This window comes from Adiantum capillus-veneris, chromosome 5 (genome assembly GCF_014529385.1).
Source record: "Adiantum capillus-veneris isolate H3 chromosome 5, ASM1452938v2, whole genome shotgun sequence".
Lineage (NCBI taxonomy): Eukaryota > Viridiplantae > Streptophyta > Polypodiopsida > Polypodiales > Pteridaceae > Adiantum > Adiantum capillus-veneris.
This window is the reverse complement of record NC_140935.1, coordinates 164,185,025-164,329,203: the sequence shown is the minus strand read 5'-3', so window position 1 is coordinate 164,329,203 and position 144,179 is coordinate 164,185,025. Positions and strand designations below refer to the sequence as shown.

General features: G+C 42.7%; 2 protein-coding genes and 1 pseudogene across 2 annotated transcripts; 1 reads left to right on the top strand and 2 right to left on the bottom strand.

The window, feature by feature from the left end:
- Positions 1-35,752: 35,752 nt before the first annotated feature.
- Positions 35,753-38,957, bottom strand: LOC147458486 (uncharacterized; annotated as a pseudogene).
- A 653-nt stretch (positions 38,958-39,610) lies between these two features.
- Positions 39,611-105,911, bottom strand: LOC147458485 (HECT-like ubiquitin-conjugating enzyme (E2)-binding protein). Its single transcript, XM_086513122.1, has 5 exons — positions 104,799-105,911; positions 104,372-104,453; positions 79,962-80,426; positions 40,984-41,268; positions 39,611-40,455 (listed from the first exon to the last, which is right to left on the bottom strand). Exons 1-5 carry the CDS (start codon positions 105,832-105,834, stop codon positions 40,287-40,289), a joined length of 2,037 nt encoding a protein of 678 aa, XP_086369248.1. The 5' UTR covers positions 105,835-105,911; the 3' UTR covers positions 39,611-40,286.
- Positions 105,912-130,130: 24,219 nt separating this feature from the next.
- Positions 130,131-130,706, top strand: LOC147458484 (uncharacterized). Its single transcript, XM_086511857.1, has one exon. It carries the CDS (start codon positions 130,131-130,133, stop codon positions 130,704-130,706), a length of 576 nt encoding a protein of 191 aa, XP_086367983.1.
- The last annotated feature ends 13,473 nt before the right edge of the window (positions 130,707-144,179 follow it).

Sequence of the window (144,179 nt, the reverse complement as noted above, 5' to 3'; positions counted from 1 at the left end):
TTGCAAAAGCATCTTGTTAGATTCCTACAAAAGGAAATGAAAAAAAGATTGTCATATCGCATTTCATTAATTAGTTAGTTCCATAGATTCTGTTCCTCTGTATGGCAAAACCGAGGACAATCATGCTCTCCCCTTACAAGAGGTCGGGCACACCACACTGACGAGACTCTTGCGCGAACCAATGCTCCCCCCTCGACAGGCCCTCATCGTTTTCCCTTGCAGAGCAGGCAACAATGGAGCTCACAAAGACCAACGCACATTCTGCCTCCCTTTCCCACCTTGCTTGCCCGCTCGCCTCTCTTTGCATTCATCGCGATCGAGCGCATCTTTGGCCATTTCAGGGCAGTCCCTGTGTCCTCCTAGCTACGCCTTCAATTGCAGAAACCGCAGCTCTTGGTTTGTCAATTGCCTCCCATGCATTGCATGATGCCCATATTGCACTCACCTGCAAGGCGATCACGTTTGTCTTCTGCATCAGGCTACACCGCTTGGGTGACTGATTGTAGCCCACCGATCAATGGAAAAAAACACGTGCCTTCCCCTTGTCTCACGGCTTGGCCTTGGGCAACACCTGCGCAAAAAAAAATCCGCCACTGCTACTGCAGCGCCGCCATCTGTCTTGCAAAACAACATTCTGTTTTTTGCCTCTATTCGCAAAATACCCCCCAAATTTCAAAAATACCCAAAGACCCCCACCCCCCCCCCCCCCCCCCCCCCTTCGCCCACTATTTTGTCATAAATTTCCTAAAGTAGAATTCGAGCTGGTTATGGAGCCTTTGGAGATTGATTGCTAATCAACCACTCAAAAACGTTTCTCAATTGTCAAAAGGAAGGAAGTATGTCCCTCTAATCTTTCTCTCATTTGTTTTGATAAGAATAAACCGAGATGCCATTTGAAAATCTTCAACAATCCAAGCATCCTTTCCTTAAATTTGCCAAGAGCAAATTTCAAGAAATCAAGCTATTTATTTGGATTTTCACACTATCTCTGTCTATTTTGGGATGGAATTTCTCCTTTTTCCCTTTGGGTTCAACTGCCATTTTTGAAATTTAAAACGACACAATAGTAAGCCGAGACACATTTTTCCCACACAGTGGCCCGAGCACTCAAAAACGGATCTCGATTGTCAAAAAGGAACAAAGATTAGAAAATAGATTTCGGGAATTATTGAAATTTGAGGGGTATTTCGAGAATTTCCACAGATTAGAGGGATATTTTGGTGGTTCTCTATAATGAAGAGGCCAAATGCAAAGCAAAAAGAGAGATAATAGAGAGACTTTTCCTTTTTCAATTAGATAAACCTGAGCATCTCCTTTGATTCCTATGAAAAGGAATGAAATAAAGATTGTAGGGACATTACTTCTCTGTTTGTTGCAAAATCTTGAAATAAAAAGCTCACAAAAAATAACCCATTTGATGTCATTTTTTTTTTTTTTTGCAATAATCACTCAATTGAGTGAGTAGAAATAAATTAAAAAAAGACCATACATCTCCTCCATGCTGATAATGAGCCATGGAGTGCAAAAAAATTACATCAGATATGTCAGGGCTGACAGAGGAGCCACCCCACCGTTCAAAACATGAAATATTTTTCAAGCATAACCCACATCCCAAGAGGGTGCCACACTAATCATATGGACTACCACCCCAACATGAATACCTTGGCTAGACAGGGAGCCACTCTATACAACAAGACCATACCAAGAAAGACGAGGATATACTGCCGCATATGGGGGGAGCCCAAGCCCTCCATCACCACCAGGAGAAAGAAAGAACCGGCACATCCGCAAGTGTAGTAGAGCCAATGAGTCCGTACAAAACCCATCCACTGCCACAAACCAGGCCTTTGAGGAGGGCTATGCACCTTCACTGGGTCAGAATGTGAGCCCGATGAAGCCACGTATAGGGTTGATCTGCCACCATCAACCCCATCCTCCACAAGCTCACCAAAGTCATAGGTTGACAAGGGGAGCCAAACCCCCAACCCTTCCCCCGCGGTATACCCCCATTTGCCACCCGAGAGCAGACCACCATAGGGGAAGCAATGAACACTGTCCTTCCTTTCTCCTCTCAAGGGAGAGGCGCGAGAAAAGGCCCCTCCCGTGGGTTAACAAAAAAAGCTTTGGCATGGAAGAGGAACAACAAGCAAAGCTGGGTCAGCCTAGAAGCCCCTTTCTAAAACGCCTGCGACCCATGGGCCTCGTCCACCCTGCTTTTGCTATGGTCGATATGTTCATGTGTTGACGATTGTGCACAAGTAGGGGAAGGATGTGTAGAGTCCATGTGCATCTAGACCATCGCATCTCCATGTTCTCTTTGAGCATTGCAGCAGCTCAGTGCTCACACTAAACAAGCACATGAGCTCTCTTCGTGCAGTGTTGCTAACCAAGTTGGGTTGCAACTGGAGAGAGAGAGAGAGAGAGAGAGAGAGAGAGAGAGTTAGTCAGATCCGCAAAGAGAATAGGGATGCAAAGTGAGGGGAGCGAGCAAGGACCGACAAAAGGATGGCGAGCTTGGGGAAACGGCCTCGGTTATGTGCAAAGTCGATGAGCCTTCTCTTTTTCTTCAGAATTACAATATTCCTCAAGAATCTCAAGAACAAATTAATTGAGTTTTGATTTTGCATCGAAACAGGTGGTCCCAACTTTTTTTCATTAGTATTAACGAAAATCATTGAAGATGCTGATAGGGAAGTAAAACGAAATTAAAAGATGAAGCAATTTGTTTTGGGGGGGGGGGGGGGGGGGGGGGGGTTGTGTGGAGCCGTGCCGCACACGCACAGGATGGGGAGGCGATGAGGGAGCAAGGCGAGCACAGCAGGCCGAATGAGCAAGAAGGGAGGTGCAGAGTAGACGATCACCATGTACGGCGACATGTCCGTGCGAGGGGGAGTTTCTTTTAATGTGTATCAAGCAATAGTGGAGCACAAGCCGCGTTTGGTGAACACCCTAAACCCTAAAATTTCCAAAATACGCTTTATCTATTTTGGTTGGATTGTTCAAGATTTTCTAATCTTTATTCCTTTTGGACAATTGAGATCAGTCTTTGAGTGCTCAGCATGTAATTTGTCACAAAAAAAATGAAATTATGTATAAAATTAATCAAGAATTTATCTCCAAAGCCTACATAATCAACTGAAATTCTACTTTTATAATGTATTAATTTGACAATCAGTCTTTTTATGAAAAGCTGCGATTTTTCACTACCGGGGATATATTGGGACTTTCCAAAAATTCGAAGGGCATTTTGGGAATTTATGACAAAAGATTGGGAGTACTTTGGGAATTTTTGAAATTTGAGAGGTATTTTGGGAACTGCACGTTACAAGGGTAATTTGGTAATTTTTCCCCTTTTTCATTTGGTTTTCACATTGCATTTTTCAAGATTCGCATGAAAAAAAAGGACCCAAATTGTAGGTAGTATCGCTCGCCAAGAATGAACAACGAATAAAAAGAATCTCTCTCCTCTCTCCATCTCTTCTCCACCTGGCGAACACGGAGATAGCGGGGAGCACTTGTTACCATACTCGTGGTAGTGATGTGTGTGAAGACACATAGGACCGTCGGGGCATTTTTCCCTCACTAGGAGGTTTTTTTTCCCGTGCATTGTATTTATGTCCATCACTCTAGGGCTATCTAATATCTCCATTGCACACTAAGTAGCACCCTCTCTGTTGTGTGTCTTGAGCTTCCTCTGTCTTCTCCAATATGTGTGTGTTTTCCTGCAACCCCAATTCAAACAATTGGTATCAGAGCAGGTTGCGTCCTCCCAGGGGCTTAAGCGCCAGTAGCTTCAACTCACGTCTACTAACTTTCTTCAAGTTCTATGAGCTTTGGCGAGCTTTAGCAGCAGGTCGACAAATACTTTGGGCAAGCTCATAGAGCTCAATTTGCTCAGATTTTTTATTCAGACTCATTTCGGCCTCCATTTTCACTATAGGCAGTACTGTGCAAGCTATTTTGTCATTTTGTGCAAATTTTTTGTCAGTGCCATTTTTTTGCATAAGAGGTCCTTATAGTCTTCTACAATTTGTGCTATATTGCATGTGTTGTTCCTGTTTTGTTTCTCCTCTTTTTGGGTAGTTTTCACATTACGTGTAGCATTTGTCATAACTAACAACAACATAGATGTGTTCAAGATGTAAGAGACGTGCAAGCTCGTTGGAATGTAAGAGATGTGCAAGCTCATGCGTTGATTGCGTTGTCTGTGAAATGCAAAATTACTCCTCAGATTCGTTCAACAAAAGTTACAATACAGGCTTGGGATATTTTGGTTGGTCTTTATGCAAGTTGCAATGAGGCTAAAATAGCATTGCTGCATAAAGAGCTGGAGTCGAAGATTATGCATGAGGAAGATGAGATGGACACTTTCCTTGCTGGTGTCAAGGATATCAATGAGTCATTTTTTATAGTTCACTTGTGCAGACTGTTCTTGATGCTTTGCCAGATTCTTACTAGACTTTTGCTAATACTTCGAGACTTATGACCCAAGGAAATCTTGAAGTTGTCAAGTTTGATGCATTATGCACATTGCTGTTGCAAGAGTCACTTTCCATAGAAAATAGGGCTAAACAACGTGCAGTTGAACATGCCTTTATTGTTGCTTAAAGAAAAGGTGGTAATAGCAATGTAGCCACTTCTCATGGTTCTTCTACGAGTGGTAAATCACATGTTCCTAATGCTTCTACTGATAGCAATTCATCTAGGAATTCTGGTGAAAAGGGAAAAAGAAGATGCGTTGCCATTATTGTAAAGTTAATGATCACTTGATCAAGCAATGCCCTAAGTTGAAGGCAAAAGAGGCTAAGAAGAAAGAGGTTGGTTCCACTACAAGTGCAACTATTGTTAAGTCTTTTGTGAAAGGCGATTGTGATGCCGATGTTGATGCAGAATGGGCCTTTAGTGCATAGTGCACTTATGATCCTTCTGTCCATGATGCATGTATGTCAATTGCTGCAGATGCTCACGTGTGGTACTTTGATAGTGGTGCTACAAAGCACATTACCTCTCATCATGACTTGTTTACCTCTCTCGAGGATGCTCTCATGGGAATTCAGTAACTTGTGGCAACAATGCCTCTTACCCAGTTAAGGGAGTTGGAAAGATTGTGCTTACTCTTGCAAATTGCATTTCTTTCACACTTGTTAATGCATTGTATGTACCTGGGATCAAGAAGAAGCTTTTGTCTGTATCTGCACTTGCTAGACTTGGTCTTGCAGTCAAAGTTGTGGATGACATATGTACAATACATGATCTCAATTTTGGTGATGAATTTGTTACATCTGGCATTTTATGCCGTGGGTTGTATAAGCTTACTTTGTATGATAAGTGGGCAGAATTTTGCATATGCTGTTTTCAAAGGCTGTTTCAGATGCAAAACTTTGGCTATACTGTTTTCAAAGGCTGTTTCAGATGCAAAACTTTGGCATCTGATTTTTGTCAGTTTGCTGCGTTTGTAGAAATCTGATATGGTTGCTTCTTTGCCGCCTCTTGAAGCACATGTCAAACATGTTTGTGAAGGTTGTATTTTGAGTAAGATGCAGTGTTCAAAGTTTCCAAAGGATGGTTTAATTAGGACTACGTGCAGGTTGTAGCTTGTGCATAGTGATGTTTGTGGGACCATGCAAACTTCGTCCTTGGGAAATTACCTTTACTTTGTCACTTTCATTGATGATTACACCAGGCATGCATGGGTATATCCACCAAAAGAGAAGTCCGAAGTGTTTATGTGCTTCAAGCGATTTCTGGCTATGGCTGAAAATATCTCAAAATGTACTATGTGCACCCTCCGTTCCCGATCAAGGGGGAGTATGTGTATCATGAATTTAATGCATTTTTGTCTAGTCATAAGATAAAACACCAATGTACAATTTTGTATATACCTCAAAAAAATGGTGTTGCTGAGAGGAAAAATAGGTCTCTAACAAAAATGGCACGATGTATGGTCAAAAGTCAAGATTTACCACATTCGCTTTGGCTTGAGGCTATTATGTGTGTCGCTATATACTTAATAGGTGTCGTGCAAAAGCTTTGTAGTTTATGTCTCCTTATGAAGCATGGCATGATAGAAAGCCTTTGGTTGTTTGTCTTATGCTTTGGTGCAATATGCTTTGGTGCAACAAATGTAGGGCAAAAAATTGGATGTTAAGGCTATCAAATGCATTTAGTGCTAAAAGCAAAGCTTGTAGGTTGTATCATCCGCAAACAAAGTTTATATTGGTTTCACGGGATGTGTTTGTGGAAGATTTTGTTGAGCCCTTGCTGTCATGTACTGGAGACAGTAATGTAAGCTCACATGAAATTTATGACACTTTTTTTCCTCTTTTCACTGGTGGAAGTTCGAATGTAAATTCGAAAGAGGCAAAAGTACAACCTATGGGGATATCTAAAAATGTTACAGATCAACCTATTACTGATGTAGATGTACATGATGTACTTGATGAGGAAAGGGCTAAGAATGAGCAGGCTAGAGGTTTGCCAAAATGGCTAGTGCATATTTTGTGTGACAATAAATTGGATGCCCCTTTGCCTCGGTGTACTTGTTTAGGTTCTTGCCATGTATCTTATGTATAAGATTGTTATGCTTTGACTGTGTCTAGCTTATGTGATGTGCAGGAACCTCTGTCTTTTGATGAAGCACAAAATTTAAAAAATTGGATGGCTGCCATGCAATCAAAATATGATGCACTTATAGAAAATGACACATGGACTTTATTGACTCTTGGAAAAAAGGCCATTGGTACGAAGTGGGTCTACAAGTTGAAACACAAGACAAATGGTGAGATTGATTGCTATAAGGCTCAACTTGTTGCAAAGGGTTATGCACATAAAAAAGGCATAGATTATGAAGAGACTTTTGCTCCCAGTTGTCGTATGACTACTTTACGTTTTCTATGTGCATTGGCAGCTATTTGCGGTTGGGATGTCATCAAATATTGTTACTGCTTTCTTGAATGGTGACATATTTGAGGAAGTTTATGTAATGCAGCCTCACAATTTTGTCATTAAAGGGTAGGAAGATAAAATGTGCAAATGTAAGAAAGATTTGTATGAGTTGAAGCAATCTCCTCGTGCTTGGTATGAGAAGGCTGGCACTCGTTTGGTCAAACGAGGATTTCGTAATAGTCCAATAGAAAGCAAATTAAAGGGTAGGAAGATAAAATGTGCAAATGTAAGAAAGGTTTGTATGAGTTGAAGCAATCTCCTCGTGCTTGGTATGAGAAGACTGACACTCATTTGGTCAAACGAGGATTTTGTAATAGTCCAATAGAAAGCACATTGTATGTAAAGCATGAGGGTGATGTACTTCTCATTGTCGTTCTCTATGTGGATGATTTGCTAATAATCAGTGGACCAAATGAGAGACATATTACTCAATTTAAGGCTGATTTGAATGGTACTTTTAAGATGAAAGATTTGGGGTTGTTGCATCATTACTTGGGTATATAGTTTAAGCAGTGTGATGGTGGTATTGCCTTGTGTCAGACAAGTTTCATAGAGACATTGCTATGTAAGTTTGGACTTGAGGATTGCAAACCTATTGCCAGTCCCATGGAAACAAGTTTGAAATTGAGTCTTCATGATGGTGATCCTACCAATGTCACTCTTTACCGAACTGATGTTGGCTACCTTATCTATGTATGCAACACGAGGTCGGATATTTAGTTTGCAGTCTCACAGGTCAGCAGATTTATGTATAGCCTAGGGTCTAAGCATTGGCAGGCTGTCAAGAGGATTTTTTTCTACTTTAGTGCCACTTTACATCTTGGCTTGTTTTATCCCAAGGGGGGATCATTGCCACCAGATTTACATGCTTTTTCATGCTCAAATTGGGCTAGTTGTTTTGACATGGGAGTGTCCACGAGTGGTTTTTGTTTCATGCTTAGCAGTTCATGCATATCATGGTTGAGCAAGAAGCAACCTAATGTGGCCACTTCCAGTTGTGAGACTGAGTACAAGGTAGTCTTCACAAGTACATTTGAGTGTGTTGGCTCAGATGCCTTATGGATGATTTGGGCTTACTCCCCTTTGTGGACTGATCATGTCCTCATAGAGCAGGTTGCATCCTTTGGGGCTTAGTTGCAGGGGCTCAATAGTTCAAAAAATATTTTGGAAAAGCTAGTAGATTTTGGTCTGGTTAGAATTTTCATTAGGGCTCATTTCGGCCTCCATTTCCACTACAAGCAGTATTGCACATGTTATTTTGTCATTTTGTGTAGGATTTTTGTCGGTGCCGTTTTCTACATAATAGGTCCCTTACAATCTTTTAGGGTTTGTGCTATATAGCACATGTTCTTCCCGCTTCGTTTTTCCTCTTTTCAAGTAGTTTTTACATAAGGTGTAGGCATTCGCCATGGCTGACAACAACACTGATGTGTTCAAGATGTTTGCTGCTGACGATAGATTGGATGAGGAAAATTACCCTATGTGGGCTTATATGATGCAACATGTCCTTGTGTCAAAGGGAATTTGGAATATTGTGCAGAGCATTGATGTATGTCCTGGTTTTGAGGATGTAGGCAATGTTGAGGATGTTGCAGGATTGTTGCTGTCGGAGTTGTTTTGCCTACAGCTAAGCAAGCTCTTTGGGATGTAAGAGATGTGCAGGCTCATGCATTGATTGCTTTTTCTGTGAAGCACACTATTACTCCTCATATTTGCTCAAACAAAATTTGCAAAACAAGCTTGGCATATTCTAGATGGTCTTTATGCAAGTCGTAATGAGCCTAAAATTGCATTGCTATGTAAAGAGCTGGAGTCGAAGATTGTGTATGAGAAAGATGAGATGGACACTTTCCTTGTTGGTGTCAAGGATATCAATGAGCAACTTATCTCTGTAGGCAAAGTCATTTCTGACACTTCCCTTGTGCAGACTATTCTTGATGCTTTGCCAGATTCTTACTAGACTTTTGCTAATACTTGGACAGTTATGACCCAAGGAAATCTTGAAGCTATCAAGTTTGATGCATTATGAACATTGTTGTTGCAAGAGTCACTTTCCAAGAAAAACAGGGCTAAATAGCGTGCAATTGAACATGCCGTTATTGTTGCTCAAAGAAAAGGTGGTAACAGCAATGTAGCCACTTCTCATGGTTCTTCTGCGACGATTGGTAAATCACCTGTTCCTAATGCTTTTGATGGAAACAATTTTTCTCGGTGATGAGGGAAAAATGAAGATGCGTTGCCATTATTGTGAATCTAATGTTTGCTTGATCATGTAGTGTCTGAAATTGAAGGCAAAAGAGGCTAAGAAGAAAGAGGCTAGATCAACTACATGGTCCAGTACAAGTGCAGCTATTGTAGAGTCTTTTGTGAAAGGACATTTTGATGTTGATGTAGAGGTAGAACGGGCTTTTAGTGCCAAGTGTACTTATGATCCTGCTGTTCATGATGCACGTATATCAATTGCTGTAGATTCACACGTGTGATACTTTGACAGTGGTGCTACAAAGCACATTACCTCTCATCCTGACTTGTTTACCTCTCTCGAGGATATCCCCCAGGGGAATTCAATCACTTGTGCCAACGATGCCTCTTATCCAGTCAAGGGAGTTGGAAAGGTTGTGCTAACCACTGTGAATGACAGCTCTTTCACACTTGTTGATGCATTGTATGTACCTGGGATCAAGAAGAATCCTGGTCTTGTTGTGAAATTTGTGGATAACAGATGTACAATACATGATCTTAGTTTTGGAGATGAAATTTTTGCATCTGGCATTTTATGTTGTGGGATGTATAAGCTCACTTTGTATGACAAGTGTGGGAAACATTTTTCAAATGTAGTTGCGGATTCAAAGGCGACGTTTTAGATGCAAAACTTTGGCATGCACGTTTTGGGCTTCTGAATTTTGTCAATTTGCTGCGTTTGCAAAAATCTAATTTGGTTGCTTCTTTGCCGCCTCTTGAAGCACCTGTCAAACATGTTGTGAATGTTGTATTTTGGGTAAGATACAACATTTGAAGTTTTCAAAAGATGGTCCAGTTAGGGCTACATGCAGGTTGCAGCTTGCACAAAGTGATGTTTGTGGGCCCATGCAAACTCCGTCCTTGGGCAATTTGCATCTTATGCATGAGATTGCTATGCTTTGGCTATGTCTAGCTTATGTGAAAATGAGGAACCTTTGTCTATCAAAGCACAATATTCAAAAAATTGGATGGCTGCCATGAAATCAGAATATGATGCACTTATAAAAAATGACACAAGGACTTTATGTGATTTGCCTCTTGGAAAAAAGGCCATTGGTCGAAGTGGGTCTACAAGTTGAAACATAAGCCAAATGGTGAGATTGATCGTTGCAAAGGGTTATGCATAGCAAAAAGGCATAGATTATGAAGAGACTTTTGCTCCCACTTGTCGTATGACTACTATACATGTTCTATGTGCATTGGCAGATTTTTGTGGTTGGAATGTCATCAGACATTGTTACTGCTTTCTTGAATGGTGACATATTTGAGGAAGTTTATGTAATGCAGCCTCACAATTTTGTCATTAAATAGCAGGAAGATAAAGTGTGCAAATGCAAGGAAGATTTGTATGAGTTGAAGCAATCTGGTATGAGAAGGCTGACACTCATTTGGTCAAATGAGGATTTTCGTAATAGTCCAACAGAAAGCACATTGTATGTAAAGCGTGAGGGTGATGTACTTCTCAGTGTCATTCTCTATGTGGAGGATTTGCTGATCACTGGACCAAATGAGAGATATATTACTGAATTTAAGGCTGATTTGAATGATACTTTTAAAATGAAAGATTTGGGGTTGTTGCATCATTACTTGGGTATATAGTTTAAGCAATGTGATGGTGGTGTTGCCTTGTGTCAGACAAGTTAAATAGAGACATTGCTATATAAGTTTGGACTTGAGGATTGCAAACCTATTGCCACTCCCATGGAAACATGTTTGAAATTGAGTCTTCATGATGCTGGTGATCCTGTCGATGTCACTCTTTACTAAACTGATGTTGGCTACCTTATCTATGTATGCAACATGAGGTTAGATATTTAGTTTACAGTCTCATAGGTTAGCAAATTTATGCATAGCCTAGGGTCTAAGCATTGGCAAGATGTCAAGAGGATTGTTTGCTACTTTAGTGCCACTTTACATCTTGATTTGTTTTATCCCAAGGGGGGATCATTGCCGCCAGATTTACATGTTTTTTCATACTTAGATTGGGCTAGTAGTTTTGACATGTGAGTGTCCACGAGTGGTTTTTGTTTCATGCTCGGCAATTGCGACGAACCCAGTTTTTCATGCTCGCACAAAGCACATTGAGGTGCATTACCACTATGTCAGCGAGAGGCTCTGAGCAAGAGGGGTAGCTTGATTTATGTGCCAACACAGGACAACCTTGCAGATCTTCTCACAACGGCATTGTCTCATGAGAAGTTCGAAGCTTTTCGTAAAGCTTTGGGCTTACTCCCCTTTGTGGACTTATCATGTCCTTAGGGCATGACACTTCCTTATACTCTATGTTCCAGCTCTTGTTCACCGCATCAGGGCCTATGGGGGATTTCTTACCATATACATGTGGTAGTGATGTGTGTGAACACACTTAGGACCGATGGGGCATTTTTCCCCTCGCTAGGAGGTTCCCCCCCTTGCATTGCATAAACGCCCATCACTCTAGGGCTATTGAATCTTTCCATTGCATACTAAGTAATACACTCTCTATTGTGTGCGTTGAGCTTCCTTCGTCTTCTCCAACCTGTGTGTGTTTTCTTGCAACCCTAATTCCAACACCAGTCAAGGAGACGAAGGAAGAAGAAGACACGTGGGCTTGAGATTCATTTGGCATAAGCAAAAGGAGCTCTCCTCTAATCCCTCTATCTCACTCGCGCTCGATGTAGGCCTACGTCTAGCTGGTCCTGATGGTTATATCGCATGTCTGTCAAGGTTTCCCAGCCCCTCTCACCTCCCCCTCCTCGCCCCCCTTGCCGAACTTTTCATCGTGCTCTCTCTTTTCGTGTTTCTTGTTGGTCGCCAACCTTAGGCTGGTGCCCTTAGAAAATGTTAGTGTGTTCCTTGCGAACTTGGAATTTGGTAATCTCATCCTTAGGATGAGGAAAGTGATCAATCACCACCTTCCCACTATTATTTGTAGGTCAATGCATATATATAAAAGCTAGTATGTCCTGACGATTTTGAAAAAATCCCATTAATAAGAATCAAGCAATATTCTACCGCAAGCTTTGAGTGAAAGTAAAGGAGAGCCATGGATGCAAGCCATGGCAAAAATGGGTTGCTAGCTTGATGAGGCAACGAGTGGTTGGCGAATACATTTTTTTTAATTCCGTAGTTGTCGCTTCTCTCTCTAGTGTTGAATCACGCGTGAGAGGTGGCATGCAAGGGCGTGCAAGAGGCGTAGAGGTGCAAGCAATCTCCTTTTTCTCAACATATAGATCACTCGCCTTGCAACGTCCAACGGTAGCTCAAGTGGTTGGAGGTGATGATTCGCATGCGTAGTGATTTGTGTTCATCTCCTAACTTTGTTCCTTTTAGAAATGCTCACGTAGCACAAGTGGTTGGGGTGATGATTTGCATGCGTAGTGATTTGAATTCGACTCCTAACTCTCTTCCTTTTAGAAACGCTCACGTAGAATAAGAAATTGGGCTAAGGTTGGAGTCAAAGTGAGTATGGAATCTGAGAAATTAATGAATAACTAGAGTGCTTCATTAGCTCTGTTCGCATTGAATTAAGAGTGAGAAAAATATTGGAAAATATATAAGCCATTTCATACAAGCTCAATGTTCCTAATCATACAAAAGGTCAATGTTATTAATTGTTTTTTGTTTCATTTTTATGTTTCAAAAAAACACGAAACATGCAAGTTTCCTTGCATGGGGGAGTTTGCACAGTCCTCCCCAATTTTGTCAAAAATGTCAAAAATCACAGAATGATCATGCTTACTCACCGCGCGATTGAATGTCTGTCATCGGTGCACCTTGCATCAATGATGTTGGGCATCTCCTGCTCTTAACCCGCTGCAAGAGATGACATCCCATGGAGGATGAAGGAGATAGGCTTGTGACTATTTGGGTGGAGGAACTTTAGGAAGAAGTAGGAATTCTTATATTTCAGCTTGTGCCAATTCACAGCATATCAAAATTCACTCGTCGCTTCATACGTCCAAATCAGGTGGAAGCAAGAAGGATGGTGCTCAGCTGTGAAAGGCACATTAACAGTGGGCGATCAACATCAACTGGTGTAAAGAGTTCAAACCAGATTATTTCTGCCATCTACACTATATGTACTCTTGTTCTGATTAGTTCCAAACTAAAGTTTGCAAAATTGACAACATCATTGCAAGCAATAATTACATCAAGGAAACGGGTCTAAAGCTTTACAATCAGAGTGAGTCGTGTGAGCGAGGACCTTGCATGTGGCATAGTGCACATGAGACAGAGCTAATAGAAATTTGCTTATATGCAAAGCAAGCCGTGGAGATTCGCTAGTCAAAGCCGATTGTGCAGATTCGCTTTATAAAGCTGTTCTGTGCGTTTTCCATTGAAAAGTGTCACCACATGGACGAACCTCTAGCCAGAATTTTGAATTTGTGTCTATGCTAATGAAGGTATGGTGAGAATTTCTCAATTTGCATATGGTAAAAGTAGTTAGGGCTTTGTTGTCACATCCATGTTGCACATATCTTGGAATCAATGCACTCCAAGAGACTAACATAGAAAGCTCATCAAGAACTTGTTGTGCTTTCATAAGGGCACCACATTTGGCACACACTTCAAGAGATAGAGCTTAACAACCCTCACTTCCCATTTGGTTGAAGGAGCCCGAAGCTTCCCAAACACAACAAAGTTGTGCTATAAGAGACCTCCGAGAAATGTCTAGCAAGAATCTCTCAATTCGCATTGGATAAAAGGAGGCACAACTTCATTGCCACATGCATGTGGAACATATCGTGGAACCAATGCACTCCAAGAGAGTAACATAGAAATCTCATCAAGAACATTTTGTGCTTTCATAAGGGCACCACAATTCACATACATGTTAGCCAACACACATCTTTGTCGAAGACTTCTTGGACAACAATCCATACATTGAGCAAGAATCTTGACTTTGCATATGGATAAGATAGCCCAAAGCTTCCTTGCTAGAGCCATGTATCTCATATCCAGCAATCAACACACTATGAAGGCAACATTTTGCATAGAAAGCTCATCGGATTTGTCCTTTAATATGGACACCTCATCTGGCATACATATGGATCAAAGCATGAATGTTTCTGCAATAGCCCTTGACTTGCAACCACATCATGAATTCTTTCACCCATTCAAAGATCTTGTATAAGGTTACAAGCCTTCCAAGTGGAAGCGTAGGTGATTGCAACTAGAGACATAACATCCCTTCGCATCTTGTAAAAAGAGCCCACAGCTTCCTTGCCACGACGAGGTTGACCATATCCTACAATCCACTCAGTCCAGAGATGACAGCCTAGAGAGGATCTCCATCAAAAACTTCTCATGCTATTGTGACAACACTACATTTGGCATACATATAGATCAAAGCACTGCCAAGCATGGCATCTTGATTTGATAGCCCCTGGCTAGCAATCTCATCATGAATTAAGAAATCATACATGTGAAGGTCTTGCCTAAGCTTGCCACAACTAGGTTGACCATATCCTGCAATCCACTCACTCAAGAGACAACATCCTAGAGAGGACCCCATCAAAAACTTCTCGTGCTATCATGACCGCACCACATTTGGCATACATATAGATCAAAGCACCACAGTCAGCTCATTCCAAGAGTTGGCATTCCGGATAGAAAGCTCTTCAAGCACTTTTTGGTGTTGTCGGAAGCGCACCACATTTTGCATACATATCGACCAAGGTAGCTCCAAGCACGACATCGTTTTTCAAGAGCCTCTGACTAGCAATATGATTGTGAATTTTTGTGCGTATATATATGGATTTTCAAAAAACCATGCCTTAGAATCTCATCTTCCCCCTATCAATAGCTTTGCTTGTGGCACAAGCTTTCAATGTGCAAGCGTATATCACTGCATTTAGCAAAACACCCTCACATTGCATCTACTCAAGACAATTTAGAACAAATCAATCTCGTCCTTCATGTGCATAACCTGCTAAAACCATAGTCCATGTTGTCAAGTAGTGTTTTGGACTCATCAAGCTTGCACATTGCCAAGCACAAAATGTTTCCGCAATAGCCCCACAATAGCCCCTAATTGCATAGCTGATTGCATTTGAAGGAAGGCCTTTCCTTCGCATCTGCTAAAAACATCTCAATGCTTCGTTGCCACAGCCATGTTGTGCATATCTTATGAAAACATCCTAGCCATGAAAAAGCGCCTTTCTTTTGCATTTTGTGAAAAATATGATGACTTCGTTATTGCCATAGCCATGTCGGGTATATCCTGTAGTGCACCACATTTGGCATACATATCAACCAAGGCAGTGCCAAGCACTGCACTTTTTTCCAAGAGCCTCTAACTAACAATATATTTGTGAATTTTTGTGCCCATATCAACATCTTTCCTAGAGAGACATGCCTTCAAGATGCATGCATAGGTGATTGCATCCAGAGAGAGGCCCTTGCTTTGCGTCTGTTGAAAACAGATGGCATTCCTTGCCCTACTTTCTCAAGCGCACCCCACTTGGCATACAAATTGACCAAGACAATGCCAAGCACAAAATCTTTATTCAACAGCCTCTGACTGAATTTTTGTGCCCATATCAGCATCTTGCATAGAGTCAGATGCCTTCAAGATGGACGGATAGGTGATTGCATTTGGAGAGAGGCCCCCGCTTTGCATACATATCGACTAAGATAGTGCCAAGCACGCTGATATGGCCACAACATCTTTTTTAAACAGCCTTTGACTAACAATGTAATAGTAAATGTTTTTGGCCCATATCAGCATCTTGCGAAGAGCCAGATGCCTTCAAGATGCACCCGTAGATGATTGCAAGATGCACATGTAGATGATTGAGAGGCCCTTGCTTCGCGTCTGCAAAAAATAGATGGCATTCCTTGCCTTGACCACGTGGAGAGAGAGAGAGAGAGAGAGAGAGAGAGAGAGAGAGAGAGAGAGAGAGTAAAAGCATTAAAAATAGTAGAAAAAGCTCTGACCAAGTGGAGGCTTGAGAGCTCGAGAAGTAAAAATGTGGAATGAGCAAATACACATTCATACTAGTGTGGTACGATTTTGCCTCGGTTGTTCTGAAGGAATTATAACAAGACTCTATTTCACTTTTAAGGGAAAAGTGTTTAAAGAGTTCATTCAACTTGATGACGATGCCAACTTGATATTTTTAAGGGAATCTGGCCAGATTTTGTTTCATTTTTAAGAGAAAAGTGTTTCAATAGTTAATTCAACTTGATGATTTGGTGACAAAACATACTGGGTCGAAATTGCTACGTACATTAATTTGACATCGAGATTCTGTCTCGTTAGCTTGAAAAAACTGTAGACTTGGCTCTGTTGCATGTTCCCACGCCATGCTTCTCCAATTGCTCATTTCTCAAACCCCCTCCTTTTCGCGATCACGATACCATCGCCCGCAGCACCGTGCCTACCTTGCATCGGCTTGTTTCCTGCAATTTAAAGCCTGCACACTCCCGATGTAGCTTCCAAGCACATCGACAGCTTCCCCTACAGAAACACAAGAGGGGCCTGTCTTGCGCACACCATGGAGGGCACAAATGCGTTCTCTCTCTCTCTCTCTCTCTCTCTCTCTCTATCCACGCGTCCTTCCCTCTTGAGTTCAACTCTCCTCACGTCCTTCCCTCTTGAGTTCAACTCTCCTCGTTGGATAGATCTTAAAGGTCTCTCAGGATAGTTTCCCACGACATTAAAATATTATTCTTTTCTTCCTCAACTTCTCATGAGCAGGTGCACATATTCGCACTAATCAAGCAGGTTCAAAAAAATTTGGCACCTATCAACGCTAGAGATGGCTAACGCTCGATGTGATGTGTGCTCGTCGTCATGAATGCACACTAGTGCTCGAGAAAATCCATTTTTCCAAGATTATGTAATTCCTTGAGTTTGTCAAGAGGAATTTTTTTTAAAAAAAAGAGGTTATTTTTGGATTTTTGCACTATTTTGGGACAGAATTTGTGATGTTCCTCTTGCTGTCAACTGCCAATTTCAAAATTGAAAACGACACGATATTAATCTGGAACACATTTTTCTTGAACACTAATACACACCTACCACTGCACGAACCCAAGTCCTTCCCCCTCCCCTTTTGTTCAAAAATCCCATTTCCTTTTGCTTTGCGAAAGCATCTTGTTAGATTCCTACAAAAAGAAATGAAAAAAAGATTGTAGCAACATGCTCAACTTGATGATGAGGCCAACTTGATGTTTTGAAGGGAATCTTACCAGGTTTTGTTTCACTTTTAAGGGAAAAGTGTTTCAAGAGTTAATTCAACTTGTGATGAGACCAACAAAGGATTCACATAGATGAAAAGAAGGAGGGGGGGGGGGGGGGGGGGGGGGGGGGGGGGAGGGACAGTGTGGTGCGCACATAGGTGTGCATAGCTGAGGGTTGAGGCTACCCACACTGGTAGGCAATGGTCCAAAAGGAAGTCAGACTTTTAAAAAAAAAGGTCAATGGGTTGCACACAGGGCAACGACTCCTCGCTAGCATGATGGTTACACAACACATTGTGAGTACTGGATGCCAGTGTTGGAGTCAATTGCGGCTCGTACTGGGTAGTTTTGTCTTCAAATTGCAGAGAGGAAACAGAGTCTCAAGGAATCTAGAAAAGATTCGTACTAATAAAGTATGATAGAGCAAATGTGATGTATCATAATAATGGACTGAAACCATTTATTTATTTTTTGGTGCAAATCTCACAATATGTGAGAAAGAAAAAAGCATTACATCAGCACCATGCTCAATCCGAGCCATGGCCACATACATTCCAATGGAGACAGATGATCAAAGGAACGCCAACCCGACAACCATCAAATTACCATAGGTCTGACAGTAAGAGTTACCCAATTCCACTAGTTAGAGGTCCATATGTTCTTTGTAGCCGCGAGCCACCACACCTTTGACCACTCATTGGTTGTTCAGAGGGGTGGACCAGTCCGCCTTCTGTATAAGACCTAGGTAAATGCCCTTGGTGTGTGGTATGAGAAAGTGGCTACTCTGTGGCCATCGCCAAGCTTTCCACTCAAAGTTGGGTGCGCTAAGGGGCATTAAGAGGTTGCCCAGCCTTTCTTCAAACCATTTCAATTTATTTTTTTTGCTTTTGGACAAAACAATATTGGGAGAGTACCATCTAACCAAGAAATAACGATGCCAATACTTTGATAATAGCCAAAGATAATTAAAATAGATAAATAGATAATTAAAATTGATTTCCACTTTCTTGTTGCAATACTATCTCAAAGCAAAAAACAAACAAGTGAAAATTACCAAACATCCCTCTAATTTGCGAAAATAAAATACCCCCAATAATGAATTCCCAAAATGCCCTTCAAATATTCCAAAGTTCCCAAAACACCCTTGGTTGTGAGAGTAAATTTCTTCAAAAAGTAATTTTTTCGTAGCTTTTCATAAGAAGACTGGACTGTCTGTCATACAAGATGCAAAAACTAGAATTTGAGTTGGTTATGTAGGCTTGGAGATGAATTGCTTCATTTATTTTAGACATAATTGCCTTTATTGCGAGGTAATTGAGACAAATTACATGCTAAACACTAAAAAATGGATCTCAATTTAAAAAAGGAATAAAGATTGGAAAATCTTGAACAATCCAACCAAAATAGATAAGGTATTTTGAGAAATTTTGAAATTTGAGGGGGAATTTTCACAAATTAGAGGGGTATTTCGGTAATTTTCCCAACAAACAATTACTAGGAGGAATTTTCAGAAGATTCGTTCTCACCATCTAAGGCTTTCCCTATAAATAAAATAAAAGAGCTTCATATCTGCACTCGCATTGATGAGCTTTTCGACTTATAGTTGATAGAGTAGTTGCACATTAGATATAGAAAAATCTTCCTCTTGGCTCCATGTCTTTTGCACCGCTTCCGCTTCCACCACACCATTCCTCTAACCCTTTGCCATATGCATGCTACTTTTTGGCCTGCCCCAAAGGGGTGAGGCCTTAGTGATGCCTTCCCTTTTTGCTAATAAAAAAATGAGAATTTTGTTTTTGTATCAAATATTTTAATTTGTTAAGTGTGACAAGAAGCAGTCACAAGGACAAAGTAGGGTGGAAGTTTGAAAGCATTGATTTTTTTGTTGTATAATGAGACCTCCACTAACTTTGGGATTGAGATCTTCACTATGCAACCCATCCCAAAATATCCAAGCTCGTAGGTTGCAACCCATATCCCTAATAAAAAGGCTGAAACATCCCCTCAGGCTCCCCCCCCCCCCCCCCTCTCTCTCTCTCTCTCTCTCTCTCTCTCTCTCACACACACACACACACACACACACACACACACACACACACACACACACACGCCAAAGAAGGGAAGTTGGAGCTGTTGATCTCTTCATGGGCTTCATACATGTTATTTGGGGAGGAGGCAAAAAGTAGGGTTTATAAATATCACAACCCAAGGGGATAGGGTAAAGGGGCCAAGTTAAGGCCACCTAAGAGAGGCACCTGATCACAGCCGCTATGTTGTTGTGTTTGTAGCTTGGGAGGGTGTGCATGCAAGAGTTGAGTGCAGGACGTATTGGGGATGGAAGCTGCATTGTGAATGGCGAGGCACGCAATACACAGGACGTCAAAGAAAATTTCTCGTGCAACAAAAAAGGGAGATAAAAAGAAGCCAATGCGGGGTCAAATTAGAGTCGTTATGCCACATCGACTCGAGCTCACAATCTAACGGCGACGATGCCATATGGCCCTATGCTAACCAGCCCAGCACTGGCCTCGTTGTGTCCCAACACTAGAGAACCTCCAATTTATTAATAGCAGTCGACGAGTCCTAGTACATGGGGTGGTTTTTTACTGGCCCCTTTACCCTAATGTGAAAGTTGAAATTTGAGAATGCGGTACAACAACCTGCCAATTACTGTATGTAGCTTCAAATCTCTCAATTATGTCAAGAGACACCTCAAACTACTAAAATATTCTACACCAATCAACTTCACCTACTCTCATCTAGACCCCCCTGCAAGGTAGCGTTCCCTCCATCCTCAGACTTCTCTCCCTATTTCTCTTAGTTTCGATGCATGTGACCCTCATGGTGCGCAAACAAGAGAGATGTTCCTTTCAATGCTTGAGAGCCATTGTCTCTAGTCTTCGAGCCCACAAAAAATATATGCATCTACATCATGCACATGCAGCAATCAATTTCCTTCTAGGAGATTTTCAGTCAATAATGAGGGGTTTTTATCATGAGAGATACATGATTTCGCTAGCTCTACCAGTAGCCAAGACCTGCGCTTCACGAGTAAAGGCTTTGCTTGCAACTTATCTTGCAGGTTGTAGATTTATTTTCTTGCTTGCAAAGTTGAATGTTACTTGCCTGGAAAATTGTGGTAGCTACTACAGGAGATGCTTCAACCATGGCCCCCCTATCAACTCGTCACCAAGTTTAAGAACAAACTGCAACTACGTCAAGCCTTGCAAGTATGTGAGACTGGATCAGTTCAATTATAGGGGTAGGCACACACACACACACACACACACACACACACACACACACACACACACACACACACACACAGAGAGAGAGAGAGAGAGAGAGAGAGAGAGAGAGAGAGAGAGAGAGAGAGAGCAAGTCGAGCCATTCAACAAGTGAATATTGTAGCAACAACCTTAGAAGGGAGTGGTATTTAGTCCTCCTGCTACCCACATGAACATGGATCTCTTCCCTCTTTTTCATTGGCGGTGTTGGGCTGAATAACATGATTGCGCTACATCCCAACCAAGTTTTATATTGTCTATTTGTTTTTGTTTAATGAAAGTGCCCCATTAAATTACAACTGATCTCTTGTAGAGCGTCAACTTAGAGCTATATATTACAATTGCTTAGTTCACCATCCTTGTCTCCTTCTCTCTTTTGTCCAACCTGCAATTTCTCTCTTATATAGTTACATGCACATCAATTTTGAGTCCTTCCTTTCCATCTCCAATATCCCAAGTTTGATCGAATTAGAACTCAAACATGTGTCTCTTGTTCCCTCTTTTCAGCCTCTTGCCATCTAATTATGGCACCACAGTTTGCCAAACCTCACTTGATCTGTGAAATTTCACTCAAGTGCTTTGTCTAGGCCCGTTCCTTCCTTCAACAACACGCCTCTTGTGAAAGGGCAAGCTACAAATGCTACATAGATAGTGAACATGCTATGGAGCAATGATGGATTGAAAATAAATGGCGATGTCTAGGAGATAAATGCAACATCCGTATCACAGTACAAGGGAAATGCTAGCACTAGTATACATTGTTTCCTTGGATTGATGTAGACGTTAGTGCCCCTAGCCAACTAATGTATGCTTCTAGCAAGTCAAGAATTTGCATTGAGCTTCTTGAGGTGTGGCACACATGCTTCATGGGACTCTCTCTCTCTCTCTCTCTCTCTCTCTCTCTCTCTCTCTCTCTCTATACTCTCATACATGCTCCTGATGGTTTTGTCTATGTCTTGTGTTTGTGTATGTATGCCACTTTGTCTTTGAAGGAGCACAAGTTGGATACCTAAAATTGCCCCTCAACTTGGTCTTGAGCAAGCAAGGCCTCTAGATGCCTACTTCTAAAGGAAATAAATGGACAAATTCTCTACAATGATGTAAAACCCTATACTAATGACTCCTATATCAAAGGCCCCCTTGTAGACTATTGTATATTCTCCTAGATCTTTGCACACACACATGAAACTCTCATTTTTAACTTACCTTCTCTTTCAAACCCTTGTTGCTTTCATCAATAATATCTTGTAATGTGCAATGAACAACATGATTGTTCTTGTGTTGCATTGACAAAAGCATTACTCCCTCACTCTATCTTAAACTTTTTGGTTTTGGTAGTGCACATTGACAAATATGACTCCTTTACTATTTAGTGAAGTTTCTTCTTATTTTACTGCTCCAATCTTATCAATGATAAGTGAGTGATTCTAATTTCTATCACCTTTTTTTCATGAGTTTACGTGACCAATCAATCTTCTTTGTTTCAATATACCGTATTCTAAGCAGGCCTTGTGATTTTCTCACTTATTTAATTCATCTGGCATTAAAAATGATTGGTACCCCTCATCTCATCACATAGATGAAAGTGTTTTTTCCCATAAGCGTAGATGAGAGAGAGACAAAATTGTTCAATGAATTACTCCTATGTGATCCGACCATAGGTAATTTCACAAAACCCCCGCTAAAAGGAGGAATATGATCATTGCAGTACACAAAAATCATTAGTTACAAGGGAGAGCATCCAGGTCCATCCTGATGACTTCCAAAAAATCTATCAGGTGTGCAATAGAATTGAAATGGTGATAAGATCCAGACTTCACACTTACACAATTTTTTACTTATTTCCTTACTTGAATGTGGGCTACTTAGCACAAATGATGGTTCCTTTTAGAGATAATGAGAGAGAGAGAGAGAGCACACAAATGATGGTTCTTTTTAGAGATAATGAGAGAGAGAGAGAGAGAGAGAGAGAGAGAGAGACCTGATGGGGTCCCAACCAACCCTCTCAAGGACCCCCCGCATCATTGCCGATGTGATATTTGCTTTTGATTGCGTAAATGGAATGTACACACATAAAATGTTGCAATGCAAATCTATTGACTTGAATGGGGGATGCTGCCGTGGTAATTCTTCAAGATGAAGCACGTCCAGTATTGATTTGATGCATCACACACACACACACACACACACACACACACACACACACACACACACACACAGAGAATGGGGTCCCAACCAACCCTCTCAAGGGCCCCTCGCATCATTTCTGATGTGGTATTTGCTTTTGATTACGTAAATGGAATGTGCACACATGCAATGTTGCAATGCAAAATCTACTGACTTGAATGGGGGAAGTTGTCATGGTAACTCTTCAAGATGAAGCACCTCCTTGATGCATCTTTAGATCCATCTCGATGAGGGATTGATAATGGCCACCAAGGAGTAGATATGGTGCTATTTGCGCTCCCAATTTGAGAGGGATGAAGGGCTGAAAGCTGGCTGCAAAAACGTAGATCTTGCTGAAAAAACACAGCCGATCTATCGCGTAAAGCAATGTTGGAAACATAGATGATGATGGAGCCAATAATGGATAGCGACGGGAGCAATTGATGCAATGAGGGAATGGTTGAGAAGACGCTCAATGGGTTGCCAAAGGTCTGGACTACAGCAAAGAGACTACCGTCAACAAACCCGTAGCTCTTCTGAGACACGACAAAGGGCTGAAATTAGAAAACGCTTCTATGGCTGATCTAGCATGGATGCTCGCAAGGATGAGCAAAATGCTAGGCTGATTTGTTGGCGATGGGTCAACAAAAACGATAGGGCTGATTTTTTCAAAAATGTTGGGGTTGCTCTAGCGCTAGCTGAGAATGTCCCAAAATGCTGGCTGAGCTGCTTCCTTTGTAGGGAAAAAATAGCTTATGAACATTTTAAGACTTAGGGAAAATTTGGAAGAAAAAAGTTTAAAAATAAATCATTTGAAATGATTTATTGTTACTTATTCATACCATATTTCTGGGTGAAACTGTCACACATTTGCCCACCCAGGAATTCGATTGACACAAGAATGAATCGTTGGATTCCTCTAACCTAAAAGTACATGCACGTCAGACCAAATGCCCATTGTAGTGTAACAACATCTGTCAGAACATTTTGTACAAACCATTTATGCAAGAGGGTTCCAAAACTAGAAAACTAATCTAATGGACTTTTACTGACATACAGGTCCTGAAAATAGGCTCACAAAATAGTCGGTACTAATTTTCCTAGGATTCTAGACACTTCTATCCAGAGGTGTGTACAGAATTGGCTTTGGAAGTCGATGGAGCATGTCCATGTAGCACATAGAGCCATGTGCAGGTGCCAAAATCATGGCCTTCTTGGACACGCTTGTTCATAGTGCTGAGTGTCCATAGTAGTAGATGGTCAAGGAAGAGAGCACATCTGGAACTTATGAGTTGGATGATGGAGCTTGAATCCCCCTCTCCATCTGAAAGCCTTGAGGGATAGTGTGGACTAAGTACCGAGTGTCCACAATAGATGGTCAAGGAAAAGAGAACATCTGGACCTTACGAGCTGGATTTCACATAGTCTAAGATTGCAATGGAGAGAGAGATCTAGCTATGGGACCACTGTTCCGCTGAGAGATCCCATAAGTCTTCGCACATCTTAGTCTCTCTCTTGGGAATATTTAGGGATTGCCTTTAAGTTTCCTCCCCAATCTTGGGAATGTCAAGGTGGGCCACCAAATAGAGTCCACCCTAGGATAATCATGATGTAATGGGAGTCACAATTGTTAAGCAATTTACCATTGTGCATGTTCCAATATTTCCACGGAGAACGCATCAAGTCAGAACTAGACGCCAAAACCTCAAACTTGCTAAATAAGAGGGTGGGCAAAGGAAGCTCTTCCCAACCTTTGGCATTTGCTAATTTGAACTTAGTTAAATCTCTCAGCAGCAAGAGTATTGACCATTAAATTTTAGACTAAGAAGAGTAGCAGTAATAATTTTAGTCACCATCTTATCTTCCAAAATGTTAATGTCTCTAATCCCAAGCCCTCCTATCTCTTTAGGAAGGGAATAGATGTCCAATTTGACCTCAAATGATTTAGAGGACAATGGATCCCCTACTGACAAAAATTCCCTACATATCTTGGCGACTTGTTCAAGGTGGGAATTAGGAGGCCTCCAATGTCCTAAAAAAAAACACCACATATGCTACTAGAAAGTAATTGATGGCCATGACCCTACCTGCAATGGAACCTTGAAAGACCACCCTCATGTTCAGTTTTTTACTTAGGCTATTGGGGATTTCATGAAAATCCCCAATAGCCTAAGTACTTGTCCTTCTCTAATATCAAAGCATCCTTCATTAATTAGCCACATAGGGATTGTATATTTGCTAGCATGCACATCATTCTTGTGGTGTGCATGGTTGATCTTGGAGCCTAAGTCTGAGCAAAAGGTGTCAAGTACATCACAAAACACCCTCAAGGAGCTATCATCATTGACTAGAAGAGTGTTAGTATCATCTTCAAACCAAGAAAGACATTGGGGCTTACCTAAGTTGGAAAGTTTGATTCCTTTTATCAACCCTATCTTGATTCTTTCATCGACGAGGTGGTTGGGTCCATCACCTGCTTTTGCAAAGGAGGGGCCTAGCCAATAAGTAGATGTCCAATTGGGGACCTTTGACTTACACATGGCCATATAAAATCATATAGCACAATAAGTGCCACACAAGCACTTATCTTCCACATAGGATACTACAATTAAGAGTTGTTGCATGCTAATCACTTAGACCAAGTTGAAGATGTACCCACCCAAAAATCCTCCTCTTGGGCATGGACTATACTGAAGTAATCGGGATCGAGACTTAATGCTATTGGAATTAGGGTTACAGGAAAACACACACAACTTGGAGAAGACGAAGGAATCTCTAGGGAGACACAAAATAGAGAGTGTATTACTAAGTGTGCAATGGAAAGATTGATAGCCCTAGAATGATGGGTGTATATACAATGCACGGGGAAAAAAACCTCCTAGATAGTGAGGGAAAAAATGCCTCGGCGGTCCTAAGTGTGTTCATACACATCACTACCACATGAATATGGTAACAAATTCCCCCCTGGAGTGATGCGGTGAACAAGAGCTGGCACATGAGTAAAGGGAAGTGTCATGCCCTAAGGACATGATCAGTCCACAAAGGGGAGTAAGACCAAAGCTTTGCAAAAAGCTTCAAACTTCTCACGAGACAATGCTTTTGTGAAAAGATCTGCAAGGTTGTCCTATGTTGGCACATAAGCCAAGATGATCTCTCTCCTGCTAAGAGCCTCTCCCTGAAATAGTGGTAATGCACCTCAATGTGCTTTGTGCGAGCATGAAAAATTGGGTTCCTCGCAATTGCCAATGCGCTCTGACTGTCAGTGTAGATAGTGTTGGCAGAGTCTTGTCCAACACCCAAATCAACCATAAGGCGTCTGAGCCATACACACTCAACCGTAGCTGTGAAGACTGCCCTGTGCTCAGTCTCACAACTAGAAGTGGCCACAGTAGGTTGCTTCTTGCTCAACTGTGATATACATGAACTGTCAAGCATGAAACAAAAACCACTTGTGGACACTCGCGTGTCAAAACAACCAGCCCACTCTGAGTCCGAAAAAGCATGTAAATCTAGCGGCAATGATCCCCCCTGGGGATAAAACAAGCCAAGATGTAAAGTGCCACTCAAGTAGCGGAAAATACTCTTGACATCCTATAATGCTTAGACCCTGGGCTATGCATAAATCTGTTGGCTTGTGAGACTGCAAGCTGAATATTCGGCCTTGTGTTGCATCCATAAATGAGGCATCCAACAACAATAGGGTAAAGAGTGACATCTGCAGGATCACCATCATCATGAAGACTCAATTTCAAACTTGTTTCCATGGGAGTGGCAATAGGTTTACAATCCTCAAGTCCAAACTTACATAGCAATGTCTCTATGTAACTTTTTTGACACAAGGCAATACCACCATCACACTGCTTAAATTGTATACCCAAGTAATGATGCAACAGTCCCAAATCTTTCATCTTGAAAGTAGCATTCAAATCAGCCTTAAATTCAACAATATGTCTCTCATTTGGTCCAATGATTAGCAAATTATATACATAAAGAACAACAATGAGAAGTACATCACCCTCACGCTTTACATACAATGTGCTTTTTGTTGGACTATTACGAAAGCCTCATTTGACCAAATAAGTGTCAACTATCTCATGCCAAGTACGGGGAGATTTCTTCAACCCATACAAATCTTTGTTACAATTGCACACCTTATCCTCTTGTCCTTTCTTGACAAAACTGCGAGGCTGCGTTACATAAACTTCCTCAAATATGTCACCATTCAAGAAAGCAGTAACAATGTCTGACTGGTGTACATACCAACCAAAATAAGCTGCCAATGCACATAGAAAATGCACAGTAGTCATACGACAAGTGGGAGAAAAAGTCTCTTCATAATCTATGCCTTTTTGCTTTGCATAACCCTTTGCAACAGGCCGAGCCTTATAGAGATCAATCTCACCATCCGGCCTGCGTTTCAACTTGTAAAGCCACTTTGTACCAATGGCCTTTTTGCCAAGAGGCAAATCACATAAAGTCCATGTGTCATTTTCTATAAGTGCATCATATTTTGATTGCATGGAAGTCATCCAATTTTTTGAATTTTGTGCTTCATCCAAAGACAGAGGTTCCTCAACATCATGTAAGCAAGACACAGCCAAAGCATAACAATTTGATGCATAAGATGCATGGCAAGAGCTTGAACGAGTACGACTAGACAAAGGTCTGTAACATTTTCAAAAACCCCCATCGGCTGTACATTTGCCTCATTGGAATTTACATTTGTACTTCCATCACTGAAAAGAGGCAACAAAGTGTCATAAATGTCCTATGAGCTTACATTATTGTCTCTAGTACATGACAATAATGGCTGAATAGAATCTTCCACAAACACAACATCCCGTGAAACCAGAATAGGCTTTGTTTGTGGATGATACAACTAGTAACCTTTGCTTTCAACACTATAACCAACAAATACATTTAAGAGCCTCATCATCCAATTTTCTGTGTCGTGTTTGTGGCACCAAATCATATGCCAAATAGCCAAAAACACGTATGTGCTCAATAGAAGGCTTTCTATCATGCCATGCTTCATATGGAGTAATAGACTACAAATCTTTTGTAGGACACCTGCTTAGTACATAAATGGCACACATGATGGCCTCAAGCCAAAACGAATGCGGCAATGCTTGACTTTTGACCATCCATCTTGCCATTTCCATAAGTGACCTGTTTTTTCTCTCAGCAACACCATTTTGTTGAGGCGTATAAGGCACTATACATTGGTGTTTTATCCCACGACTAGATAGGAATGCATTAAATTCATGAGACATATACTCCCCCTCTTGATCCGAACGAAGGGTGCCCATAATACATTTCGAGACATTTTTAGCCATAGCCAGAAATTTTTTGAAGCACATAAAAACTTTAGACTTCGCTTTAAGCAAAAATACCCATGCATGCCTGAAGTAATCATCAATGAACGTCATGAAGTAAAGGTAATTTCCCAAGGACGGAGTTTGCATGGGCCCACAAACATCACTTTACACAAGGTGCAACCTGCATGTGGCCCTAACTGAACCATCCTTTGGAAACTTAGAACGCTGCATCTTACCCAAGATACAACCTTCACAAACATGTTTGACAGGTGCTTCAAGAGGCGGCAAAGAAGCAACCACATCAGATTTCTGCAAATGCAGCAAATTGGAAAAATTCAGATGACCAAAACGTGCAGGCCAAAGTTTTGCATCTGAAATAGCCTTTGCATCCACAACTGCATTTGCAAAATTCTACCCACACATGTCATACAAAGTGAGCTTATACAGCCCACGACATAAAATGCTAGATGCAACAATTTTATTACCGAAACTCAGATCATGTACTGTACATCTGTCATCCACAAATTTTACTACAAGACCAAGTCTAGCAAGTGCAAATATAGACAAAAGATTCTTTTTTATCCCAGGTACATAAAGTGCATCAAAAAGTGTGAAAGAACTCCCATTTGTAGTAGTAAGCACAATATTTCCAACTCCCTGAACCGGATAAGAGGTATTGTTGGCACAAGTAACTGAATTCTCATGAGGGACATACTCAAGAGAGGTGAATAAATCACGATGTGAGGTAATGTGCTTTGTAGCACCACTGTCAAAATACCACACATGTGAATCTACAGCAAGAACTAACATGCATGCATCATGGAAAATAGGATTATAGGTACACTCTGCACTAAAAGCTTATTGTGCATCAACATCAGCATCACAGTCTCCTTTCACAAAAGACTCAACAATAGCTGCATTTGTCGTGGATCCAACATTTTCAGTGGAACCACACTCTTTCTTCTTAGCCTCTTTGGACTTCAACTTAGGACACTGCTTGATCAAGTGATCATTAGCTTTACAATAATGGCAACGCATCTTCGTTTTGTCCTTATCACCAGAATTTCCAGACAAACTTCTGCCAGTAGAAGCATTAGGAGCAGGCGATTTTCCACTCATAGAAGAACCATAAGAAGTGACTGAATTGCTGTTACCATCCTTTCTTTAAGCAGCAATAAAAGCCTGTTCAACTGCACAATGTTTAGTCCTGTTTTTCCTAGAAAGTGACTCTTGCAATAGCAATGTGCATAAGCATCAAACTTGACAACTTTAGGATTTCCTTGAGTCATAAGTCTCCAAGTACTAGCACAAGTCTGGTAAGAATCTGGAAAGGCATCAAGAACAAGTCTGCACAAGGCAACCGTCTGAAATACTTCACCTACAAAAATAAGTTCCTCATTGGTATCCTTGACACCAGCAAGGAAAGTGTCCATATCATCTTCCTCATGCATAATCTTCAATTCCAGCTCTTTACACAGCAATGCAATTTTAGCCTCATTGGGACTTGCATAAAGACCATTCAGAATATCCCAAGCCTGTTTGGCAGATTTTGCTGAACAAATGTGGGGAGTAATGTGCGCTTCACAGACAACGCAATCAATGCATGAGCCTGCGCATCTTTTACATCCCAACGAGCTTGCTCAACTGTAGGCAAAACATATTTTGAATTTGAAAATAGTCTATTTAGTAACTTATAAGAGAGGTGGGTAAATGAATTTTAAAATGTCTTTTTCCCACCCCTCTTCTCTCTCTAACATATAAAACACTCTATCTCACTTAGAACTCATTAAACATTAAAGGAGACACTTTTCAACCCCTACCAAAAAAGCAGATTTTTCACATTCTCCCACTGCATTCTCTCTCTAAAATGTGATCCAACTCTCTCTCTCTCTGTCTTTCTCCCCTTTTCTCTCTTGTCACTTCCTCTCCCAATCATTAAGGAACATTCTTGGCTGCCTCTTTCTAAAAAAGTACAGATCCTCCAAAATTGCAGATCTGCCCATTCTCTCCTTTATTGTCGTTCTCTCTCTCTCTCTCTCTCTCTCTCTCTCTCTCTCTCTCTCTCTCTCTCTCTCTCATGCTTCTCCCACTCCAGCTACAGCTAAGAGCAATGGAAAACTCCATTACCTCTGTGCGCAGTAGTATTTTTCTCTCTACATTCATGATCAATAATTTGAATTCAAAGGAGATTGAGCTGCACTCCCCCTCTTTCTTCCCTCTACAACATAATCCATTTCTCCTATCTCTGAGTACTCTCCACTTCTTTCCTCCATAGCCACCTTCACGTGCTTGTAGCAGTCACCATTACACATTCTCACTAATTTGCTTCATTAACTAACACAAATATCATTCAATCCCCTACCACTGCAAGACATTACTAACAAGTCAAAAAAATATTGATTAAACGTTGATTTAGAGTAGGAGTACACTACTGTGCGACTTGGCACATTTAATCTCAATGTTAGAGACCAGCTACGGAACCATGGATGCAAGGCAATCAACTTATGGGTTGATGGCCATATTTACCGTGGTGATCCAATGACCAATGCATCACCGCTTTTTCATAATGTCACTGAGCTACTGCGTTTTATTGGATATGGGAGAGACGGATTGTTTGGCTACTGCTGGAGATTACATTCAGCTTTTGTCAATGAAAGGAAAGCAAGAAAACATCTCTGTGCTGCCTATTCATCATTGCCAGAGAAGTACATGAAAGAAATCCAACAAGTCAGAGAGGAAGCCAACGAGAAGAGGAAGCATCTAAAACAACGAGATGTCAAGAGCATCTAAAAATGGAGCAAGAGCGTCGTCTAGACAATTATGTTCAGCTATAACACACTGCACGTAATATGCGTGGGAGAATCGATCATCTCACACACATTCCATTGGGCTATCACATTTGCAAGCACAAGAGACATGCGATGTCTATGCTATCTTCAAGTAGTGGCATCTCAAAAGTAACGTATCCGTCAAACTCGATAGGAATACAAATGCAAGCTTCTAGTTGCATACATTTTTTTCAAGTTACTGTAATATTATTTCAATATGCAGGAACTTGGCTCAAATGATGATGGGAATCAATTCCGATGCTGAAATGACTCGACATACTCTGCTGCAGCATATCATCAAACCAAAGGAGTTGGTGGAGCTATTGGATGATCCATCCAATGCTGACATTGCTAATGTTTTGCGCCATAGGTATTTCAGTGAGCTAAAGAGCATTGTGTCGCCTCAGGAGATGATGGAGGTGTGTGACAACGCAAAAATAAGTTTCAAGGCCTACGAAGCTTTGAATAGACTTGTCACACTAGGTCATAGAGCAAAAAGTTTTTTTAGGTTGCTGCCAACCCCTTATACTGTTAGCATTGCAAAAAGGTGCACCAATAATGATGTTGCAAGCTTGTTGAGTGGATTTCAGTGGAGGATGCCCTACCATTAGAAGAGAACAAATCCTTTTGTTACAACGAGTTCAATAATTTCTATGTTGACTTGTTCAAGCTCCAGAGTCAATGATTAGATTTTATGAGTGGCAAAGTTATATTTGTGATGAAGCTTGATGAGTGTCAGATTGTCAAAGGTCGACGGCTCGAAAGGATAAGCGTTACGCTTATGAACAGAGCCTTGGTGGGTGTCGATGTTGAGCTAAATGCCAACAAGAAGAGAAACACCATTTAGGTGTTCAATCCGAGAAGAATATTTTGTGGCTAACAGCTTTTCATCTCCCACATGAAACACATGAGTCCCTCAAATGGTATTTTAATCACACCCTAATCATTGACGTCATTCCGCAACAACAAGGACAACTATTGCAGGTTTCAAATCTGGGTACGTTCCAAGTGGAGTGGCATTTGACAGGAGACTTAAAAACTCTCAAGTGTATGTTAGGATACAAGCAAGGTGCAATGACCCTCTTTCCATGCATTTATTGCTACCATAGTAAAGTCTCATTAGGAACTGAGTGCAAGGGAAGGGTAAGGGTGGAAAAGTTACAGTCAACTCTGCGAAATGTGTGACCACTACACAAACAGTGGATAAAGCACTACAACAATGGTTTCAAGGCATCCTCAGTTGTAACCAGAGTATACCCCCTAATCGAGACATGGACAATCCAAATTGGGATCCTATTCTACCGATTTCTCTGATAAATGTGCATGTGTACACTCTTCATGCCCGTTTACAAATTCTTGACAAGTTACTTATACTCCATATTAATTATGCTTAGAATATGGAGCCTGCAAAAAGAAAGAAAGAGTGTATCAGAGAACTCGAATCTATTCTTTCGAGTGTTGGTCTACATGGGGGTGCAATAGAGTTATCAAAGGACAAGAAGGCATATGGAAGTACACACGATCGTCCTAATAAAATATGTATGGGTGGTAATAAAGCTAGGCATATGCTTTTAGAATATTCTGACTCCCAAAGTCCCAATGAGTTTCAATTGTGGAAAAAGGTGTGTGACATTACCACCTATAAAGGTAACGAAGCAGCCCTATGAATTAAGCGTGCTCGTGTGTGACAGTCTGTAGATGATATTTTTCATTTGCTTGAAAAGGCAAAGCTAACTTCTGTTGAGATATCAATCTTAAAGTTTGTAATCAATAGTTTCAAGATGCAAATGGCGGATGCCTGGGGGGAGAGACACATAACACACTAGATGGTAGGTTGAACACTTTGTCTTTGCAGTAAAAAAACATCAGTGTTTGAACTAAAGTTTTATATTTTTACAGCACATTCTTTTTGCTCATAGCTCATTTTTTCTCGACACATTCGGTTCATTGGGCATCTGGAGTAGCGAAGGAATGGAGCGCTCACACTATCAAGCAAAAGCAGTGTATTTTAAAAATACACGGCATGGAGGTGGGAGAAAAAAGAGCAATGCCCTACATGAAATGTTCAATTGGTTCTACAGAGTTTTAGCGGGGAGAGAAAGGAAGAAGATCAGAATGCAAAGAAGCTTGAAAGGCAGAATAAAGAAAGTGGTTAGCGTGAGACGATCACAATCATATCATGCTTCTAGTGCAAAAGATCGACTCCGACGATGTTTGATGACAAGGCGACGAAATGACAGGCGTTGGGTGGAAAACCAATAAATTTTTGACACTAACCATTCTATATTAAACATGCATTCTAATGCCACGTGATTTGTTGACGCCCAATCAGTGGTTCCATGTAACAAGTTTCAACAATTTTGAAGTTTTTTAAATTTTTAATGGTATTATTGAGTTTTTAAGTTTTTTTGAAAAAATTTAGTACTATGTAAGTCAAAACTTACAACATGAAGTTCATTTTTTGTTTGCATATTTTAAAAGATCCACTCGAGCACAAACGTGCACGCACTCATATCTTGCACCACATGGAGAATTCACGCGAGTAGACTGGCACTACGCACAACAATACCACCACAGCTACTCACAACGCACAAAATCTGCAGTCTGAACCCCATGCAGAATCTACAGCTTTAAATCCACATCCCAAATCACAAGTGGATAATCCAGCATCTCAGCCCGCTCCAGACACCCAAGAGCCTCCCCAACCATCAAATCCAGATGATTTAACCACCATGCGACATGTTTTTGGAGATCTCGGTGATATAAACCATGCCACTCGCACACCTCTTCTAGATATCCCATCAATTTCACCTCTTCACAGAGCCACGCAAGAAACAAGAGAAACAGAAGAAGAATTCAACTAGAAAATCCGACGTCCTCGCCTGCTGTCACAACAACTGGTGCTCAAGCCACCACAGAAACCACATTGCGAAAGTCTCCACTGCGAGTCAAGCAAAGAGTAATTAAGGTTATATACCAAACGACCCGGTTTCTAAAGCACGAGATGGAAAGAGGAGGAAAAGAATGAGGGAGATGGAAAAGAAAGAGGCAGCTGAGAAGGAAGCACAGAGAGTACAAGAAGAGCAAAAAAGACAAAGAGAGCAAGAGGAATGACAAAGAGCTAAGGCTGAGAGGGCTCATTTGGCAAATTTACAAGCACCAACAGAGACATAGAGAAAGGAGGCAGAGGATAGAGCTCAAGCCACCCAATAAGCAAAGGTTGGGAGCTCAATGCCTTCAAAAATCCCTCAGCGAGCCCAAGTAATGTGCAAAGAGAAAAAAGGACAAGGTTACACCTAAAGAGCAACAAGCCCAAGAAGAGAGGAGGAAAAAGTATAAAGACGATCCTCCTCAACGGGCCAGGCAAGCCGCTCCTCCACCACCACCAACAACACAAAAAAAGCGAAGATGGAAGCCAGGCACAGTTGCTCTGCGTGAGATCAGAAAATATCAAAAGAGCACTGAGCCAATCATACCCAAAGCGGCCTTCTTTCGGGTGGTGAGAGAGATGATGGACATATATAGCTACTCGATTACACGAATACAACATGCAGCTCTATTGGCCCTACAGGATGCTGCCGAAAAAATTTTGGTGCAGTTTTTTCAGAATGACGTCTCTTGTATGGTGCATGTAAAGCGTGTAACGTTAAAAAATACGGATTTAGCCTTAGCGATCAATTTAAAAAATGAAGGATGCCTTCGTCAGAAATAGTCTCTCCCATGTACTCTCTCTTGATGAGTTTTGTAATCTTTTTCTATAATATCAAATGGCAAATTTCTACCATTCCGTGCAATTGTTCAACTTTATTTTGTACATTGTTTTTTATAAGTATTTGAATTGCTGGGTATGTTAAATTTAAGCTAAGCACCACAGCACTCGGCTCGTCCAACGGTGTCCACATACATAGAACCTGGAACATCCAGTCGCCGGGCGGTCGGGGGACAAGTCTCGGTGATTCTTTTGCAAAACGGGGCAACGGGGAGGCCATACGGGGTTAACCGGACCAGATTATACATTGACGGTGCCTGACGGGGTCGGACGGGGCAAAAAAACCCTTGTGCATCGTGATTCTTTTGCAAAACGTGACGACAGGAGGCCGTACGGGGTCAACGGGCCTTTTTTTGCCCGATCCGACCTTGCCGATGCCGATGAATAATCTGATCCAATTGACCCCGTACAACCTCCCCGTCGCCCGGTTTTGCAAAAGAATCACCGAGACTTGCCCCCCGACCGCCCAGTGGCTAGATGCTCTAGGTTGTGTGCATATGGTGCAAAAATAAAATTTATTGGACAATATGAATATTAAAAAAAACAAGTACTGAATGGTGACAGAATTCATCGACAAAAACAAGTAATCTTTATTGATTTGGATATTTCATCATGGTCAATTAGTTTTTCTACGGATTACATCTGTGGGTATAGAACAAATGACTGACTTGACGCCAAAGGATTTTACAATTTTCTCCGGGGTTGTCGACCCTTGGCCTAGGCTCAAGCGCAGTGGGAGAGGACTGAGTCTGGGTGCTTGCCTGTAAAGACATACAATGCTACCTCTCGGTCCACAAATGTATATTTGTGAGCATGGGTGAGAGAATCTTCAATGAGTATGCCACTTAATGCTTTGCACTTTAACAGCTCCACAAAACCATTCGTAGAGAACTCTGTGTGAGCAACTCTAAGAATCGATGACCCAGGCTGCCTTAGGTAGCGCCAAAGCGGGCTATCCCTACCCATGGAGACGTTGCGCAAACCTCCAGTACGCATTGCAAACTTATCAACATAGTATGCCATCTGCAAAGCATTTTAATTGAATTTAACACCTGTAGTAAGGAATAATAGACATGCTACCAGGTTAAGATTTGTTTACCTCAGTTTCATCATCCTTCTCTTCAAGATTTTCTTTGTAAGATCGATACTAGATCGATCGCCTCTACCAATCGCGATCAGTGGTTTGTGTGGATGAAATGCACTTTTCGGTACGCTTTCATAAAAAGAGGCACATGATTTGATTTCCACTAAGGTACTTGCTACTGTTTGCACCAAAACACGTTGTTGGCTTTTGTAACGCTGGACACTTAAGGTTGTCCGATTGGAGTGAAAGGCAATGGCCTAGATCATGCCAAGTGGCCGCATGTAATCTCAAGGAACCCCAAGAGCATATTAGGCTTACCAAGTAAAGATGACATTTTGAGTAGAAAGCATATCAAGAACTTCATGTGCTTTTGTAACGGCACCACATTTGATATACATATTTCCCAAAGCATTGCCAAGCACAACATGTTCCTCCAACAGCCCTTGATCTCATCATGCATTCTCTTACCCCTGTGATGGTTTGCATAAGGCCACATGCCTTTAAGGTGCAAGCATAGGTGATTGCATTTGGCAAAAGTCCTTCCTTTGCATTCGGTTGGAAAAGCCCAAAGCTTCTTTCGCACAACCATGTTGGGCGTATCATGCAATCAACGTGTTCAAAGAGACAACACTTTGAACGGAAACATCATCAAGAAATCTATGTGCTTTCGTGAGGGCACCACATTTGATATACATATTCGTGAAATCATTGCGAACATAGCATGTTTATCCATCGCATTGAGTATCGTGTCACCCATGTAAAGGTTTCCCATAAGGCCGCATGCCTTCAAGCTTCAAGCATGGCAAAAATTATTTCCTTTACATTAGGTTAAAATAGCCCAAAGCTTTCTTCCCACAGCCATGCTTGGCATAACCTACCATTGACGCGTTCCAAGAGATGAAATTTTGAATAGAACTCTCATCAATAACTTTATGTGCTTTTGTATCCTCATTTTGAAATACATATCGATCAAAGCATTGCCAAGCACACCATGTTTCTCCAACAACCCCTGATCTCGATGTGAATTATGTCACCCATGTGAGGGCCTTGCATAAGGCAACATGACCTCAAGGTGGAAGCATAGGCGATTGCATTTGGCAATAGGATTTTGCTTCACATACGATTAAAACAGCCCACTTCTTTCTTCGCATGTGTTGGGTGTATCTTGCAGCTGCACATTGCCAAGCACAACATGTTTCCGTAGCAGCTCCTGATCTCATCGCAAATTATGTCATATCAACCAAAGCACCGCCAAGCATGACATCTATCTCCAACAGACCCTGACTAGCAATCTCACCGTGAATTCTTACCCATGTCAATGCCTTGCGTAAGGTCACACTTACATTTGGAGAGAAGCCTTTCCTTTGCATCCGGTGTGCTTCCTTGCGAGAGCCATGTTGAGCATATCATGCAATGAAGGCATTTGAAGCGATGACATTCCCGACAAGAAGCCCAAGAGCTTCTTGCACTGCAGAAACGAGAGGGATCGATACCACAGCCCAGTGTGGGCGCCAAATACTCACGGCGAATGAAAGACACGGACTATTGCCCTGCTCCTGTGTACCTGCTCAACAAATGCACTGCACGCGGCCCCTTCTTGGGTCAGCTCGCAGCCAAGATCAGCCCGCGCAAGGAACTGATGAAAAACAGCCCACAAGGGGTCGACGGCACTTCAGCAAGGGGCTCTTATCCGAGCGCGCGGGTCAGCTTGTGATTTCCACGACGCTGGTTACGTCGCATAAAGCAACCGCATAATAAAGTAAATTAAGCTTTGTAGCGTTGTTGATTCAAGCCGTTGATTTGGGACAAGGACAATGGCCTAGATCATGCCAAGCGCCCGCTTGTGGGCTCAAGAAACAACCTAGGCACATTAGGCTCACCAAGTAAATAGAAAATGGAGCGCAATCTCACACATTGACAATATCACCGCCACCAACTAGAATAACAAGCCTTCGTATCACTGCCATCAACAACGTTCACTTACAACAAGAGCTAACAGAAGCAAGCCTTAATCATGACAGCTTGGAGCAATCTCAGGGAGCCGAGAGCGCTCTAGTATGGCGAGCAGGAGCAAGAGAGAGCAGACCTGCCAAGGACACCATGTCTAACTGCTAATCCAACCGTTCGTACCATTGTACAGGCACCATGTCCAACCGTGCCTGTACAATGCTCATCTACAGCATAAGGAAAAACCTTGTGACTAATATCATCTATGGCCAAGGTATTTCACATGGTGTAGCACCTTCTAAAAATTGGTGATGCTATAAACTGCTTTGTCAAGAAGCTCAAAAGAGTTTTTCTTGCCCAAAACATACCTAGGGATTCCACCCCAACGTGCAAATCGCTCCACCACCTCCTCGGGATCAAGATGGAATACGAAATACCAAGGACAAGGAGTGCGGGGAGCTTTAGAATCGCAGAAGTACCAAGGACTGTTCCCAAGATCAAAGACCTCGTAGGCATCGTCAAGAGACGCGTGAGAGGAGACGTGCAGCCTGGACCCACCATCCAGCCACCTGAAAGCAATGAAAGGGATATCAACATTTGGGAAACTACCGATCGAATCCTCCTTCCTTTGAGTGAGAGTCAGCCAGAGTAAATATACAAGAAACCTGGTCTTACAATACCCAGATTGCCCAAAATAACCACACCCGTTGCCAAGACAACTTCTGGATAAGACACCATCCACTCTTCTATGCGCTTCAAAAGGACTTTGTAACAGCTTCTCACTAATATTGAGGGGGGTACAAAAAAGGGGGGGCCTCAGATTATAGCACCAGGCCTTACAGACAGCCCGCGCCAAGGGATTGCATGCCCAAAAGCTGAGAAACTGGACTTTGCCCATACCATCATCATCAAGCTCACAGCGCCAGGCCTTACAGACAGCGCGCGCCAAGGGATTGCATGCCCAAAAGCTGAGAAACTGGACTTTGCCCATACTATCATCATCAAGCTCACCATCATCTACTTCACACTCTCTCAAAAAAGCCTGCTCAGGATCTGCTAGATGATGCCGGCTTCCAAAATTTGTTTCCTCAAAAGTGTGCTAAACAAATGCCCCCCGCAGCCTACTTTGAGTTCGAGGAGGTGGTGGAGCGATTCGTACATTGGGGTGGAATCCCTAGGTATGTTTTGGGCAAGAAAAACTCTCTTGAAATTCTTGACAAAGCAATTGATAGCATCACCAATTTTCAGAAGGTGCTACACCCTTGGCCATAGATGATATTGGCCACAAGGTTTTTCATTATGTTGTAGATGAGCATTGTACAGGTACAATTGGAGGCAATTGAGGTGGACTAAAGACAAGCTGAATATCATACCATTAGAACTCGTAGAAAAAGACTATGCATCGCTTCACTAAACACGTCTAAGCATATGTTGTGATTATAGTATACTCCTAAGCGTTTACCAATATTTGTTCTAATGGATTTTATAATTCTAAAAAAAGAAAGTGAAGAATATTTGAGTAGAAAAAGGGGGCTGGTAATGAAACTGTTGCACCATCAACGATGAGAAATGGCAATGGGGCAAGAAGCAACCCCAAACCAACACAATGGAAACAAAAGGTTGGATGTGGAGTGGAAACAACCATCAACTTTGAAGGAAGAGAGGGAGGTCTAAGGGATAGGCAACCACCGAGCCAAGATGAAAAAGAAACTCCAAAGAGAAAAAATGCTAGCACCAAACCCTGCAACCAAAAGAGGAAAGAAGACGTTGAGACAATCAAGCCACTCAATAAAACTACAAAGTTAGAGCCGACCATCATCAGCGGAAGTGAGATCCACGCCTGGAAATAGAATGCAAGTTCACCAATCCTGAACAACTAACCTCATATGTGCAATCGGAAGGGTAAACCAGGATGTGCAGGAGGTGGTCTCACAGGGCTCAGAGTAGGTAGGAGACTATGCCATATGTTCCATAAATCTGGTGATAGTTTTTGTGTGAGCTGAAGCAAAAGAGGAAATTTTGAATGCCACTTGTGCTATTACAGTATCCTTGACTTGGGTAGTGTGGATGGTATTTGTGCACAACAGTTTAGCCATGCATACATTCTTGAAATGGAGTGATTCATCTCTTGAGAACAAACAATGACAGATAAAGTGGCATTCATTGACTCCCTCTCAACCAATCTCAGCTACCTACCCATTGTACGAGAGCATCAACCGCACCATCCACTTCCGCTCATCACCACAATAATTCACACCAGTTCTCCAAGTACTCAGAATCCACTTCCTTTTGCACTTCAATCCTCTCGACAAGAACCAAGAAAAGGTCTCCTGACTTCAAGACTCAGGAGACTGCACAACCGACCAATCCTGTCAGTGGGTGTACTTGTACAGAAAGTTCCTGTCTTCAGTTACAAAAAAAAATTCTCTTTTAATGTCTATGAAATCAATCTTGTAGCGAGGGTTCCCTGATCCTTTTACACAAAGGATATATTTGAGACTGCACCAAATATCTTTCTTCACCTTGAAAGACTTAGTCTTGCATTGTGTACAAGAAAGAACTCATAAAGCCCTGAAACAGCCCACAAGTAGCAGGACAAAAAATACAATTGGCCAACAACTCTTCTCGCAATCTATCCACAAATTCATCAAGCATGAAAACTGTCTCTGCATCATGTTCTTTTACCCAAAGGTCAGCTGATCTGCAAGAAGATGGAACTAAATTAGAGAACCTACCACCAAGCTAACTACCTCCTTAAAAAAAAGAAACATGAGCATTGAGTGAACAGAATTCCCTTAAAAAATTTAGCAAGCCCTCAATGAGATCAAAAAACACTTTGGCACCTGCTCTTCCATCTAATGCTGTCACTCAATTAAGGGCTTGGTTTCTTCTTTACACAAAGAGAAAGAGATCCACATTTTCTTCTCTTGAAACTTGTCCCATCTTGATATCACTCAATGTATCACAGATCTTTAAACATAAACGACGAGTTTACTTCATGTCACTCTCAACTGAGCACATGGCACCAAAGCAATGGAAGCTGGGACTTGACTTCTCACCGTAAATAACCAGTTTTACTTTCACTCTTGCTTGAGCATGTAGTTCCAAATCTATGGACCTAGGACTCCACTTCTCTCCACCTCCCAAGCAGGCAGTGCGATAGCTCAAGTGCTTAAATATGGCTCAAAACCAAACTCTTAACACTCAAGGAATAATTCAATATGCTTACCTGACGTCATCCCCCGAGAATCTGCTGCAATCCAAGAAGAGAACTTTAATGCTTTGTTGCAAACCAGCTTCAATAAGCGAGCCTGTGATTGCACTCATACATTGAGAATTCTCTTTGACATCAGCACTAATTCTGCCAGTACAAATCAAAGCATCATAGTTGAGCACCACCATTTGTAACAGAGGGAGCATGGAGCTTAAGCTTCGTACTAAAAATCGATAAGTTGTATTCTCATCGGTTCTGAGCCTTAGCTCTTTCAATAGCAAGTCCTTGAAGGTTTTAAACCTGCATAAAAATCACATGGACGATGATGCATGATTTACACAACATAGAGTCAAACGCCACTACATGTACACACCAGCCAAATCACCACATAGGAACTTCTGAAATACTGCTATAGAGACAGGAAATAACCAAGGGCCTGTGCCCTAAGTGAGAAGAACCAAAAAAATCGCCAGTAAAAGCATCTAGAAAACGGCCTCCGTTGGAGTTTCACATCATCCCCGTCGCCATCTTAGACATCACATCCAGGTCTCACTGATCTCTGCCAGATGTCTAGATGCACTTAATCTCATCATATTCATTATTCATGTCACTTCACAAGTGAATCAAGACAAAATGTTGCAGACATATCACCCAAAGTACTCAAACAAACACATTTTTGCAAGAGAGAATCATCAATCAGTTCTAAGGAATTCTAACCGTACATTCGCATGTTATGGTAAACAATCTAAGTACATATCATAGTCACCACTAGGTAGAGTACTATCAACACATCAGCACCCCCACAATCTCAAAGACAAATCGATCGACTCTATTTCAATCCGTGGCAATATGTGACAAAGGAGTGTAGTGGCTCCTCTCTTGTACGACACACTGCATAGGATTCAACCCACTAAATTGATGTACACTTTTGGAATTGTCTTAGCTAAACCAAAAGCCGCAAGATAAGTATATGCCAAGTGCTCCTCCTCCTCCATCCACTTCGCATCAAGAGCACGGTAATTCCTGAACTTGACCAAGTGTTTCTGCACCAGTTTTCCCTTTATTTTCCTTTTCTTTCGTGCTAGAATCTGCTCGAGTATAAGAATCTTCTCGGTTTCTCGTGCCTCAGGGGGCTCCTCTAGCTCCCTCTCCTCTTGCACCTCCACTCTGAAAGGCTACGCGTCGTAGACTCCCATGAAAAGCATTGTGAATTCTCAAAGTACCTCGAAACTTCAATCGAAAAGATACATCGTTGATTTTCTCTAAAATCTCAAAGGATCCATACTACCGCATACTTAGCTTTGGAAAAAGCTTCTTCTCCTTACCCTAGAAACTTCAATCGAAAAGATACATCGTTGATTTTCTCTAAAATCTCAAAGGATCCATACTACCACATACTTAGCTTTGGAAAAAGCTTCTTCTCCTTACCCTTCCTCTTCAAGCGTGCCTTCTCGAACTGAAGCAACACCCAATCACCTTAATTCAACTGCAAGGTAAATCAATGCTTGCTTTTTGCTTTCTTGTGTCATTCTTCAGACTCCTACAAAGCCTCTTTAACCTTGGCAAAAGTGGTGGCAAGATCCTCTACAAAATGAGATCCTTCAAATATCTTTTATTTGGTGCACAAGATAGGAACAACCTTCTTGCCACCCTCCACAATCTCAAATGGTGTTGTCCTTGTCGAAGTATGAACAGTGTTGTTGTAAGCAAACTCTACCAATGGCAAATACTTCTCCCATTCATACATGTTTTCAGAGATATGACACTTCAACAAGTCTAATACCGCCAAGTTGGTAATCTTTGACTGCCCATCCTTCTGCAGGTAAACAATGAAGATAATTTGAGCATAGTATCCACATTCTCATACACTACTACTAAAACAAACTCATAAATTTGTTGTCTATTTGACACAAAAATGCAACCGGAAAGATGTGATACGAATAGATTTGCCAAATGATCGGTCTTCACTGTCTTCTTCAATGGTACGAAGTGAGTCTTCTTCTTGAATCTATCCATAAGAGTCCAAATGTCATCAAGCCCACCCTGAGTCTTAGGTCAAATTATGAAATCCGTAGCTATAGTCCCACATGGTCTGCCTCAGATTGGTCAAGGCTCTAGGAGTCCTGCCACTTTGTGCTTGTCATACTTCACTTTCTCGCATACCAAACAAGTACGCACAAACTCATCCATATCCTTCTAGAGCCAAGGCCAATAAAAGTGACTCTCAATTGCCCTGAGCATCACCTCCATTCCTCTTTGGCTAACAAAAGGAGGATTGTGGCACTCCATCAACACAAATAACCTTCCTTGAGAGAATATCGTAAAAATGTATCTCGCGTCCCAATACCTTGTTCTCACAAAATCCGGGTCTATAACATTCTACTCTCACATCTCGTCAGAGTCTTCATGATGCATTGCTATAACAACGGACATTTGTGGCTTGCGAGAGGGAGAATCTGCAACCACATTCTTCTTGCTCCTCAAGTACACTGTCTGAAAGTGAGATTGCAACAAGAAGTTTACCCATCGTATCTCCTTTGCTGAGAACTTTGTCTAGGACAAAATTGAAAAAATCCTTCAAACTCTAATGATCTGTGTACACTGTAGACTCTACGTCAAGCAAGTAATGTTTTTGGTAACTCAAAGCATGTATGACTACTAAGAGTTCCATCTCATAAATCTATGCAACCCTCTCTGCCTTTGAAAGCATCCGACTCGCGTAAGGACGGCCAACCTGCATCAAGACTGCACCCAAACTGCTTCCATAAGCATCACAGTACACTTCAAAATATTTCTGTAAGTCTGGTGGAATCAGCACTGGCCCCATACTCAAGTTCTGCTTGAGCCACTCAAATAGAGGAATCTATGAAGGTCCCCAAGTGAATGGTACACCTTTCTAAGGGTATTTGTCACAAATTGCTGACATGTCAAGCCACTGAAGAACGGAGCCAACCTATAGATCTCGGCCGAGAAACCTAAACCCTAGAAGCAACAGAAGAAGTTTCATCAACTTTCAAAGTTTGGCCGAGTGGCCTATTTTTAGTCAAGAGTTCCCACCAACTTATGGGACCCCGTTTGATGGGGCCCAGGGGACCTAAAGCCCTTTAAATAAGATAGGATCACACATACACTCAACCTCCTGAAAAAAAGGTGATGACATAGCTATACGGACGCCCGTGATTTACACTGATGACGTGGAAAATTGCACTAGCAAGTGCTCACGTGGCGGTTGTACGGAATTCCTTGTTTTGTGCTGGCAGCTTTTGGGAAAGTTGTTTTTGGACCAGAAGCTTTTGAGTAAATAGCTTTTCATGTAACTGCTTGTCATGGCCAAGGGCCTTCAAATATGTGCAGAGGGCTCATTCTCTGGCACGCTCCCGCGTGGAGGTGCAGAGTCTGGAGTACCAGCGTTGTACTGAGTTCAAGCAATATAAAGAAATACCGAAAGGGGCGCCAAGGTTTGGGGCCGGTGCTCTCATGGGGTGGAATTCCGCCACTCCCTATCTCGTGTGTCGTGCATCTCTTTCAGTTCACTTGTTATTGAAGTGCTAAAAAACCGTTCAGTCTGTTCTTTCCGTTGACATGGTGCCCCTCCTGTGACAATGGTATCAGAGCTTCAAGCGTGTGCTTTTTTGAAAGCACACCGGTCCTACCAAATAGCATACGGAGCAAGATGGTGCTTCCAAGTTTTACTTGGATTTTAGTAGAGTATCTTCGTGCCCCGACCTCGGACTTACTAGCCACTCCCACAATTACTTCATCGTGCATCGGGCGTGCTCCCCTCTTCGTCGCTCTGTCTTACAGAGCATAAGCCATAAAGATCACTTGCAAGAGAAGGATCAAAGATTTTTCAAGCCGTTGTTTTTCTCAGAGACAGTGCCATGCTGTGGTGGATGTCTATAGCTACCAAGCCACACACTCCAAGGACTTGGCAAGCTTTCAAGAAAATTTTTGCCTTAAGTTACATGCCTTCAAACATCTTCCTTCGGATTGCAACTTCAGGCATAGTGGGGTATCCTAAAAGGCTTGCCACAGAAACCCTAGCAGATTAAAACTTGAATTTCTTGACATCTCTCACCAAGTATCTCTTCTCGAGCTGATAACCTTGAAGGTCCAATGTGATTGCTATGTCGTGGGACTACCATCACCACCACAGGAACACTCTTCAAGAGCTTATGAACCATGTTGCGGTCGACTACAACCTTATGGAAGAAATCTAACCCTAATCTTGGTACAGGTTTCAGGATGGAAAGCCAATCGTTTTTTCAAGCTCGAATGATGTCGAGATTGCTTTTTAAGTTTGAGTTCTGTTTGAGAACTTGTTTGGTGGTCCTGTTTGGAATTTGTTTGAAATGGATGGTATTTGTTTTAAACATGTCGTGGTGCCGATTTGAATTGTTTGACTCTGGTTTTAATACTTGTTTCAATGATTGGTGATTTTAATCCTGGGTGGAGTAGTGAGAATGATGTTTGAGAATGCTTGCTTATACTCATGGCGGACCCTTGTGCTTATTTGCCGGGGGGGTTTTTTGAAAAGTGTTGATTTTACTCATGGCCCGGACCCTTGTGGTTATTTACGAGGAGAGTATTAAGAAGTCTGAGCAGTGGTCACTCTCAGCACCTCCAAACGACACGGGATGCGCTCTTGGGGGCATTTGGTTGTAAAAGGCCTCTATATTTACCAGCCCGGACCTTTTTAGGTTATGCAAGAGGAGTGATGAGGGAGTGGTTGAACAGCTCATGGCCCGGACCTGGATGGTTGTTTGTGGGGGGAGTGTTCATCGGCAGCTTTATGTTTCTATGTCTTATAACATGCATATGTGAGCATTTGTGTTGCATTGTGATGTGCCCACCACTGAATATTCCTTTTTGGGTGAGATTTTTCTAGGACGCCAACGACCCAGGATATCAAGAGTTCCAATCTGGAATGCGACTCTTTATTGGATGAGATTTTTCTAAGAAGCCAACCACCCCAGATATCAAGAGCTTCAATTTGGAATTAGACTCCTTATTGGATGAGATTTTTCTGGTAAGCCAGCGACCTAGGATATCAAGCAAGAGCTCCAATCTAGAATGAGAAAACTGATTGCCCTCGGAATGTCCCTCAAAATGACCCTCGGAAATTTTCTGAGCTAACCTGAGTTGTTTTGCAAATATGTTGTAACCGTGGACGATTACTTTCTTTTAAGGAGGAGAGATGTCACAAACTGCTGACATATCAAGCCACTGAAGAACGGGGCCAACCTGCACATCCCGACCGAGACGCCTAAACCCTAGAAGCAGCAGAAGAAGTTTCACCAACCCGCAAAGTTTGGCCGAGTGGCCTATTTTAAAGAAGAGTTCCCACCAGCTTATGAGACCCTGTCTGATGGGGCCCAAGGCAACTAAGAACGCAAGGCAAAGCAGCTCTTCACATCATGTACATTCCCCACCATATGCGAATTGCGAATAGCCTCAACCATTTTTGGATCCATACTAACACCCTTGGCCGAAACAATGTGTCCCAAGAAGTGTATCTCTCCCAGAAAAAACTCGTTGCTCTTTCTATTGATCACAAATCTATGTTCCACTAGTGCTCTGATCACTCATGTCGTATGCTCTCCTTTGGACTTCTAGAAAACAATGGCATCATCAAAGAATCTACCCACATATTGTCTATGCTCTCAAAAGATCCTCATCGTCATCATGCCGAACGTTGCAGGTCTAAAACATTCACAAAAACACAAAAGCAAGGGATGCAAGAAAACAGATAAAGAAAGAACTCAATCGCTCTATTTCTCAAAAAGTAGATAAAAGCAAACCATTATTCACTTGGAAATAGTAAAGGCATAAGCAAAATAAGTTAAAGAAGCTTACATGAATGAAACTTTGAAACCAGTACTCAACTTTGAACAAACAAGGATAAGACATCACAAAGACAATCCTAGAATTCAGAGCCTTGTAGTCTACACACATCCTCCAAGATTCTTCTTTCTTCTCCATAAGTAGCACTAGAGAACAAAAAGTTAAAGAACTAGGTTATAGAAATCCCTTTTTCATTAGGCCGTTGCCTTGGCTCAAGATCTCTTCCTATAAAGCTCTGCTTACTCCGTATGGTGGTCGGTTCAAAAGCCGATGGTAAGCTCTTCTAACCACTCTAGAGGTAACTCACCAAGTAAGCCCTTTGAGAAACAATTGGCAAGAGATTGAACAAAATTTAGACACTTTGACTTAACTCTGACAAATTTGAATGCTGAACATCACTCGTAGGTTTACCAAAGATCGCGTAAGCACAAAAACTTGATTTCATTAACTTTGAAATGGCAGAAGACAATACAACATGGACTGGCTCGCCCTTAAGTTTCACATCTAAGACCACACCTTTTCTTGTGCTATTATTCAACTAGAGCTTCCTAGCCCTTTAATGCATTCTCACGCTGTCCATGTGGTGCCAAGGCATCCCCAAGAGCACATCACACCCTTCCAGAGATATAATATGTGAATCCTTGTGCCCAATGTAACCCTCACAATGCGAGCGGAGCTTGCCAATGAGAGGTGTCACTACGACCTCGGGTCGTGGTGCCACTAACACTTCGTCCCTCTATGGTCCCATATTCTTAGATGCACTCCCAAACAGGAGGCCATCTCTTGTAAAAGGGAGTTGGCCTGGGCTCCGTATTCAAGAGGATCAAGGCCTCTTGATCTTGTACCTTGCCCCACACTCTGCAAAGTTCAACACTCTTATCCTCGTGATCCTTGGGCGTCGCCATGAAATTTGCTACAAGTCCTGTCTTAGACTTTCCCTTCTTAGCTAGACACTCTTCTGCTATTTTCGATGTCTCTGAAAGAGGAGGTTCGCAAACCCAAGTTGGGTGAGATTAAGCAGTGGTGTGTGAGCGTGTAGGTAGGATGCAGAGAGAGAGAGAGAGAGAGAGAGAGAGAGAGAGAGAGAGAGAGAGAGAGAGAGAGAGAGAGAGAGTAGGTTTTCTATGCTAGCAGCTAGAGGAGCTCATGATTTTGTGAAGTCCTAAAAACCTAAAAAGTGATGAGGTTTTGGGACCTTATATTAAAATGGGCCATTCGACCACTTTGACAGTGTGAACACTTAAAAAATAGTCCAAGTGGCCCAAAGGCCAATAAATGAAATATAATGTCTGTACAGGCCAAAAATAATAGACCAAAAATATATAGAAAATATGTCTGTGAAGCTCTCGATAAGAGATACGCAATGGAAACAGTCGGGAGGTGACGTCTGGGCATTTACCCCCAACGACCTCCCACCTAAAGGCCAAGAGAGTTTCCTTTAAGCTATGTAACCCCACCATCTATAGACAATGCTCATATTGTGCCTTAGGCAGACTTCTGGTAAGAGCATTTGTCTGATAACATGGTACGCACATCAATATGTTTGGTACGCACATGAAACACGGCATTTTTAGCCAAACAGACTGCACTCTAGCTATCACAACAAAAGAAAGGCGTGTCATCAGGCAATCCAAGCTCACTGACTAGGCGGGCTAAACATATGGCTTCTTTTGAAGCCTCAGTGACTGAAATATATTCAGCTTCAATAGTAGAGAGTGCAACTATCCATGAATCAAGCTTGTTTTTGGAACCAACTTACACACGTGTGAGTAGTCTCTTGAGGTGTTCTGTTGTGCACCGACGCACTGATCAACTGACGGAAGACAGTGGCTTTCTGGGTTGGTAGTGCTCCCATGTCAGATTGATCGCCTAGAGAGGGCTTTCAGTGGATCCCTCGAGGTATATCAGTACGCTACTTGGCATGTCAGGTGGACATAGATCTGTCACCAGAGCTGCAGATTGCTCTTCTCCTCCATTAGGAGGAAATTGCTCCATTGGAGCTCAGTACGGCTTTCTCTTGCTAGCACGGTTGTGGGGGTCAACCAGGTATTGTTGGCTACTATGTGGTACATTACCTCTTGATGGATTTTCTCGAGCAATGGCTCTCTGGGTCGGTAGTGCTCCCATGTCACATTGGTCGCCTGGAGAGGGCTTTCAATGGATCCCTCCAGGGACATCAGTACGCTACTTGGCTTGTCAGGTGGGCATAAATCTGTCATCAGAGCCGCAGATTGCTCCTCTCCTCCATTAGGAGGAAACTGCTCCATTGGAGCTAAGCACGGCTTTCTCTTGTTGGCAGAATTGTGGTGGTCAACCAGGTACTCTTGGCTACTATGTGGTACATTACCTCTTGCTGGATTTTCTCGAGCTCTTGTATCAGCTAGCAAGAGCGGCCAATCAGGAACTTCTTGTGGTCAGGGCGCCACACACAGTCAGCTCGGGCCAAAGTCGCTTGGCAAGTCATCACTTTACCTTGCTCTCAGGGGGGGTTGGGGATCATCTAACCAGCACGGCAGAGTGAAGCCCTCCTTGCGAAGCTTGTGGTCAAAGAACTTCTTCCAAGGAAGGAGCCCTAGAAGGAGCTGCTGCAACACCGGATTCGGGGCCAGGTCCCACAGACGAGACCATGGAGGCCTTCCACACGCTCGATCTCCTCTTAGATGCGCAGAGTAGGCCTGAGCAAGAGATGGGAGGATCGTTTTGCTGCGAGCTTGCTTCGGTCTTGGGAGCAGTTGCAGGGTGGCCTTGAGCAGCACCAACCCACATACATTGAGGAGCGATTGAGACAGCCACTTGTTTGGAACCCTTTGGTCAACACACAGCGAGGCCAGCCGCCACATGGTTGGTAGCAGGCCTCATGTCTCTTGGAATATGGGTCCAGCCTGCACTTCTCGCTATAGTTTACAGCACTTTCTGAGGAGACTAAGGACATTCAGTTGTGTGGCTTGAGGGGGGCCCACAACATGAGTCGATATTACAGAAGCTATACCTGCAGAGTGGCACACCCCTTTGGAGCAGGCAGCTCCTTTCTGGATGGGGCCTTCACGCTACTCGAGCTTCTCATTTCAGTCAGAGCTTGTACGGCCACAGGATCTTGCAGCTTCTTCGAGGTATGAAGGGAGGGCCGCCTCCACGATGTCACCGCCTAGGCATCAGAGGTGCCCAAGTGCTACTTTCAGCATATCAGAGTTGTGAACATCAATGGGAGGACCTGTGTCATAGACCCCAACCCAGTCGATCTTGAGACAGGACACTGATGGCTATGGGCTTGGGAGAGCCGCCTTTTGGTGCGAGTGCAGTGAGACCCAAAGGAGTGGTTTTGACGGGATCCCTTCACTTCTCCGCCGGGACCCCCTTCTTCCAAGACACAGCTTGGCTCGATTGTCACATACTGACAGTGCGGAGAGAAGCTCGTCTTGCTGCAACTACTCATTCGTAGGAGGAGGGTCCCACGTCCAAAGTCTTGGCAGGTTTTGGGAGCGCTTGTGGGACAATAGACAGCCGAGAAGAGTCACCATGTTTCAGTGGCTAGTTGCGCACTTGCAGTTGGCAGTTGGGTGGTGCACACGTCCGAAGTCTTGGCAGGTTTTGGGAGCGCTTGTGGGACAATAGACAATCGAGAAGAGTCACCATGTTTCAGTGGCTAGTTGCGAACTTGTAGTTGGCAATTGGGTGGTGCACAGTGGCTTCTCGACAGCATGTGACCATCCACTTCAGACTTAGCGTAGTAGTCTATGGGACTGCCCCATGGCACAACAAGTTTGGCTGCGGATTCTTCGGCTGACGCCTACGCTTTCTGTAGCCAGTTAGTACTCTTGGTGTGCTTCAACCTGGTCTACACTCACAGGCCCAGCGCTTCGCTTTGAGATGGCTTCGGTCAGCAGGATGATAGTGATCCATGGGGCCAGCCTACACTCCAGCTCGCCACAGAGATCGTCTCTCAAGAGTGGAGCACCAATAGAGAGAGGTATTGGGAGCTCATATGCGGCCTGACACTCTGGCGAGCCCACTGTTTTCGCGTCTTTGAGTCTCGACCTATTCCACCGGCGGATACTGTTCGACATCTGGAGTTGGTCCATACACTCACGAACCAGTTTGAGAGAGTTCAGGGCAGCTCCGACCGCATGCAGGAGCACCGAGATGTCTTCTTGCGACTGTGGCATCTAGCACCCTTCTTTACCATGGTTCATGGCGCACCTAAATGGCAGTACATTCCATCGGTGTGGCTGTTTCCTCCTCCCATTTCTTGATTTAGCCATTCTTGTACATACCTTGTTTTTCCATTAGGAGAGTCTCCCCACATGTTGATGTAGCCCTCTCTCCATTGGGTAGTTTTTTAACTAATGGAAGAATCTTTTTCTTTTTGGGGGCGGGAGGGGAGGGGGGGGGGGGGGGGTGCAGCATACTCAAAGGTGCAATTACTGAAATGTAATTGCTATGAAAGAAAGGAATTGTGATAAGAGAGTTGGAGAGCAAACTTGCTTGCTCGCGATGAAAGCTTCCTAAAATGAGAGAGAAAACTAGGGCGTAGGGCTGAAATACTCAGCTGTTCGCGAAGAATTTGGACAAGGCTCTGTTACCAATTGAAAGAGGAGCTTCACAAACCCAAGTTGGATAAGATTGAGCGGGATGCGGGGAGAGAGAGAGAGATAGTGCAATTTCTGAAATGCACTTGCTATAAAAGAAAGTAACTGTAATAAGAGAGTTGGAGAGGAAACTTGCTTGCCGAAGAGACTTCCCACGATGAAAGCTTCCTAAAAAGGAAAGAAAACTTCTCGAGGGTGTAGAGCTGAAATACTCAACTGTTCGCGATGAACTACTCGCAAAGAATTTGCACAAGGCTCTGATACTAGTTGAAAGAGGAGGTTCGCAAACCCAACTTGGGTGAGATTGAGCAGCGGTGTGTGAGCGTGCAGATGGGATGCGCGCCCGCGCACGCACACACACAGAGAGAGAGAGAGAGAGAGAGAGAGAGAGAGAGAGAGAGAGAGAGAGAGAGAGAGGTTTTCTACGCTAGCAACAAGAGGAGCTCATGATTTTGTGAAGTCCCAAAAAAACCTCAAAGTGATGAGGTTTTGTAACAAACTTGGACACTCCAAGTCAAGATTCTACTGCGACACAGCAGAGATTCACTTCAAAAGAGTTCACAGTTCACAATATTTTCGACACGGCCCGGCGGAGTTCCTACCTAGAGATATTGGCCCCAAAGACTGGCGCTCCTTTCGGTATTTCTTTTTGTATTAATCTGCAACTCAAAGTACAAGGAGTGGGAGGGGTCTCTTTGCGTACACGTGCTCTGCATAGTGGGAGCCCAACCACCTATTTATTGGTTTACAAGGGATGCTATAACCGGCCTATACAACGTAGAGGGCGGTACTATTTCAATTACCTGTTAACTTTACACAGAGCACAGAGAAGGGAAGAGAACACAGTTGCGTCCAGCGACTAGAATGTCACTGCGCACACGAGACCCACACCCTGTAGGCCCCAAAGACTGGCGCCCCTTTCGGTATTTCTTTATTCAAATTAAGGTAGACGATCCGACCACTTAGCACAAGCTTTCACAAAGCTGTCCAAACCTAGCGAGAGCTGAAAACGCAGGTTTTCGACCCGATTGCGACAGCATAACGGCGCAAAAACCCCTGTAGGTCAAAAACACATGTCTAGGACGGATTCCCTCGATATCTGGAAGCTTTCTGGTGAGCTGTCACAGAAATTCAGCGGGCTGTAATTCTCTGTTTTTCACTGCCGGGAGCCCAAAAGCCTGTACACGCATCCCAAGGCTCTCACGAGGCTCCCCCGATGTTCCCTTGCAGTTTAGGTGCGAAACCCTAACCTGCAGAAAAACACAGCAGGCTGTAATTCCCTGTTTCGGATCGTTTTTAGCGGAGCGAACACGCCTACGCGTGTCCCAAGGGCTCCCGCAAGCAATGGGACAGTTCCCCTGTGAATTGGACGAGTTTTCACGCGAGAAAACTCTCCAAACTCGCAATCTTTCGTGATGGAACTGTGCGTACCTGTGGGGGATTAGCAATTAGCTAATCCGGTTCCTGTTCAGAAGGCTCTTGCCTTGGCAAACGCGCATAAACCCCCAGACCTGTACATAGGTCAAATGAGAAGCCCACTAGTGGGGCATAACATATTGTACGTAGGGGAGAAAGAGAGCAGTATATAGCGTGCGGGGCATCACTCCCGTCACCATACTGTGCATAGAGGGCAAGGTAAGCATTCCATAGCTTCTGTACCTGCTACAATCCACCTGAGGCTGAAAATGGCGCCCCCTTTGTTGATATGCAGCTCGTTTTTGCCTCCCAGAGTGGCAGAATCGCTCATAGGCTGACACGTCGCCCAGTTTCCGAGTTTGGGCTTTCCCTGCTAAAAATATCTCAATTGGTGCGTCAATTGACTTGGCAGCAGAGCAATAAAATGTTCCCCTTGTCATTCCAGAGCTAATGACACGAACACATTTTTCGGTCAAAAATAGCAGTTCCCTAAATTTTAGGAGATGCTTCCATGGCATCCCTATCGGTCTCTTGACCATCATTGAAGACTACCATTTGACCAACATCTACAATGTGGGTTAATTTACTGGCCCCTTTCAACTTATAAAGTTGCAGTGACTTGACGAGTGGCCCAAATTCCAGTTTGGCGCACACGAGCTTCCATACTCATCAAAATTCAGTGCTAACTGGCCCGGGCAATCCCTGTCTGACCGACCTAGATCCCCGATGTGAGAAACCCATTTGGCTGCAGCCGTTTCACACTGGCCATGCAATGTCCACTTGCACCTTTTCAAGGGTTCCGGGACAAACAAGTAAAAATAAAATAAATATATCTAATACTTATTTACGCAAGGCAACAGGAAAAATACACCTCCTAGTGACAGATGCCCAAAGCAGAGCCCCAAAAGCTTCAAAATCAAAAGCTTCTTAAAAATAAAGCATAGCTTCTAAAAGCTTCTCCCAAAAACTTGCGTAGGTTTTCTCTTGCGCAAAAAGCTGCAATTCCGTACAGTTGTTGTACGCACTGCCACGTCAGCTTGCTTTTTCGTAAAAAGCGCCGCATTTTCCGAGAGGCCGTACGGCATGCCACGTCAACAGTCCTCCGCGTTTTCCGGGTTCTGCCACCAGCCAGGGTGTGTGTGTGCGCTGCCCAATGGCCACTGGCCACGCCACGTCATCGATTTGTGATATATCCCGCTCTTGAAAGCATTGTAGACGCCCTCGATTACGCCTGCAAAACAGACAGAGACCATAAACTGTCTTAGCAGACACTAACTATTAGTATCGACGCACTAGGAACACACATCTAGCACATATACCACATCACAGGACATCACATTCAAAAATTCATTCGGATCTCAGACCATGATTAATCCGCAACATATTCAGCAATCGCATCTAGATCTAGCCGGGACCTCATCGATGCCCGATTAACTAATCCTTATTGAAACCATGTCTATCGAGATCTTTCAGACCAAAATGCTGCAGTTATTTCGTCTATCAGTTCCTGCACTTAGACAAGTCAAGAACAAATCAGTATCATATTATCGGGAATTCCATTTCATAAAGTCATACAACAGAATACTGTCAGCTCACAGTATCCCTGAAACTCAAGAGAGACATTAGTGACTTTAGTATCAAAAATCGGGGCAATCTGTTGACAAAGGAGTGGAGCGACTCCCCTCTTGTGCATACCCGCTGCACCAAATTCCATCGAGCTCAGTTCGGGGTTCTATTTGGAATAGACTTTGCTAAACCAAATGCTTCAAGGTAAAGGTTCACAATCTGAGGAGTATCTGCCAGGTCCTCCTCCTCCATCCACTTCGCATCCAATGCGGGATAGTTCTTGAATTTAACCAAGAACCGCCTTATCATTTTACCTTTTAACTTTCTATCTTTATGTGCCAAAATCTGTTCTGGAACGAGTATCTCCTCGTTTTCCTCCACTTCGGGTTACTCATCTGGCTCCCCATCATTGGCCACATCTCCTTTAAAAGGCTTCAGGAGACTCACATGAAAAGCATTGTGAATCCTTCCAAGTATCGGGCAGCTTCACTCTAAAGAAGACATCATTTATCTTTTCGGAAATCTGGAAAGGTCCATAGTATCTCATGCTAAGCTTTGGAAAAAGCAGCTCCTTTCCCTTTTTCTTTCTTAGGCGTGCCTTCTCAAAACGTAAGAGCACCCAATCGTTCTCCTTTAATTTCAAATCGCGACAATGTCGATCTGCTACCTTTTTGTGTCTTTCTTGAGATTTTTGCAAAGCCTCCTGGACCTTGGCAAAAGCCATGTCCAAGTCCCGTGTGTACTCGTCGGCTTCAAAAATCTTATGTTTCGTGCTTAGGAAGGGTGAAACCTTTGTAGCAGAGGAGGGGCTAGCGATGAACCCACAAGGCTTACGAGCAGCGAGAGAGAGAGAGAGAGAGAGAGAGAGAGAGAGAGAACTTACGCTCAGGTTTCGTGTGCTATATGGCACACCTATCAAAACGTTATGTTTTATTATATCTAGGGTACAGCTTATGAGGGTCACTTTAGTGACCCTAGGGGTGGTTCACACTCAAAGTATAAAAGAATAAAAAGTATGTATGAGAGGTGCCCAAAAGAGCCTTTAGACCCAACAACCTCCCACTTAAAGGCCCGATGTGGTACCTTTAAGCAACTCCCACCCCAAGTGTAAGCAATGCTGATGTTGTGTCCTAGCAAGACACTTAGTGAGAACATCTGCAAGGTTATCCTGTGTTTTGACCTTTGTCAGTATGACAAGGCCATCATCCAATACGTGTTGTATAAAATGATACTGCACATCAATGTGTTTGGTACGAGCATGGAACATGGCATTCTTAGCCAGGCATACAACACTCTCACTATCACAACCAAGCACTGGAGCATATGCAGGAAGACCAAAGTCTCTGGCCAACCTGCCAAGCCAAATAGCTTCCTTAAAAGCCTCTGTGGCTGAAATATATTCAGCCTCTGTAGTGCTCAGTGCCACAATCTTTTGTAACCTTGAACACCATGAAATAGCACCTCCAGCAAGTGTGAATACATATCCACTAGTAGACTTTCTAGTGTCAAGATCACCTGCCATGTCTAAATCACAAAAACCCCGCAATGATAGTGTACCCTTGCCATAACATATACATGTGTCCTGTGTACCTTTTAAGTACCTGAAAATGCTCTTCACTGCCTCCCAATGTGGTTTGCCAGGATTACACATAAACCTGCTAACAACTCCCACTACATAAGCAATGTCTGGTCGTGTAGCAACCATGGCATACATCAATGAACCACAAGCTGAAGCATATGCAATGCTTTTCATAGCATGGGCAGCTACATAATCTTTTGGACAATCAAGCTTGCTAAGCTTTGTGTGAGGTGGTAAAGGTACACCAAGAGGCTTAGCATCAACCATATTAAATCTCTCAAGCACTTTCTTGATGTACTTGTCTTGAGAAAGGAATAAAAGACGCTTCTTTCTATCCCTGGTAATACGCATACCCAAAATATGTTCAGCTGCACCCAAATCTTTCATCGAGAAAGCGGTCCTTTTTCAAAGCATTCAAAGTCTCCTTATGCTTGTCGGCAATCAACATGTCATCCACATATAGGACTAGCACAAATAGTTGCTGCTCATTTTCAGCATCAATAGGCACCATATTTTCAGCCAAAGATGGCTTTATGGCTGGCTGATCATTATGAAATTTGACTCTCTTTTTGTCATGGTCTACATGTGTAGCATTTTGTAGCAATTTAGCCTCATTAAATCCTACATCTCGGCTACGTACTACTTTCCTGTAATCAGGTAGCCAAACCCTATAACCCATCTCACCCTCATCTCCATAACCCATGAAGATGCCTCTGATGGATTTCATGTCTAGCTTAGTCCTCTGATCTATAAGCACATGCACAAATGCCTCGCAGCCAAAAAAACACACAAATGGTCATATGAAGCAGGTTTGCCATACCAAAACTCTTCAGGGATGCCATTGTCCAAAGCATGATTTGGAGAACAGTTGCATACATGAACTGCAATTTTCAAAGCCTCTCCCCAAAATTCTTGTGGAAGATTAGCTGTGGACAACATGCAACGTATCCTCTCACAAATTGTGCGATTATACCTCTCAGCCACGCCATTAGATGATGGATTATAAGGGGCTGTTAATTCCCTTTTAATACCATGCATCTTGCAAGTTCTGCTTTTCTGCACTCGTCTGTCTTTTCGGTTTTACTCCCTACCTGAGAGGAGAAACAATGGCCACATGCCATCTCGAGTAAATCTTATCAATCGGGTAATTCTTCAGGTGTATCACCAATCTCGGGTCCTTGGAGTACTTAATCAATCTGTTCACACATATGCCAATCTGCAATTGACGTTTGTACTCCTTTTCCGGTAAACTTGTCCGAAAAAAAAATTTGCCCAAATCTTCATTCTTTTCTTCAGTTCTCGCGCAGGATCTTCAACTTTTCTTTGCCTACCCAACTGAGATGTGTCATCTCTGTTAGATTCTTCACCAGAATTCATGTGTAATCTGAGATTCTTAATGGCTTTATGACTTGTAAGATAGAGCGATGAAGACGGGAGCGCGCCCGATGTGCGATTTATGAAGGGTGGGAGTGGCTAATTAGTCGAGGGTCGGGACCCGAAGATTCTTTCTCAAAAGCTGTGTGCGCTGCAAAAAGGATCGAATCCTCCATAGAAGAAGAATCTTCCTGCGCTCTGATACCACTGTAACAAACTTGGACACTCCAAGTCAAGATTTTAACGCGACACAGCAGAGATTCACTTCAAAACAGTTCACAGTTCACAATTGATTCGACATGACCCGACGGAGTTCCGTGCCTAGAGATATTGGCCCCAAAGATTGGCGTCCCTTTCGGTATTTCTTTTTGTATTAATCTACAACTCAAAGTACAAGGAGTGGGAGGGGTCTCTCTACGTCCAGATGCTCTGCAAAGTGGGAGCCCAACCACCTATTTATTGGTTTACAAGGGATGCCAAAAGCAGAGCCCCAAAAGCTTCAAAATCAAAAGCTTCTTAAAAATAAAGCATAGCTTCTAAAAGCTTCTCCCAAAAACTTGCGTAGGTTTTCTCTTGCGCAAAAAAGCTGCACTTCCGTACAGCTACCGTACGCATTGCCACGTCAGCCTGCTTTTCCGTAAAATGCGACACATTTTGCAGGAGGCCGTACGGCATGCCACGTCAGAAATCCTCTGCGTTTCCGGGTTTTGCCACCAGCCAGGGTGTGTGTGTGTGTGTGTGTGTGTGTGTGTGTATGTGTTGCCCACTGGCCACACCATGTCACTGGTTTGTGACAGGTTTGGGGACCTTTTATTAAACTAGGCCATTTGGCCACATGGACGATGTGAACACTTCAAAAATAGTCCAAATAGTGGACCAAAAATATACAAAAAATATGTCTCTGAAGTTGTCGATAAGAGCTACAATGTGGAAACGGTTTGGAAGTGACATCTTGCATTTACCCCCAATAGTCTCCGGCTTGTTTCAAGCTTTTACTCTTTTTTCAGACACTTTGCAAGAATGGGGCCAACCTTACCGCATCCATAGTGCTTTCCCTATTAGTAGTACTCTACCTTTTGCTTGGCAGTCATCTTAGGAACAATAGATTTCTTCCATTGTACTAACTTTTTTCCGCAATAGCCGCCCAAAGCATGGTCTATAAGCTATAAGAGTGACAAGACTTTGACCGATCCTCGGCTACCTCCTCATTTGCATCAGTCGTTTCTGCACGCTCCTCTTCGTCTTCTTCATCAACTTCCTCTTCTACTTCCACATCCACTTCTTCGTGTTCCTCTTCCCGATGGTTAAGAGGTGTTGTTTCCATATTGAGTTGCTGGACTTGAGGATAGGACTATTCACAATAGTACAGCCGATTGATGCTCTAATACCACTGAAACCCACTGGCCACTTGAGCAAACTGTGAATCACTCAACACCACCTAAAACTGAATAACAGACTAAACTTGAAATACCACCGGAGTTGAGAAACAAAAGGGGAAAATTCTCCTGTCAAAACAACAGACTAAACTTGAAATACCACCGGAGTCGCGAAACAAAAGGAGAAAATTCTCCGGTCAAAAGGATTGGCCCTCAACACAGGCCCCTTGCCGTATTTCTTTCTTTAATACTGAACAAACGCGGTTATAATCGTTCTATGAGCCCACTACCATTATTTGAGATAGAACAAGTGCCGTCACTTGTAATTCTAAGTAGAGGGTACCCAAAAGCTATTGAATGCAACTACTACTTTCAACTTGGCTTGGCCATTGATCCACACAAAGAATCTGCAATAAAGCATGGGTAGATAATTTGCCACATCAGCAAGGCATACTTATGCTACATCAGTAGTGTCGTACAATCTACCATATCATAAATGCGTACATGTCACCATGTCAAATGCGACATTCTTTGTTCATCCGTGCGTCGTGTAGCCACATCAGCATGCATTGTCATCAACATGCGTACTCTGCTCTCAAATTTAATCTGTTCCATATGATGAGTCACACATCACCATATGTGGCAGACGGGGACCAAGGGAGGATGTCAAGTGACGGCGGCGACACTTTTCTTGCCCTCCGTTGTGATGTGGTTGCAACTAGAAGACTATTATGTTTAAAAAAGGGGGAAAAAAACCCTGCCCACTTTGACCACCCTCGCACAAGGTGCCCCTACAAAATATATCACTGTTTGTAAATTTCACTTTGGGACGCCATGAACGATATAAAAAAGGAAGAATAGAACCGCTTCAGCTTTAAAAATGCTCTCCACGAGACAGTACTACATATTGCAAAATGGTGCACCTAATTATTATTTATGTATCCTCTTGTTGTCTTTTTGGGTGACTGTAATTCTTCAATCATTGCTCTACCTTGTTGATAGACAACCCAATTGCCATTTCTTGGCTTCATATGGTGAGAATACCGAGGGAGTGAGAGAGGGCTAGTGTGTGAGTAAGCCTTGAAAAGTTCTTGTTTCGTGTTCTACAATTGTGTAGATTGGTCCCTTGTAATAATCTTGTTTCCTTTGTCATCTTGATCTTATCATGTAGTTCATCATGATAAAGTGCGTGTTTACCTTTAATGCTGAATAATGGCCTCTCTGATCTTGATTGAATGGTACAGGTCTCTTCACTCCGCTCTGCAAAATCTCAAAGACTGATAAATGTGAATCATTCTCTATATCCTTTGCCCAAATCACCTCCACCTCCTCCCACTTCGGGTAAGCCTACCAATTGAATGATTTTGTCTTCTTGAAGTTGTTTCCTTCTTATATTACCAATGACTTCTTGCACAATGGTATCTGGCGACAAGCTGTAACACCTATTTCTAGGGTTTAGGATAGCCTAGGAAGTGTTCAAGCAACCTTGTGAGCTTGCACACAGGACATGCATGTCCAGGCACTTAGAGTAGCTGCATACCCTCTGATTGCACAACCCATTGGCACTTTGTAGGTTTAGGGTTTCGACCCTAATTGATCCCTAATATACCAAGGAGCTTCGGGGGAGTGATGGGATCATTGTACAGGTGGTCTAGTGCATTTTCAGGGCAGAAAACAGAGAATTCAGTGTACTGCAGATTCTCGCCAGGTTAGGGAAAGTGTCCGTATGCGCTGGGAAAGTCATCTTTGGCATGGGGATTTTGTCTACGAAGCCTCCAACTGTGGTTATGCTGCCAAAATCGGGCTAGAGCAGGCCATTTTCAGCCTGGTAAGAGTGGGACAGCTCGTAGGAACTCGCAGGTTTTATCTCAAGTTTAGTAAGAAAAAAGAAATTCCAAAAGGGGCGCTAGTCTTTGGGACCTACATGGTGTGGTTGTCTGCTTGGTAGCGCTCTAGCTGCTAGGCCGTGATTTGTGTGAAGTGTTAATTAGAGTCAGAGGTTTATTCGTGAAGTTCCTCTGTCTCGTCAAATTTCAGTAAAGTTTTTCAAGTAAAGAATCGGGTAAAAGCTAAAGTCTATAGCCCTACGGGCCGGTTTCATGGTTCCGTTGCAAAGACAGAATTACTTTTTCCTTAAAGAGTGAACCTTGGTTTGCGGCCAAGACACAAAGCATAGGCACTTAGAATTACACTATGGCTGACAAGACAAACGACACCAGAGAAGAGGGTTCCTCTTCACAGGACAGACAGGTTGTTCCTCCTCCAGTGTTGGAGCGTGGTGAGAGTTCGCAGCCACCCATGTCTATACCTTTTGTTGATTTGAATGCTCCACAAGGTCAAGGGTATATGACTGGGCAACTAGACAAGGATGCGTTCAGGACACAGTTGGTAGTTGTTGTGAATGTGTTCTCTCAGTTGGTCAGAATCCTAGATTTATGGAATATATTTAAGCGTCGCCATTGCCACAGCAGACAAGGAAACCGTCTCATGCAGTAGAGCCTGTTGAGGCTCAAGCCCAGGTCCTTTGTGCATCCTAGCGGGGCCGGGAGCACTCACATGTGGTTGAGTATTGTAAGGCTCCAAGACAAGTTCCTTCCGTCCACGAACAGGTGGTTAAAACGCCTATTCCACAGGCTTTACCAGTTCAACCAGCCACCTTTCAGAGTCTGCATGCCGCATTAAATGGACAGGTAACTAGTTTCCATGCTATGCAGCAGGTTTTCCACCACCCACAGTACATCCTCGGTATTTCAGGGGTGGATCAGTGTTTCAGAGCATGGCTAGTTATGCGCCTGGAAACCAGCAATATATGCCATGAACAGTGTTTCGAGGTATGCAAGGCATGATGCCAAACCCCATGTATGGTAACATTGGCATGAAACAAGGAAACCAGTTTGGGGTGCCGCAGGGCAATTTAGGAATAGCTGGTTTGTCCGACCAGCAGCCACATATGGCACCAATGACGCAAAATGTCAATGGAAAGGGGCGCCGATGATCCCTATTACAGTGCCCCTGTTTTGCAGACAATTCCTATAACAATTTGGGAGCACTGGAAAAGCCAAAAGCATACAAAGAAGGTGGTGCAGCTGTAAAGTTAAATACTTTCAGCAGCTTTGATGATAAGGCAAAGGCTCTTACTATGACAAACTGGTGACGTGGTAGAGCCACCCGAACACACACACCCTAATAAAGTTGTCCCAACTTATGGCCAAGGGACGAGGGGCCCCGGGGACATTAAAATAAAGCGAAGAATCTACTGACGTGGCAGCTGTACAGACGGCCACAAATAACGCTGACAGTATGGACGGCCGCAAAACGTGCTGGCTGCTAACGTGGCCTGACTATACGGAATTCCGCGATTTCCGCATGCTGTTTTTAGCGCTGACAGCTTTTGGAGATAATTGCTTTTGAGTTAAAAGCTACTTGGGCTTTTGTTCTTACTACCGACAGCTCATATAATGTTTGCGAAGGTAGCTTCCCCTTTGCGCATTTTGACTCAGAAAGGAGTCTCTTTCTCGTGGGGACCGACACAGGTGACTGCCTTTCAGACATTTAAAGAAAAACTGACTACTGGACCACTGTTCACTTTGTCGGACTTGCAAAAGTCATTTGAAATATATTGTGATGCTTGTGGTCGTAGTCTAGAAGCGGTCTTATGCAAGGCGGCCATGTGATTGCCCATGAAAGCCAATTGTTTTCAAGGCCAAAATTGACAGCACAGATTTATGAGAAAGAGCTATTGGCAGTCATCCATGCTCTTACTCAATGGCGACATTATCTACTCGGAGCCCATTTCACGGTCTTCACTGATCATCAAAGTTTACGCTACTTCTTGTCACACAAGCAGCTTTCGGAAAAGCACATGTGGTGAGCTAACCTCTTATCACAGTTTCACTTCTAGATTGTCCATGTTCACGAATAGAAAAACTTGGTGGCAGATGCATTGTCTCGGAAGCCCCTAGTCTTGGCTATTTCCATGATTCATCATAGAAGCTTTGAGGACATGGTTGATCAGTACGCCACAAATCCAGATTTTTCTGACGTATTCACTCGAATACAGAATGGGGATGTAGTAGCTGGATATTCCACACGGGATATGGCTACTTGATGGAGAAAAGGATGTTGTGCATCACACACCCGTTGAGGGAAAAGGGTTTTGACTGAGTGCCATTGTCCACCTTTTACGGGTCACCGCGGCATCGACACCACTTTGAAAGGTGTAGAGCGTTACTTCTTTTGGCCGAGACTCAAGAAAGATGTTGACGACTTTGTTCGCAGTTGTTTAGTATGCCAGAAGGTCAAGTTTGATGAGCATAAGGCACAGGGATTACTATATCCTTTACCCATTCCCACCGCCCCTGGGAAAGTATTGCAATGGATTTCATTTTTTATCTCCCGAAGACACAGAGTGGGCATGATGGCATTTAGACTGTCATCGACAGATTTAGCAAGCAAGCTCACTTCATTCCAGTGAAGAAAACAGTCAAGACGGCTCATTTAGCAAGACTAACTACATGGCATGCCTGAGACAATAGTCACCGACAGAGATCCCCAATTCATGAGTTTGTTTTGGGGGGCTATTTGGGAGAACATTGGCACACGGTTGCAATTCTTGTCATCATTTCATCCGCAGACAGATGGGCAATCTGAGATTGCAAATTCAGTTAGTTTGGATTTATTGAAGTCTTACATCTCCGATCAGAAGACTCGATGGGAAAAAAATTTGCCCTTGATGGAACCATCGGAGCACCTTCAATGATCTCAAATGGCGCCTTCCCTGTAGAAGAGTGAATCGTGTTGTTGTAGGCAAATTCCACCCTTCCTTAGCACTAAAGATAAGATTTTTGAAGCCGACCAGTACACGAGGGACTTGGACACTGCTTTTGCCAAGATCCGGGAGGCTTTAGCGAAATCTCAAGAACGACACAAGAAGGCAGCAAATCGACATCGACGAGATTTGAAATTAAAGGAAGACGATTGGGTGCTCTTACGTTTTGAGAAGGCACGCCTAAGAAAACGAAAAGGAAAGGAGCAGCTTTTTCCAAAGCTTACCATGAGGTATTATGGCCCTTTCCAAATAAAAGAAACGATAAATCATGTCTCCTTTAGACTCAAGCTGCACGATACTCGAGAGATTCACAATGCATTCCATGTGAGTCTATTGAAGCCTTTTAAAGGCGATGTGCCAGTTAATGAGGAGCCTGATGAGCAACCCGAAGTAGAGGAAAGCGAGGAGATACTCGTTTCAAAACAGATTTTGGCACACAAGGACAGAAAGATAAAAGGTAAAGTGATTAGGCAGTTCTTGGTTTAATTCAAGAACTATCTTGCATTGGATGGTGCGCCAGTCTTTGGGGCCAATTGTAAATTACCTTCTATGTGCTCAATGGGAAAACAACGGAAAGACTCAAACCCATGTTTTGCTATTGCCGCATACAAGGGTTTCACACTTTCACGTACGGTGCTCTTACTTTGAACTTTTCTCGCTTCTCTTACATGTTCCTGAAAACGAACAAAAGCTGTTCGAAAGGTTTGGCCAACATACATCATAGAACTATCGTGAATATTATAAATAACATAAAGGATTAACTAAAAAATATCGAATGGTGCGCCAGTCTTTTGGGGCCAATATCTCTTGGCACGGAACTATGCCGGACCGTGTCAACTCTCTTGTGTTCTGTGAGTTATTTGGAAGTGAATCTCTGTTGTGTCGCGGTAAAATCTTGACTTGGGGTGTTCAAGTTCGATACAGATTATGCAGGGGGGAACTTTAAAGTTTACAGAGACCTCCAAGGTTAGGAAAGCTGCCACTTTCTTAAAAGGCAATGCGCTTACATGGCATGCAATCAAGGACGTTTGCGACTTCAAGAGGAGTTGTTGGTTTCTTTCTCTTGATTTTTCTCTAATTTTTTGGACCCTGTTTTTGAAGTCACAAATGACCGGACATTGTGTGGCCAATGTGAAACACCGAGAGTTTCATCCACAGTCAGGAAGGGGATGTTGCCACATTATGGTCGAGCCAATCAACACTGGAATCCAAGCAATAAAAGGGTGTCTAGGCTCAGTTCAAAGTCATTTAGGCCCCTCGCTACACTTACAAGTTGGTGGGTACTAGGAAATTAACTCAAAAGAGGTAAAATGGACACTTGGCGGCTCCAAAGAAATCTACCAGCTTGTATGAAGAAGGGGCGTCCAAATATGTGAGATGGATGATTTTGATCATTCAAGTGCTACTGCGTGTGTGAGTAGTGGGTGCACGTGATCACAGCTTTAATGGAAAGCTTGCCTTCTCCCTTGCTCTATGTAGCACGATGATTCCGCTCTCGTGCATCTCTCTCCCCCTGTGAATACGGAAACGTGATGCCCTGCCGCTCGAGAGCTTTTCATCTGTATGTACAATAGTGTGGGTTCATACGCGATTGCCGACGCAAGAGCCTCTTGCACAGGTATTGGATTAGCTAGTTGTTAATCCCCCGTAGGTACATGTGAATTCGGAGAGATTTCACGCAAGAAATCTCGTTCGATTCAAAAGGCAAGTAGCCCTACAGGTGCGGGAGCTCGAGGGCTTGCTTCAGATGCGACATCGGACAGGCACACGAAACGGAGCCCGAAACAATGAATTACAGTCTGCTATGTATGTTTGCAGGTTTAGGGTTTCGACCCTAATTGATCCCTAATAACCCAAGAGCTTCAAGGAAGTATTGGGATCACTATACAGGTGGTTTGGTTTATTTTCAGGGCAGAAAACAGAGAATTCAGCGTGCTACAGATTCTCCGTATGAGCCGGGAAAGTCACCTTTGGCATGGAAATTTTGTCAGTGAAGCCTCCTACTGCGATTATGCTGCCAAAATCAGGCTAGAGCAGGCCATTTTCAGCCCGGTAAAAGTGGGACAGCGCGTAGGAACTTGCAAGTTTTATCTCAAGTTTATTAAGAATAAAGAAATACCTAAAGGGGCGCCACTCTTTGGGGCCTACATGGTATCGTTGTCTGCTTGGTAGCGCTCTAGCTGCCAGGCCGTGGTTTGTGTGAAGTGTTAATTCCAGCCACAAGTTTATTCGTGAAGTTCCTCTATGTCGTAAAGTTTCTGTAAAGTTTTTCAAGTAAAGAATCGGGTGAAAGCTAAAGTCTACCGCCCTACGCGCTGGTTTCAGGAGCCACGTCAGCATGCCAACGCATATTGCCGAAATCCGTACTTCTATCACATGGCATGTTAGCGCGAATCCCGGACTTGCTACCGAAATTTGGCATTTAAGGAATCCACAATGTTTCACGATTGTACGTCATGTCAATCAGTTTTGCATGCTCAGTCCAAGCACTCACACATTTGTCATCAAGCATTGGTATTCTCTATGTGCTTTGCCACAATAAATTGATGAAAGGTTTAACACTTTGTCACACTTTTCTTCTGCATTCCACCTGCAATCATTTAGGAAGCATGGTCTTTTTCCATTCACTCGACGTGTATCAGATGTATCTATGACATCGTGTTTGAAGTGGTTTCACGGAAATCCCCCAGAGGAGATTCTTGAAGAAGATGAACCCGAGATCGTAGACGACGTTGAAGACACGGAGTCGAAGCAGATTATTCTTTATCGCTTTCCAAGAAGCAAGCATTGCAGACCTTCTTGAAGTTCAAGTATCGTGGGATCCACGCAGAAGAGTGGGCCAGGGAAGAGTTGTTGGCCGAATATATGGAAGCCATGCAGCTCAGTACAAGTACCTCACCTCAAAAAGAGGGGGATGTCACGTGCACATTAACCCTATGTGCATGTGAACAAGTTGTAACTCCTATTTCTAGGGTTTACGACAGCCTAGGAAGTGTTCTGGCAACCTTGTGAGCCTGTATGAAGGACGTGCATGTACAGGCACTTAAGAGTCGTTGCATACTCTCTGATTGCACAACCCATTAGTAATACCCAGCACCAAGCATAAGCATTTTCACCGCATATGAACCCATTTCCTAACTGCACGTGAACCACCTCTAACAGGGCATTTTTATTAATAAAGGATTTTTGGCACCCTGCTCGACCCAGCTTTTGATGAGTATTTAAGCAAGCCTTGTAACAAATTTGGACAAGCCAAGTCTGGAATCTATTGCGACACGAGAGAGATTTTCTTAAAACACTTCACAAAATTAAATCACAGTTCAATTGAGTCGAGCCCGGCGTAGTCCAGAGAGATTGGCCCCAAAGATTGCCCCTTTCGGTATTTCTTTTTGTATTAACAAATTGAGCAAGTACAATTGCCCTGGCTCTCCTCTACTCACCGGCTCCTCAACCCTGAATGAGCCAGAGGGAGAGCCTAGGGTCTTATTTAAAGGCCCTTGGCCTTGGAAAAGCAATTTACATGAAAAGCATAAGTTCCAAAAGCATCTGGTGCCAAAAGCTCCAGCCCCAAACAGCCAGCAGAATTCACAGAATTCCGTACACTTGCCACGTCAGTAGGGTAGATCGCGGGCGTCTGTATAACAAGCCACGTCAGCATCACTTGCCTTTGTGTCCCTTTGGCCCCTGGGCAATTGCCCATAAGTTGGAACAATTGATTATTAGTTGTTCATGCCATGTCATCAATTTGTGACATACCCCCTCTTGAAAGAATAATTATCGCCCTCGATTACGCCTGCAAAACAAACAGAGGCCATAAACCAATTCAGTAGATACTGACTCTAAGTACCGACGCACTAGACCAACACAAATCTAGCACTTGCACATAGACGACACAGTCAGTGCACATTCACATGAGATCAATCACATAAAAAATGATTCCAAATCGAAGACCATGATTCTTGGCAATGTATTTAACAATAGGATCTAGATCTATCCCAGACCTCACTGATGTCGGATTAGCTAATTCTTATTGCGATCACGTCTATAGATTTTCAAGACCAAAATGTTAAAACATTTTGTCTTTCAGTTCCTGCACTCGAACAAATCACATGAGAGAGTACACATGATTCAGGTTCAATTTCCGGAATTCCCATTTTCATCATTCATAAAGTCATACAGCAAAATACTGTCAGCACAGCAATATCCCTAAAATCCAACAAAAATCTAGTGGCTCTATTCTATCCAAGTAATCTATGACAAGAGTGACTCCCTCTTGTGCAGTCCCATCTCACTAGATTCAACACTGCTGATCCACGGGATCTTTCGAAGTAGACGCAGCTAAACCGAAAGCCTCAAGGTAAAGTTCTAAAATCTGAGGAGTATCTACTAGGTCCTCCCTCCTTCATCCACTTCGCTGGCAACTTGAGTCTGAAGGATATATCATTTAACTTTTCTTTAATCTGAAAAAGGGTCATAATACCTCTTGCTAGGTTTTGGAAAAAGCCGCTCATTTCCCTTCCATTTTCTCACGCTGCCTTCTCAAAACGTAAGAGCACCCAATCATCCTCCTTCAACTTCAAGTCGCGTCGGTGTCAATCTACTGCCTTCTTGTGCCATGCTTGAGACTTCTCTAAAGCCTCGCTAACCTTGGCAAAAGCAGTGTCCAAGTCAAACGTGTACGATCATGATCGGCTTCATAAATCTTGTCTTTAGTGCTCAGAAAGGGAGGAACCTTCTTAGCACCTTCGATTACCTCAAATGGCGCCTTCCCCATTGAGGACTAAACTGTGTTATTGTAGGAAAATTCCACCGAAGGAAAATATTTCCCATTGAGTCTTCTCATCAGAGATGTAAGACTTCAATTAATCCAAAACCACTGAATTGGCTATCACAAATTGCCCATCTATCTGAGAGTGAAATGATGACGAGAATTGCAACCGCGTGCCAATGTTCTCCCAAATAGCCTTCCAAAACAAACTCGTGAATCGAGGATCTCTGTCGAAAACTATGGTCTCAAGCATGCCATGTAGCCGAAATATATGAGCAATGAACAGTCTCCCTAAATGGTCCGGGTTGACTCTTTTCTTTACTGGAATGAAGTGAGCTTGCTTGCTAAATCTGTCAATGACAGTCCAAATGCCATCGTGCCCACTTTGTGTCTTCGAGAGATCAAAGATGAAATCCATAGCAATGCTTTCCCAGGGACTGGTGGGAATGGGTAAAGGCTGTAGTAGTCCCTTTGTCTTGTGTCTGTCAAACTTGACCTTTTGACATACTGAACAACTGCGAACAAATTTGTCCACATCCTTTTTGAATCTCGGCTAAAAGAAGTAACGCTCCACACCCTTCAAGGTGGTATCGATGCCACGGTGACCCGTAAAAGGTGGACAATGGCACTCTGTCAAGACCTTTTTCCTCAAAGGCTGTGTAACACACAACATCGTTTTCTTCATCAAGTAGCCGTTGTAACCTGCCTGTATAACGTAGAGGGCGGTACTATTTCAATTACCTGTTAACTTTACACAGAGCACTGAGAAAGGAAGAGAACACAGTTGCGTCCAGCGACTAAAATGTCACTGCGCACACGAGACCGACACCCTGTAGGCCCCAAAGACTGGCGCCCCTTTCGGTATTTCTTTATTCAAATTAAGGTAGACGATCCGACCACTTCGCACAAGCTTTCACAAAGCTGTCCAAACCTGGCGAGGGCTGAAAACGTAGGTTTTCAACCTAATTTTGGCAGCATAACAACGCAAAAACCCATGTAGGTCAAAAGCACCTGTCTAGGACGGATTCCCTCGCTATCTGGAAGCTTTCTGGTGAGCTGTCACAGAATTTCAGCGGGCTGTAATTCCCTGCTTTTCACTGCCGGGTGCCCAAAAGCCTGTACACGCATCCCAAGGCTCTCACGAGGCTCCCCCGGTGTTCCCTTGCAGTTTAGGTGCGAAACCCTAAACCTGCAGAAAAACACAGCAGGCTGTAATTCGCTGTTTCGGATCGTTTTTTGCGGAGCGAACAAGCCTACGCGTGTCCCAAGGGCTCCCGCACGCAATGGGACAGTTCCCCTGTGAATTGGACGAGTTTTCACGCGAGAAAACTCTCCAAACTCGCAATCTTTCGCGATGGAACTGTGCGTACTTGTGGGGGATTAGCAATTAGCTAATCCGGTTCCTGTTCAGAAGGCTCTTGCCTTGGAAAACGCGCATAAACCCCCAGAATTGTACATGTTCAACTGAGTAGCCCAACTAGTGGGGCATTACCATATGTGCCAAAGGGGAGAGAGAGATGCACGAGAGCAAGTCATCGCGCTACATGAGACAAAGGAGAAGGCAAGCTTTCCATTAAAGCTGTAGACCTGCACCCACTACTCACACACACACACTGTAGGTCACTTCGAGTAAAATTCAGCCTCTTCTCTCAAATTGGGCGCCCCCTCTTGCTCATGGAAGTGGAAAAATTCACCATGAGCCGCCATGTGTCCAGTTTGCCCCTTTTGAGTTAATTCTCTAGTTCCCACTGACTTATAAAGTTATAAGTGACTTTCCGAGTGGCCCAGACTTCATTTGGTGCACACAGGCTTCCATACTCATCAGAATTCAGTGCTAACTGGCCCGCTGACCGACCCAGACTCCCGCTGTGAGAAACCTATTCGGCTGCAGCCATTTCACACTGGCCATGCAATGTCCACTTGCACCTTTTCAAGGGTTCCGGGGAAAACAAGTAAAAATAAAATAAATAAAAATATCTAGTACTTATTTACGAAAGGCAACAGGAAAAATACACCTCCTGGTGACACACCCCACCCTTGAAATACTGCAAGCGACCTCGATTGCATGCCAATAATACATGCGGTATCTGTTGATATCACACATATTCTATGATGGGAATCCAAGATATACATGCTTCCGGAAATATAGCATTGGACGATTAAACAATCCCACCAACCTGGCTACGACACATATATCAAGCATAGAAGCCTTCTAGTGTACTCTGAAGCACAAACTTCTCTAGCTAAATTCTGTATGGAAAGAGTAGATACAATTGCTTAACTACTCTCTTGAGCATCATGAACCATGCTCTTGCCTTGCTCCAAAAAGTCTGCATCAAGTCACTGTGGGTTCCATATGAAAGGCTTCAAGATACAATTGCAATAGCTGAGGTGAATCAAGCAATTCAGACTCTTCCATCCATTTGGCATCCAATGATGGATAGTTCTTGAACTTCACCAAATAGCGTCTTGCAACCTTTCCTCTAACCTTTCTTTCTTTATGTGCCAATATCTGTTCAGGAACAAGGATTTCATCCAATTCTTCCACTTCGGGTTGTTCCTCATCAAGCATATTCTCTGGCACATCACCAACAAAGGGTCTTAGAAGGCTGACATGAAAAGCATTATGTATTTTCCAGCCTTCTGGTAGGTTTAACCTGTGAGCTACATCGATGATCTTTTCTAAAATCCGAAAAGGACCATAATATCGCATACTGAGCTTAGGAAACAAGCGTTCCTTGCCTTTCCTTTTCCTTAACCAGGCCTTTTCAAAGCGAAAAAGCACCCAATCACCAAGTGAAAATACAAGTTCACGACGGTGACGATCAGCAGCTTTCTTTTGCTTAGCCTGAGTCTTCTCAAGAGCAATCTTTATCTTCCTGTATGTTTCATCCATATCTTGCACATACTTGTCTGCCTCAAAAATCTTATCCTTAGTCTGCAAAATGAGCGGGACTTTCTTCCCTCCTTCCACTATCTCAAATGGTGCCTTACCTGTTGACGTATGCACAGTGTTATTGTAAGCATATTCAACCAATGGAAGATGGTGTTCCCAAGTTGCCTTGTGCTCTGACACATAACATTTGAGCAGGTCCAAAACAGTAGAATTTGCCTCTTCTGATAGTCCATCAGTTTGCGGATGAAACGAAGAAGAGAACTTTAGCGAAGTGCCCATGTTCTCAAACAATGCCTTCCAGAAAAGACTCGTCATACGTGGATCCCTGTCACTGACAATTGACTGAGGCATCCCGTGATATTTAAAGATATTGCTCATGAATATCTTGACCATGTGTTCTGGCTTTATCTTCTTCCTCACAGGAATGAAATGGGCCTGCTTACTGAACCTACAAATGATAGTCCAAATCCCATCATTGCCTGTTTGCGTCCTTGGAAGATCAAAGATAAAGTCCATTGCTATGCTTTCCCATGGCCTATCTGGGATCGGCAATGGCTGCAACAATCCCGGTTGCTTTTGTCTGTCAAATTTGACTTTTTGGCATACTAAGCATGATCTTACAAATGTGTCAACATCTTGACGCAAAGCTGGCCAATAGAAGAATGCCTCAACCCCTTTCACTGTCGCATCAATTCCACGATGCCGAGCATAAGGTGGAGCATGACTTTCCATCAAAATCTTGGGCCGTAACTGTTTAGTAACGCATAACTTTCCATGCATCATGAGAGAGTCATTCTTAAGCATATAGTGCTCATGATGTTGCCCATCAACAAGCTGGTCATAGATCCTTGCAAAATCTGAATCGTCAGCATATTGTGTCTTCATTTCGTCTAGTTCACAATGGTACGGAATTGACACTGCTGAAATTTGGGGCTTTCGTGACAACGCATAGCCACCACATTCTTTTTCCCTTGCACATGCACAATCTGAAAATGGAACATTGACAAGATGTTTGCCCATCGCATGTGCTTCTCAGACAACTTCGTCTGTGTGAGAAAATATCGCAAGGTTTGATGATCCGTTTGGACAACAAAATCAGCCCCTAGCAGATAGTGTTTCCAACTAGTGAGAGCATGAATTACTGCCAGCAATTCTTTCTCATAGACTTGCAAGTTTCTTTCAGTCTTCAAAAGAATTCTGCTCTCATATGCGACTACTCGGCCATTTTGCATTAGAACTGCACCAAGACTATGGCCACACGCATCACACTGAACCACAAAAGGTTTTGAAAGATCTGGCAAAATGATTACCGGATCTGAAGTCAGCTTCTCTTTCAAGTGTTTGAACGCTAAAATTTCCTTGGCTGTCCACTTGAAAGTAACTCCTTTTCCTTGTAGTGCATGGAGTGGAGAAGCAATCTCAGCAAAGTTTCGGATGAACCTCCTGTAGTAGGAACATAAGCCTAGAAAGCTTCGAATGTCATGTACGGACTTCAAGTCTGGCCATGATCTAATTGCTTCCACTTTCGCGGGATCCATGCGTACCCCATCCTTTGAAACAATGTGCCCAAGGAAGTGAATCTCTTGCAAAAAGAATTCACTCCTTCGCATTAATGAGTAACCTGTTCTTACGTAACTCATTGAAAACTGCAGTCAAGTGATCCCTATGCTCCTCTTCAGACTTCGAATAGACAATCATGTCATCAAAGAAGGTACCCACGAAGTTTCTATGTGGTCTAAAAATTCTGTCCATCATTCTATTAAACGTGGCAGGAGCATTTGTGAGACCAAATGGCATAACAAGAAACTCATAGAGACCAAATGTTGTCCTGAATGCAGTCTTATGGACATCTTCTGGCCTAATGTGTATCTGATGGTACCCACTCTTTAGGTCTATTCTTGTAAACAATGACGCTCCCTCAAGCCGATCAAGAATGTCATCTATCCTCGGTATGGGAAACCTGTTCTTGATAGTATTCTTATTCAAGGCGCGATAGTCAATGCACATGCGCCATGAACCATCCTTCTTCTGCACTAAGAGTACAGGCGAACAAAAAGGGGATGAACTGGGCTGAATCAGCCCCTTCTCTAAAAGCTCGTTGGCCTGACTCATAATCTCTTTCTGCTGGGCTGCACTAACCCTGTATGGTGGTCTATTCGGTGGACTAGAACCTGGCACAAGATCTATAGTATGATCCTCAGGTCTCTCAAGAGGTAACTCCCCTGGCAAAGAGTCCGAAAAACAATCAATGAAACCACTCAAAAAAGTTGACCTGTCTTTATCTAAGGTAGACAAATTAGATACAACTTGAGGTACTTCTTTTGCAAAGATCAAGTACGCAGAAAGATGATTCTTTATTACAGATGAAATAGCAGAAGCAGAAACAACTGGAACAGACTCGCCTTTAAGCTTTACATCAAGGACATGAGTCTTTCCTCTATGTACAAGGGTAATCTTTTTGTTGTAAGTATCCACCATAGCATGCAACCTGTAGCACCATGGGATACCCAGTAACACATCACAGCCCTCAAGTGGCATAATATGAAACTCTTCCGCATCGACATAACTCTGAATGTGCAGACGAAGCTTCCCCAAAATGGGAGTAACGGGCTCTGAATGACCTGGGCATGCCAAACCTGCTTCCCCTGTCATACCCACCTTCCTTGTAATCCTTAAGCTGACTCAAAGGAGCCACATTATCATAAACAGGTGCCTGTAACAGTGGTGCTCCATGATTGTTCATTCGAGCACTCGCATCAACTGTTTTCCCTGTCATATCTGCATTTTGTACGTATGGCTGCGAAAAACCAGCCATACCAAATTGTGTTCCAGGCACTCGAAACTGGCCATAGGCACCCTGAAAACCTGGTTGGACACCCATGTTCGCGTACATAGGGTTACCCATGCCTGTTTGCATTGTCCCGAACACATTCCCTGGCATATAACCTGTGGAAGGTCCAGCCATAGCTTGAAACACTGAACCACCTCCAAAATAACCAGGATAAGTATTAGGTAATGGAAGGGTCTGACGCATAGCGTGTTCATTACTCCCTTGACCATTAACAATTGGTTCATGTCCAACTAAAGCAAGTTGCTTTGGATCATTGGACACCACTAGTTGCTCAACCACATGGGCTTTCCCTCAAGCATCATGAATCCTCTGCGCATTGGAAATCTCCTTTTCCTGCAACAACGGCTCAGTCGTGCCCTGTGTAGGAGGCTGAAAACCCTGTGTCGGAGCCTGTAAGAACTCCTGCATCCTTGGGTTGTTAGCCAACTGCTGAAACATGTCCATGTAGCAACGCAGTTGAGTTCTAAACAACCTGTCCTCTTCTTGAAGAGTTGAAGGAACTTTCTCCGTGCCATGTGAGGAAGATCCCTCTTCAGGTACTTGGTCTCTCTTCTCTGCCATAACGACAAGCTCAGTGTTGCTTTCACCCACAACAATCCACGCTGCACTTTTTGAAGAAAAAGTGACTATCCCGACAATGGAACCATGTAACCTGCCTGTACAACGTAGAGGGCGGTACTATTTCAATTACCTGTTAACTTTACACAGAGCACTGAGAAAGGAAGAGAACACAGTTGCGTCCAGCGACTAGAATGTCACTGCACACACGAGACCGACACCCTATAGGCCCCAAAGACTGGCGCCCCTTTCGGTATTTCTTTATTCAAATTAAGGTAGACGATCCGACCACTTCGCACAAGCTTTCTCAAAGCTGTCCAAACCTGGCGAGGGCTGAAAACGTAGGTTTTCGACCTGATTTTGGCAGCATAACAACGCAAAAACCCATGTAGGTCAAAAGCACCTGTCTAGGACGGATTCCCTCGCTATCTGGAAGCTTTCTGGTGAGCTGTCACAGAATTTCAGCGGGCTGTAATTCCCTGCTTTTCACTGCCGGGTGCCCAAAAGCCTGTACACGCATCCCAAGGCTCTCACGAGGCTCCCCCGGTGTTCCCTTGCAGTTTAGGTGCGAAACCCTAAACCTGCAGAAAAACACAGCAGGCTGTAATTCGCTGTTTCGGATCGTTTTTTGCGGAGCGAACAAGCCTACGCGTGTCCCAAGGGCTCCCGCACGCAATGGGACAGTTCCCCTGTGAATTGGACGAGTTTTCACGCGAGAAAACTCTCCAAACTCGCAATCTTTCGCGATGGAATTGTGCGTACCTGTGGGGGATTAGCAATTAGCTAATCCGGTTCCTGTTCAGAAGGCTCTTGCCTTGGAAAACGCGCATAAACCCCCAGAATTGTACATGTTCAACTGAGTAGCCCAACTAGTGGGGCATTACCATATGTGCCAAAGGGGAGAGAGAGATGCACGAGAGCAAGTCATCGCGCTGCATGAGACAGAGGAGAAGGCAAGCTTTCCATTAAAGCTGTAGACCTGCACCCACTACTCACACACACATTGTAGGTCACTTCGAGTAAAATTCAGCCTCTTCTCTCAAATTGGGCGCCCCCTCTTGCTCATGGAAGTGGAAAAATTCACCAGGAGCCGCCATGTGTCCAGTTTGCCCCTTTTGAGTTAATTCTCTAGTTCCCACTGACTTATAAAGTTATAAGTGACTTTCCGAGTGGCCCATACTTCATTTGGTGCACACAGGCTTCCATACTCATCAGAATTCAGTGCTAACTGGCCCGACCAGTCCCAGACTGACCGACCCAGACTCCCGCTGTGAGAAACCTATTCGGCCGCAGCCGTTTCACACTAGCCATGCAATGTCCACTTGCACCTTTTCAAGGGTTCCGGGGAAAACAAGTAAAAATAAAATAAATAAAAATATCTAGTACTTATTTACGAAAGGCAACAGGAAAAATACACCTCCTGGTGACAGCCGTCTCGTATGGAATACCTTGAAATTGTCTCCCTATTCTGTATCCTAGTAAAAATGTCCGAAACGTCACGATCCGTGGCATACTAGCCAACCATATCCTCAAAGCTTCTGTGATGCATCGTGGAAATAGCCAAGACTAGGGGCTTCCAAGATAATGCATCTGCCACTAAATTTTTATGTCCCTGAACATGGCCAATCTGAAAGTGAAACTATGACAAGATGTTAGCCCATCGCATTTGCTCTTCCGAAAGCTACTTCTGTGACAAGAAGTAGCGTAGACTCTGATGATCTGTAAAAACTGTGAAATTGGCTCCGAGTAAATAGTGTCGCCACTGTGTAAGAGCATGGATCACTATCAATAGCTCTTTCTCATAAATCTGTGCTGCTAATTCTGGCCGTGAAAACATTTTTGCTTTCATAAGCAATCACATGGCCTTCTTGCATCAAGGCCGCTCCCAGACTACGACCACAAGCATCACAATAAGAGCACAAGCCCAAAAAGCTTCGAACTTCATGAACATTCTTTAGGTCAAGCCAATCGCCGATTGTGTCAATTTTGGCCGGGTCCATCTATACTCCTTTCGCTGAAACGATGTGTCCCAAGAAATGTATCTCCGGTAAGAAAAACTCGCTCTTTTTGGCATTGCTAACCAATCTATACTTGTGCAATGCCTGAAAGACCTGTAGCAAATGGTGTCAGTGCTCTGCTTCTTGGAGAAAATTATAATGTCGTCAAAGAAAGTGTTGACAAAAGAACGATACTCTCAGAATATCATCTCCATCATTCGATTAAATTGTTGTTGGAGCATTTGGAGTCCAAAAGGTATCACCAAAAATTGGTATAAACCAAAACTTGTCCGAAGGGCTACTTTGTAGAAATCTCCTGCTTTTCAAATCAATCCTGCTGAAACAAGAGGATCCTTGAAGTCTGTCAAGAATATCATCGATCCTTAGAATAGGGAATCTGTTCTTGATGGTAATTTGATTGAATCAATGCACATTCTCCAAGATTTGTCTTTCTTTAGTACTAACAAAACCGGAGAACAGTAAGGTGATGTACTAGGTTGGATGAGACCCTTTTCTAGAAGTTCTTTCACTTGGTTCATGATTTCTTCATTATGGGCTCGGCTAACTTGGTAAGGTGGCCGGTTCGGTGGTGTGCTTCCAGGAATCAAGTCAATAGAGTGCTCCTCAGGACGAGTTGGAGGCAACTCGCCTGGTAGGCCTTCTGAGAAACAGCCACCATGTGCGTGCAGAAATTCTTGTCGTTCTTTATATACTTCAGACATATTGGTTCTTTGTTCATCATTCAATTCTTTCAAGTAGATTGAGTAAATAAAAAGACTCGATTTCATTAATTTCAAAATGGTCGAAGCCGCTACAATAGGGACGGACTCGCCCTTCAATTTTACGTCAAGTACAATTTTTTTGTCCTTCTCATTCGTCAAAGTTGCTTTCTTGGCCCGATAGTAAACCATGGCATTATTTTTGTGGTACCAAGGGATTCCTAAGAGGACGTCACAAAAAGTCCTCATGCCCTAAATACCCCTGCCAATGCAAACAAAGTTTGCCAATGACACGTGTAATGGCAACATCCCGTCCGAGCACCACTAGAACGCCGCCAATTCAGGTGAAATGAAGTTGGCCTTGGTTCCTCCAACAAAGAAGATGAGGGCTTCATGATCTTTTACTTTGCCCCATGCGTGGCAAAGTTATGTGCTTTCGTCCATCTGACTCGGATCGGTCCCCATACACCTGCTTCCAGTCCTGCTTTCATGTTGCCTTTTCTGCCACGTTCTTTTGCTGTTGTGGAGCTCTCTAGCCTAAGAGCTCACCTAACAGGTACCCCAGTCCATATAGTGCTATACGTTGGTGACAGTGTTTTGATTTCAGAGTCACCAGAGGGTTTACAAAGCCATTTGAGCACCTTGGATGAGTACTGTACACATAGAGGATTGAAAGTGAACCTTGGGAAGACAAATGTCATGATCTTCCACACCTCCAGATCAATAAGGCGAGCAGCCACTTTTACAGCAGCAGGAGGCCCACTTGAGGTGGTCACCTCCTACGTGGACCGGGGAGTCACCTTCACTAGCAGACAGGGACCCTTCTCCATGGCACAGGCCGCCACTGACATACTCACCCGAGGATAGGCAGCTTTGGCCATGTTAGAGAGGAGATGTCATCACGCACACTTTCAGGAGACCCGCACAAAGGGCTGGCTATTTGATACATTAGTCACCCCAGCCCTGATGTACACGGCAACAGTGTGGGCATCCGGATTGACAGATAGCCAGTGGGCGCGGATCGAGAGACCACACGTATATATGATCTACAGCTTGTTTCGAGGCAAGCACACAGTGCCACAGGACATCATCAGGGCAAAGCTTTCTCCCCCCCCCCCCAAATGGTAGTGAAGGCACTCTTTCAAACTCTAGTGAGAGAGTTCCCGGTCAACAGACTCACATGGCGAGCATTTGAGTCATCCATACAGATAGCAGAATCTGGATATGACAGAGCTTGGTACACACAAGTTAGAGCATGGTTCGGAGCACATGACCTTGATCTTGAGAGCCTGCCACCTTTCCAGTATGACCCTGAATCACCCCAGGTTCATCTCTCACGCAATGAGAGAAACATAGTGCTCCGATAGGATCTCTGGAAACTATATATAAAACAGACTTGGATCGCATCTCCCCTTCAGCAAAAGATGTGTCACTACAAAGATCATTTCCTTACCATACTGGAGGACAAGTCCATAAAGTGACCACGCTATATGAATATCTGCATACCACACAGCTCACGAGTGGCAATTGGTCAGCTCATAGTATCATCACACACGCTAGAGATAGAGGTGGAGCGCGCTCATGACATTCCCAGGGAGGAGAGAGTATGCCGAGTATGCCGAGAGGAGGAGGAGAGTGAGGAGCACTTTGTTTGCATATGCAGAGCTTATGATGATACTAGAGGCAGATACGAGTCACTTTTCAGTGGGCAGCCTACCCTCTACGAGATCACGCACTCTTGAGATCAGAGACAGTTGGGTGCTACCTGCAGAAGATACAGAGGCATAGAGATACATTTCTACAGTCGCCTACACAAACACAGAGGGGGGGGACAGTCGCAGCTTACAGATTTTTTCCAGAGGACCACACCCCCTCCACTCCCACATCCATCGAGGGGAGTGACTCTCCAACAGGCTGAGACGAGCCAAGCCAGACGACGCCCACGTGTTACTGGATGTCGAGCCCCATGACTTCACCGAAGACAAATTGAGGAGATCCAAACCCGAGTGCGTCAAGCTGCTGAGGAGAGACGAGCCCAGATGATGGCTCACCCAAGCTGCGTTCATCCAAGCAGCCCTTGCTCAGGATCCTCCCAAGTACCACATATTACATCCTCCTATTGGCACAAGATGGAGCTAGCTAGCTTGATGCATTTGCATGGTTGTACTACATGCACATACCCCTAGTACTAGCATAGTCACAGGGGACGCCCATTTTTGGGCTTCCTGTCCCCACTTGCCGTCCCGCCCTCTTTTTTACACTAAAAAAATCCATTTGAGCCCCGTCTCCCGTTCCGCGTCCCTTGTGACTATGAGTACTAGAGCTCCATCCCCCCCCCCCCCCCCCCCCGGATCCCATCACAAACCAAGGTTTTTATCATTATCCTTATTTTATACCAGTTTGGATTGTTTTGTCTTTTCCGATAGATGGAGGACATACACACATGTATATTTGATTTGTCTCATAGGCCAGACGTTAAAACTCTCTCTCTCTCTCTCTCTCTCTCTCTCTCTCTCTCTCTCTGAGAGGGGGACACACACACACACACAGCTTCTTACAACTTCAAAAGTTTCCTAGACCCTTGTGTACAAATTGAAGAAAAATAATTTTGGAAGTTTTTAATTGCATGACTTACCTGTAAGTCTCATTGTCGAAAGTGGCATCTTTGTGGCAGGTTATTACTTGACATCGGAATAAGTGCAATCCTTCTTTTGATGAACCACAATGACTAGAAGTATGAGGATAAGCCCCTATGAGAGAGGCACAGCTTGTACAGCGTACAGGAAACCAATTGATGACCTTAGATTGTTGATTTTCCCATACCATGAATCCATCACCAAAAGCCAGGAAATGAGTAGTAGTGCTCTGTCTAGTGTTTCTTTCGTCGCTTGATAAACCTGATTCTTCCTTTACCGTTACGTCAGAAAAATCCACATAAAATGTTGAAGGGCCCACAAGGCATTTTCCAGGCCGTAACTGGAGAATTCTCTCAAAGCTTACACTGAGCATCTCTGCTGCAGAACCAAAGGAGCAACAGCAAGCTCCAAACCAATTCTCCGCAACCTCTCGCCAATCAAAACAGGGTAGTTGCACAAAACTCCTGTATTTTAAAGAATTCTACAATTATGCCGTGCTCATGTCAACAGTCAGCCAAAAGAAAGGCCTTGAATCAGCAAATTTTAAGGACAACAAATACATGATGAAGAATGAAAGAGAGAGAGAGAGAACTATCATCTTAGCATGCTTAATGAACCTATCGGACCACTCAAAACATCCACAGGTTGTTACACAGCCGACTTCACTATCTTCACAGACCTCGAGTATATATATGTAAGTTGCCCTTAATATGAGCCACTCATTGGGAGTGTACATGCTCTCTCTCTCTCTCTCTCTCTCTCTCTCTCTCTCTCTCTCTCTCTCTCTCTCTCGGCGCGCTACTTCTTGTCCCGGAAGCAACTTTCGGAAAAGCAGATGCGACGGGCTAACATCTTGTCACAATTTCACTTTCAGATAGTCCATGTTCGGGGACACAAGAACTTAAAATTTAAGGCAGATGCATTGTCTCAAAAGCCCTTTGTTCTCGCTATTTCCGCGATACATCATCGAAGCTTCGGGGATATGGTAGATCAGTACGCCACTAATCCTCACTTTGCAGACATCTTTCACCGGATACAAAGTGGGGAGACAATTGCAGGTTATTCCTTACAGGACGGCTATTTGATGCGGAAAACAATGTTGTGTGTTACGCAGTCTTTGAGGAAAAAGGTTTTGACAGAGTGCCATTGTCCACCTTTTTCAGGCCATCGCAACATAGATACCACCTTGAAGGGTGTTGAGCGTTACTTTTACTGGGCGAGGCTCAAAAAGGATGTGGACGAGTTTGTTCGCAGTTGCTTGGTATGCCAAAAGGTCAAGTTTGATAGGCATAAGGCACCAAGACTTCTGTTGCTAAATGGACTATTTTCTTTTTCTTTTGAGTTATTTCTTTCTATTGAAATTAGAATATTTAAATGTGTGCACTTGAACTGTAAGGTTAGGAACTATAGATCTACAGGAAGTATTAAAAGCCATCAGGAATGGGCAACTCTGATGTGTCATATGATGGGTGATGGGTGATGGGTGACATTAAACATCGGGAAGGGGTTCTACCGTTAGTTCAGTAGGAGAGACCGGGAAACAAATATTCATGATGCCTCACGTGATGGGGAGACGAGAGCATTGGGAAGGGAATATTTCGTTGGTCTGGCGGGAAACCCGAACTAGAAAGAGGAATACGCGTAAAGACGCAAGCACAAGAATAAAGATGGGTTCTGAGAGGCTTTTCCTTAAAAGCGGAATATTTTTAAGTGTTTTCCGCGACGAGCAGATACTCTCCCGCAAGGAATCCGTGTTTGCATTGCATCTGTGCCTAAGAACTGCATCCGAGGACGCTTGGAATGTGATAACAGCATCTATTTTCAACTCACTGAGTTTTATGGAGTTTTAACCAGGTTCACATTTTTTTTAAATAAGTGACCGGCCGCCCGCTTAATAAGTGGGCAGCCCATTTAAATAAGAGCCAAAACCAATTAAAATACCAACGCTGGCTTCTTATGGCTAATAAAAAAACATATTGCGACCTCTCTCCTTGCGTCAAAAACAGCCCGCACACTCCTCCCACTCCTGCTCTATTCCCGCCAGCTCCACACCGGCTATTCCTGCCACGTGCGGGAGCTTATAAAAGCAACCTGTTCCCTCTCTGAGACAGGCGGAGGTACCAGCGCTAGTAGCCAGAGTCTACCCAATAAGAGCCTACAAGAGATCAAGAGGCGTCATCACACGGAGTTCGCTTTTTTCCGTGCAAAGAGCGACAGGTATCAATTTTGGATTCGCCATACGAATTGTTGTCCCTTGTTTGTGTGTTTGCAGGTACTTCATTGCAAAGGAGAAGCGGGAAGGCCTCGACCTAAGCTTGGGAATTCCGGGAACGGAATTCGGAAATAGTCTGCGGAGCCTCGACTCCGAGTCAAGGTTGCATATGTACGTACGTACGGAGCCTTTCCGTACGGTACGGTTCCGTACGGTGGCAGCAGACAATTTGGGCGAATCGGTAAAGCCATTTTGGGCTTTTGGGTGGTCTGGAAGGCTAATAGCCAAGGGTTGCAATGCTTTATACTCACTGCGCATAACGATTTCCATTTCCAGAGAGCAATAGAGTCACAGAGTGCAGAGAAGTTCACAGACAAGAGTACAGAGACTTGTACCTGAAGACCAACCCCAACTGGCAGCTCCACACTAATGTGTTAAGCGTAGTCACGACCGCTTCCCAGCAAGGTTCCGGCACGCGCTTATAGAAATGTAAGTATTGCGGGATCCACCACACGAGTACCATAACGCGAGTCAAGAGGCACTTGACCGACATTGGGTGCACTGATTAGATTGGTGCATGTGATAAATTACCAAAGCCCTTGAGGGAGCAACTCATTGAGGAGTATTTTCCAAGAGGTGCACCTACGGCGCAAGGTACTCCCAGCATGCAGGATGCTTTACACGATGCTTTTGTTGGAGACTTGGAGAGTCTGGGTACGCAGACACAGGTCAGGAAAGGTTTTCCACGCACCCCCCTGCTGGCAAGAAGAGGGCACGTGTTGGCGACGATGATGACGACCTCTTGCCACATGATAGAGGTACATCTGACAAACCAAAGCAGACCACTTTGCCTCGTCGCATCTCTTCGCAAGCTTGGACTAAAGAGTGTCAGAGGGTGGCACAAATGGAGATATGTCGCACTCTTATTGAATGCAACATATCTTCCAATGTTTTGCGCACAGATCAATGGAAAAGAATGGTAAAAGCAATTGCACATGCTGGGCCTACTAACACATGGACGGGTCTTGATTACACCAAGATGTGGACCACCATGTTAGATGAGCAAAAGGCCTTAATTGAAAAGCACTTACTCCAGTGAAAGCAGGATGGAAGGAGTTTGGATGCACCATTATCTCAGATAATTGGGCCGACATTCGCAGACGCCACATAATAAATATTCTTATGTCCTCTTGTTTGGGCACCTATTTCTTGCTTGCTCTGGATGCAAGAAAAGCAGGGGAGAAGATCATAGCTGAGTTTATATATGGTCACATCAAAGCAGCGATAGAGGAGGTTGGCAAGGAGAATGTTGTGCAAGTGGTGACAGATAATGTGGGGAGGATATTGGGAAACTTTCATGGGTGCAGCCCATTGTTGCAGATGCTACAAAGGTCACCACGTTCTTCCGCAAAAAGCATCAGGCTCTTGCTATTTTTCGCAACCATAGCACTTCGGATATGATGCGCTCTTCCAAAACCATGTTTGCGTACACTTACTTGGTTTTATAGAGGCTCTACAAGCTTAGAGATCCACTCCTTCAGACAATTGTGGATCCCCCAAATGGCGGCACATGTCTAATTCCCAGGAGGAGACTACAAAGCACTTGCAAAAAGCGGATCCTTGATGAGAGTTTTTGGCAGGAGGTGCATGCTCTTTCAGTGGCACTTAAGCCTGTGTACGTCCTCCTTCGACTTACGGATATGGAGGGATTGACCTTGGGTCTAGTCTTTCATCTGTTTTTGCAGATGAAAGACCATATCTCTAAATGCTCCTTGTTGGCTGCTAATCGGTAAGAGGTTCCCCCTTTATGTACTGCTATGATACTATCTATCAATGATTAAGTGTACACTATGGACTCTAATTGCTATGCTCAACTCAATTTTCAGCCGATCCGATATATTGGAGTGTGTGGAGAGACGACGGACTTTCATGAGCCGTCCCATCCATGTGATGGCCGCCATGCTTCATCCTCTCTACAGGTCGCCACAGCTATTGAGTGATACCTTCCTCAGCACAAAACAATCTGAGTATGTTGGAATCATGTTGTCAGAGGATGATTAGCTTCAGATAGATTTCACCAACTACATGAACGGCATCGGCGCTTCTTTTACGAGGGCAGTAGCCTCGAGGAAGGAAGCCACAAAGTTTCCTTTGACGTGGTGGCACTCTTATGGGAGGGTTGGTCTTCCTAACCTCTCACGCCAAGCTCTTCGTGTTCTTTCTCAAGTAAGAGTCCATTTAACATTATACTTTTTCATCTTTATATTATAACACGACCATAAATTCCACTTACTTAATTCCGCGCATAGGATTGCTCGGCTGGAGCATGTGAGCGCAATTGGAGCTCTTACTCTCTCATTCACACGAAGATTCAAAATCGCCTTAGCACTTCTCAATTGGAAAAGTTGGTGTTTTGTAGGGCTAACATGAGGCTCATGCGGAGTTACCAATCTTTGGGGCAACCCAAACAGGTAAATGATTTCAGCGTATGGCTGCTTCCATAAACACATATTATAACTTTTTTGTTCACTGCCATTTATTTTACTCTTCAACAGGTGGATGTGACACAGCTCAAGATGATAGATGATCCTGCTCCAAAGGAGATTGACCAACAGATTAGAGACAAGCACGAGGCGATTCTCAAAGAGCTGCATAGAGAGCTTGAGAGTGTGGATCGTCGTGTGACTAGATCACGTGCACGAGCTCTCAGCATTCCTCTACGACCAACGCTTCCAGACCCAGACACTGTGAGACGAGAGAGTATTCGTTTGGGGAAGCTTCATATTCGCTCCTTTCACACACGAGCAAATGAAGCAGTCCAGCTCATTCACACAGAGATTGCTGGTTTCTCTGAGGAGGCTAGCGGTGCAGAGGTGCTTGTTCCAGATGCCACTGTTGTTGAGCCAGAGTTTGAAGAAGAGGGCAATGTCCTTGATGATGGGGGCATGCTCTCTACCGACGATTCATCTTCGGCATCTGACACAGACTTTTTAGGCTATAGGCATGCCGCCTAATAGCCTATGTGCATGCTTTGGAGAGCAGTAGACTTTTATTGTCTGCTTTTATTGTGTTTCATTATTTTGTTTCAGTTTATATGGCATATACAGTGCCGGCTTCTCTCTGGGGCTGATGCCATAGATATTATGCTTGTAGTTGAGTTTGGACGGTTGTACCTGTGTTTCATTGTTTTGTTTTAGTTTGTATTGGATTTACAGTGCCGGCTTTTGGCTGACGCCAGAGACAGTATGCTTGTAGTTGAACTTGCTTTTATGATTTATCATTGAGGCTTGAGGCATTTGAGTTTTATGTCCAATTGTCAATATGTTCATTTTCAGCATTTGTAATGTAAATTTGTTTATGAGGCTATGGGTTTTTCACTAAAACATGAGTTTTTTACAAATGGTACGTACCTATTACGTACCTGAAAGGTGGTTCTGTACAGTAGTACGTTCCGTACATACCTAGAACATGTCATACACTACATACCTTTCCACCTTGCTCCGAGTACAGACGGGAAAAGGATTGAGAGCTCGTCTATCGGATTCCCTCACGAGAAGGAACGACCATCGAGTCTGAGAATTAGAATTAAGGGGTTTTCTCCAATTCTTGTGCTTGTAAAAAAGATTCTTTCTAATAAAGGATTCTCTTTAGGGGGGGGGGGGACAAGCCCATCTTCTGGTCCCAAATACTGTGTTGAACTTCTCCTTCAAATCTCTTAGTTGAAAGATTATTTATTTTCAGCTTGTTGATTATTCGTGTGCACTCTCGTTTGTGACAGTGGATAGAGAAGGAACGGGCAGAACCATGACGAGCCACGGAAGAACCGTTGAAGACGAACTTCAGCAAGTGCGAGCTAAACTCGCAGAATTGCAACAGCTTATTTCATTCCCGGCTGTCCAAAAGGTTTTGGACGAGATCAAGAAGCCGCAAGGAACGAATGCCGATGAGCGTCAAGAAAATCCTGCCAATGGAAGCAACACCCGCAGGGGGATGGTGCGGAAAGAGGTGCCGAAACGCACAAGGGATCTCCGGATCAGGACAAACGGCCTTCCAAGAGCAAGGGCCTGGAAAAAGAACTTCCTCTGCTTAACGAAAGTGAAGATGTCTCTATCTCTTCTCCATCATACTCTCCTAACTATACTACTACATCTACTTCTCATACAATATCTAAATCTTCTCCCAAGAAGAAAACTCCAACTACTTCCCTATATAATACTAAAGAGAAGCCCCAGTTTAAGAGGGATAACCCGCAAGATGCGGATTTTCAAATACGGTGACAAGGATGTGAAGTTTGACAACTACACAAGACGGAGAGATATCTCTGAGTCACAGTCTTTCATCAAGCAGTTTGAAGTTTCTTTTGCCAACAGAAACTTCACTGAAAAATCCAAGTTGCGTCATGTTGGGATGCATCTCAAGGAGACTGCAAGCAACTGGTGGTTAGCCAAAATTCTAGAAGGTATATAAGCCAAAACATGGGCTCAATTCAAAGCTGAATTTTATGAACAATTTCTTCCACTTGATTTCGAGAAGGACATTCGGAAGGAATGGGACTGGCTCGCCAGAGGGAACAAGAGAAAGTCACGGCTTATGTTGACAAGTTTTGGTAGGTTCTTCTGAAAGTTACGCCTTTCATGAAGATTTCCAACGAGGAAAAAATGTGAAAGTTTGAAGCAGGCCTTCAACCACCCCATCGGAAGAGCATGAAGGTGTACCCACATGACACCCTTCAACGGATGATGGAGTTGGCAATCATTGCCAAGGATCTACATTCCACTGGTATTCCCAAACGGAATGGGATGACGGGAGCATCGCAAAGGGAATATCTCGTTAGTCTGGCAGGAAACCTGAACTGGAAAGAGGAATACGCGTAAAAACGCAAGCACAAGAATAAAGATGGTTCTGAGAGGCTTTTCCTTAAAAGCGGAATATTTTTAAGTGTTTTCCGCGAAGAGCAAATACTCTCCTGCAAGGAATCCATGTTTGCATTGCATCTGTGCCTGAGAACTGCATTCGAGGACGCCTGGAATGTGATTGTATAGCATCGATTTTCAACTCTGAGTTTTATGGAGTTTTGACCAGGTTCACATTTTTTTAAATTAAGTGACCGGCAACCCACTTAATAAGTGGGTAACCCATTTAAATAAAAGCCAAAACTTATTAAAATACCAGGGCTGGCTTCTTACGGCTGAATAAAAAAGCATACTGCGATCTCTCTACTTGCACCAAAAACAGCCCGCACACTCCTCCCACTCTTGCTCTATTCCCGCCGGCTCCACACCGGCTATTCTTGTCAGGTGTGGGAGCCTATAAAAGCAACCCGTTCCCTCTCTCAGACAGGCGACGGTACCGGCGCTAGTAGCCATAGTCTACCCGGCAAGAGCCTATAAGAGATCAAGAGGTGTCATCACACGGAGTTCGCCTTTTTTCCGTGCAAAGAGCGACACGTATCAATTGTGGATTCGCCATACCAATTGCTTTCCTTGTTTGTGTGTTTGCAGGTACTACATCGCAAAGGAGAAGCAAGAAGGCCTCGGCCTACGCTTGGGAATTCTGTGTCCATGACTGTCCAAATCCCATCATGTCCACTTTGGGTCTTGGGAAGATAAAAAATGAAATCCATAGCAATGCTTTCCCAAGGGCAGGAGGGTATGGGTAAAGGCTGTAGAAGTTGTCACAAACGGGAGCGCACACGAATAATCAACAAGCTGAGATTAATAATCTTTCAACTAAACAGAGTTGGAAGGAGAAGTTTGACACAGTATTTGGGACTAGAAGATGGGCTGTGTAACAGACTTGGACACTCCAAGTCGAGAATCTACCGCGACACCACAAATAATCACTTCAAAACAGTTCACAGTTCACAATTGATTCGACACTGGCCCGACGGAGTTCCTTGCCTAGAGAAATTGGCCCCAAAGACTGGCGCCCCTTCTGATATTTCTTTTTGTATTAATCTGTGTTCAAAGTACAAGAGAGTAGGTAGGCGCTCACTCTCAGACTCTACGTCCAGATGCTTTGAGAAGTGAGAAGCCTGCTCACTTATTTAAAAGTTACAAGGGATACCAAAAGCAGAGCCCCAAAAGCTGTCGATAAAAAACTGCCCCAAAAATAGGCTTACAAAAATAAAGCAACTTTCAAAAGCTCTAAAAAGCCTTAGCGTAAAAAAAACTCCCAGCCAACGTTTGCGTAGAAAAAAAAATGCCGTACTGTTGCTTTATCGTACGCTGCCTACCAGCTTTTCTTGCGCCGCATTTTACGGAGGTGTTCGTACGCTGCCACGTCACTGCTACGAGTCAGCCAGCCAGGGCAGAAGTGTGTATGTGCAGGGCAGCAGTAGCATCCATGTCACCTAGATTGTGACATACCCCCCTCTTGAAAAGATTGAAATCGCCCTGGATTACGCGTGCAAAACAGACAGAAACCATAAACTACCTTAGCAGACACTGGTTGTTAGTCCCGACGTACTAGGAAGACACATCTAGCACATGTACCAATCAACAGGCACATCACATGACATCACACTACATCACTAGACATCACATGACAAATCACATTCAACATTCATTCGGATCTCAGACCATGATTTATCGGCAATGCAATTAGCAATCGCATCTAGATCACTCAAGACCTCATTGATGCCCAATTGACTAACCCCTATTCCAAATCATGTCTATCGAGATCATTCAGACCAAAATGTTGCAGTCATTTCGTCTATCAGTTCATGCACTTAAACAAGTCACGAACAAAAATTTCATATCTTCATGAATTCCATTTCATAAAGAGTCATACAGCAAAATACTGTTAGCTCTCAGTATCCCTGAAGCTCAAAGAGACATCAGTGACTCTAGGTATTCAAAAATCGAGGCATCTATTGACAAAGGAGCAGAGTAACTCCCCTCTTGTGCAAACCCACTGCACCAGATCTCCGGCCAAGCTGAATTCTCGGTTCCATTTGGAATAGACCATGCTAAACCAAAAGCTCCAAGGTAAAGGTTCAAAATCTGAGTATCTACTAGGTCCTCCTCCTCCATCCACTTCGCATCCAATGCATGATAGTTCTTGAATTTAACCAAGAACCGCCTTCTCACTTTACCCTTATTCTTTCTTTCTTTATGTGCCAAAATCTGTTCAGGAACAAGGATCTCCTCGTTTTCTTCCACTTCGGGTTGCTCATCAGGCTCCCCATCTTCAAGCACATCACCTTTAAAAGTTTTCAAGAGACTTACATGAAATGCATTGTGAATCCTCCAAGTGTCAGGCAGTTCCAGTCGGAAGGAGACATCATTGATCTTTTCGGAGATCTGGAAAGGTCTGTAGTATCTCATACTAAGCTTTGGAAAAAGCCTCTCCTTTCCCTTCTTCTTTCTCAGGCGTGCCTTCTCAAAACGTAAGAGCACCCAATCATTCTCCTTCAATTTCAAATCCCGACGGTGGCGATCCGCTGCCTTTTTCTGTCTTTCCTGAGATTTTTGCAAAGCCTCGCGGACCTTGGCAAAAGTCGTGTCCAAGTCGCGCATGTACTCATCGGCTTCAAAAATCTTATCTTTCGTGCTTTCAATAATCTCAAATGGCGCCTCCCCGTCGAAGAGTGTATCGTGTTGTTGTAGGCAAGTTCCACCAAAGGTAGATACTTTTCCCATTGAATCTTCTGATCTGAGATGTAAGACTTCAATAAATCTAAAACCACTGAATTGGCAATCTCAGATTGCCCGTCAGTCTACGGGTGGAAAGATGACAAGAACTCCAACCACGTACCAATCTTCTCCCAAATTGCCTTCCAAAGCAAACTCGTGAATCTGGGGTCCCTGTCGGAGACAATTGTCTCGAGCATGCCATGTAATCTGAAAACCGGGCCACAAACAGTCTCACTAAGTGATCCGGCTTGACTGTTTTCTTCATTGGAATCAAATGAGCATGTTTGCTAATTCTGTCAATAACAGTCCAGACAGATACCATCGTGACCACTCTGTGTTCTCGGGAGATCAAAAATGAAATCCATTGCAATACTTTCCCAGGGGCGAGTGGGTATGGACAAAGGCTGTAACAATCCCTATGCTTTATGCCTGTCAAACTTGAGCTTCTGGCATACCAAGCAACTGCGCACAAACTCGTCCACATCCTTCTTGAGTCTCGGCCAAAAGAAGTCTCTCTCTACCCCTTTCGAGGTGGTAACAATGCCGCGGTGACCCGTAAAAGGTGGACAATGGCATTCGGTCATAACCTTTTCCCTCAACGGCTGTGTAACGCACAACATGGTTTTCCTCATCAAGTAGCCATCCCGAATGGAATATCCCGCTACTGTCTCTCTATCCCGTATCCGTGTGAAAATGTCTGCAAAATTTGTATCTATGGCATACTGATCGACCATATCCTCGAAGCTCCTATGGTGTATCGCGGAAATAGCCAGAATCAATGGCTTCCGAGACAAAGCATCTACCACCAAATTCTTCTGTCCCTGAACATGGACAATCTGGAAGTGAAACTATGACAAGATGTTCGCCCACCGCATCCGCTTTCCCGATAGTTGCTTCGGTGACGAGAAGTAGCGCAAACTCTGATGGTCTGTACAGACAATAAAATCCGCTCCGAGTAGGTAATGCCGCCAATGAGCAAGAGCAAGGATAACCACCAAAAGCTCTTTCTCATAAATCTGTGCTATCAATTCTGGTCTTGAGAACAATCGGCTCTCGTAAGCAATGACATGGCCTTCTTGCATTAAGACCGCACCCAAACTACGACCACAAGCATCACAATATACTTCAAATGACTTCTGCAAGTCCAGCAAAGTCAAAACTGGTCCCGTAGTCAATTTCTATTTCAAAGTCTAAAAGGCACTCACCTCTATGGGTCCCCACGAGAAAGGGACTCCTTTCTATGTCAAGATATGCAAAGGGGAAGCAACCTCTGCAAACTTTCTAATGAATCACCTGTAGTACGAACACAATCCCAAGAAGCTTCTAACTTCATGGACATTCTTCAAATCGGGCCAATCACGGATAGTCTCTATCTTGGCCGGATCCATCTGCACTCCTGTTGACACAATGTGTCCCAAAAAGTGTATCTCTAGTAGGAAAAATTCACTTTTCTTCGCATTAATCACTAACTTGTGATCTCGTAATGCCTGAAAGACTTCAAGCAGGTGTTCTCTATGTTCTGCCTCATCCTTGGAGAAAACAATGATATCGTCAAAGAAAGTGCCAACAAATAGTCTATACTCTCAAAAAATCATGTCCATCGTCTGTCGCAGGAGCATTGGTTAAGCCAAAAGGCATCACCAAAAACTCAAATAATCCAACAGTCATTCGAAAGGCTGTCTTGTAGACATCTCCCGGCGCGATTCGAATCTGATGATATCCAGTTTTCAAGTCGATCCTGCTAAAGCACGATGATCCCTGAAGTCAGTCAAGTATATCATTGATTCTAGGAATCAGAAATCTGTTCTTGTTGGTGATTTTGTTGAGAGCTCTATAATCGATGCACATTCTCCAAGATCCGTCTTTCTTCAAAACCAACAACACCGGAGAGCAGTACGTTGAAGTACTTGGCAGAACAAGACTCTTTTCCAAGAGGTCTTTCACTTGGTTTATAATTTCGTCGTTCTAGGCTCGGCTCACACGGTAAGGTGGCCGCTTCGGTGGTGTGCTTCCAATTATCAGATCAATGGTATGATCTTCAGGATGAGCGGGTGGTAACTCGCCTAGTAGGCCCTCTGACAAGCAATCGACATGAGAGTGGAGGAAATCTTGACGTTCTTTATCAAGTTCAGACATATTTGTCCTATCCTCATCACTCAACTCTTTCAAAAAGATCGAGTAAACAAACAGACTGGATTACATTAATTTGAAAATGGCCGAAGCCGATACAATAGGGACAAACTCGCCCTTAAGTTTTACATCGAGTACAATGGTTCTGCCCTTCTCTGTGGTCAAAGTCGCTTTCCTCGCCCGATAGTCAACCACGGCGTTTTTCTTATGGTACCAAGGAATTCCCAAGAGAACATCACAACCTTCCAAAGGCATTATGTAAAAGTCCTCATGCCCCAAATACCCCTGACAATGCAACCGAAGTTTGCCAATGACAGGTGTAATGGCTACGTCCCTGCCGGGTTCCGCTAGAACTGCCTCTGTAAGTCGTCCCATCCGATCGGGAGTGATCTCGAGCCGTGCCGCCAATTCCGATGAAATGAAGTTTGACTTGGCTCCTCCATCAAAGAAGATCAGGGCTTCTTTGTCTTTTACTTTGCCCCAAGCTCGTCGGCAAAGTTCTGTACTCTCATCATCGTGCTGGGATCAGTACCCACGCAATCTAGAACCAATCATATTGTTATCTTGCCTTTTCTTTCACGGTCCTCAGCTGTTCTCGAACTCTCAGGCCTTTCATCGTCCTTGTCGTTATGTTCTTTCTGTGCCTTTTTAGGGCACTTCGCGGAGATATGCCCAGTTTTCCCGCATCCAAAGCACTTCCCCTCCTTTATGTAGCGAGCCCTCTCTTGAGGAGTAAGTTTGGGTCGTGCATCCTTTTCTTTCTTTTCCGGATTCATCTTCCTCTTTCTACTTTCATTTGTCGAAGTCTGTTCGGCTCTTTGCGTCATGATTTCATTTGTGGGGTAGGTCAAACTGCCCGAGTGAATGGCAAAACCCCGTTTCGCATGACTCATCAACTCCTGAATGAAAGCTGACTTTTGTTCCAAGCAATGATCTCGGATCTCTGTAGGAAGACCCAAGGTAAACCGCTCAATCTGTTCCTTGAATGAGATCTTCTTAAATGAAGAGGCGGGTAGAAAAGAGCTCCAAAATCTTTCGGAATAAGCGTCCACTGTATCCTTCTTGGTCATCCGAAGATGGTTCCAAGCAGTTCGTATGTCACGTTCATACTCTCGAGTCAACCTTGAAGAAATAAAAAGACTTTTGAATTTCAGTCATTTAACTAGCGCTGTCTTGTTTAATAGAAGCGTGGACCACCAAGTTCGAGCATTCCCCTTAAAGTAAGAGGCAACTCTCCGAATCTTAGAGTGCTCTGAGTAACGCCCTCCAGAGAAAGCGATGTCGAACTGCTGTATAAAAGACAAAGCCTTCGAAGCATCTCTATAACCAAAAAACGTGTCAAATTTAATTGACTATCGACCTTCCTTAAACTCTCGGACTTTCTTGCTTTTGTCTTCCAAAAAGTCGTACTGATTGGCTTTATAAAAATTCTTCTTCTTTGCGTAAAAGTTGTTGTCGTCAGAGTCCGAACTATCTGAAGAGGAGTCCTCTGTAGAACTGTCAACCACGGGGCGAGATTTAGGCTTCTTTGCCTTTTTTCTTGCCCTTTCCAAAGCTTTTCTTTTTGCCTGTCTCCTTCGCTCGAGTCAAATGAGCTAGAAGAACTATCAGAAGAAGATGAAGAAGAAGAACTGGGTACTCCTTCAAATCGAACACGTTTCTTCTGCTTTCTTGCGAATTCAAATGTAGATTGATGACCCAAATAACACAGGAAGTCAGCACCTTTCTTCTGCTTTTTGTCGTGCTTTTTAGCTTTGTTCTGCACGTCAAAAAGCTGAGCAATTCGTGTATCAACCACCTCTTCCAATTCTTGCTCTGTGTACATCTTGGGAGTAGGAGGTTTCTTAAGAGCCGGTTTGAGGGGTGGCTCTGTGATCTGCCGCCACTGTGAGTGCACCTCATCAAAAGAGGTCTCGCTCATATATTTTGCAAATTTTGGGTCCTTTGCAAAATTAAGCATCATCTTTGTTGCATCGCCGATCAATCGTCGACGCTCCATCTCTTCGATCTCCGCCTGAGTAGGCCGAGGCGGGCCATACTCCTCGAGTGAATCTTCGTTGTGATCTCTTCCCGCATCTCTGGATGCAGAGGAAGTCGACTAATCTTTGCTTGAAGCCATCAGGGCCGCGTAAAAAGGATCGGATTTCCCATAGGAGAGAAATCGGCCGAGCTCTAATACCACTATAACAGACAACTTGGACACTCCAAGTCGAGAATCTACCGCGACACCACAAATAATCACTTCAAAACAGTTCACAGTTCACAATTGATTCGACACTGGCCCGGTGGAGTTCCGTGCCTAGAGATATTGGCCCCAAAGACTGGTGCCCCTTTCGGTATTTCTTTTTGTATTAATCTGTGTTCAAAGTACAAGAGAGTAGGCAGGCGCTCACTCTCAGACTCTGCGTCGAAATGCTCTGAGAAGTGGGAAGCTTGCCCACTTATTTAAAGGTTACAAGGGATGCCAAAAGCAGAGACCCAAAAGCTGTCCATAAAAAACTGCCCCAAAAATAGGCTTACAAAAATAAAGCAACTTTCAAAAGCTTCTAAAAAGCCTTGGCGTAAAAAAAACTCCCAGTCAGCGTTTGCGTAGAAAAAAAAATGTCGTACTGTTGCTTTATCGTGCGCTGCCTGCCAGCTTTTCTTTCGCCGCATTTTACGGAGGTGTTCATACGCTGCCGCCACGTCACTGTTGCGCGTCAGCCAAGGCAGAAGTGTGTGTGTGCAGGGCAGCAATAGCATCCACGTCACTCAGAGTGTGACAGGCTGCCCCCCCCCCCCCCTTTTAAAGAGAATCCTTTATTAGAGAGAATATTTTTTACAAGCATAAGAACCAGAGAAAACCCCTCCGTTCTAGGGCACCAATAGCATCCACGTCACCCAGAGTGTGACAGGCTGCCCCCCCCCCCCCTTAAAGAGAATCCTTTATTAGAGAGAATATTTTTTACAAGCATAAGAACCGGAGAAAACCCCTCCGTTCTAATTCTCAGACTCGATGGTTGTTCCTTCCCGTGAGGGAAATTTGAGAGACGAGCTCTCAATCCTCTTCCCATCTGTACTCAGATTCAAGGATCCGCAAACAATTTTTGAATTCCGTTCCAAGCCCACTTCATTCCGGTGAAGAAGACGGTCAAGCTTGACCATTTGGCGAGACTATTCATCTCACAGATTTTTCGGAGACATGGCATGCCTCAGTCTATAGTCTCGGACGGAGATCCTTGATTCATGAGTTTGCTTTGAAGGGCAATTTGGGAGAACATTGGCACGCGGTGGTAGTTCTCATCCTCATTCCACCCACAGATAGATAGGCAATTTGAGATAGCCAATTCATTGGTTTTGAATTTATTGAAGTCTTACATTTCGGATCAGAAGACTCAATGGGAAAAGTACTTTCCCTTTGTGAAATTTGCCTACAACAACACGGTTCATTCATCGACGGGAAAGGCGCCATTTGAGAGTGCTAAAAAAATTCCCCCATTTCTAAGCACCAAAGACAAGATTTTTGAAGCAGATCAATATACGATAGGTTTTGACACTGCTTTTGCCAAGGTTCGCGAGGCCCTTAAGAAGTCTCAAGCACGGCATAAGAAGGCAGCTGATAAACATCGACGCGACTTACAATTGAAGGAAGATGATTGGATGCTCTTACGATTTGAGAAGGCACGCCTCAGGAAAAGAAAGGGAAAGGAGAGGCTTTTTCCAAAGCTAAGCATGAGATATTATTGCCCTTTCGAGATTCAAGAAAAGATAAATGATGTATCCTTCAAATTGAAGTTGCCAGATACTTGGAAGATTCACAATGGTTTTTATGTGAGTCACTTGAAACCTTTTAAGGGTGATGTGCCACTTGACAGGGAGCCTGATGAGCAACCTGAAGTGAAAGAGAGCGAGGAGATATTCGTTCTAGAACAGATATTTGGCTCACAAAGAAAGAAAAGTGAAAGGTAAAGTGATACGACAGTTCTTAGTGAAGTTCAAGAACTATCCACAATTGAATGCGAAGTGGATGGAGGAGAACCTATCAAATACTCCTTAGATATTGGAACTTTACCTTGAGGCTTTCGGTCTAGCTGCATCTATTCCGAGAGATCTCGCAGATCAGCAGGGTTGAATCTGGTGCAGACGGGACTGCACAAGAGGGGAGTTACTCCGCTCCTTTGTCACAGATTACCTAGACGAAATAAAGTCACTGATTTTCCGTTGGATTACACGGATACTGATATGCTGGCAGTATTCTGCTTTATGACTTTATGAATGAAGAACTTTGAAATGGGAATTCCCAAAAATGAATCTAATTTATGTGCACTCTCTCATGTGATTTTGTTTGAGTGCATGTTTGAAAGACGAAATGAATGGGAGGAACCTCTTTGCCACCTTCAACAATCTCAAAAGGTGCCTTGCCTGTGGACGAAGCATAGGCAAATACTATTCCCACTTGCCCTTATTATCTGACAAATAACATTTCAGCAGATCCAAGACAGTAGAATTAGCCTCTTCTGGCTGTCAATCAGTTTGTGGATGAAACGAAGACGAGAACTTGAGCGTAGTGTCCATGTTCTCAAATAATCCTCTCCAAAACAAACTCGTCATGCGAGGATCACGATCATTGACAATCAATTGTGGCATACCATGGTACTTAAGCACATTGTACATGAACAACCGTGCCATCTGGTCAGATTTTATCTTCTTCCTGACAGAAATAAAATGGGTCTGCTTGTTGAACCTACAAATAATGGTCCATATACCATCATTCCCTATCGGCGTTCTTGGAAGATCAAAGATAAAATCCATAGCAATGCTTTCCCATGGCTTATCCGGAAGCGGCAGTGGCTGTAATAACCCTAGTGCCTTTTGCCTATCAAACTTGACCTTTTGGCAAATCATGCATGCTCGCACAAAGGCATCCACATCTCTCCTCAAAGTAGGCCAATAAAAGAATGTCTCTACAACTTTCACTGTCGCATCAATTCCACAATGCCCTGCATACGGTGGGACATGACTTTCTACCATGATCTTATGTCGCAATGGCCTAGTAACACAAAGTCTGCCATGCATTATCATAAAACCGTCTTTGAGGAGGTAGTGCTCATGACGTTGCCCATCTTGCAAATGTTCAAAGATCCTTGCAAAATCTTCATCAGTAGCATATTGTTCCTTGATGTCATCAAGCTCATGATGATAAGGAATTGACACAGCTGAAATTTGTGGCTTTCTTGATAACGCATCAGCCACCACATTCTTCTTGCCTTCCACATGCATAATCTGGAAGTGGAACATACAGAGAATGTTTGTCCATCGCATATGCTTTTCGGATAGCTTTGACTGTCAAGAGGTATCGCAAGGTCTGATGATCTGTTTGGACAACAAAATCAGCACCTAACAAGTAGTGCTTCCAACTAGAAAGCGCATGAATCACGGCCAAAAGCTCTTTCTCGTAGATTTGCATAGTCTTCTCTGGCCCTTGCAAAATTCTGCTAACATAAGCTACTACCCATCCATCTTGCATTAGCACTGCTCCAATGCTATTGCCACACATGTCACACTCGACCACAAATGACTTCCTAAGGTCTGGTAAAACAATCACGGGATCTAAAGTCAACTTTTCCTTTAAGAGACTGAAAGCTGAAATCTCTTTTTGGTTCCATCTGAAAGTGACCTCTTTCTTTTGCAAAAGAGGTGAAGCTATCTCTGCAAAATTCCTAACAAACTTCTATAGTACGAGCACAATCCCAAGAAGCTTTGGACATCATGCACGGTCTTAAAGTCTGGCCATGTCTTAATAGCTTCCACCTTTGGACAATATCCTTGGACACTGTGGGGCAAAGAAAGTGGATCTCTTCCAAGAAGAATTCACTCTTCTTAGGATTGACAAGTAACCTATGCCTGCCCAGCTCTTCGAACACAATGGTCAAGTGACGCCTATGCTCCTCTTCATTCTTCGAATAGACTATCATGTCATCAAAGAATGTGCCAACAAAGTTTTGATGCGAGCGGAAAATCTGGTCCATCATCCTATTGAACGTAGCACGAGCATTTGGAAGACAAAATGGCATCACTAAGAACTCATAAAGACCAAATGTCATTCTAAACGTAGTCTTGTGCACATCCTCTGGCCTTATACGAATCTGATGGTACCCACTCTTAAGGTCTATCCTGCTGAAAATTGTAGGGAGCAAAAAGGTGAAGAACTAGGCTGAATCAGCCCCTTCTCTAACAGCTCCTCAACCTTGCCCATAATCTCTTTCTGCAGAGCCGCACTAACCCAGGGAGGCCTATTTGGTGGGCTACACCCTAACACCAAATCTATCCCATGGTCCTCAGGCCTCTCTGACGGCAATTATGACGGTAATGAATCAGAAACACAGTCATTAAACTCTCGCAAAAATGCTGACCTTTCTTTATCTAACATAGATAAATTTGAGTGACAACTATTTGAAACATTACGTGCAAAAATCAAGTACGCAGAAAGATGATTCTTAATTACAGAAGCGATAGCCGAAGCAGATACAATAGAGACAAACTCCCATTTAAGCTTTACATCCAAAACATGAGTTTTACCCCTGTGCTGAAGGGTGATCTTTTTGTTGAAGACATCCAGCACACCATGTATTCGCAACATCCACGGCATTCCCAACAGTGCTTCGCTATTAAAGTTTAGGCATCTCAAGTGAACTGCCCAATGTAATCCCATTATTTAGTTTGGCTTTTAGGTATTTATTTTACTTATTTGTCAAAGTCTTTGGTAGGGCAATTTACTAGGATTGCTATATAAGCAACCCCTTGCCTCCATTATATACACAATCAATTATTCATTGCCAAGGTTGATTGGTTCAGGAGACTCTCTCTCTCTCTCTCTCTCTCTCTCTCTCTCTCTCTCTCTCTCTCTCTCTCTCTCTCTCTCTCTCTCTCTCTCGTGCTCTCTCCCCTTGGTCTCTATGCTTCCGCATCGTCAACTTTGACATGGTATCAGAGCGGTGTGCTCCTTGAAGGCCTTGGACGTGGAGGAGCAACCCAAAAGAGGAGAAGAAGAAGCGGTCTCTTCCCTTGTCGTTGTCGGCAAGGTCGAAGCTATTAAGACATGGCCAGACTTGAACACTGTGCACGATGTCAAAAGCTTCTTGGGATTATGTTCCTACTATAGAAGGTTTATCAGGAATTTTGCAGAGATAGCATCGCCTCTTCACGCTTTGCAAAAGAAAGAGGTCACTTTCAGATGGACCCAAAAAGAGATTTCAGCTTTTAGTCTCTTAAAGGAAAAGTTGACTTCAGATCCAGTAATTGTTTTGCCAGATCTCAGGAAGTCATTTGTGGTCCAGTGTGACGCGTGTGACAGTAGCATCGGAGCAGTGCTAATGCAAGATGGACGGGTAGTAGCTTATGAAAGCCGAATTTTGCAAGGGCGAGAGAGGACTATGCAAGTCTATGAGAAAGAGCTCTTGGCCGTGATTCATGCGTTTTCTAGCTGGAAGCACTACCTCTTAGGTGTTGATTTTGTTGTCCAAACAGATCATCAGACCTTCCATGTTCCACTTTCAGATTATGCATGTGGAAGGCAAGAAGAATGTTGTGGCTGATGCGTTATCAAGAAAGCCACAAATTTCAGTTGTGTCAATTCCTTATCATCATGAGCTAGATGACATGAAGGAGCAGTATACTGCTGATGAAAATTTTGCAAGGATCTTTAAACAGTTACAAGAGGGGCAACATCACCAGCACTACCTCCTCAGAGATGGTTTTATGATGATGCATGGCAGACTTTGTCACTAGGCCACTGCGACATAAGGTCATGGAAGAGAGTCATGTCCCACCGTATGTAGGGATGCGACAAGTAAAGCGGTAGAGACATTCTTCTATTGGCCTCCCTTGAGCAGAGATGTAAATGCCTTTGTGCGAGCATACATAGTTTGCTAAAAGGTCAAGTTTGACAAGCAAAAGGCCCCAGGGTTGTTACAACCACTGCCGATTCCGGATAAGCCATGGGAAAGTATTGCTATGGACTTTATCTTTGATCTTCCAAGAACGCCAACAGGGAATGATGGTATATGGACCATTGTTTGCAGGTTCAGCAAGCAGGCCCATTTATCCATGTGAGGAAGAAGATAAAATCTGATCAGATGGCACGCTTGTTTATGTACAATGTGTTTAAGTACCATGGTATGCCACAATCGATTATCAGTGATCATGATCCTCGCATGACCAGTTTGTTCTGGAGAGGATTGTTTGAGAACATGGGCACTACGCTCAAGTTCTCGTTTCATCCACAAACTGATGGACAGTCAGAAGAGGGTAATTCTATTGTCTCAGATCTGCTGAAATGCTATGTGTCAGATAATAAAGGCAAGTGGGAACAATATTTGCCTATGCTTGAGTATGCGTACAATAATACGGTGCATTCATCTACAGGCAAAGCACCTTTTGAGATTGTTGAAAGCGACAAAAAGGTTCCTCCCATTTTGCATGCAGTTTCCTCGCTTTCGGGTTCCAGCCTAAAAATATCTCAACTGGTGCATCAGTTGATTTTGCCACAAAGCAATAAAATGTTCCCCTTGTCATTCTGGAGCTAATGATGCGAACAGATTTCATGGCCCAAAATAGCAGTTCCCTAAATTTTAGGAGATGCTTACATGGCACTTCCACTGGTCATCTGACTATCTATCACTATTAGAACCACATCCAAAAATGCAATGTAGCCAAGTTATCGGGTGATTTTCTCTTAGTGACCCCACTTTGGCTAACCTTAGCCAACTTGTCTATCTACAATGCCAACTGGCCTGGAGCCGCCATGTGTTCACTTTGCCTCTTTGAGTTAATTTCCTAGTACCCACCAACTTATAAGTGTCGCGCAGGGCCTAAATGACTTTGAATAGAGCCTAGACATACTTTATTGCTCGGATTCCAGTGCCGGTTGGCCCGACCAACTCATGGCGGCAAGGCCTTCCCGTCGGCCGTTTCACACTGGCCATACAATGTCCGACCATTTGTAACTTCAAAAAGGGGGTCCCAGAAATTTAACAAAAATCAAGGGAAAGAAACCAACAACTAAGGTTAGCAGTTGCCACGTCCTCATGACATGTGAGGTAGGTTTCTCATGTCGGGTTGTGTCTAGCCGTGTTTAGCCTTGGGTTTTGGCTTGGTTCCATGGCCATTACGCTCCTGCATGCTGGGGGTATTTTCCCAGCCTTGGCAATATTTTTCCCACTGCCTAGATGGCCTCCGGAGCTCACTTTTCCCTATTTTTCCCATTTACTAGGTCGTGGGGACTGGTGGACAGCTGGCCGACCTGAACATATGTGAACACTGAATATATATGGAGTAGGAAGCGCATAGGAGGCAGTTAGTGTGCACAGGCTCCGTGGTTAGCGTTTATACCTCAGCCCAGCGTTTTCTTCCTTCCCCAGCCAGAGCGCAGCACCGAGTGCTAGCGTTTTTGGTGGGCAGCAGGCGTAGAGTTTGGTCATCCTCCTACAGCCCCTCACGGCGGCCTCTCATAGGCCTTATGGTCATGCAGCGGCAGGAATTCTCATCCAAGATCCAGATCCACATCTATCTATGCTCTCAAAGGATGTTGGAGGTGATGCACATGTGGAGACTCGTGTGCAGGAGGAGTTGGCAGTGTTAGTAGCAGTCGTAGTTGTGTGCACCTCGAGTCTATCCAGTTGGCATGTCGATTCTATGCCAGACCACCCTTGGTCACTTGTATGAGTGGCTTGTTATCAGCATGGAGAGCCTTTCCCAGATCTCTCTCTCTCTCTCTCTCTCTCTCTCTCTCTCTCTCTCTCTCTCTCTCTCTCTCTCTCTCTCTCTCTCTCTCTCTCTCTCTCAGATGTCCCGTCTCTCTCTACCTCAGTGATCTCTCTTCTCCACAGGTGTGCCTTGTTCATGTGTTTGGCATTGCAGGTGTTCTAGATCGAAGTCGAGGTGCCACCGGATCACGAGCCAGTTCTCGTCTTCATTGCATCTTCTGCTACGGGCTCCAACCATTGTACCAAGGTGGCTGTGGTGGTGGGAGAGGTAGTGGCAACGGCAATGGCAGAGGCCAATGCACTAGGTCAAGGTCACATGGATGCACCATGTTCCTAAAAACTCCCCCAATCGGAACAGACGCCTTAGAAGGTTGCCGGATAGAGGCTCTTGCACTTTTTGGTGCCAAAGGAGGGGGACCACTTGGGGCGTCAGGAGATTCTACTCAAGATGCCGCAAAAGTATGTCGCAAAGCTCGTCGAGAAGAAACTGCAGATACTTTGCCGAATCCATATACGTCATTGTGCTCTATCTATTCTTGGTAGGACCGGTATGCTTTCAGAAGGCACATGATTGGAGCTCTGATACCATTGTAACAGAATGGCAACACATGCCAATGGAAGAAAACAGATGGAACAAACTTTAAGCACTTCAATAACAATTCAACCGAAAGAGATGCACGACACATGAGACGCGGAGTGGCAGAGTTCCACCCAAGAGAGCACTTGCCCCAACCGATGGCGCCTCTTTCGGTATTGCTTTATATTGCTTCAACTCAATACACAAGAGGTGGCTCTGCTCTGTACCAGCTCCCGCAAGGACGCGGGAGAGAGCCCCCACCCTTTGTATTTAAAAGCCCAAAGCCTTCCCAAACGCAGTACATGAAAAGCATCAGTTCAAAAGCATCTGGTATAAAAGCAGCCAGCGCAAATCTGGGAATTCCGTATAGTGCCACATCACCAGCTTCCAGTGCGTTTCGCAAAACTGCCGTACAGATCAGCCGTACAATCCTGCCATGTCATCAGTTAAATTCGCAAGGTTTCTTTTTGTGTGTGTGTGTGGGTCTGGCACTACTTCTAGTAACTTGGGCCCCATCGAACAGGGGTCCAATAAGTTGGTTGGGAACTTTAATTATTTGGAACACTCGACGAGGATCTGTAAGTTGGTGAGAACTTCGTTGTCTTCTGCTGCTTCTAGAGTTTAGGCCCCTCGGTCGGGATATGCAAGTTGGTTAGGATTAGGTCTGGGAAACCCTAGCCCACCAAGTCTTCACTGGCTCACTTGAGCGATTTGTGACAGACAAAGAGACACAGAGGAAACGAAGAGGGCATAGCAGCCCGATGTGACCAAAGGGAGGGGGACCCCCTCAATGGGGGTGCCCTAAACAGATACAACATTGAACAGAGTGATCCAATAAGTGACGCAGGGGCTGCCTATATAGGCCCATAATCCCAGGTCGGCTAGCCATCTAGAAGGACCCACGACATGGAAAATGGCACGCCCAAAATTAGGGCCTAAGGATCATGTGCAGCCGGCCCCGGCCCAGACCTTATGCAACTCAAAGATACGAATGCGTGTGCGTGGCATGCCTGGGAGCAACTAGCCGTACAAGTATGCATATATCCCAAGTGAAGGGAGGAGAGTGGCGTAATTCTTCCTTCGACATAAATGAATGCAAAGAGTTGTAAAAGTGATAACATGCACCAAAATATTTTTCCCAGCTGAAACCACTGCAAGGCATCTCTTGCTTGCCAATCTCACTCTTCTCCTCAGCTGCATTCACAAGTCTTTAGAGCTGACCAAAATTGAAACCGCATCATGCGCCTTCCGGATGATGACAAATCTCACGGAGCACTACTCTTCCAAATCTTCTTCCACAAGGAATTGGATGCATAAACTCCACAGACTGTCCAAAAGTCATAAAGCAATAAAACAGCCCCCTCTAGCGCAGAAATTGCAGTGGTACTCCTCATTGCCAAGAAGTGATAACTTAATGTATGCAAGGCCTTCCATAACAAATACACAGGCACACCCGTACACCAGCTGGGTGCACCAGAGCTGTTAATACAATGTCAAGACCGCAGCAGAAATAGTGAGCTCTGTGTGCACAAGTGGAGGGAAGAGGGGGGGGAAGATGCTGTCATGCATACAGAGCAACGGAAAAACGATACAGAGAGAGCACTCTGCCCCAGGAATTCCCAAAGTTGCCCACACACCTGCTACAATAACAACTGCTTCATATGTATGATCTGCTTTGTGGCTACCTAAAAAAGAGCAGCTCTTCAGGAAAATCTTTCTGCCAGGAAGCATGTCATGGCACACCTTGGTACCTCTGCTTTTAGTAAATTCTATACCAAGACTTCTAAAAACAGTCCTATAAGGCTCAAATAAACCCAAGCCTGTAACAGTGGGGACATAATCACCACTGCCATAGCCTTCAAGCTGGATAAATAATGCAAAATAAAAAAACACCTTCATAGAAATGGCCAATGGATATTTAACATCCTCAAGTTCGAATGTACTGCTACCTTATACTCCAGAAAGAAGCCTCTAGTAAAAAAATTCAATTTTTAACACCTCCAGTTCAGCAACTATAGGCTTTCGAATACTGTGAGAAAAGAAAGACTGACAGAAGAATAAAGCAGAATTAATCATACATAAGACCTACCATTGTGGAGCACTGGATTACCTGACAGGTTTTCTGGAGACTTTAGTCAAACAATTCTTGCAGACAAAAGTAGCAGCCCCTTGCGCTGCACAGTCCTGAGACCCTGGCATCCAAAAAATTAGTAACCTCTCTGGAAAAAGGTGCCACTAGATTCTAAAGTGAGGCTTTGTGCATAGCACAAAAGAGTTGCAACCTGTCATGTCAACTGAATTTCAAAAACAAAGTCTGACAAAAATCTAGTTCAGCTTAGCCACTTACTTATCAGCTGTAGCTTTTCTAGACAATTAACAGAGTCAATGTCACCACGATACATTAAAAACACATCTAATTGCCAGGCACAACCAGATTTTACTTTCCCTCTCTTCGAGCCTATTTTACCAGAAAAACAAAACTAGGAAGTAGAAGCAGACATGCATGACCACCCTTTCAATATGCAACAAAAACTAACCGTGCTCTACAGCAACGTTGTCGCTAGGAAGATTATCACATTGGTCACATGGTTTGTTTGCAGCTTGTGTGTGCTGACACATAAATGGATTTTTGGAAGGATCAACTGCACCAACAATACATTGAGTGGCGCACCTGTGAGTTTTTCTCTCTTCCTTAGCTGGTTGAAAACGCAATGATGGCTCCACATGTGGAAACTGATCAAGATTATAGCCATTTCTATGAGAATGAATCACGTTTGGACAAGCCTCCTTTACGTCTGGACTTATACCCTTTCTATTCATCTCAATTCTATCACGGGCCCAACTGGTACTCGAGGGACTTGCAATTTGCCCAATTTCAAGATGAGCACCATCAAACTCAAGGCTTTGTTGTGTGTCCTCGAAGCCCTTGTTTGCTTGATTCACATTACTGCTGCACTCATACCTATCATTATGAGCACCAGGTGATGGAGACTGTGGAGTACCATAGGTACAATCATGCTCAAAGCCCTGACCAGAATAATCATCATAGCATGTGTCATTCTCTGTAGAAGATGAGAAACGCAAGCTTTTCATGGTGCCACCCATCTGATGTGTTGTGTCCTCATCTTCACACGAAGCCCCTTTGGTATCGTCGAAGGGGTCAGACTCTGAATGATTCGCAATATGGGCAGCTCCAAAAACATCAGGGGACGGGGTGTCATTGAGAGAGAGTGAGGAGAAAGAATAAAGATGATGTGAAGGAAGCGGGAGGAGGTGGACGGTGAGTTGGATGCAATCGAGGAGGGCAGAAATGTTTGGGGGCGAGGAGTAATCAAAGAGGAGGACAGGGAGGGGGAGACGAAGCGAATCGACGGCAGCGTCGCGGGCCGCCTTCCAGGAACAAGAAAGTGCAGGCGGAGCAGAGAGTAAGGCCGCTTCGAAATTTGTATAGTCTTGCGCGGGCTGGACTTGCGATGAAGATGGGAGGAGGAAAACCCGCAACGTGTGCACGTGAGACAGGAGCTCCATGCTGAACCTCCATGTTGACGGCGACGACCCCTCGCTATTCAGCATCTCCAACTCCAGCTGAAAGTTTGAGCACCGATTACGTCCCGCGCAGGCAGAATTGTTTGGCAGAAGAGTAGTCACTATGTCTGTACCACGCAAAACAAGCTAGGCAAAAAAAACGACGATTGAGAGAGTTAAAAATCTAATTTAAAAAAGGTAAAAACTCAACCTTTCACTTGCAATTGAAAGCCAGGCGTTGTTGATACGTACTCAAACTGTCAGATTCTGTTATTTTCAACAATGTGGAATGAGAGGAACCATCGAATTTTTGAGAATGACACCATGGCAGCTAGCTTCAAGGATATTATCCACAAAAGTAATGAATTGATTATTGTCATGGGAAAAAAGAAAAATTTGGACGAGTGGAGCTAAGCATCTCTAACGGTCATGACCTCTTGCAACAAGTAAGGGTGCATGGGTAATGGCTCGCCATTACTTGACACTGTGTAAGTTTTCTGATGTCTCAAATGGCCCCTCAAGGCCCGATATAAGCTTACATTTTTTTATGATTAATACAATACATCTACTCACAATTGTAAGCTTGGCAAAAGATAAAAAGATAGTCTATAAATTTTTGTTAGTCTTTTCAATAAATTTCTAGAAAAAAAAATTAAAACAACAAATTTTTTAATGTTTTTTATTGAAAAAAGTAGACTTGATAAGCATAGAAATCATTATTTTTTTGAAATCCTTAAACAAAAGGATCCTTTATCAATATCTCATATCATGGGATCAAATTCCTATATGTTGTTTATTAGTTTGTTCTCTAAAAGGCTTTTTCAAGCATGCCAAAAAATGAATGCACCTTTGGACTTTTGGAGAATAGCATCTAAAAGGCTACAATCTCTTTCTGTTTATTCACAAGACTTTTAAGTTCCATAGGGACACTTGTCAAACAAGCAAATTTGAACGAGAGGCCAAAAAGGAAAAATTGGAGATGCTTGTCGAGATGAATCTACTCTAGTCATGATGTCCCACTCTACGCACAAGCTGCATCCATATAGCCTACCACTGAGACTGGCTTGTCGATCCGGTAAGTGTATAGTGAAGGGTTGGTGATCGCCATGAGAGGCGCACTAGACTTCGCATCAAACTCGTTTCCTGCCAAAGGGTTGAATGTGGGCACCCGTATGTGAAAGGGACGGTCCAACCCATAGATAAGGTTATAAAATTAGTCTTTTTTATTTTTCTACATGTTAAAAAGTTTGAGAAGTGGGTCTCTGTTGTCTGTGTGTATAGATCTAGATACGTGATATTAGATAGTCTGTTGTTTTTTGGTCAATTATTACTCTGCTTCATTTTAGCTCATTGGTTTTTTGCATTTCTGTTCACTATTTATTTGTATTTCAATGATCGACTAATTTCAGTTTTTTGCACATCTCTGTTAAGGCATGGTAACTTCAGTTTTTCTGCAAATCTCTGTTAAGGCATGGTAACTTCAGTTTTTTGCACATCTCTGTTAAGGCATGGTAACTTCAGTTTTTCTGCAAATGAATTTGAGTTTTTCTGTAAATAAATGTTCTTGTTGAGATTAACTTTTTTTTATTAAAAAAAAACAGAAACGCCTTGCAATTGGCTGGAATTTTTGAATACACACACACACACACACAAACAACAAAATTAAAAGCTCCAACTAGGCCCTAGACGAGAAAAAGAAAGAGCCCCATTGGCCCCAGCTTCAATCTCGATCTTGATTTATATATATAGAAAGTAGGGTCCTTCATAGCTTCCTTCCTAGTGAAGGAATAGAGGACCTCATGTTGTATATACACCCCACTTCTCAAGGGCAAAAAAAGGCATGTGAGATCTAAGCTTCGCCTTTTCCCTCCACTAGCTTCCTTTAGACTTTTCCTCTTGTGCCTTTATATAAGTCCACGTTGAAATCGACTATTTTAGAGGTCACAAGACTTTTTGATAACTAAATTATGTGATGTAAAGCATGCCACATCCCTCCGATCGATACGCTCGTTTCGAGCTATCACATGACCCATTTCACATCACGCGCATAAAATTAAAAAAATGAGAATAAGCAAGTAAAAATGATCGAAATAGCTAGTGGTGAGGCCTCTTAGGGTACTCGTCAACACTTTTATGGGGACGCGCATTACATGTATTTATGTTATGGATGAGTGCTAGAGTCTGAGCAATTAGAGAGTGCCTCAAATTACATGAGAACCCATTATCCACCCACTTTAGGTTTCAGGCCTCCGGTTGGGACCCAATGTAGTGCAATCCAAGACCCACACATCACGGTGGCTAGTGACTCTTCCTCTGATTCGAACATGATGGAGGGACACCCTACCCCATACCCAATGTACATGTCTCATCCCACAACCAAATGTTAGTGTGTTTAGTCGCCTAATGAAAACCATTAGTCGAGCCACTCATTTGGAGCCTACAGCTAGTGAAGTAAACGAAGGTGGTGGGGAGGTAGATTCTCTTTTCACTTCTCATATAGTCCATGTCGATATCCTACCCCTTGCATTCACTAAAGACCCTACCAGGCCATCACTCTCTGAAGTTCTACTACCCAATGGCAGGAGTCTTGCCAAAGTACAACAGGTTGAACGATATATGCAAGCAGCTAGGGAAAGAGAAATTGAGAGCCTACGTATAATAGAGCAACCACGAGCCATGAAAGCAAAGACCCTTATGACAATAATCATGCCAGACGAGCAACCAAGTGGTCCCGAATTAGCAGTCATTGAGGGTCAAACCATAGGGAACCATAATGCCTCCACTTTAAGGGGAACCCCAGCACTCCAGGCTTAGATATTTTGACCGACTTGTACATAGGCTACACATACCATGTGGGTTGGTTAGAGGTTGTACAATCTATGTCTAGTGCCACAAGTTTAGAGGAGCGGCAACGGATGGTCTGTGATGTCATTTATGGGGTTGTCCAATTGGAGAGGCAAAACAAGGGAATTTACATTCCGTCAACAGGTCCGATGAGATTCTTGGATACGGGAAAGGCGAAACAACCGACCCTATTACAAATGGAGACTCCCTCAGTAAGTCCCATGGATCCTTCGTAATTTGTTTCTCTTGAAGACTCGATACAGTCTGAGCCCACGAGCAAAAGTTATACCTTTCCAAATTTAGCCGATCTTTCCCTTGAAGACACTACGGTTACTATGTCTATCCCTAACGAGCATGGCAAAAAGTACATGCTAGACCTCATTCATTAGTAAAGCATAGTTACCTTAGTAGCACAATGCCTACAAAAATACCTACAAGTATATATCAAACATATGTAATTGTTGGCCCTCATTCCCATGTAGCTCCTACACACCCAATTGTTTCGACAGCTTACGCTCTACAGCCAGCCTATCCAAGTACTTATTCTGGTGGATCCATGTCAGGTAGCATTAACATGTCACTTCATCTGGCTGTTATGCTTAGGGCCACACTTATGAACTTTGGGCCACCACATGGCGCAACGTCCTACCAAGATTGGAACCCAAGAATCCCCCATATGCCAAACCCAATGCCAGCCCCCATTCCACATGCAGTCCCGAGAGCGACTCTGCCCACTATACATGCTCACTTGGGTGACCTAGCAACATTTGCTCAAGATATCAGTCGATCTATTGATGAAAATGTGTGTAGCACGCCTGATAGAGAGTCTAGAAGTAAGGTAGTATAAGTGACCAAGCTCACCTAAAAATCTAGTGGAGACAAAGATGTTAGAAAGCATATAGAGGTATTTGAGCATGTATGTGATTCCCTGGAAGAGCACAATGAACCATAAGTTCAAGGCTTTACGCTTGACTCTAAGTGGGAAGGTGGGGGATTGGTATAGAACGCTAAGGAATGAAGAGCGCAGGCACTATTCTACTCTTAGGAGTTTTTTCTTGAAAGAGTACATACGAGAGGGAGTGCTTTGGGGTGTAGCATGTCAGCTCCAGAAAGCTTTGTTGCTTGAAGTGTCATAATAACTAATATCTAATTCTCATAAATGATTTTCTCATTTTAAACTGATCATTTAATATGGGGAAGTACCATGGGAGAAAAATCTAGAATATTGGTTAGGCTGGCAGACCATCACAATAGGGATCCAAAGGGGGGGCCATCTGCAAAAGAGCAATGTGCAACAATGGGCTTCAAAGACCCTAAGGTTCAGCCCATTAAGACTTCCAAAATGTTAAGGTTCCAAAATTCAAAGGTTATGTCCAATGGTCAAGCTTAGGGTAAATTGGATGTTTGTGGAAAGACTCAAAAGTCTTCCCACATCCCTATCCTTGAGGGGGCAAGCCCTTTTAGTAGGGGATGAGAGAGAAACACACACACACACACTCTAGCAAGCTCCCTTTACACAAAGGGAATAGGGGACACATGTCAGCTCCCTAGCCAAGTTGCCCCCAAGGTGCATTCAAATCCTATTGGATGGACCAATGAGAATTAGGCTAGAGTACATTTAGTTTAATTCATTTAAAAAAACTTGATAAAAGAACCAATAGAAATTAAGCTCTCTAGAAGACTATTGGACAGTCTCCCAAGGGGTCCAATGAGCATTCAGTAACCCAATGGCTTGCCTGATTCCTATTGGCTAGAAGACTAAGAGGTCCAATGAGAGTTTAATTGCATTACTTAAATACCTAAAGCTCTCACAGAAGGAGAAAGAGGGACACATGTCACAAGGCTATCACTCATGCTTTTTAATTATCATTGGCTAAGCTTTGCAAGGTCCAATAGGATGCCAGCATGAGTAAAAAAGCAAGAGGGGTTGACCAAGAGAGGGAGGGGGGCTGATTTTGGCAAGGCATTATCACACACACACACACACACAAAATCTCATGTGTGGAGTAAAGAAGACTATCTCCTTCTCAAGGTTTAATGGAAAGCTCATCATCTACTCCAAGCTTGTGAGAAGGGAGGCCTACACCAACAACTCTTGGCTTTGTGATGCAAATCCAACCAAGAGCCAAGCTCCAATGCATGCTCATCTCCTCTACCATGCTAATTACTAAGCTATGCGAAGCTATTATGAGTGATTATGTGAGGAGACATACTTCTTTCTCGTAAGAATACTCCTTCTTCCTCTCAATCTACTCTCATAGCACGCTAGCTCTCACTATCTTTGAAGGTGTGCGAGGTCTTGGGTCCTGATATCGTGAAGGAATTGATGTTGTGTTTTATAAGTGTGAGCTTGGTGCTTTAAGCTTTCATCTTCATTGCATCAGCAAGTTATTGAAGGAACACAAAGTATTGTATTGTAAAATGTCTCCCTTGATGGGGGAAACCTATAATACAAAGCCTTTTGGAGGGGGGACCGGATCCATGTAAATCCGGTCCTCAACTGTTGTCAATAGCTTAATTTCTTTCTCTTTTTGAAGTATTGTTCATGCCTATCTAACTAGGTGTTATGATTTTGTTGCTCTCTCCATCCAAGCACTCCTGATCATTAGGAATATATTCTAATGAAATTGTAAGATCCTCAATTTTGGGGTCTCTTTTAAAAATAAGAAAAATAAGTTTCAATATCTATTTCGTCGAATTTTGATTGACAACATTGGAAAGTCATAATTATGTCGGATGTTAAGGTGAGGTGTAATCTAGCTATGGTTTTTATTAGTTGCTTAGATACTATTTGGATGGTCAAATTTAATGTAAAAATTGAATGGTAAGTGGGAGAGTTGACCACCAAAAAGCAAAGGCTTGTTTTTAGGAAAGAAAGAGTCTTTTTAAAAAAGAGAGGAGGAGCTTAGTTTAGAACTCTTTTTTTGGAAGCCAAGCTTCTTCTTAGAGTCTCTAAATCGTGTATCGAAATCCGTGTCCTCAGGAAAAAAAACTTTTAAAAAAATAATAAAAAAATATTTATAGTAAGCCGCAACTATACGCGAACTTGTCTCTCCTTGCCTCACTCTATTCTTAGCTAGTGCTTTTGGCCTTGAGAGCCTATATAAACACCTTTCTTCTTTCACTTTGGGGAGGATAGATACACTCTCAGACGCGGAAGCTCTCTTGCCTCGATGTCAAAATTACTTATCTATTATACGGAGTGGTGCAATCTCTTCATCACCATCTCCATAAAATCTTCTCTCTCGTGAAGAAGAAGAAGAAGGATACTCTCTCTCTATTTGCTTATTATCTTCTCTCTCGTTTCACGGTGTACATGCTCTCTGGAAGTTTTCGTGGCAGATACCTCTAAGTAGCTTTCATCACCGCTCTCTTGCGGAAAAGCAAGAAGCCTTTCGACAACCCCAAATCACTTCGAAAGTACGGTGAGAAACCATAAACTCCATAGTCATCATCTCTCTCTCTATGTCGTTTTTTCTACGTAGTCACCCTCTCGGTGATTGTTTTTTCATATACGAGTGCATGTACGGATTAACCAAGTACATACAAGGTTGCCTCATGATTGTTTCATCATGTTTTACACGTTGATTTATGCACATGATGCGTTATGGTCACGCACGTGCATAAAGAAGCGCTTTTCGTTTCACGTCATAAAAGCGGTAGGAATACTGTTTTGGTCATAAATCACAAACCATTATGAATCAGCCCGAACCCTTTATACCATAGATAAAACACATCATTTGGAACATTTTCTCTCTTATATGTCATGCGAAAAACACGTACGAGTTAAGAGATATGGTCAAAAAACAGATTGCTGCCCACTACACAACCAATTTTTTTGATTCCAGGCTCCTTGGAGAACTACTATATAGATTCACCAGATGGGCAAACCCGCTTAAACAATTGAAAGTCTTGATAAAAATCGATGAGAAATGAATTTAGGTCTCCGTTATCACTTTGGGAATGCGAGTTATTCATCACTCTATTATCAGTTTTACCGACACGCGTAGGAGTGCTATCAAAGGGGGATACCATATGACGTCGTGAGTTAACCGAGCCGTTTTGATATGGTCTATGGTTTGTTTTGGTAAGCTGATTTCAATGATTAGATGGCCCTAAACTTACATGAAAGTATATGGTTAAACATTCCGAACCGCTTAGGCGGATATGAATAAAGTGACTTTCTTTGGGGGTTACCGTTTGTTGTGTGAGTATCATATGGTCAAAGTGACGTGATGGAGTGATAGTCTACATTATAGAGCTGAAATTGATCCATTGGGTTGAGGTCAAACACTTTCATTTGCATGTTTTGCATACTCCCGAAAATGTCAGAAAGTTGTTTTGCATATGTGTGAAGATATAGTTTATGGTTGACCTAAAGGTTGGAGTTTGTTTGCATCATGTTTATGGTGTTGGAATGTTATCATATGATGTATGGGAATTCAAATTGATGTGGATGCCTCTTATGCATGGTTATGACTGCTTTCCACTTTTCTAGGTTAAAACTAGCTCTATGTGCTAGAGTGGTGAAGTGCGAATGTGATGCATCAACTTTGCATGGTTGGATGTTGTCAAAATTGGATTTTTATATCATGATTAGTCGCTGGTTGGACTCTTTTTATGCATGAAAAAATCACATCTTAAGGGTCATATGTGTGTAGACTCCGATTGATTTGCAGGGGATATGTCAAATTCCAAGTGTGGGAGTTGGTTCAGTGTGATTATGATTTATGGTTAAGGGTTGAGATTCCCTCATAGATTATGGTTGATATTTTATGGTGGAAGCCGGTGTGGCTTATGGTTTTTTTTTTGGATTGAGTTATGCTGCCGAAATTTTTGCAGCCATGTTATGTTCTAAAGTGGTTATGCAGGATTGGTCGTGCCTCACCCAAGTAGGACGGAGAGCTCAACCGTGTGATGTGATTGGATTATGGTTTATGGTTTATGGTTTTTGGGATTGGATCATGAAGTGATCAAGATGGTTTATGGTAGACGTGTAAGGGTAGAGACCCTGTACAATCTAACTGTTTGGAAAAGGAATTGTTTGTGCATCTGGGAAGTGCTATTGTGATTGGACTCATGTGTTATGTTTCTCATGGCAGCGTCGCTACAAGACTAGGATCACCTACATCGCTTAGCCTTAGACTAAAGGGTCACTGACCTGGGGCTTTGCTGGATCGGGGGTGTTGCCTAGGTCTTCTTCTTTTTTAGGCTCATCTACACGGTAAGTGCGTCGGGGGTTGAATGACCTACACGGCTAACGCGTCGGGGATCTTGCCTTGGCTTGGCCTAAACACCCGATGCTGGCCATCGAAGAGGCGTGGCACCTAAACTGGTATGGTTGGTGTTGATACCCTACCATCTACTGGTATCTGGGATCCTTTCAGAGTTCGGGTTCATGGAGGGAAGCGAAGCGGCCTCACCTATGTCTGGCTCAGGTAGGATGCAGGTGTTCTAGCTCGCTCCTGGCGAAGTGAAATTCTCTCTGTCCGTAGTAGAGCGGAAGTCGATGGGTGGACCGGTTGATCCCTAGACAGGGTCCGGTGCTCTGCTAGTTGTTTTGTCATGAACTTTTTTTTTGATGTTATGGTATACCCAGATTTTGTCATTGCATTAATACATGGTTGCCTGTTCCATTTAGATGGGCATTTAAAGATTCTCTGTTGTCAATTTCTCATGTCTCTGTGCACTCTATTTCACCCTCCACTATATTCTCTCTCTCTCTCTCTCTCTCTCTCTCTCTCTCTCTCTCTCTCTCTCTCTCTCTCTCTCTCTCTCTCTCTCTCTCTCTTCCCGCAACGCGGTGTACACATATATTCACCCTCCACAATGTTATATTTTTTCTTGAGTACGCTTTCATTCATAACACCCATTCAGGGGTAGCACTAGTCGCTAGGTACCTCTGGATGCAGTCCAGCTCATGGCCTAAACTCCATGCTTGGTCGGGCACTGAGAACTCCTCCCCTATACAAATGCTTCCGCAACTCTGATGTATATTGAAATTGTATAAAAGTGTAAATTGTATATTATGTGCAATAGACCCCTGGAGAGGGATATCTCTCAGAAATGCTCACTATGTCTATGTTATTTTCTGCTACACACAAGTTACTAGACCATTAAATGTTACATTGGTATCAGAGCGCAAGGTTTCTCTTTTCTTGCTCAAGCGGAGAGGTCCTCAAGATAACTATAAATGGTTGCTATTATTAATTGCAATTGGGTAAGTAGAATAGGGATTTTTCAGCCTTGTAGTGCGCCTGCTTTGTGCAGATAACGAGGCATCACCGTCAAGAGCTATGGTCTTAATAGTGGATTCCTACGGGGCTTGCCTATGGCTTAACCACTATTGAGCTATTAGAAGCTTGACAGGATCCGGTACTATTTTGGTGTTGAAAGACCCTCTCTTCTATTCCTTGCAATTAATGATATTCGAGCCACGGGTACAAGAGCTTGAGTGCTTTTCTAAAGGGGTTAAGAGGAGTAGCAACTAGGGCTTGAAGTGCCAAAGTACACCTAAAAAAAATTTACACCTAAAAGTTGTTAGAATGGCTGATAATAGTAAAGAGAGTGAAATTAATGTTGATAGCTTTGATTTTGCTAATGAACGGCTACTAATGATGCCCCTATGTTTGTTAAGTACCTTGTTTCTAGGCTTCAACAAGCCATGGGCAATCCATCCCTCCAAAGTGAAGTGCAACGGTAGTACGTGCTTATGGGATTCTCCAAACTCCCCACCAAGAAGAGAGAGTACCTAGGAAGCCTCCTTGCGAGACTTCCAAAAGAGGCCTCTCTCCGATAAGGGAAGAAGAAGAGGATCCGTATGAAGGGCTCAAACTACTTGACGATGCATCTCCCAAAGGATAAATCAAGTTTCAATGGTAGAGCCCCCACCAAAAGAACGAGAAAGAAGTGAGTCTCCTATCACCTCGACGGAGATGGCTCCACAAAGACGGTGGGCAAAACGCTCTCCAACACCTAAACGGAGAAGACCATCGCACACTTCTCCACACCATAATTCAAAGAGGGACAACAGAAAACAAGAGAAGAAAAAGGTGAGAAAGAGGTCACCCTCTTCTCCATCTTCTTCATCCTCTTCCTCTTATGAAGAAAGTGATGGTGCAGACAAGGAGGAACAAGGGAAGAAAAAGTCGAGAAAGAGGTCACCCTCTTCTCCATCCTCCTCAAATTCTTCCTCTTCTGAAGAAAGTGATGGTGCAACTTTCAAACCACCAAAAAGAAGAGGCCGTAGGAAATCCTATGCCGCATGGAAGAGGTCGTCCAAGCTCAAAAAGTTCAAAGAGAGAGGAAAGAACATCTCTTTCCTTACCTACGATGGTATCTTTGGTGCTACGGACAAAGTCTTTGCCTTCATCCAACAATTCGATGCGGCGTTTGGAGATGAGGGCTTCACGGAGTCCTCTAAGCTACGCCATGTAGCTATGCCAGACAATGGTGGTCTAGCCTACGGGCAAACGGTGAAGCTCCACGAACATGGAAAGTTTTAAGAGCTTCCATCATGAAGCAGTTTTTGGCTACCGATGCCAAAGACAAAGTACTCACCGAATGGAGAAGCTTGAAGCTCTCTCCCTACGAATCTATTCACAAATACGTAGACAAGTTTTGGGACTTACATCTCAAAGCCACTGTCTTCAAAAAGATGGATTTTGGAGAGTAAAACCAACAATTTTGTGTGGGTCTAATTGAAGATATTGCAGAATATGTCAACTCCCAAAGGCCACGCACCATATCTGCAGTCATACACCATACCATAGTGGCTTCACAAATCAATTTCCAACAAGGGGCTAAGAGAAATCTTAAGCCCACAGAGAACAAGGACCGTAATAACGAGCCCAAGGGGATGGACAATGTCAAATAGTCTCCTAAAGGCAACGCCAACAACCACAAAGCTAAGGAAAAGGGAGTTTATAAAGGCAAAAATAAAATCTCTCCTGAAGAGCTTGAGTGTTCTCGTAAAGATAACCGTTGTTTCAAGTGCGGGGAGCAAGGGCATGCCTATCGTGCTTGTCCCCATGAGAATACACAAAATGAGCCTCCTAGAGCTACCTTGGTCGAACTCCAAGAAGAGGATGCTCACCACAAAGGATCTCCTCTATGCCATGCTTGGGGAAAGGTAAGAGAACATGATTCTTTTATTCTCTTTGACCCTGGTTCTACTCACAATTTCATATCCAAAGAGTTGGCCACCAAGCTAGGCATCCAAGCCTATGAGATGGGAGATGTCCTACCCGCCGATGGTGCTTTCAAGGGGCAAGAAGCTTCAATCACTCCCTTAATTGGGAAATTGAGGCTCCATGTCCAAAGCTATGTGGACAAGGAGGACTTCTTTATCTCTCCTCTCAAGCACGAGGATGTAATCCTAGGGGCACCATGGTTTGATCGCATGGCTGCCAATGTTAAATTCCCTGAGAGACAAATCTACTTTAGGTTCAGGGAAAAAGATATGTACATAGATGCTAAGGAGTTGGGTAACACCATACCCATTGTACATACGCAAGCTTTTAATAAGTCAATAAAGAGCTCTATTTCCGTGTACATGATTTTTGTTAAAGATTCTCAAAATGAACCTAATGCTTTAGAAAAAGAAAATATAAACAATCACACGGAATTAGAGTTATCCAATTTTCTCAAGGGATTTCAAGATGTTTTTATTGACGACATCCCTTGTGAACTACCTCCTAAATGAGGCAATGATGACCATGCAATTGAACTTCTTCCAGGAAGTTCACCGCTTAACAAACCTCCTTATAGAGTTTCTCAAGATCAACATGAGGAGATTATGCGGCAAGTGCATGAGTTAGTTGAGAAGGGCATGGTTAGGCCTAGCTCATCTCCATTTTGTTCACCCATGTTATTAGTGCAAAAGAAAGACGGCACATATAGTATGTGTGTCGACTATAGAGCACTAAATAGGATCACTATCAAGAATAGGTTTCCGTTCCACGGGTAGAAGACCTATTTGATAAGCTACAAGGGTTGACCTACTTCAGTAGGATTGACCTAAAAAGTGGCTACCATCAAATAAGACTAGTTGATCAAGACATTGTAAAGACCGCATTTCGCACCATGTTTGGTCTTTATGAATACATTGTCATGCCTTTTGGCTTGACCAATGCACCAGCCACATTTAACAGCTTGATGGAGAAGCTATTCAGGCCTCACGAAACCTTTACTGGAGTGTTCTTTGATTATATAATCATCTACTCTAATTCACTAGACGAACACAAGCAACACCTCAAGGTAATATTTCAAGTCAAACTCTATATTTAGGTCACATTATCTCTCAAGATGGCATCCGAATGGATTCATAAAAGCTGGAAGTAATAAAAGGATGGCCTAATCCAAGGAATCTACATGAACTAAGAAGCTTTATAGGTATGTGTGCATACTATAGACGCTTTGTAGAAAAATTCTCACAAATCGCGGGACCATTACATGACCTAACAAAGAAAAATGTTAGGTATACATGGTCTGCCAAGGAGAACAATGCTTTCGAAAAGCTTGTTTCTCAACCTGTGCTTACACTGCCGGATCTCTCAAAGCCATTTGAGGTCCAATGTGACGCTTGTGATGATTGCCTTGGAGCTGTTTTACTCCAAGAAGGGCATGCCATAGCCTATGAAATTCGAAGGCTCGACCCTGTTGAGCAAGCTCTAGGCATATATAAAAAAGAACTCCTCGCAGTTCTACATGCCTTAGACTCGTGGAAACACTATTTATTGGGGACTCCTTTCATTCTGCGGCGGACGGATCACCAAAGCCTTAAGTACTTCATGACGCAGACCAAGCTCTCTGACAAACAAATGAGGTGGGAAAATTTCATTTTGCAATTTCAATTTCATATTGCTCACATTGTTGGCAAGCATAATCAAGCAACCGATGCACTCTCAAGACGGCCGAGAGTGAATGCGGTTTCCATAGCAACTCACAATGATCCATCTTCTATGATAGATTAGTACGCTATTGATGCCGATTTTAGAGATGTGATTTTAGCCCTTGCACTAGGGAAGAAAGAGGAACCATTTACTCTACAAGATGGTTATCTTCTCTATGGAAATAGACTATGTGTTACTAACTCACTACGTGAGAAAGTAATGTATGAATCTCATGCTCCTCCTTATGCGGGGCATAGAGGGATTTAGCCTACCCTAAAAGGGATAGAAGCATATTTCTATTGGCCTGCCATGAAAGCAAACATATAAGGGTATGTTTCTAAATGTGTGGTATGCCAAAAGACAAAGTTTGATAGAGGGAAGCAACCTGAATTGCTTCAACCTTTGCCAATCCCTAATTCACCATGGGAGAGCATATCTATGGATTTTATCTTTGGATTGCCTAAGTCTATCCATGGAAATACGGGAATATGGACGATAGGTTTAGCAAACAAGCTCGTTTTATACCTGTCAAAAAGACTATAAAAGCCCATCAAATGGCAACCCTCTTTATATCACAAATCTTCAAGTACCATGGCTTGCCAATGTCCATAGTGTCGGATAGAGATCCTAGAATGACCAGTAATTTTTGGAAGGGTCTCTTTGAGAATTTAGGGACAAGGCTAAACTTCTCTTCGGCCTATCACCCGCAAACGGATGGCCAAAGTGAAATAGCTAACCTAAAAATCCTTGATCTACTAAAACCCAGCATAGCGGAAGTAGTTAAAAGGTCCCAATGGGAGAAGTACTTACCCTTAGTGGAGCATGCCTACAATAATACTATACATACCTCCACGGGAAAAGCACCTTTCGAGGTAATTGAGGGAAGATCCAAAAGTCCCCGGCTACTTAAGGTACACGGGAAGATCTTCGCTGTAGAGGAGTATAGCCGAGCCCTACAAGAATCTTTCCAAAAGATTAAGGATGCTATCTCTATCTCACAGCAAAGGCAAAAGGCTGCCGTTGATAAACACAAAAGAGCCCAATCCTTCAAAAAAAAAAGATTGGGTCTTGCTTAAATTTCCCAAGGCTCGATTAAGGCACATGACGGGCAAGAATCTCACGGGACACCAAAAGTACTATGCTAAGTTAGCAAAAAGGTACTATGGCCCCTTCAGATTCTTAGACCAATCAATGACATGGCCTATCAACTCAAGTTGCCCAGTCATTGGCTCATACACAATGCTTTCCATGTGAGCCTACTAAAGCCTTACAAAGGAGAGCCACCTCAAGAACCAACGATTGACCCATCGGAGATTGAGGACCAAGAAGAGGTGTTGCATCTCGAGTCCATTCTCCAACATGAAGACAAGGTATTGAGAGGCGGTAAGATTATCCGACGATGTCTCTAAGTTTGAAGAACTATCTTTTTAAAGATGCTAGATGGATGCAAGGCATACAGATAAAGGATAACCTAAACCTTGTCAATGCTTACAACGCTTCCCTAGAGTAAGCAAATTTAAAATGAACAAAGTTTTTTTCTTTATAAAACTCTCTTTTTCTTTATAGTGCACAAATGTTAAGAAGTATGCATGCTTAGGATCAAGTTTGCGGAGGCGACGTCTTTCAAACACCAAGTAGAGCTTGTCACTCTAGTATGGAAGATTGATAGGAGTAATGCATAGACATGCTTGCACCAACTTAGGCTCTCAAGCACCGGGTAAGATAGGGATCCTCTATCCGCTAGAAAAAGCACTAATGAATAGGCTTTATCTTCTCTACCCCATAGTCAAGGACGACTATGATTTCAAGAGAGAGGTAATGCCATAATAACTAATATCCAATTCTCCTGAATGATTTTCTCATGTTAAACTGATCATTTAATATGGGGAAGTACGAGGGGACGACTAATGAATAGGCTTTATCTTCTCTACCCCATAGTCAAGGACGACTATGATTTCAAGAGAGAGGTAATGCCATAATAACTAATATCCAATTCTCCTAAATGATTTTCTCATGTTAAACTGATCATTTAATATGGGAAAGTACCAGGGGAGAAAAAGCTAGAATATTGGTTAGGCTTGCAGACACATCACATTAGGGATCCAAAGGGGGGGCCATCTGCAAAAGAGCAATGTGCAACAATGGGCTTCAAAGAACCTAAGGTTCAGCCCATTAAAACTTCAAAAATGCTAAGGTTCCAAAATTCAAAGGCTATGTCCAATGGTCAAGCTTAGGGTAAATTGGATGCTTGTGGGAAGACTCAAAAGTCTTTCCACATCCCTATCCTTGAGGGGGCAAGCCCTGTTAGTAGGGGATTAGAGAGAAACATGCATACATACACACACACACACACACACACACACACACACACACACACACACACACACACACACACTCTAGCAAGCTCCCTTTACACAAAGAGAATAGGGGACACATGTCAGCTCCCTAGCCCAGTTGCCCCCAAGGTGCATTCAAATCCTATTGGATGGCCATAGAGGTGGACCAATGAGAATTAGGCTAGAGTACATTTAATTTAATTCATTTAAAAAAACTTGATAAAAGAACCAATAGAAATTAAGCTCTCTAGAAGACTATTGGACAGTCTCCCAAGGGGTCCAACGAGCATTCAACAACCCAATGGCTTGCCTGATTCCTGTGGGCCAGAAGACTAAGAGGTCCAATGAGAGTTTAATTTTATTAATTAAATACCTAAATCTCTCACAAAAGGGGAAAGGGGGACACATGTCACAAGGCTATCACTTATGCTTCTTAATTATCATTGGCTAAGCTTTGTAAGGTCCAATAGGATGCCAGCATGAGTAAAAAGCAAGAGGGGTCGACCAAGAGAGGAAGGGGGGATTGATTTTGGCAAGGCATTATCACACACACACACACACACACACACACACACTCACAAAATCTCATGTGTGGAGTAAAGAAGACTATCTCCTTCTCAAGGTTTAATGGAAAGCTCATCATCTACTCCAAGCTTGTGAGAAGGGAGGCCTACACCAACAACTCTTGGCTTTGTAATGCAAATCCAACCAAGATCCAAGCTCCAATGCATGCTCATCTCCTCTACCATGCTAATTACTAAGCTATGCTAAGCTATTATGAGGAGTGATTATGTGAGGAGACATACTTCTTTCTCGTACGAATACTCCTTCTTCCTCTCGATCTACTCTCATACCCCGCTAGCTCTCACCATCTTCGAAGGTGTGTGAGGTCTTGGGTCTGAGACCGTGAGCAAATTGATGTTGTGTTCTATAAGTGTGAGCTTGGTGCTTTAAGCTTTCATCCTCATTGCACCAGCAAGTTATTTAAGGAACACAAAGTATTCTATTGTAAAATGTCTCCCTTGATGGGGGAAACCTATTATACAAAGCCTTTTGGAGGGGGGACTGGCTCCATGTACATCCAGTCCTCAACTGTTGTCAATAGCTTAATTTCTCTCTCTTTTTGAACTATTGTTCATGCCTATCTAACTATGTGTTACGCTTTTGTTGCTCTCTCCATCTCAACACTCTTGCTATGCTCATTAGGAATATATTCTAATGAAATGCTCACTATGTCTATGTTATTTTCCGCTACACACAAGTTACTAGACCATTAAATGTTACATGAAACATTTGAATTCTCACTGTAATCCAAATGAGCGTTTCAACGATAACCAACTAGTCGATAGATTCATTTGGGGACTGCAACATGAGGATATCTATAATGGCGTATTCATTAGAGGTATCTCTACTTTGGAAGCAGTCACCACGAATGCAATCCAATTGGAAGACAATCTAATGATTCAAGGAGAAAGAGTGTCTGTTGAGCCAAAAGCTACTAGCTTGCAAGCAATTGGACATGAGTTGGTGACCCTAAAGCCAATCGTGAAAGAGCCAAATATATATGAGATGACTTTGGCCGATCGTACCAAGGATATCCAAGAAAGTCTTAGGGGTAATCGTACTCCCCAAAATAATCATATGTATCCAAGAAGAGAGCAAAAATGGTGCTCTGTTTGCTTGGGACCACATAGCACCAGTGAATGCCCTACCTTTAGAGTAAGACGACAAACTCACCTCGAGTTCCTGCATTAATGCCTACCCCGCCTATTAAGCAACCCTTATAGCATATGGTCCCTAGAATGCAAAATGTTGTCCAAACCATGCCATTATCCTCTCCAGTGCTAGGGCCCCAGTCTCCACATTTGAGAGTTACCCCTATGAACCAAGTAGGTTGTGAGCCATCTAGTACTTATTTGAATTGCAAAGATGACATAAACTAGGGTATCACCTACGGAGTAGATACTCTTGAGGAGTGTCCCTAATACTACACGGAGGACCATTGGGGACAAGTCAAGCCTGTATATCAAGCTACTGCTCTTGTAATAAGAGGCCAAAACATCAATATCATTTCCAGGAGACCACCTCTTCAATGCTACAAATGTGGTGAACCACATCAAGTAGCTAAGTGTCCTATTCAAATGCAAAGGAATGTTGCACGAGTGCAAACAAGTAAAGGGAGCACATCGGCAATGCCAATGCTCACCTATAACCGTTGTGGCATAGATCATTTGATTTCCCAATGCCCTAATAATCCCAATGCACCAAAGATTACACCATTGAACTTGATCAAGATTATTGATGGGGCACCACAAACTACACCTATAGTACCAGTGGACACACTCACACGATTGATGCTCCAAAACCAACATTACATCCTTGAAGATAGATATGTTGTATCAATTGGCCGAGCGAGAAGAAGAAAACACAAAGGAAGAGATCACTAAAAGCTATGAATTCAAACCTAGTTCAAAGACCAACATAGGGACCGTTGATGACCCCGTGTATATGAATGATCCGATTCAAGAGAAACCATGGAAACCAACCCTACCACCATAAGTGAGAAAACCAATGAGGATCACCGCGAGAGGAAATCAATCAAAGACACAATTAGGGGAGGACATAAGGAAGCCACTCCCATACCATCAATGATGCAACGAGTGTCTTCAAGGCTAACCAAATCATGCGAGGACCTACAAGAGAAGCCACAAGGACCAAAATCCAAGGGAACCACGAAGAAAATTGGGACCTACCCAAACCCTATAGAGGAGATTGAGCGAGTTAAGCATTTAAGGAATTTGGTAGATGAGACCCAAAGAGAGCTTGAGTCAGAACCTAGATAGATTAGGATTATGGATATAGTGTTCCCCACACAATTGCAACCTCAAGGAGATCCCAATCTGCTGGCCATACCTAGTATCATTTAGGAGGAAAGCGAGATCAAAACATAAAAAAGTGAGCATAATCCTTTCTTGGTTGAAAGAATGTTTAGCGAGGGAGTACCAGACCCCATTGAAGAAGTGGAGATCCCAACTTCACCATCCTTTGGTCATGGACTAGAATCTCAAAAAGTGCCCTTGAACATTGCCAAATTAACGATGAATTTCATGGCTCTGAAGTCAAAACCACTATTATGTCTCCCACTATTATGTCTAAATTCTATGGGGATCCAAAGCTATTTTTGGCTCTTTGAGCATTTCTCAATGGAGAATTAAAAATCGGCCTACCACAATTTACATAAATGAGTAGGCCCAACGAAATCCCAATTGAGAAGGAATGCTTGGACCCACAACCCAAACTACATGAGAGCTCAATTATTGAAATACCTGCTAACAAATTGGGGAAATACATTGAAGGCAATGAATCTAATGCAACCCTACCAATCACTACTAAAGGATTAATTGTGAAGGGAATCCTTGATGGTGGTGCAAGAGCGAGCATAGTAAAAAAAGCTGTTGGGAATCTATGGGAAGACCTCATCTTGAAGTCACGTATGTAGTGGTAAAAATGGCCGATGGATGTATCGTTATGTCTATTGGAATGTTGAAATATCTCAAGATCAAGGTTCTTGAACACAAGGTAAGACATACCTTCATTGTTATGGACTTTTCCAAGCATCCTATGTCATTTGAGATGATCTTAGGACGTCCTTTCATGAGGGAAGCAAAAATGGTACATGACTGGTATAGAAATCACGTCTACTTTACAGTTCCAAGACTCCATCATCATCTAAGTTGATCTTGTAAGCGATGAGTGTACCCTATAGGAAACATGTTTATAATTGACAATCGATCAGACACCACAATTCACTCAGCTCCATTGAAGTTTTGTTACACATGTAAAAATGACACAGATATTAGGGGAGACTCTCCTTATATGGAAGTCCTACCTGGAATGGTTGAGTCAGAGAACTAATGGGTATGTAGGGGGGTAGGGACTCAAATAAGAGGAGATGCTCTACTAACATCTTCAAAATGCCAACATGACTTATGAGACCTATCTGTCATAGAGAAAGAAAGAGAGAGAGAGAGAGTGAGAGTGAGATCGACACACAAAGAGAGAGAGAGAGAGAGAGAGAGAGAGAGAGAGAGAGAGAGAGAGAGAGAGAGAGAGAGAGAGAGAGAAAAGAAACTTTATTTGTTGTCCTCTAGCATGCATATATGTAGTATCGGTTTGTAGATTGTTCTTCATGCGCCGTGGAGCATATAAGGGGTAGCAAAATAGGGAGAGAGAGGAGTTGGAACTCACATAAAAAGAGTTGCTCTAAGTAACCTCTATAAAATTCCAACATGACCTATGAGACCAATCTGCCACTGAGAGAGAGAGAGAGAGAGAGAGAGAGAGAGAGAGAGAGAGAGAGAGAGAGAGAGAGAGAGAGAGAGAGAGAGAGAGAGAGAGAGAGAGAGAGAGCAACAGACTACAATTTAGGAGAAATGTGTTATAATATTTAATAAAAAAGTGAAATGATGGTGTGTCCCAATACTTACCTATCATTGGTTGTATTATGTTTTTCTTAGGATTAAGATCTCACAGAATGAAGAGGTAGAGGGTCGATCCAAAAATTTTCTTAGGTGAACAGGAAGCAGAAGAGAGACCACCGAAGTTGCTGAGAGGCTCTTTAAAGAGAGATGTGGACTTTGCTCCCGAGGGATTCACCATGAAAAACTTACCGCACCACGTAAGTCCAGGGGAGGGGGGTTTTTTTACAAGTGACATAAGCATATAAGTTAGGGACAGGCCCCCAATAACTTTGGGGGGGGGGAGGGAAAATTGAGAGGAAGCTTTTGTGTTTCAAAATTATGGCCTTCCAAAAGAGTCTTCCCTTGAACTTGTGAGTCACTAGCTACAAAGATACATGCAAGAACTAACATTGCTTTGTATCAATTGCTTGTTTTGTGATTATGGTTCATTTGTTGATGGATGAAAGCCATAAAGAGTTTATATAGATGCAAATTTACACAAATAATCTAATACAACTTTATAACCATGTTTTTTGAGTAGTTTAGATGGGTCAAAATTGGACGAGTAGCTAGAGTGCAGGCTGAACGAGCACATAGTTTGAAAGTCAAACTAAGACACATTGAGGGTACATCTTATTATCAAAAGAAGTGGTTCCTTAGTACATTTCCAGGCACTATGCTACATGCTCTTTGACTAGTTTTACTTACTTAGATCATGTGAGACCTAAATTTTATATGTAAGATAGGGGTATGATAGTTTTTTGCATTGATTGTCCTATAAGCGTAGAAAGGGGGGTCATATTCTCTAATATGAGTCATATATAGGGGTTTTATCAAAGTTGTCCGCTCGCAGGTGGCGTCCCGTTTTGTATGTAGAGTGAATACCCCGGGACTTTGCTCATGCCAAAGATACATTTCTTAGAGATGATGTTATGGGGACAGAGAAACCCCCCAATGACTCAGAAGCTTCAAGAGGGGAGGAGTGGATTTGTTTCTAATGACAGCAGTGACTACGAGGTGATGGAAACCTCTAGTAACCCAATGGCGTGCCTCAAACTCTACTTTGACAAGGCAGAAAAGTATAGAGAGACACTCCTAGAGGAGGCTACCTTCCCAGCTATCAAAAACAACCTCAGGCCATCAACCAGTACTCAAGAAGTAGAGGGATGGTTTACACGTCCCGCACAAGGGTCCATGAGGTCAGTGGAACTATGGAAGGATGACTTATATATGCAAGATGAGAGCTACATGGTAAGCCCCCCCCCCCTCCCCCAAACCAAAAAAAAAATCTAGATGTCATTGTCTTTCTCTAACTCATCATTTTGTGTAGAGTCGTGTATTGCTAAAAAGGATGACTTCCTTCCCCGTCGGACAAGAGAGTATCATGGAAGGGATGCAGCACTAGGACAATACCTTGCCATACTTTATGAGGCACCCATGCTAGTCTTTCACAATGGAATGTCCCAAGAGAGAAGGACTGCAACATTCGCCTTCAAGACGCTCTCACGCTTCCTAGGTGGACCAATGCTACCACAAAATGCATACAAAGTTATCCTCATAGACAAAGTTTTTGCTACAAAATGTTTTGGATATTGTCTGGGGTATACTGGTGGTCGTGCAGCTTATTATTACACATACACAGCAATGGCACTCACTTTGGGGAAACAAAACCCAAATGAACTCTTAGATTATGGCAAACATTTAATAATCCGATACAAGGGTAATGTGCCAAAAGATATCCACTATCTGTCATCAAGTTGAGAAGCTTGTGACTTGTATTGTATTTATTATATCATTAGGCATCTCTTGTACATGTAACGACCTAAAATCAATATCTCTTGATCCACCTAATGGTTAACATATTGCATTGTAACTCTCCACTTTCTCTGGCCTTCACAAGCCCTGGAGTTGTTGAATGCCTCTACTCGTTTCCTTTTCCTTTGTTGCAAATGCCTAATTGCTTGTGCTGTTGCCGAACAGTCCAATACATGTTCTTGATGCAGTCGGTGAAGGATTCTCTGATAAAACCACTGAAACAAATTTGTCAAACTGTTTGCCTTATCTTAAGAGCCACCATGTTGTGTGTATCTAAAATATGCATTCTTGGCCATGTAATGAGACTTTTTCAAGCCTTGGGTGTTCCATATGCCTGGGTTTCCATACTTTTGAATGAAGTATGGTAAGTGATTGAAAATGATGTGTTGCAAATAAAACAAGTTGTCAGGAATTTTAAACAACCTTTTAGTCCTTATCATTTAAAAGGGTACTTTAACAATACCATGTAATGAGTAATCTGAGTTTCATTCCATGCTGTCCTAAATGCTTTCTTTAGTAGCTGAAGGTTCTCCGTAAACTTGTTTAGATCATTTCGTGTCCACTCATCTTTGTCACACATCTGAAATAGCCCATCGATGGAACGTCACATGTGCTTCACCCTTGGCATTGCGAGTTGTGGGTTCCTGGTCCTTCACTGCCATATGGAGATTTTTCCATTGTTGAAACTCAATTTTGCTAACATAAGTGGACTGATATATCCTTCCACGCTTGGTTAGCTTATTATCTTTGACGCCTGTTGGTTTTGATAAAAAAACGACGTGCATTGACCCCACCAATAGATGGTTTGCAAGTTACATATTTATCATTGGTTGACATTTTTTCATCCCATTGGATTTTCACATTGCCCCCATGGAGACCCATCTCTGACAAAACCGGTTCAAGCGCCTCTACCGCAACCTTCTGTTCTTTTGAGTTCTTGATTTTCCAAGCAAACCCAATGTACAAATACACCAACTTCTCCACAATTCTGCAAAGAGCATGCATTGTACAAATGTGGACATTGACAAGTGGAATATCCAGAACTGGGTGGAAATTAGGATCCTCATTGTGTCGAGTAGGAGCCTTTCTCCACCATTCTGGGTCCATCGTCTTTGCAAGCTCCATGCAACACAAGCATGGAGCCCTTATCATAGCACCCATTCCACAATTATACATACACTTCAGTGTTTTAAGGTCACCTGCAAGATGCCATTGAACATGAAAGTCTCCCCCCATTGACAACCAGCACCTTTCCTTGATTCATTTGTTTATCAATGATATCAGGGATAGGGGATAGATGGAACACCCAATATAAAATGTCGCGGTCTTCTTTCTTTACCTTCAAGATTAAATCCTCATGAGATACGTGAAACTAAATCTAAAATTAAATCTCAAGAGTGCTCATGAAAGCTGAAGAGAAGATGGAAATGGAATACATGAAAAGCACCAAGCCACCATATGTTTGTTTTTTATTGAACATTGAAGTATGAAGGATCATCAGTGGGGCATTTTTTTTGAAGTATGAAGGATCATCAGTGGGGCAATGTTATTGTGACTCGTTCTAGCTTCTTATCTTTGAGAATCTCACACTCATCTAGCTTCAAAAAAAAATGCAGAACGCCACATGTCTCTTCAAATGTTACATTGTAGACTTAACCATTCTAGTTTGCAAACAAAGTGAGGTCCATGAAGATATTGTTGTACTCATCGTAGGTTACAGTTGTTCCTTGAGATCTATGAATACCATCAATATGAAATGGATATCCAATGAAATCTGTATGTGCATGGCTGAGTTGAAGTCTCTCTTTCCAAACACTTGCCGTTGTTGGTAGAAGTTTAGACTTTATTCCATTCTTCACATAAATGGAGGAGATAGACTATTGAATAGCTGAGTAACCTCTCGTACTCATGCCAAGGGAGTCAAGTGTGCTCTTTATTTCATTGGTAGGCACTGCAGTCTTTGTAATAAAACGGTCAACAACATCTCGCTGCAAAACCTTATACTTTTTGTCATGCATTATATCCTTTGCGAGACCACTTGTTATCAAAGGCTTCAATTTCTTTCCTACATTGGCCTTTGGATCTATGTTTTCTTTGTCTGCATATATAGCATGTCTACATAGAAAATATAACAGACATAAGAAAAACCAATGTATAGTTGTGTTCTTTTTTCAATTGTCTCCTTTATAAGTGACTTGCAAGGCCCATTATAAAGTCACTTTCTTGTTTTTGAGCTTCTCTTATCTTCTCCAATGCTTCCTTGCTTTATCAATTCCCAAGCACATTGCCATTGTCCCTTGCACTCTGCCACTAAGAATGGTTGCTATTAATCAAGCCCTCATTGACCAACTCCTTGCGCATGACCTAGGACACATGATGGAGAAACTTAGTATCCATCGACATGAAGGCTACCCCCAATGTGCATTCTGATGCATTTGAAGCGCTTACATCTTACATGGAGACACACATGGTAGAGTACTCCATCAGTTTTGAAGATGAAGAAGGTTTGTGGGTGCCAGTTGATCTCCTCAAGCACACTTTTAGAGAAGATAGTAGTTTTCGCTTCAAATTGGGTACGTTGATCAAAGGGCTCACCAAGGAACACCACAAAGAGGAAGAGGAGGACAGCCTCATAGACCTAGGCATGGGGAACGTCGGCACATGATTTTTGAGGTGGGACATGGCTCTTGCTGTGATGGTGATGGAGCAAATTGAAAATGGCAAGGGGGAAGGTAAAGCGAGTAACCATAAGAATCCATCTATGAGGACTCTTGTAAAGGAGGCAGAGCCGAAAGGGGAGAAGATTTCTTACCAAGAAGAGGCTTCGTTGGCCCTCCTATGTCTCCAAGGTAATCCTCCTTTGGAAGATGTTGACCAAGACCTAGAAGGGGAGGATGTTGAAGATGAGATCCCAAAGATGCTTGCACACCATGCATCCAGTTATAGTGGACGGTCAAGAATTTCTCTTCCTTGAAGACATTACCCACTCCCTTAAAATGCATCAAGATGAAGCCCTCTCTGTTCTTGAAATATATGATGGGGTTCATGATACAACAAACCCCAGTCTGAAGACCAACAAATTCCAAGTGGAGTACTCCTCTGCCCCCCTCATCAACACGCTCGCCTTGCTAGAGGGACATAATTCCATGGATTCCCTCGTGGCAGCAGCTCTACAAACCATTTATGAGGAGAAATATTTCCCCAAGAGTCTGCCATGGAGTAGCTTTTCTCCTCACAAACATCTCTTGTGCTCAGAGTACATTGATCTTGGCACAATCGACATAACCAACAAGAACCTTTGTAAGCAAGATGATGTGACACTAGTAAGTACTTCATCCTTCTCAATTCTCATTGATGTTTCTAAGAATCATAATCCGACATTTGTTCCTTGCATTCTACTTTGGAGATGGATCGGTTTGCCAAACGGAAAGGTGGATCTCGCACAGAGGGTGACTCAAAGGATGTCGCCCTGTGGCATTATCTCCCAAGATTCAATGAAGAGATGGTCCGGGTCATCTACAACGAGTATACGCATTATGCATCAGCAAAGATGTACAAGTGTAGAGCACTAAGCTTTGTTTTGGATGTGTTTCCTATATCCCTAAATGTCCACAAATGTATTCTTGTAAATAGACAGGCAACAATCCATAGTTTTGGTGAGAAAGGGGCCAAAAAACTTTTAGGGTATTTCTGCCTTTGCCTTGGGCAAGGAATAACATGCAAAGAAGATATTGTATCACACAAGTATTGATTTCTTGTGGGTTGTGGCACATGCACTAGGTGAGCGTAGTTGACTACTACTCTACCATCATTCACAAGAGGTGGTTGTTACCCTAGCATTTGTTGCAGTTTAGGTTGAGTGTTACACCATTGGGTGGGATGATCCCCTCCACAAGTCTCACATCTCCTCAATTGAGATTGTCGTACATTCATGTTTTGTTTGTAGCCTTGGTTTATTCTTCTAATCACCTCCTCAACCACTTGATCCATGCTCGGTTTGGTAGGAGTTTGAATATGTAGCTTGGTTGCGGGTTCTCTCTTTAGAGAAGAGGCACTACTATTTGCATTATCTACGTCATACGTCACCTCTCCATAGGCCTTGCAATTCTCAACTACATATAGAGCTTCTCTAGTGACTTGCTCAAACATCATGCATCCTTTCAAATGGGTCCTTTTTAAAGAGTCTCATCCCTCAAGCCCTCAATGAAGAGAATTGATAATCTCTCATCTTTTGGTAACTCTCGTGTAGGACATCTCTCTATGTATTGTTTGAAGTAAAGCAAAGCTTTCTTCACTCTCTTGTTGTTTTTCTGTTTGAAAGTGTAGATTTGTGTTAAGTTTCTCTTTTTGAGAACTCCTCTACAAATTCATGTAAGAGTTGTGCTATGTTTGGAAAATCATCTCTGCTCAATGGTTAGAACCACTTCAAAGCCGTTCCTTCTAATGTCAACCCAAATCCCTCATACTGTGTAAGAATTTTGTAGTTTGTTCAGCTCTCAAAACTTGTTTGAAGAGTGAGACATGAGCATATGGATCCCCTGACCCATTGTACTTTGTTTTGACACATTAGGCCACTTGATATGGTCTTAGTCGTTGTGGTCTAGCCGCCAATCTAACCACTTTGTGGTCTCTTGGAAAGACATCTCTCATTCTCTCCTCTTGTCTTGGAGAAAATCCTGGTGGAATCCTCTCTGATGTGTACTCTAGCATCGCTTTTGTTTGAAAGTAAGTAGATATTGAAGTACCCTTGTATGTGTATCGTTCTAAGTCAATTGGATCAACAAGTTTGTATTCACGTCCATACTTATCTACCATCAAAACTTGCACTCCGCGGGCATCTGTATTTGTGAATGCATAGAGGTTCTTATGGGTGGTCAACTCTCTAGCATTGGGTTCTACACACTTGTAGAAGATATATGGATCCCCATTTGTGAATCTATATAGGCCCACATGAACATAATCCGTTAGAATTCTCATGGCCTTGCTAGTTTTGATGAATCTCACGTTAGATTTGTTGATCAAAGGATGCCTCTCCTCTAGGCATTCTCCCAATCCCACTGTTATCGGCATTGTAGCGTTTCTTGCGGTTTTCATGTCTCTGAGTGGAGTAGAAAACCGTGGTGTTGGATGATTTTTCATGGTCAAGGCTCACTCTAAACTCTCAAAATAGTCTTTGACAAGCCCACTTTGCCTTAATGCAACTTATCCCTTTTTGCCCCTGAATCAAATCTCTCAAAAGTCAGGTCTTTGTGATCCTTTGGTCTTTGGAAATCGGTCTTGGGATACCCTAAAAGTTTGGAATTAGGAAACCTGAAAAATTTGAGGTCTAGGTGTGTCCTATTTCCCGCAAGCTTTCTTCCTCGCTATACCAATGTCAATTTGGAGTATCAAAAGTTAGAGTAGTTTTGGTGAACTGCACTTGGTATGGCACTCAAAAAAATCTCATGACCAGGACACATGAACTTTGGCTTGTATCTTGGTCTCTAGAAGGTATTTTTAGCTCAAACTTGAGATTTGAGATGTCCTCAAGTAAATCCTCAAGTATGTCTACAAGATCATCAAGTCAAATACCCCCACTATGAAGAGGTGCCATGACCCCCCTATCAAAATTTTTACTTGAAATTTTTCCAGTATGTAGACAAGGTCATATGCAGGATCTGTACCAATTTTCATCAAATTCTAAGGTTGGGGAACATGGATCGTGATCCATGTTCAACCACATGTGGACTTGATTTCTAGGCAACTTGTTGCACTCTATGTCCACAAGCTAAATCTCACATCTTTTTGAATTTGGACTTGTTTTGATAGGTCAAATGCCCAATACTAGGTTTGTACTACAGTTTTTAGTATGTCACCTTTTTTGCTCCCTTTTGACCCAAATTTGTTGTTTTTTTCAAAATTGGACTTGGGGATATTGGTTCTTCTGTATGCACTACTGATCTGGAAAATTTTAGGTTAAGTTGTCACTATCGGATCATGGATCGCAATCCATGTTTGGAGCCCAAATTGACTTTTCTTGGTACCATCAGAATCAGCACAACTAGTAGATCCTATGGCATCCAAATTTTTTTGAATTTGGACCTCTGGATTGAAAATTAGGTTAGTTCTAGCACTTTGTTAGTATGCTTGACAGCTTTGGGCTTTTGGTCTGGTTTTTTATATCCAAATTCAGTTTTGAAAAAACCAATAGACTCCTTGTGATGTTCTCTAGCTATGGTACAAGTTTGGTCTTAGTCTATGATAGGGGGATATGGATCACGATCCATGCACCCTTGTGTCAGAAGGTAATGAAACTTGACACACAGCTTGTCCTTGGTCCACTGATCCCTACTATATGGTTGTTGTGTGGTTTGGACTTGATTAGGTCAATCAAAAGTCAATCCCTATGTCTATTTAAGTTGTTTTTTACTTTGATCTATTTATTGCCCTTTTGATCCACTTTTTGAACTTTTTTGCATAAGGTTCTTTGGGAAGTTTTGTTCACAATGGTCTTTGATATAGGCTAGTATGGTTTTTGTTAAAAAATTCCTCAAGGGGTCATCGATCGTGATCCATGTTCCATCAGATCCAAACACCAAATTTGGCCTGCTGATTACTGGCAGTATCAGAAGTCTACTCCACCACTTCTTTTTGGATTTAGATAACTTTTCTCAGTCAAAAGCAAGTTTTTCTATTTGTCCTGCGATTTTGGACTAGTTTCTGTTTTTTGCTATTTTGACCAAGTTTTTTCAATTTTTTGACATTGTGTCTTTTCGGAAAGTTGTTCCAAATTGTATGAGCTACCTAGTAGTCAACATATGGTCAAGGGGGATATGGATCGCAATCCATGTTCCACCACTTCTACATATGAATTTTGGTCGGCAATATGCATGCACTCTGTGGATATCAAATTTTCACTTCTTTTTTTATTTGGGTCCCAAAAAGTTGAAAAACCCCAAATTTTGTGCCTGAAATACCTGTTTTGCTATTTTTGCCCTATCAGCCAATTTTAATGTGATTTTTGAGTTTTTCTTTCGAGTAAACTTGATCAGAGCAATGTCCCATTGATGCTCATTGTCACTGATGACTTTTCTGCAAAAATGGTCTCTGGGGGTCATGGATCGCGATCCATGTTCCTCCACAGAATCTCACCAAACTTTCTAAATTGCTTCTAGAAAGTATGATAATGCCCTTGATCCACAACTTTTTGAATTTGGATCACTTTTGAGGTCTCTCCCATCAAATTTTTAGAATTTCAGAGTTATGGTCGTTTCGGCCAAAATATGGTTTTCATCTCTTTTTCCTTGATCTTTGCAACCCAATTTGATGGTTGCAGTTTCTTTTTACCCTACTCCTAAGTACTAAAATGAAACTACGAAGAAAAACAAACAAAACAGTACAAAAACAAGTCAAAACGGAAAATGGTATAGCACTCTAAAAGCATAAAGAAAATTGAATAATGAAATGCTTTTGGTTATCTCACTCACAACCCTCTTTACCTCTTGAGAGTAGATCTAGCAAGTCCTCAACTTCTAGAATCTACCAAGCACTAAACCCCGTGGCTAGTTGCTTCGCTGCTAAGGTGTAAATGGAATGGAAAGACAAATCTTCAAAAAAGAACGCTCTAAATACGTACTAGGTCACTCAACATCTAAGAATCATTCCTTGGCAACGGCGTTGATTTTGGCAGGTCATCGCAATGGACGTCTGTAGCATAGCTATGTGTCACTAACATAATGTCAATACTCAGGAAAGTGACTCAGATGGGGCACGAAGACTCCTTAAGGTTGTAAATTTCAAGAAGTGACCCTAACAAGCAAACACACCAACTCAACAAGCAATTCACCACTCAATGATCAAGGAAATTTGCATATGTTCTTTCTCACCGTGCTAGGTTATCATGCCATTTCAGCACTCGAACGAGCTTGAAATGCAACGAAACTTTAGGAGAAGATTTAAGACACCTAGGTGCACTATCCTACCATGTCTAGTTGCAATCCAAAAAGGTACCAAAATCACAATCCATCATGAGAAAGGTCCTAAAAATTGCAACATAACATATAAAAAATGTCACCCTATGGTCAAAACTTCAAAAGGTACCAAAATCACAATCCATCATGAGAAAGGTCCTAAAAATTGCAACATAACATATAAAAAATGTCACTCTCCTATGGTCAAAACTTCAAAAAACAATGATTTAGCATTCCAATTTGATGATTAGGCTCACCAACGCGTAGTCGTGAACCTCAACAAAACTGACAATGCTTACACTTGAATGAAAGAGCAAAGAGAGAGGAACACAATGCAAGTTTCAAAATTGAAAATGGATTACCCAATCATTAGAAAATTTGATTACAAGTTGGGGCTTCGTAGTCATTTGAGCATACGTACAGCATAGCTCTTTCTTCTTCAAAAGATAAGTCCGCCTCTTCACATTAAAGTTATTGACATTTAGACCTAGGGCTTTCTAAATGGCAAGTGGCTGGTTCACATGGACCTTTACAAATATCATGACAGCATTACAACTCAGGGAATCGACATGCTACTCTAGAATCAGGATTTACACAGAGTATCACTACACTAGGTCGAAAAAATAATAGAGTACAAATGTGGTGTCCGGCTACGTGTCCTCCCAGGTGGACGTTCGTTCGGTTAATCCGCTAACACATGCAAACTACACAGATTTCTTGTGGAATAAGTGAGAGAGAGATTAGTTCTCTCTCCTTTTCATTTAGAGAGAGAGAATTTGCTTAGATTCTACTTAACAAGACTTTCTTTGGATTGTAGGCACACATATAAGACTTACTCGCTCAAATGAAATTAAATACATCCCATTAGCGAGATTTTGTCCCCACCCCCCCCCCCCCCCCCAAAAAAAACAAATAAATAAAAAAAATCAACATGGACTTCCATGGCTTGTGTAGCTCTGTACTGCCCGCCTACAACCCGCGAGAATGACCACCATCCCTTGGCTCACATGCATCCTCACCCCCCACCACAACACTTGCATTAGCCTAGCTACATGCTCGTGCTTGAGACATGCATAGAGAGAGATTCCGCACACACAAAGAGAGAGAAAAAGAGAGCAAGAGAGAGAGAGAGAGAGCATGCAAACTGCACAGATTTTCTCGTGGAATAAGTGAGAGAGAGATAGAGAGAACTAATAGTTCTCTCTCCCTTTCATTTATAGAGAGAGAGAGAGAGAGAGAGAGAGAGAGAGAGAGAGAGAGAGAGAGAGAGAGAGAGAGAAGAGAAGAGAAGAGAGAGAGAGAGAGAGAGAGAGAGAGAGAGAGAGAGAGAAGAGAAGAGAAGAGAGAGAGAGAGAGAGAGAGAGAGAGAGAGAGAGAGAGAGAGAGAGAGAGAGAGAGAGAGAGAGAGAGAGTTTTTTGCTTAGATTCTACTTAACAAGACTTCATTTGGATCATAGATAGGCACATATATATGACTTACTGGCTCGAATGAAATTAAATACCTTCCATTAGCGAGATTCCCCCCCCCCCCCCCCCCCCCCCCCCCCCCCATGAAATAGTAGGTCTAATAAGCCCCCAGTCAAGTAAGTCTATGATTTGATTTTGTATTTCCCCATGTGTGGTTGGATTTACATGATATGATGCTTTGTAGGGTGGTTCACTACCTGGAATAATATCAATTTTATGGTATTCAAATCATGATGGTGGTATTCTAGGAGGAAGATCATGCATAAAACAATGTTTAAATTATGAGAGAAAGTCATTGTGTGAAGAGTCTTGAGAAGGTTCAGTTTGAGCAGATAGTTGGTTTACAAGCACTAGATATGTTTTCCCTTGCTTTCGAATTGCTTGTTTGGCTTGAGTGTGAGAAAGTAGCATGAATTTTTTGTGTTCTACAATTGCTTGGATGGGGCAAATTTTGTTTTCATGGGTGAGAGTTAAAGTGTGTGTTTTTGTAATGGTGGGTTAAGTTTATGTCGAAAAGGCATCCCCAGAATCATACCAATACAATGCAAAGGTGCAACTATAAATGTATGTCTATGAGAAAATTCACCAATGCAAACTTCAACAGTGACTTGAGTTTTACAGTTAAAACGTTGATTATTAAAAATAGTTTTCACTTTGTGACATGAAGAGAGTTGTGAAAGAGATAGTTGTTGTGCCAATCATGTAGAGATGAAGTCATGGCTACTACTATCATCTAAAAGAATTGTGATATCTTCACCTTCAACTGTGACTTTCACTTTAAGAAGAATGTGTGGAGATATAAGAATACCTGGAGAAGGATTGTCCTTGGTATCCTATTGAGGATCATAACCCTCACCATAGTTGACCTCAACTTCATTGTTGTTGATTAGCATCTTCAATGAGGTTTATTTGTGCACTGTTTGGGGGTTATTGTTGAATGGTCTTTGGTTGTGGTCGCACGCGACTCCATTAGTTTGGCCAATGGGATGACCGTTGCTCTTAGCAGGGCTATTTGGACACTTATCTGCACAATGACCAAACTAAAAGCATTTATAATATTTTATCTTTTTAATTACCATTGGAAGATTGATTAGGGTACTGATTATTGGAATGATTTTAGTTGTCCCTCTGCTACATGGGGTTGTTGTTGCCATTTTGTGTTTTGATCATTGAAGAGTTACATAAGCCACCTTATGCTCAACATAGAGGTTTTGATGCTACTTTTCAGAATTTATATCGTGATTTTTATTGGCATGTTATGAAAAGTGATGTTAAATAGTATGTTTCATCTTGTTTAATTTTCCAAAAGATTAAATCAACAACGGGTAAGAAAGTAGGTTTGTTACACCCTCTCCCTATTCTTGAAAGACCTTGGGAACACATTTTTATAGACTATGTTAGTGGTTTACCACTCACTGCTCACAAACATATTGATCGTTTCTCTAAACAAGCATATTTTATTCCATGCAAGAAAACTCTCACTGCACATCAAGCTACACTTCTCTTTTTAAAAGTTGTTTTTTATCATGATGGTTTGCCAAAAGTAATCATATCTGATAGAGGTTCCAAATTTTGTAGTGCTTTTTAGACTACAGTTTTTAAAAATCTTGGCACTATACTTGATTTCACTTCTACATTCCATTCTGAGTCTAAGGGTCAAACAGAAGTCACTAATCACACTGTTATTGATTTATTGAAAGCTTATGTGTCTTCTCAACCCAAGAAATGGGATGATTACTTGCATATTTTATAGTTTTCTTATAACAACACCACTCACTCTGCTACATGTAAGTCTCCATTTGAGATTGTGTATGGTCATTCTCTTCCTACTCCTGCTTCAAGAGTTCCTAACATTGTGCCTACTTATAGTTTCACTACAAATTTTCATGATATTTATGAAAGTGTACACTCTGCTAGTAAGTATTCACAAAAATTGTGTACTAAAAATTTTAATAAGCACCGCAAAGCACATGTATTGTAAGAAGGAGATTATGTTATGCTTTGAATTGAAAAGAGAAGAACTAAAAGTGTTGATAAAAATGTTTTTGTCAAGCTTGCTCCTCGTTTTTATGGCCCATTCAAAAATTTTGCTATGATAAATGATATTTCATTTTGCTTAAAATTACCTTCACACTGACACATTCACAATGCGTTTCACATTAGTTTATTACGACCCTTTTTAGGACCCCTATGTACACATCATTTATATGAGAAACCACGTACACTTTTAGATCAAGAAAAGCAACTCATCCCTGACCAAATAGTTGATCATAAGACCACCACTACATGCAATGGCATGGTTTATAATCATTACCTTTTGACTTTAAAAGGCAACCCTGGAGAAGATGCTAAATGGATGCCTGATTATTTTATGAAACAATAAGTGATATGTTCCACTCTTAAACTAAAGTGGAACTAAGTGTAAAAGAGGGGTCTCCAATTTTTGGCACCAATAAGCAATATCAAATATAAAATACCAAACTCCACAAGAGATATTGTGGAGTTTGAGGCTTCAATCTTTAGGCGATGTTACAAGATTAGATACCCTCTTGTTGTATGTGGTTAACCCTACAATTGGGATAGCTGGTGTGTAATGGTTAATTATTGAGGTCTCTTTCTATTTTTATTAATGGTGAGTTGATGCTATGTAGATTGGAATTCTGGGAGTTGAGGAGAGGGCATCGAAAATAAATTAATCTCGGTCATTTTACGTTTGTAAAGTGTTTTAGATATTTTATTAAAAAGCCACTATGACTCCTTTGTAAATAGCATAGTGAGAACTCACCCTAAGTGGGTCATGCAATAAGTAATATGCTTCACTCATAAACTAAAGTGGAACTAAGTACAAAAAAGGACCTCCAATTTTTGGCACCAATAAGTTATATCAAATATTAAAATACCAAACTCCACAAGAGGTGCCGTGGGATTTGGGGCTACAGTCTTTAGGCCATTGCTTTCCAAGATTCCTCTCTCTCTCTCTCTCTCTCTCTCTCATGCTATGTTAAGCTATGTTGTGTACTCTCTAATCTTGTCTACAACACCTTCCTCTTACAATCTTTCACTATCAGCCTATGCTTTGTGTGTGTGTGTGTGTGTGTGTGCGTGTGTGTGTTGTCATAGTCTAGGTGTGTGTACTAGGGATTTGGGAGAGATGATGAGAGGTTGACATGTAAGTGAGTGAGCAAATTGGAATTGTGGAAGCAATTGTTCTCCCCTTCTACTCCCAACACACACTTTGTGTGTGTGTGTGTGTGTGAGTGTGTGTGTGTGTGCAGAAGCTCTCTCTCTCTCTCTCTCTCTCTCTCTCTCTCTCTCTCTCTCTCTCTCTCTCTCTCTCTCTCTCTCTCTCTCTCTCTCTCTCTCTACAGAGCTCCAGTACTTCTTCTTAAGAAAGAAGAAAAATGGAACCTTTCATATGTGTATTAACTACAGGGCTCTAAGCAAGATCACCATTAAGAATAGATTTCCTATTCCAAGAGTGGATGATCTACTGGACAAACTCAAAGAGGCAAACATCTTTAGCAAAATAGACCTTAAATCGGGGTATCACCAAGTTAGAATGTTTAAAGAAGATGTTTACAAAACTGCATTCAGAACACAAATGAAACACTATGATTTTTTTTTCATGTCATTTGGTCTGACAAATGCACCAGCTACCTTCACTCGTATGATCAACTGAATTTTCATTGACCATCAAGACTTTGTCATTGTATTTTTTGATGATATTCTAGTGTTTTGTAAATCTGAGCAAGAACATAAGGAGCATTTAACACGTGGCTTTGACCTTCTGTCACAAAACCACCTATACTTGAATCCCAAAAAGAGTTCATTTTTCCAATAAAAAATAGAGTATTTGGGACATATTGTATCGGATAAGGGGATACATGTAGACCGCAAGAAAATTGAAGCTATACAATCACGACCTAGATTTAAAAACTTGTATGAGCTACGTTCTTTCATTGGTCTATGTAATTATTATAGGAAGTTTGTTGGTAATTTTGCTTACAAATCTCATTATTTGACTCTCTTGTTAAAGAAAAACACCCCATACATTCACTTACAAGAAAGCTCATTCACAACACTCAAGACTAAATGCACCTTTGTTGCAATTTCCTGATTTTGACCAACAATTCTTTGTTGTAGTCACTAATGCTAGTGGAAAAGATATCGGTGCAGTTCTTATGCAAGATAACCACCCACTTGCATTTGAAAGTTGTAAAACCATCTGAATCTATATTTAGTACATATGACAAAGAATGATTGTTGTAGTGCATGCTTTGAAAATTTGCAAACACTATCTAATGGGTGCTGACTTGATAATTAAATTAATAAGAAGTACTTGTTCTCTCTTAATAATCTATCAATTATTATGGGTACTTCTTTTCGTTCTATGCATAAAACTTATGCACAAGATGATGATTTTAAAACCCATGGTTGCATATGCTTGAAAATCTAGTACACACATTTCTTGAATACATTATACAAGAAAAATTCATTTACTTCAAACAGAAACTGTGTGTCACAAAACCATGTCGTGTTTTACTCATTGAAGAATTACATAAACCACCTTATGGTTGACATAGAGGTTTTGCTAATACTTTTTAGAACTTGTGTCGTGATTTTTTTTTTGCTATGAAAAGTGATGTTAAACTACATGTTTCATCTTGTTTAATTTGCCAAAAGATTAAATCAACAACAGGTAAGGAATTAGGTTTGTTACACCCTCTCCCAATTCTTGAAAGACCATGGGAACATTTCTATAGACTATGTCACTGGTTTCCCACTCTCTGCTCACAAACATGAGTTGTTATTGATCGTTTCTCTAAACAAGCATATTTTATTCCATGCAAGAATACTCTCACTGCACATCAAGCTACACTTCTCTTTTTAGAAATTGTTTTTCCTGATCATGGTATGCCAAAAGTAATCTTAATTGATAGAGATTCCAAATTTTGTAGCGCTTTTTGGACTACAATTTTTGAAAATCTTTGCACTACACTTGACTTCACTTCTGTGTTCCATCCCGAGTCTAATGGTCAAACAGAAGTTACTAATCGCACTATTATTGACTTATTATAAGCTTATGTGTCTTATCAACCCAATAAGTCGGATGATTACTTGCATATTTTACAGCTTGCTTGACAATACCACTCACTCTACCACATGTAAATCTCCATTGAGATTGTGTATGGTCATTCTCTTCCTACTCCTGCTTCAAGAGTTTCTAATATTGTGTTTGCTGCTGTTGCTGATACTTTCTATACAAATTTTCATGAAATTTATGGAAGTGTACATTTTGCTATTAAGAATTCACAATAATTGTACACTAAGCATGGTAATAAGCATCACAAAGCACATGAATTTAAAGGAGATTATGTTATGCTTTGAATTAAAAAGAGAAGAATTAAAAGTGTTGACACAAATATTTTTGTTAACCTTGCTCCTCTTTTTTGTGGTCCACTCAAAATTTTTGTTGTGATAAATAATGTTCTCTTTTGCTTAGGATTACCCTCACATTGGTACGTTCACAATTCATTTCACATTAATTTATTATTATGACCCTTGTGAGGAACCCTGGCTATACATCATATATATGAGGAACCACCTACACTTGTAGATCAAGAAGAGAAACCCATCCCTGACCAAATAGTTGATCATGAGACCACCACTACACTCATTGGTAGGTTTATAATCGTTATCTTTTGACTTTTAAAGGCCATCCTAGAGAAGATGCTAAATGGATGCATGAAATTTTTTCGAAACTTTCCATATCTTCTCTACACATTTCATCACTCACGGTCCAATTGATTCTCTTTTGAGCAACTGAGGACAGTTGCTATTTTTGGAGGGAGGGATGTTATGGGATTAGGCACCCTCATGTTATATGTGGTTAACTACAATTGGGATAACTGATGTGTAATGGTTAATATTATTGTGCTCTCTTTCTATTTTTACTAATGGTGAGTTGATGCTGTGTAGATTGGAATTCTAGGAGTTGAGGAGAAGGCATCGGTAATAAATTAATCTCAGCTATTTCACATTTGCACAGTGTTTTAGATCTTTTATCAATAAGTCACTATGGCTGCTTTGTAAATAGTATAGGGAGAATTTTTGGCACCAATAAGCAATATCAAATATTAAATACCAAACTCCACAAGAGGTGTCGTGGAGTTTGGGGCTATAATCTTTAGGCCATTTATTTGCAAGATTCCTCTCTCTCTCTCTCATGCTATGTTAAGCTATGTTGTAAACTCTTTAATCTTGTCTACATCACCTTTCCCTTACAATCTTTCATTATCAAGCCTATGTGCTGTATGTGTGTGTGTGTGTGTGTGTGTGTGTGTGTCGTGTCATAGTCTAGGTGTGTGTACTTGGGATTTGGGAGAGATGATGAACATTGGTGTTCCATCCCACTATTAGCCAAAAAATGCATTAAATTATACCACACATACATGTCTAGAGTAATCATCAATGAAGTCACAAAAATGGAGTAAACATCAATGAAAGTCACAAATTACCCAAGGATGGAGTTTGCATAGGCCCACAAACATCACTATGCACAAGTTGTAGCCCTTATTGAACCATTCTTTGGAAACTTTGAACGTTGCATCTTACCCAAAATATAGCCTTCACAAAGATGCGTAGAAGGCTCTTCAAGAGGCGACAAAGAAGTGACCATATCAGACTTTTGAATATGCAGCAAATTGGAAAATTTTGGATTCTCAAAACGTGCATGTCAAGGTTAGTCAATCCTAAGAGATGGGGCAGTCCTGTGTCAAGGGCGCAATGCGCGCCGTTCATCGAAAGGGAATCGGGTTAATATTCCCGAACCGGGACGTGGCGGTGGACGGCAACATGACCGAATCCGGAGACGCTGGCGGGGGCCCCGGGAAGAGTTCTCTTTTCTTTTTAACAGCCCACCCACCCTGAAATCGGATTACTTTGGAAGAGATTTTGAATTTACAATTGCATTTGTAAAATTTTGACCACATTTGTCATACAAAGTGAACTTATACAGCCCAAAACACAAGATGTGAGATGCAACAATGTCATCACCAAAATTGAGATCATGAATTGTACATCTGTCATCCACAAATTTGACAACAAGACCAAGCCTTGCAAGTGTAGATACAATTAATACGTTCTTTTTTTGTCCTTGGTACATAAGGTACATCAAGTGTGAGAGAAGTATTATTCATAGCAGTTAGCACAATCTCTCCAACTTTTGTGGCCAAATAAGAGGCATTGTTGGCACAAGTGACCATTTTCCCATGAGGGAAAGCCTAAAGAGAGGCAAACAAATCACAATGCAAGGTAACATGCTTTGTAGCACCACTATCAAAGTACCAAACATGTGACTTTGCATCAATTGACATACATGCATAATGGACAGAAGGATCATTAGTACAAAGTGTACAAAATGCCCACTCTGAATGTACATCAGTATCACAATCTCCGTTTACAAAGATTCTACAAAAGCTACATTGGTAGTAGAGCCACCCTCTTTCTTCTTGGCTTATTTTTCCTTCAAACTAGGACATTGCTTTATCAAGTGATCATTAGCCTTGCAATAATGGCAACGCATGTTCTTCCTTCCTTTTTCACTAGAATTCCTAGGTGAGTTGTTAC

Coding starts and splice junctions, on each gene's coding strand:
- LOC147458484 (XM_086511857.1), top strand. CDS start 130,131: ATGCATCAAGATGAAGCCCTCTCTGTTCTTGAAATATATGATGGGGTT.
- LOC147458485 (XM_086513122.1), bottom strand. CDS start 105,834: ATGCTGAATAGCGAGGGGTCGTCGCCGTCAACATGGAGGTTCAGCATG. Junction 104,454..104,798: donor CAACGTTGCTGTAGAGCACG/GTTAGTTTTTGT, acceptor TTTGGATGCCAG/GGTCTCAGGACTGTGCAGCG. Junction 40,456..40,983: donor TTCTCGGGGGATGACGTCAG/GTAAGCATATTG, acceptor ATCTTCTTGCAG/ATCAGCTGACCTTTGGGTAA.